The sequence below is a fragment of the Theropithecus gelada genome, chromosome 3 (assembly GCF_003255815.1).
Source record: "Theropithecus gelada isolate Dixy chromosome 3, Tgel_1.0, whole genome shotgun sequence".
Lineage (NCBI taxonomy): Eukaryota > Metazoa > Chordata > Mammalia > Primates > Cercopithecidae > Theropithecus > Theropithecus gelada.
Window position 1 is genome coordinate 44,341,285 of NC_037670.1, and position 144,179 is coordinate 44,485,463.

A 144,179-nucleotide genomic window follows, 5' to 3' on the forward strand; every position below is an offset into this window, starting at 1 on the left:
TATTTTGCTTAGATATGTCTTCCACCAGATATCCTAGTTCACGGTTCTTAAATTCTGCCTTCCATAAAGCCCTAGGGCATGAATACAATCTGGCTAAATTGTTTGCCATTTTATAACAAGGATGGCCTTTCCTCCAAGTTCCCAATAAAATAGTTTTCGTATCCATCTGAGATGTCATCAGAAGGGCCTTAACTGTCCATCTTTCTACTGAAATTCTGTTCATGACCATTCAGATAAATTCTATGACTTAAGCTCTATCTACAGCTCTTCATTTCTTCTGAGCCCTCACCAAAGTTGCTCTTAATTCTCTTTTACAGCAATCTTCACAGCAACTGATGCTTTGTCCAGTCTTTCTACCAAGTTCCATCAGCTTCTACTAAGTTTCCATATATTTATGAAATTATTTCCATATTTTTAGGTATTTTTATAGTGACACCTCATTTCTCTTATACCCATTTCTGTGTTTGTTTTCTCATACTATAAAAAAAATTATCACAGATTGGGTAATTCATAAAGAACAGAAATTTATTTTCTCACAGTTTGGGGGGCTGGAAAGTCCAAAGCATTGTCACCTACTGTCTTGCAAGGACTTTCATGCTTCATCCTTACTGCGCATAAGACAGAAGGGCAAGAGGGACAAGCATTATCGCAGAAGAACAAAAGAGAGAACCCACTTCTGAAACCACCTTTGCTAAAAATCATGTTAGTGGGAAAATTTGACAGTGAAACGGATCTGAGCTAACTCACCCCACCTCTTACCTTTCCCTTATTTATTCCTGGACTATTGGCCAAGCTAACTTTGGAAGACATTTGAGCTGTAGTTTAAATGATAATAGGCCTTTCCCCAAAACTCAAACGGTTTTGTAAAGCTAATGAGAGGCCAGGGGGCTGTGGGGAGGAGTGGCACCTGGGTCCTGCTAAGGCACAGAAATAAACAATTGTCAGCCATTATTCTGGAGGTTATAAGAATGCAACTTCCCCAATTATTCCTGCAAATAACATCACTATTGTAGAACCTAAGGTGGGTCTTTTGGATTATCTTTTCAGGTTTTTTGCATAACTGAAGCCCATGGCTCCACTTGGACTCACCAACCCTGCTTCTGTGGCCACACCCAAGAGCAATTTACCCACAGGAGGACAGCGTAGACCCACTATGATTTCATCTCTGCCCCAGCCAATCAGCAGCAAGCACCTGCTACCTGGCCACTCCTACTACTTCTGCCAAATTGGCTTTGATAAACCCCTAATCTATGAGCTTTGAAAAAGATCATTTGAGTATGAACTCCATTTCTCACATGGTGTGGCTGGCCTTGTGTCTATTTTACTCTTTCTCTACTATAGTGACATAGTCTTTTTTTATGCAGCAGACACGGAATACCCCTTGGGCAGTTACATTTCTGCCAGACCTTACAATGGCATTAGTACATTTATGAGGATGGAGGCCTCATGACCTAAACACTTGCCATTAGGTCCCACCTTCCAACACTGTTGCACTGGAGATTAAGTACTCACATTCAAATCATAGTAGTAGACGTCTAGATTAATTTTCCCTTTTTTTTTTTTTTTTTTTTGCATGTGGATGCCTGATTGTTCCAACACTATCTGTTTCTTCTCTTTTGTTTTGTTACAGGAAAGGCATCTAGACCCAGACCCCAAGAGAGGGTTCTTGTATCTTATGCAAGAAAGAATTCAGGTGAGTCCACAGTGCAAAGCAAAAGCAAATTTATTATAAAGAACATAAAGTGGTGAAAGTACAGCTACTCCAGAGACAGAGTAAGGCATTCCCAAAGTCAGAGGAGGAAAGCATCCACCTTAAATACAATAATAGATTATATATCAAATAAAAAAAAGATCATGGAGAGATGTGCTCGGCTACAAGGGTTTGTGAGATAAAGGGTTCATTTTCTTTGTTTTTTTTTTTTTTTGAGAAGAAGTCTCACTCTCTCGCCCAGTCTGGAGTGCAGTGGCGCAATCTTCGCTCACTGCAACATCTGCCTGCTGAGTTTAAGTGATTCTCCTGGCTCAGCCTCCCAACTAGCTGGGATTACAGGTAAGCACCACCATGCCTAGCTAATTTTTATATTTTTTGTAGAGATGGGATTTCACCATGTTGGCCAGGCTGGTCTCAAACTCCTGACCTCAGGTAATCCACCCACCTTGGCCTCCGAAAGTACTGGGATTACAGACATGAGCCAAGGCAACCAGTCAATTTTCTTTATTACTACATTTTGCAAGAAGTGATACTATCTTTAAAGCAAAATTAGGAGTGCTTCTGTTCTCAAGATATCGGGATATCTGTACACTCTGTTTAGTAAACATTATTGGTCTTCTCCCTTAACCATAAACATCTAGAAGCTAGAAATATCTAAGTTTCTGGGAAGGCAGCCCAGCAAGTCTCAGCCTCATTTTCCTAGCCCTAACTTAATGTGGAATCACTCTGGTTCGAACATTTCTGACAATTTTGCCTCTTCTCTTTTTCTAAGATTAGTTGACTCAATTTATGTGAGTTTATTCTTGGATTCTCCATTTTGTTCCAATAATCTTTTGTTTATTCTTCCACCAATACCACATTTGTCTTCTTTACTGTAGCCTTATTATTTCTTATAATTTTGACAAATATTTTTCAACACTTACTGTGAGATGGACATTATAATAGGAGTTTGTGGTAACACTAGAGGCAAAATCAGACAAGCACTTTGAACTCATGGATATAAAAATTCAGTTTGGAAAATAGATATTAATCAACAAATCTTACAAGTGAAGTAAAAAACCTCACATTGAAGAAGCCCTTCCCAAAGGTTGTGGGAGTGGGGAAGGGAAAAACTACATTATTCAAATATTTGAGTTAGTTATTATTAACCAAAGAGCAAAATGAAGAATATTTTTAACAATGTATAAGAGAATGATGTGTATAAAATTAGAAATAATTTCTAGACAGCACATGTTCAGCCTTTGTGTAGGAGGAAGCATGATGTAATTGAGGAACAAATGGAAAACCTGGGCAAGTCAATGGGCTACAGAGGGCAAGGTAAAATTGAACACAAAATCTAGTTGTAAGTAGACAGTGACCAGAGCATGAGAACTTTGTATTCATGTTAAGGACTTTTATATTTTTATTAAAAGCTTTTTATATTTATACTAAGGATCAATGGTAAGCTACTTTGAAGTTTTAAGCAAGGTGTGGGCACAAGGATGAGGTGAACTTGAACATATTGTTCCCTTTAAAAATATCTCTATGATATAAGCTTTCAAAGGAGTGCTTGAAGGTGAGAGCAAGGAGAGATGTTTGGAAAGAGCTAAGAGGTTACTGTAGTAGTTCAAGTGGGAGATTATGACAATGTATAGAACAGAATGGTGGTGAAAAGAGAAAAGTGAGTAGATCAAAGACATGGTAAGAAGGTCAACCAGGTAGAGATTTGCAAAGGATTGTGGGGTAAAGTGGATTCCAGATGTTTGATTTATATGGCTGCTTAAATGGTGGTGACACCAGGAGGAGGGTAAAGGTTAGAAGGTAATATAATGGTTGTGATTTCTGTCATCTTAAATTTGAGAAAATCTTGAGAAATTTAAGGATGCCAAGCTATCTTTGGAAATAGAGGAATAAAGAAATAAAAACAAAATACTGGGAGACTGAGGCAGGCAGATCACTTGAGGCTAGGAGTTCAAGACCAGCCTGGCCAACATGGTGAAACCTCATCTCTACAAAATATAAAAATTAGCCAGGCATGGTGGCAGGCACCTGTAATCCCAGCTATTCTGGTGGTTGAGGCAGGAGAATCGCTTGAACCTGGGAGGCAGAAGTTCCAGTGAGCTGAGATCGCACCTCTGCACTCCAGCCTGGGCGACAGAGCAAGACTCTGTCTCAAAAAAAAAAAAGAAAAAAAAAATACTCTTAATAAGCTAGGGAAATAGTTCTTTGTAGATAATTGTGATTAGATTCCCATTGGGCCTAGATGGAGATAACAATAAATAATAAATAAATGTGAATACTGATAAGTAAGAATCTATAAATAGTGGACACCATTCTAAGAAGAGAGACAATTATGCTTATGGAATGATTAGTAGGCATGGCTTTGCAGAAATAGGGGACAATTTATCTTGAAAGGACCAGTTAAAGTCAGCATTTGTTAAGAATTCAATACAATGCCTGGTTATTATTCTATAGAGAATAGAGTCATAATGTTTGTTAAACAATGGAGGGAAAAATATCAGGTTAGTATTTAACAGAGATAATTGTACCTATAGTGTAAAATAACAGTTCCTAAACTGTGGACTGTAGACCTGTGAGTATCTGAAAACTTTCAAAGGATCTACAAGGTCAAAACTACTCTAAGATGTTTCTTGCCTTTTTCACTGTGTTAATATTTGCAGTAATGTTGCAGCAACGATGATGAATAAAACTGCTTATGCCTTAACATGAATCAAAGCAGTTGCACTAAATTATATGAGTATTCATTATATTCTTCCTCATTACAAATGCTTAGTAAGAAAAAACAGAAAGAAAATCTGCCGTTTTACTTGCAAAGTTTCTAGAAGCGGCAGAAATATATTATTAATTTTATTTAATCTCAACTTTGGGTACACATCTTTGAATGTTACATATCACAAAATGAGAAGTATGCATAAAGTACATGTTGCAGACCAAAATATCACTTTTGTATTGAGAAAAAGCACCCGTATATAACTTTTTAGTTATGAGATGGATTGGCTGCTTGTGCAGGAAAGAGAGAATACATATAGCAGATCTGACTACCTTTCCTTAGAAAGGCCTGCTCGCAATGCTGGCCCTTGGATGACATCTGGGAGCTTGAATTTAGGGTATGTTCCCACCATCCCCCAAATCTTTGCATAAATAATGTGATTTATGCTGCACTCCTGATTTTACTCTGGGCATCTGGAATTTTGATACATGCTAGGCAGAAGTTGCCCACATAACTAGCTCCCAATAAAAACCTCGGGTGTTGAGACTGAATGAGCTTTTCTGGTAGGAACAACACTTCCCACATGTCACAACTCATTACTGGAGGACTTAAGTACATCCTGGAAGCTTGTGCCTGGTCTCCAGACTTTGCTTCTTGAGCCTTTCTGCTTGGCTGACTTTGCTTTGTTTCCTTTTGCTAGGATGCATCTTAGCAATGAATATGACTATATGCTAATTTCCGTAAATCGTGAACTTAGGGGTAGTCTTGGGGACTCCTGACACTTTACTGTTTTTATAAAATACCCTTTACTAGAAAGAATGACGACAAACTATGATAATTCAAATATGGCTATTCTGAAGAACATTTTCTCAAAAATAAGTGATACTATAACTTTGAAGTAAACAACTTGAAGTATTTGTTGCTAATAATAACATTTGAGCTTTCAAGTTAAAAACAATTGGAAAATTGGTATTCACCACCAAGAACTTGACATTTCTCATACTTAATACTTTTCTGATCATATTGTTATTGAACTTAATACAAATGAACCTGATTTTGATATCGTATAATAAAACATTTCAGTATTTGGGATATCTACACAACTCAGGGAACCAGTATTTTCTAAATACCCATGTATAATGCAGAAAATTCACAAGCAGGTAAGAGTCAAAGCACAGATGTATCAAGAGATCCAACAGATCTTAATGTAAGAGGGTAAACGTTTGTTGGTCTGGTTTCTAATTCCACATTGCAAATAATTATTAGCAATCTACCACTTATTGAATTTTTATGTTATATCAAAGAAGAATATTGACAGTTATCTGAAAAGGATATTAAAAAAGAAAAACAGTTTTCAAACTATGTATTTGTGTGGAGCCATACATGATATCCTGAAGTGGAACGCAGCAGCATATATAAGAATCCATTTGCCTTCTGTTATATAGGTAAGTAAAAATGTTAAAGTAATACCGCACTTCTCCTCATGTTTTATATTAAACATAGTTATTTTATAAAAATATGCTACCATGTTTATATGTAATGGAATTGTAATGTATATTTTAAGAAAAATTAATACAAATATACGTTTCTTAGTTATTCTTTCTAATGCAGCATATATCAGTGGGTGGAATCTACATTTAAAAAGCTCTTTGAAGTCTTTAATAGCTTATAAGAGTATAAATGAGTCCTGAGACCAAAAAGATGAGAATTATTGGTAACAAAGACTAGAAATACTGGTATCTGGGAGGGAAGTTAAGGGACTATTACAATATTCCCAATGGTGACAAAGAGGAATTTAAATTAGGGAACCATAATAAGCTAGGAAAGAAAAACTGATTTAGAAAATTTCATAGTTAAAAATAACCAACCTAGATAACTGAATAAATGTCTGAGTAGAAGAAAAGGGAAAAGTTGAACAAGGCCAAGGTTGTGAGTCTGTGTGATGAAATGGATTTCATCAGCATTGTTATGTAACAAAGAGAGACGTGTAAGGTCAAAACAAGGAACTATTAATGGATAACCGAATGTATGGAGTCACTGTACATTCTTTCTAAATACTTTCATCACAGAACTTGGAAACTTTGTCATTGTTCTCTATTTCAAAGATTGATTTTTTATTACAGCCATAAGTCACCAACTTTTATAATTATATTAGGTAAATTATCATTGCAAGGGTAAGCAGAAAGTTTGAACAAAATGGTTATGTATGACTGACTATATTACTTATTGCTCTGGAGCTTGGACTCCCAATCCAGTCAATCATTAAAGTTAGTTCCCTTCTGGTAAATATTATTGGTGGGTTTTTTGGTTATTTTTAGAAATAACTGGCGATACGTCATCAATGAAACACTGTTGATTATGATTAATTAACACTTGTAGCTCAAGACAATTCTAACCATAGGAATTAAATATTTTTCTACCTATGGAAACAAGACTTTCTCAAAGCCTAGTTCTATTTTTTAAGTCCAAATGGCTGAAAGATATTTGTACATAAAATTGTATCAATAAATATGAACAGACCTGGGTAATTTTTGGAGTGTCAGGATCAGAAATAATCTCCTTTAAGAAACATCAGTGATGGAGGATTTTTTGGGGGTTGCTTCAACAGCCGGAGACCTCTGCTGCCAGCAGTGCCCCTGCCCAGGCCTCCCATTGCTCCAGGAGCAGGAGGGAGGGTTACAGTGTTATAGCCCTTTTCACACCTGTGGGTCCCAAGTTCTTGTCCTGTACCCAAGAAGAATGAGTTTACGTGGACAACCGGAGGGCGAGCAAGGCAAAGAGTTTTATTGAGCAATGGAACAGCTCTCAGTAGAGAGGGGAGCTAAAGTGGCAGCCCCCTAGCTGAAGACAGGTGGCCCTCCCCCTGAAGGCAGGGACCCCTAAGTGTGACTGAGTGCAGGGTTTTTATGGGCTCAGAATCAGGGAGTGCATGGTGATTGGTTTGTAAGCAAAAATGACTAAAAAAAATGTACCACTCAAAGATGGGCATGGCAATGTAGAAACCCAATTAGGGAAGGGTAGGTGTACGTAAAATAGGTGAAGGGAGGGGATAAATCAGAGGAAAGTGTGCCAAATGGGAAGAGAGATTCTCAATTCAGTCCATGGATTTTTTTTTCTAGACTTGTAGCTTGGTTTTTAGGCTTTCCACTGTTTTTGGCTTGCAAGTTGGGTTTCACTGGGCCCCTGTCCCTATCTGCCTAGGAATTTGTGTGCCTCCTGCCACTATCATCACATCATAAGATTTCTTAAAGTTCACATGCCTTGTGATTATATATGAAGCTATACAAGAGTTTTAAAAAGCTGTTTGTTAACAAATGATGTGTTATAACTTCCAGTACTTTAAAAAGTGCCTATAGATATTTTGTCTATATGCCTACCAATCTTGTCATCTTGATTGATGTATAAAATTAAAAGGATTGGGAGGGAGTAGGTTGCTAGAAATATGAAACATTAATAAATTAAAATATACTGCTTTAATATAAACTTTATGGAATGCCATTAGCATTTCTATCATTATCCAATAAAACTGTCATCTTAAATATTGTATCTTTGGAATAATAATTAAAAACTAATATAGTAAGCAGTTCAAAATGTATTTTTCTAATTTCTGTGTAACATGATTTAGTGGATCATGTAACATTATTACAGATTATTATTGCAATTTAAAGTAAAAAAAACCCTTAAAACAATTGCTGATTGTGTGTGCACACTGGTACATACACAGATAGTAGTGCCTCCTTATTCATATATGTTCCAAGACCTCCAGTGGATACCTGAAACTAAGGATAGTACTGAACCATATATATATACTATGCACTCATTTATTATTTTCTTCTTCACAGTTTCAGGGATAAAAGATTTGTTCTTACCATAGGTGCTAGCAACCTCTGCATACAATTTTTTTCTTTCCTTATTAAGAATTTTCACCTTTTCACTTAAAGAAAGCACTTTAGGGCTTCTCTTTGACATATCCAGATGCTGGCGTCACTACTCTTGTGTTTAGGGGGTCATTAGTAAGTAAAATAAGGGTGACTTGAACACGAGAACTGACATATCAGTTGATCTGATCACCAAGATGGCTACCAGGAGACTAATGGGTGGGTAGCGTGAGCAGTGTGGACATGCTGGACATAGGAATGACTCACCTCCCCAGCAAGACAGAACAGGAAAATACAAGACTTCATCACACTACTCGTAACAGCAGCAATTGAAAATTTTATACATTGTTTAGTCCTGGAATTTTCCGTTTAATATTTTTGAACCAGGGTTAACACCAAGTAACTGAAACTTCAGAAAGTGAAATAGCCAATAAGGAGCAACTCCCATTTCTCTGTTCTAAATGCATTTTCTAATGCCTGCATTTCAGGGATATAAATTCAGTCATGAAAATAATATACACACCTTAAAACATTAATATAGTGATGACATATTTCAGTTGTATAGTCATCAGCATTTTAAATAAATACTAGCATAAAACATAAAACACACATCAAATTCCATGTAAAAACTAAGGTCTGTAAAATTAGGAAAGTGGTGAATTTTCTCTTTAGAAGTAAATTTCTAATATTATATATATTACTGATAAGCCAACCTCAGAATCCCAGAATTACTTATTACCTAATAATTGAGAAAACATAAAATTATATTCTTGGCACAAAGACGTTGTGTTTAATCTGAAGTGAACTTCAGCTGCTACAGCAACGCTTCTCAACTTTACTCTGAGAAAATTAAATACCTTACAGAGTCATTAGTGAGTATAAACAGGCATTCAACTTTTTCAAATTACTGAAGGTTGTTAGATGCTAACCGACATAAACCTAACTCAAACTAATTTAGGGAGAAAAATAAAGAACATTTCTTCAGAGAATTCAGTGAAAATATAACAACCAAAATACAGATGGCAGAGATGAAACGAACTTATGAACAACTGGACCAAGGACAAGAATGCTATCAGAACTCTCTTGGTACTAATTTATTTTATTTCAATATGCTGGCCTTACCGTCTTTCACTTTAAAGCTGTTTTCCCTAAATAGCAGGAAATACAACCAGCGAGCGTGCCAATGTTTTTATGACTTAACAACTTTTGTCACCATGAAGAAATTGCTTTTCTTCTAGGTTAGCATTTGAAAATCTCAGGCAAGAACCCTGACTCAGGTAATTTGGCCAGTGCCCACTTTCAAATTCACCAAATGTGATATGATATTCTCTCATTAGCCTCAGTCGGATCATGGAGTAAGAGACACACTTACGTTTCAAGGAGCTTTTCCCAGAGGTAGTAGCATTGAGGGTCCATTAATGTAAATTAGAGGCCGTTGCAGAGAAGAGGGGAAAAAATATTTGTCTTGAAGCCATTAGAATAGATATTTACTGTTCCTATATTTTTCTAATGGTTCAGAGACTTGGGCAAAATTATGTTGACACAGGCTGTCACACACCAGACATTTCTCTGGGTTTATTATGATCTGCTTTTTCAAAGATCTATCATCTTAAAATAATAGCTCTTTGAAATTCCAAGGTATAACTTATGTGCGTTCCATGAACTAGTTTGCTCAGTGTTCAAATAAAACCCACAATATCTTCCTTTACTTTTTAAGTACTCTTTGACGATATCGCCCCTTTCTGACAATTTCCAAAGCAATAGTTATGGCATCATTTCCTGCAAAAAGCCTCCCTATCTGCCAGAAGAATGAATGTAGCTGCTAAAGTTTTTTAACATCATTGCAAAACTTGCCATAGTCTGTGTAGAGGATGCCATATCTGTTCCGTGGTGTCACATCTACCATCTCAGGCAAAGCTGCTTTGCACCAAAGTTGGTAATGCCCATCACTGTCAATATCTAATGCTGGAAAGGTGAGGATTATTCTTAGTAGTAGAGCACTAGAAGAACTTTATGTTTGACCGTAGCAGATAGAGAAAGAGGGCATGGGAAACAAAGCAAGTACCAGGAAAAATTCTTAGGAAAACAAAAATTCGTTTAAGAAATGACAAATATAAAGCAAACTAACTGAGATATTTTGTAACTGCCAATATATAGCATGAGAAAGTAGAAAGTACCTTCAGGACTCTATGACTTCGAAAAGAATTGCGTTTTCATAATTCTAATGAGTTAAGTGATGATTTTTGTTTTATTTCCAAACACTATCTCACAAAGCACAAAGATTTAAAATTAACATAGAAAATAAGGTATTAATTACTTTTAAATGTAAAATGATGGCATACATCATGGAAAATGGATGGCAGCTGGTAGAAAGAACATGAGTGGGAGTCAAAATTTGCTCATCTAACAAAATTAGAAGTTGTAATATTATGTAGAAAATAAAAAATACATATATTTACAGAGTCTGGAGAAAAGAATATGGAGGAGATGTACAGTTTAATTGTATTTAGTTTCTGATATTTCCCAACGGGCAGGTAGAATATATTATTCAAAGAGAATACACAAAAAAACTTAATCTGAAGCAATTATATTAAAGATATTGTGATAACAAAAGGCTGAGTTGCTGAATTTGATAATTACTAGGAGCAGGAGCAGAGAATTGCTTGAGTGTGAGTCTGTCTCTCAGTGTGTGGATTGTTTTTTGCACAGTGTGTTTTTTTAATGCACATTTCTATATTGTAAAATATAATTTAAAATGTTATGGTATAATCTACCATCAGTGGGTTTCAGCATTGAATAAGCATGGCAACAAGATAATGCAACTGCCCCATTAACTTAGTGGATGTGCATGAACTTGCTTGAACTCCAGATCAGCAAAATCCAGGTTTATTCAAGAACCTTTGTTACACACACCTGGGAAAAGAGAGAGAAACTTTCTTTGTAAGCCTTCTAATTTCTTTGCTTGCCTTGAACATTGATACTGCTGATGAAACTGTCACTTTCTTCAATTATTTGGTACCATTTATTAGTCCCTTATTTTATGCCAACATATTCCCAATTATATACTTCATATTTTATTTCATCCCCAGAGCAAAGCTCTGCATACTTCCAGTGCAGAAATCAAGGCCAATATTTACTTATTTCTCTAACAAGTAGTATATTCCCTTGCAAATAAAAGACAATAGCCATCTATGGAATGGGATGGTGAAATCCAGAGAACTAGACAAAAAATGCGATTACAGAATAATTTACATTTTCTGGCATGTTTTTATTGAAAGAATGAAGTATCATTTTCATATAGAAAAAAGCTAGGAAGCTTTTGGCATTCTTGCAATCCATTCTTGATTTGTTGAATATCTTCGCCAGGAAAATAAAAATAAAAATAGACATTAAGAATATAATGAAGAGAAGGGGAGGAAGAGGAGAGAATTTTAAGAGAGGAGGTGAAGTGGAAAGAGAGTAGATAAGGCACAAGAAAGCAGGAGTGAACAGTGTCAAGAGATTTGGAGGAATGGGTTACTTACCATTATATCAATACCCACTCAACACTGATCTCTCCCTCTGGAATCATTGTTACGACATACTTAACCACACAGAAGAGTTATATCATCCCCCAGACTTGATTTTGCTTCATTCCTACATGCCTAATTTAACCACCTGATAACTTTGTTTAATGATAATTTTCAGAATTGTAGGAGAGAAACATCATCCAAAATTCTATGCTGTAGTACCACAACAAGGCCAACATAAACCTTCGATCTAGAGACTGGAGTGGTTTTAAATATCACAAGGAAATCAAGGATCACAGGGAAATCAACAACAGTGAGCTTCAGAGTCAGTGAGGGAGAGGTGCAGTCATGAATAAAAGCAACTTTGGAGCCCTTTTTTCCTTTCATCTCCTCCCCTCCAATTTCTGACTACAGAAACATATATATATATAGCCATTTATGCTGCCTGTGGAGCTCTAATGACTGCTCTGCTTAGGCATCCTAGTGAGCTGAAGGTAAAAAATAATGACTGTCGGTCATCCAGAAGGTCAAAGACTGCAGCTTGCAAGGTTCTGCATAGGAATGAAATGCCATCCAGTCTAGCTGTTGAGGTGCACTTAATTTGGCACCAAAGTAATTTGTCTCTAAGCAGCTTCTGCTGAAGTAAAGAAGTGCACATTACAGTGCTCATGACCAAGATAGGTTCAAAGGGTCGGTGATCAAATTGCAGTTACAAACTTCCCATGAATTCCCAGCTCTTGAAATCAAAACTACAGACTATGAATGGCAAGTTAATTCTATTTGTTTTGTTTTTACAAAGCCATAAACAACGGTAGAATATGTTAATGTATTATCTTCCACGTTTATACATCATGTTATTAAAATGGCAGTGTTTACAACACTTAAAATTCCTCCAACTTTAATCTGAGTGAAGGAATGCATAATGAAGAAATCAGAATGAGTGGGGTTTACACACTGATTGCCTTACGGATTTTGGTATTCTTTTTATATTAACTGTACCTAATTGAAAACTACTATGTCTTAATTTGTTTTCTATTGCTATAACTGAATACTCACGGCTGAGTAACTTATAAAGAAAATAAATATATTTCTCACAGTTCTGGATACTGGGAAGTCCAAGATGGAGGGGCTGTATCTGATGAGAACCTTCTTGCTAATGGTGACTCTGCAGAGTCCCTTGGTGCTGCAGGGCATTACATGGCAAGAACAGCTCACAAGAGATGTCCAAACTTGCTTACCCATTTTCATGATAACTCACCCACTCCCTCAGTACCCAGTAATCCATGAATGGATTAACCCATTTATGAGAGCAGAGCCCTCAAGACTCATTGCCTCCTAAAGTTCCATCTCTCAACACTGCTGCACTGGGGACCAATTTATAACACATGAATTTTGGGGAACAAATTCAAAACATAGCATAATATAAAATAGGTTTCTTTGTTTAGTTGACTTAGATGAGCATTCACAAATCTACTGTTATGAGATATTGATCGTTAGTTTTTGTACATCTAATATGAGCTATCGATTTCTTTTTAAGATATGAGAACATCTCTTAAGGGCAAAAATTAAAAAGCCTCATTCACGTATTAGTTCTCTCCTTTGGTCACATAAACAATGGCTCTCTTATCTACTCCTTAGCCTCTAGCTGCTATTGGCACATGCAAATAATTGCTGTTTCAGTCTGTTACAGTTAAGACCGTCAGTGGACAAGCTTAAAGATGAAGAGTAAAGAGATAAAATAATTGGCTATGCATGTGTCTATTTGAGTAGAAGTAATGCCCTTTAATGGCATCATTTCTAAACGATGTTAGTAAACTTGAAGAGAGAGAAAAATTGTGATTACCTAGTTTTTTTGAAAATTTTTGTGTATGTATCGGCTTTATTGAGTTCAGTGATTGAAAAGCAATACATGTCTTTTGTAAAATCAGAAATAAAATTATTTGGGAATGTCTCTAATAATAGTAGGAATAAAAATAATAAAAGGATACAATATGTGACATTTATTAAGTGCACACAATATCCCACCCATTCCTAAGTGTTTTACTTGTATTCACATTTAATTCTACCAGTGATCCTATAAGATAGATACAATTATTAGACCCATTTATAGATGAAAAAAGTGAGGCTTATAAAACCTAAGATTAAATAACTTGCCAGAGATACCTCTGGTGTGACTACTGAGCCAGGCTATTTAATTCTGCGGTTAACTACTTTCCTTAGCAGTGATCTTAAACCTATCACAATATTGCCACAGAGGTGACACCTGTAGCCCTTTGATAAGCCTGTGTTATGTATCATTTTATCTTTTACAATTTATATATTATCACAAATTAACATATTAATAAAGAAAATAGGCATGTGCTTTGTCAATCTAGACAAAATATGAAAGCAATATTACAGACTGACATATCTATTTCAATATGTGAAGTCAAAGTCTATCATTTCACTGAGCATATAAAAATTCCAATAATGTATGAAGGCCCACTAATTCATTTAAATTAAACCCCATAGATGAGTATTTAGGCTGTTTTTGATATTTTGCCTTTTATACATGATGCTTTATTTATTTAAAAAGACTACATACATATATATTTATGCACTTGTGTATTCGTTTACGAGCCACACAACTTTTCCCGGGTTGCAATTCTAGCATCTATTTTTATTAAATGTTTCAAAATGTGATTGCTGTATGTTCTATAACTAATACGTCTTGTGAATAACTACTATGTGATGATTTCTTCAGCTCTTTTAGTTCAGATTATATCCTTTTATGATTGTTATAGACTAAGTTGTGTCCTTCCCAAAATTCATAGGTTGAAGTCCCAACCCACAGTGTGACTGTTTTTGGAAATAGGGACTTGAAGGAATTAGGTTTAAATGGGGTCACAAGGGGTAGACCCTCATCCAATAGGACTAGTGTCCTTATCAGAAAAAGAAAAAAAGCAGACATCGGGAGTACATACACACAGAAAGACCAAGTGAGGACACGGTGAGAAGGTGGCCACTGCAAGTCAGGGATGAAGTACTCACCCAGAATCCAACCTTGCCATCACCTTGACGTTGGACATCCAACCTCAAGAACTGTGAGGCAATACATTTGTCTAAGCTACTCAGTCTAAGGTATTCTGTTACGGCATCCTTAGAAGATGAATATAAGTGACTTGGGTCCTTTCTGATAAATATTCCATATTTAATATGTCTTATATTTCCCCATTTCTTTTCCAAAAGGTGATCGCACATACTGGGAAATGAGAAATGAAAACTTACACAATTTGTTTCCTACAAGAAAATGATGGGGCCTCATGACCTGCTATCTATCTGGCTTTGATTTTGAGTGGTCTGCTGAATTCACTTCTTACCCCGGTAACTGCTGAGGTTCAGCAGCTGCCTGTCCTCATTTGGGGATGTGGCTAATTGTCCAAAATTTCACTGTCTAGAGTGGACAAGGTATCTTCCCTTTCAGTGTTGTCTGTACCTCCAGGTCTCCTGATCCTTTGTGGGAACTTCCAGATCCTAGATTTGGTTGAGTCAGACCTGCTGCTCCAGGCTGCTGTTTCAAATCACCTGTTCTCTAACTCTGTTGTATTGCTTCTGGGCCATATTTTTCGAGAGGTGTGGTCTATTCTTAGGGAATCTGGTTACCAGTTCTGAATTCCTTATGTTTCTTCTTGCAAATATAGCAGTTTCTAGCATATCTATACCTTTGAGTTTTTACTTATTGTTGGGCTAGAGTAAGACACAGTTGTGTATCTCCCCTTTTATCTTCTTATCTCGTGTCCTTGTCACTTATCCTGAGCAGAAAGGGGAAGATTTTGCGATTCTTTCTATGTGCCTGAAGCAGCCCTATACCATTTTCTACATTCTTTTTATGATACGGCTTATAGTAAAATTTTATGACTCTGTCTTTCAGATCTTTTTTTGATGAGAGCTAAAATAATTTATTAAAACATACTACTTTTCTGCCTTAAAAAAAAAAAACTGACTTTAAGGATTATTTTTGTTGTTGATGATGTCACAAACCAACAGAAAAAAAAAAAAAACCCTTAATGTGTGTATTAAAGATTGACTAAGCACTTACTTCTTTTTGAATTCTTACTGCAATAATCCCAAACTCTCCTGAAGCAAGTAAATTAGTCTTAAGGAATAGAAAAAGAGAAGAGTGAGAAATTGTATACTAATACAGAGCAAATTTAGAAGCACATTTTAAATTGTCTAAAGATACTATCTTTACAACACATGAATTTCTCAACATTGACTTTATAAGTGAATGAAATAATAGTTCAATTCCTAGGGAGATTATTAGAAAACATTGAGAAATTCTTTTAAATCCACTAAAAAATACTTAACAGAAATTTTTCTAATTGCTAAAAAGGAGAAGTGACCATAAGAGTGAGTAAAAGGGTCATCTGGGAAGTCTCCCCTGAAGAAATGAAAATCAAAGAGGCAACAACTCTTAGGGAGAGTGAGGAATTGGTGGGCATAAAGAATAGCAGTGTCCAGAAGGGAGCATGCCCTTTGGAAAGGAGGAAGGGAAGAGGTCAAGGGTAATGCATAAAAGAGAAAATAGCACCCAATTAACTCTTCAGCAAGAGGTGGGACTTTTCTAGGAGAGCTAATATGGCGTCAATAAAAACAATAATGTGAGCACAGGGAGGGTGTGTGGAGACATCTTCTAGATTATTTGGTGAATGCCAGGAAATGGCCATAGCTGGGAACAGAGATGGGGGGCAGTGGAAAACACTATCATAATCCTTGGCTCTGCTTGATGCACTGTACCCCACAGAGATTCATGCCAAGGTGTTAGGTAATGAAGTGCTATTGAAACCGGAAGGGTTCCCTTGTCCCCCTCTCAGGGTGTGTGATGGGGGTGTGTCTCCTTTCTTCACTGCTCAAACCTCTAGGGAAAGCATGTGGACAGGCAGGCTGTGGGGCTCCGATCCCACGGCAGTGTCTAGGTGTGAATGTTTGCAGCTCCTGAAGCCCCAGTAGGCATGTGTTCTTTTCGTTTAGCCTCCATAGGCGGTTTAGGTTAGTGCAATTAGACTGCCTTCCTTATCACAAGGACAGAGGGATCTCTGTATCCCAGGGGTTCTTGCCTTGGTGTACCAGAATAATCGGATAACACATGGGCTTGGAGAATGTGTGCAAGTTTTATGGAGTGGAAGTAGCTCTCAGCAGATGGGGAAGCCAGAAGGGAGATGGTTTTCCCCTGGAGTGGAGCCGCTGGGTGGCCCGGGCTCTCCTCCAACCGCCCTGCCCAAACTCCGCGGTGTTCCCGCGGTGGATGGCCTGCCGCCTGCCGGCTCTATCAGTGTGCTCTTACAGCAGCATGCTCCCCTCAACGTCCAGCCGCTTGTGTCTTCTTCTGCTGATGCGTTCCTCTCGACGTCCAGTCTGCCTGCTAGGGTCTTGGTGTTTTTACTGGCACAGGGTGGGGGCACGGCGGGCCAGGGTGGTTTGAGAAATGCAACATTTGCCCGCAAATGCAAGGTTGCCTGTCCTCACCTGGGTGCATGGGCACAGGCCCGAGGGTAGAGCTCTCATCAGGCACCCGCCCTTCTCCTCCCAGCACTTGTCTGCCCCTCTCCCATGTCAGTATGGTCAGAGTGTATTAGAAAAATATTTCCAACTATAGGTTATTTGAATGTTTGTCACCTCCAAAACCTATGTCAAAATTTAATTGCCATTGTAACATTATCAGGAAATGAGATACTTAAAAAGTGATTAAACCATGAGCGCTGTGTCCTCAAAGGTGGGACTGGTGCCATTATAAAGGACAAATGTGGCCCTCTCTTTGCCCTTCCACCTTCTTCCATAGGATGTCACCGCAAGAAGACCTTTGCTAGATGCCTGAACCTCGATCTTGTACTTCCTAGCCTCCAGAACTGTGAGCAAATACGTTTCTGTTTGTTGTGAATTGCCCAGTCTGCAGTATTCTGTTACAGCATCATGAAATGGATTAAGACAGAAAATTAGTACTGGACAACGGGTGTTGCTATAACAACTGAATACTTGGAAATGGTTTTGGAACTGGGTAGTGGGTTGAGGCTGGAATAATTGGAAGAGCAAGCTACAAAAACCTGAATTTCTGTTAAAGTAGCATTAAGGACAAACCTAGTGAGGGCTCGGAAGAGAACGTTCCATTGTAAGGAATGTCTGGTACTTCTTAGAGATTATCTACGTTGTCATAATCAGAATGTTGTTAAAAATATGGACAGTAAAGGCCACCCTGATGATGTCTCAGATGGAAGAAATGAATTGGGTATTGTAAGCTGTAGAAAAGGCCATCCTTGTTTTAAGGTGAGAAAGAGTCTTGCTGAATAATGTCTATGCCCAAAGACTTTATGAAAGGCAGAATTTAAGAGTGATGAACTAGGATATCTGGCAGAAGAAATGTCTAAGCAGCAAAGCATTCAAGGTGCTGTGTGGCTTCTTTTAACAGCATGCAGTAAAATGTGAAAATGGAGAAATCATTTAAAATCATAATTGATCATTAAAATGTGAACAGAATTTAGGGATTTGGAGAATTCTCAACCTGGCCATTTGGTGGAAAATAAAAGCATTTTTCAGGACAGGAAAATGACTGTGGTGAAGGGACCATTTGATAAGAAAATTAATATGAAAAGAACAAAGCCAGAGGATATTACCAAAACAATGAGAGAATGACCACAAAGGCACTCTTGAGATTACTTATGTCACCCCTCCCATCACAGACCCAGAGTGCCAAGGTCTGCGGGAAGGAAATGTAGCAAAAGAGAGGCCTAGGCTGTCCTCAGGACCGTGGGGGCTATGCAAGGCCGCCTCAATGTTTGTTCTCAGCATTCTGTGTGTTCTGATGCAGCATTCCTCAGCTAGCTGCCCAAGATATGACTCCAGCAGACTCGGGTGTGGCTATAACTGCCGCTCTAGAAAGTTCGATCTGCAAACCGTGGCAGCATTCACAGGGTACTAATCCTCCAGGTGCAAAAACATGCAAAAGTTGTGAGAGCATGGCTTTCTTTACCTAGATTTCAAAGGATGCTGTGGACAGTATGGAGGTTCAGGCAGAGATTTGTGCCAGGGGCAGAGCTGCTAAAGAGTCCCCACTGGGGCTGCACCTATTGCAGCCGTGGGAGCAAGGCCCATGGACCCTGGAACTGTAGAGCTACCAGCGTGCAATGTCAGCCTGGGAGAGATGCAGATATAAGACTCTAACCTGTGGAAGCTGTTGTATGAGCTAATACCTGCAAACCCATAGGGGTAGCACTGCCTGGGTCCTTAGGGGAGCCAGCACCACCCCAATGTGCATGTAAAGCAGGATATAGTCAAAAGAGGGTATTCTCAAGATTTAGGGTTTAGTATTATTTACTTTGTTGGGTTTTGCACTTGCTTGGGACCTGTTTTTCCTTATTTTCTTTCTTATTTCTCCCTTTTGGAATGGAAATGTCTATTTATGCCTGTTCTACCATTGTGTTTTAGAAGCACATAACTTGATTAATTTCACCAACTCACAGCTGAAAAGAAATTTACCTCAGGATGAATCAACCCTTGGGTCTCACCCATATCTAATTTAGATGAGACTCTAGACATTGAAATTTTGAGTTGATACTGGAACACTTGGGGCTATAGAAATGGAATGAATGTCTTTTTGTATGTGAGAAGAACATTAGTTTTTGGGAGCCAGGGCAGAATGATGTGGTTTGAATATTTGTCCCATCAGAAACTCATGTTAAAATGTAATTGCTATTATAACAATATTACAAGGTGAGAACTTTAGGTGATGATGAGGCCATGAGGGTTCCACCCACCCTCAAGGGTAGGATTGGTGTTATTATAAAAAGGCAAGTTTGGCCTTTTCTTTGCCCTTCTGCCTTCCACCATGAGATGATACAACAAGAAAACCTCACAAGATGCCAGCCGCTTGATATAGGAGTTCCCAGGCTGCAGAGCTGTCAGCCAATGCATTGCTGTTATAAATTAGTCAGTCAGTCTCAGGTGTTGTGTTCTAGCAGCACAAAATGAACCAAGAACAGTATGAAGTAAAGTTAATGTAAGAGGAAATTTATACTGAAGTTGAGGAAATTCAGTGAAAAACATTTTAATAATCTTGACAAGACATAAGGGGAATTTAAATTGAGGCAGTAGTGATAGGAAAGATGAGAAAAACAAATAATCTACAAATGCTTGGGATTTTACAGAGGCTGGATGGCATTACTGCTTTGGATCAAATGGTTGAAATAAAAAATAATTTACAATAATATATTTCTGTTTGGAGTGCCTGTGGGGATGACATATTTTATTTTTTTTTATTTTTTGAGACAGTCTTGCTCTGTCACCTAGGTTGGAGTGCAGTGGTGGGATTATGGCTCACTGCAGCCTTGAACTTCTGGGCTCAAGGAATCCTCCCACCTCAGCCTCCAGAATAGCTAGGACTACAGGCATGTGACACCATACTCAGCTAATTTAAAAAAAAAATTTGTAGCGATGGGATCTCACTGAGTTGCGCATGCTGATCTCAAACTTCTGGCCTTAAGTCATCTTCCTTCCTGCGCCCCCCACAGTGCTTGAGATGACAGGCATGAGCCACTAAGTCTGCTGATGTAATTTTTAATTTGAGAGTGGAAATGTAAGAAGAGTCACCAGTTTTAAGAGAGAGATGATGTTGGAGAGTCTACTTTTGGTATTTAATTTTTTTGATAATTAAGTTTTCAATTGAATTATTATTTGCAATCTTTAGATGGTCATTTCACAATTAATACAACCAGGGCAATTTTGTTATCTTAACAAAAGAACCTCATTTCTAAAGTACTGATATTTTGAAAGAGGACACTTTTAGAATTTTCTTTCAAAAATATCAACGAATGAATTTGTATATTACTTCCCTCCTACTGTTATAACAGACTTCAACTTCGATATGCAAAATCTTTAGCATTTCTTATTTCCTCTACAAGAAAACCTAAGTAAGTAAGGCTAATTAACATGTTTTTTTTGATTTTTTCATTTGGGTTCTAAATTTGTATCAGTTTCAACATAATGATGTCCATAATAAGATATGGTTTTCCGGGAGTTATTATAAAATTGCACATGGCTGAAATTTATTACATTTAAGTTTGCATATTATATTTAATTATTTTAATAACTTGTCTTGACTTTTATTTCTAAGAACTATAATCTTACACATTCTGTAGTCAAATACACACACACGGATAATAAAATAAGAAAACTAGAGCTATATATTTTAAATAATACAAGATGTTTCATTTATTTAGCAGTGAGGAAAATGTGATGATGCTTTATTAGTCTGAAAATTATAAATGATATTGAAGCTAGGATGTAAGATTGCTAATGCTAAAAATATCATCTATTTTATTCTGAGTAACAGTTTGCATTTAACCTTCTAAATTTTTAAATCCTTTTCTCTTTTTGCACTCCTATCATATGGGTTGAATATTCCTTATTTGAAATATTTGGGACCGGAAATGTTTTGAATTTGGGAAGATTTACATATACATGATGAGACATCTTGAGAATGAAACCCAAGTCTAAACACAAAATTCATTTATATTTCCTATGGACTGATACATGTAGCTTACAGGTAATTTTATATAATATCTTCAATAACTTTGTGCAAATGAAGCTTTGACTGCTTTTTGACTGTGCCTAGTCACATGAGGTTAGAGGTAGAATTTTCCAATTGTGTTATCATGTTGGTGCTCAGAAAATTTCACAATTGGGAAAATTTCACATTATGAATTTCCAGATTAGTAATGCTCAACTTGTAGCTAATATGGATCCCATTTTCTCTGTTCTTATTCACTGTTTACCCAACTTTATCTTTCTTTGAGTAACTAATGGAAAATCTTAAGCATGAACATGGTAACATGTCAAAATAAATACTACAAATAAATTATTAAACCATCTTTTGAAAGAGATGGATCATGGAAGGTGTAAAGAAAATATCAAGAAGAAATTATATGTAAAAACAGAAAGCATAGCAAACAACAGACCCTAACATAACTCCAACACAGAAAAAAGAATTTAAATGCTGAATAAAATATTTTTAAAATAATTTTTAAACATATGGATGACCTAGTAATACCCGGCCAGCATGAGGCAAAGGACTCCAGAGAGAGAGGAAGTTACTGGTGCCAGAGGGTGCCCTGAGGGTGTGAGCGTTACCCAGTGATTGGATGCTTTGTTTCAGTGGCCATGTGGGGACAGGAAACAGAGCCTCAGGCCTTTGCATCAAGTGGAGGCCCTTGAGTGTTAAAACTTCAAGGTGAATAAGCCCTTCATGCAAAGAGAAATGGCAGAGAAACTCATGGAAAGAGGAGAAAAAAAATGTATCCTTAGAACTCTCCGAAGAAGACACTTTTAGAAAACACCCTGGTCCATACAGAACTCAGTTACATTCCCACTTGCTCTGATGGCCCAAAAGCTAATTAATTTTCAACAGTCAGCAATTTCAAGCATCATTATCTGAGTAAAGGATATTTTCAAAAAGCAGGTATCTGTGAAAGGAAAATAAATCTTGGAACCCCAAAATCACTAAGCTAGAAGGAAAAGTCAAGCTGAGAACCTGCCTCCCATTCTGTTCAAAGTCATCCTTCTGCACACTGAGATAAATGTATATGTGATTGCTTCCTTTGGAAAGGCTAATCAAAAACTCAGAGAAATGCAATTATTTGCCTCTTATTTACCTGTGACCTGGAAGCCCCCTCCCCACTTCAGGTTGTCTGACCTTTCTGGACTGAACCAATGTACATCTTCCATATATTGATCAATGTCTTACGTCTTCCTAAAATGTATAAACCAGGTGTGCCCCAACCACCCTGGACACTTGTTGGCAGAAGCTCCTGAGGTTGTGTCACAGGGACGCACCCTTAACTTTGGCAAAATAAACTTCCCAACTTGACTAAGACCTGTCTCAGATATTTGAGGTTCACATTTCAATTAATTAGTGAATTGTGATGTGTTGGTAGCATGCCATTAAGATAGTAAATACTTTCAGGCAAGATGCCCAACATCATGTTGATTTCATATGGCTAATACTTACTAATATGATGTAATAGGACATGTTACAGGATCCTTGGGGTGTCGCTTTGCCAGCCAGAAACCTCTGTGGCCAGTGGCACCCATGCCCAAGTTTTGCTCAGGCCTGCTGGGCTCACTTGGCCTGGAAGGCTGCACTCAGCTCGCACTACTGGTCTGGATCCCATGCCTTCAAGGGCAAGCACAGCGATGAGGGCAAGCAACATATGTGAGCAAGCAAGCATGGGGTCTGGCCACTATGCACAGCCAAGCATGCTGGCCGCAGTGGCATGGGCACCAGCTCCCTGCGAGGCTTCGGTTGGACTAGGCATAGGGCAAGCAGCTTCCACAGCTGGCACTGGGGAATGCAGTGGCACCTGGAAGCTTGGAGACACCCAGAAACTTGGAGATGCCTTGGAGCCCCAAGAGGGTATCACAGCCCTGGCTCAGGGAGCTCCTAAGTCTAGGCTCCTCAAAGGGTCACAGCTCTTCTCTCCTCCTCGTCATCTGCAACATGGTGACCAAGGGGCATATTTCAGCCCTGTTTGTGTTACAGCTATTTTAGCGCCCCCTTTCGGTGAGTCCTGAGTTCTTGCCCTGTGCCCAGGAAGAATGAGGCACATGGACAAAAGGATGGTGACCAAGGTGAAAAGGAGATTAATTGAGTGCTAGAACAGCTCAGAGGAGACCCACAGTAGGTAGATTTTTCTCTGCAGCCAGGGTGTCCTGCTGAGTGTTCAGCTCTCATCAGAGAGGAGACTCTGGAGTGGGTAGCTCCTCTCTGCAGGCAGATTTTCCTGTCGTCTTCTCAGCTTTGAGCAGAGAGGAGACCCTGGAGTGGATAGCTCCTCTCAGCAGTTGGTCATCCTCTTTCTGCTGATTGATCCATGAATGGCCATGGATGGGCTCAGATAAAGCATTGTAAGTTCCCACTCTGGTCCACAGGGCTGGTAACCGAGTCCCCAGGCTTCAGGCCTTCCCTTGCTTGAAAATGGGGCTTCATTGGGGACCCACCCCTTCCACCCAGGAGCCTGTCTGCTTCCTGCTGCAGTTCATGGCACGCAGGCTGGTCATGCCAAGAGGTGCCTGCAGGCAAGCACTGAGCGACCCTCAGCCCCTCCTTGGCCTCCTTCCTGTGCTTGTCGGCTCCTGAAGGCAGGACTTTTCTATGTTTCTAAAATAATAACTATATTAAAGTTGTCACAACTAAGAAATCATTGTGAAAAAAATAACATAAAATCTCAGGACCCCAAAGTCACCATTCCAAAGGTAAAAGTTAAGCTATGGGACAGAGTCATTGAAAAAAAGCTGAGTTCCTTTGTTCAACAGACAGCTATAATTACACACACACACTTTATCTTATGTAAAACATAGATCTATTGAGTGCTAGATGAATGCATAATTGCCTTATTTCCCCCACTTCTTTCTTTTCACTTGTGAAATTACACATTATTCTTCCCCAAAATAATAATTATAGGAATTAGTCCCCAGACTAAATTTTAGAAAATCATAATTCCTCAGACCAATTTTAAGAAAAACATTGGACAAACTTAAATTGCGAAACATGTAAAATGTGGATTCAGTGAGCATTAATCAAAGCCTCTCAAGAAAGTATTTGCTTACCTCACTGCCTACCCTACTCTCCATTTTTCTTCCCTCTTTCGCTTCCTGCTGCTCTTTCCCATTTAAATATTGAACTTCTTAAAACTCTTTTTGGAAAAAGTGCATCCCACAGATCCTATGGTAACTTTTGTCTCTTTTTCACTGGTCACATCCTCAATCTTGGAAAAATAAACCTCTAAATTGATTGAGACCTGTCTCAGGCACTTTTAGATTGACACCAGCATTAGTGCATTACCATTAACTGAACTCCTATTCTTCTTTGATCTCACAAGTCTTTCCACTAATGTTCTTTTTACTATCCCAGAACTGAGTTCAGGATGCCACATCTCATTTTACCATGATGCTCCCTTACTCTTACCTGGTCCACAACAGTTTCTTAATCTTTTCTGTTTTTATGCCCTTCACAGTTTTGAGGAGTACTTGTCAGGTATTCTGTAAAGTGTTTCTCAATTCGATTTGCTCTGATGTTTTCTTAAAATTCGTCTGTGGACTGGTTATTTTCTTAAAATTAGTCTGAGAACTAATCTCACAATTATACTTTTAGGGAAGAATAATATATAGGTGAAGTGTCCTTCTGATGGCAGCGGTGGCCTATCTGGAGCAACTGCTGCCATAATGCCAGCTAAAGTTGGGGAGGCACAGCCAGGGCTGTGTGCTCCACCGAGCCAGTGGGATCCAGGAATAGGCAGAAGCCCTGCCCCTTCTAAGTTGGCAGAGCAGGAGCCTCGTGCTTCTTGGATGCGGCGGCAGCCATCCAGCCATAGCTGGGGACCCAGGCATCCTTGTGCTCTTGGGGTTCAGGAGAAGAGAGGATCCCCGCCCTCCTAGGCGCAGCTGCAGCCGCCCAAGCTGTGGCTGTCTAACTGGGCATCTCCGTACTCTCAGGGGCCAGGAGGGCACTCCCTGCCCCCACAGGCTCAGAAGTATCTGCCTCTGCTGCCTGACTTTATTAGAAATTTATTAAAATGTTTTAATAAATTCTGCCTTAAACATTTATTAAAAATAAAAGTTTTTGGCTGGGCTCAGTGGCTCATGCCTGTAATCCCAGCACTTTGAGAGGCCAAGGCAGTTGGATCACTTGAGGTCAGGAGTTTGAGACCAGCCTGTCCAACATGGTGAAACTCTGTCTCTACTGAAAATACAAAACATTAACTGAGCGTGGTGGCACGTGACTGTAATCCCAGTTACTCGGGAGGCTGAGACAGGAGAATTGCTTAAACCTAGGAGGTAGAGGTCGCAGCGAGCCGCGATCCTGCCATTGCACTCCAGCCTGGGTGACAGAATGAGATTCCATCTCAAAAAAAATAAAAATAAAAATAAAACCGTTTGATTGCAATCAAATTTAAAATTTCTGTTCATATGAAATCCAGTAAATAAACTAAAATGCTACAAAATGGGAAGGATAGTTCCAACTTTTTTAACCCACAAACCCTTGGTATCCAAAAACATATGATTAATTATTAACAATTAGTAGAAATTGGACAATGTAATACAAAATGAATAAAAGATATCAAGCATTTTACAAAGAAATCTCTTATGTGAGTCAAGAATATTTATGTAAAGATGCTTAACTTCATTAGTTAACAGGAAAATAAAAATTAAAATCAGAATTATACATACTTTGGCCTTAGCATATTGCTGAGAAAATATTATAGCTGCATTATAGCAAGATTTGATGAAGATCTGGAGTCTCAGGAGATCATATTCTGTTCATAGGAGGGTTCAACAGAATATGGAATAATTTGGCCAAAAAATTGATATTTTCTATAACACATGCATACCCCCTCCCACAGCAAACTTTTTTTCTAAGGAAATGCCCTATAAATAAATTAGAAGTTCAACATGAGACATAAGAGGTTTCCTAGCAGAATCATTTGTAAATGCAAACATATATAAACAAGTAAATTTTCAACCAAGAGGAGAATGGATGAATAAATTTGGCTATCCACTAAACTGAATACTGTACAGCCGTGAAAGTGGACTAGCCACATACAGAAACATAGGTGACTTCTACAACATACTATTAGTCAACAAAATATAAGCCATGTTAGGGTTCATACAGTGTGATAACGTTTGTACAATGTACAAAAGCAAGCAAATAAGTCCGTTTGTAAAACTCATCAGAAAGCAAGGTAACATGAAATAGACATTCAAAAGTATGGATAGCTCTGGGTGTTCGAAACGAAATGTGATCATGAAAAGGTTTCATAGGTATCATTAATGTTTGATATTTTAAACTAGGTGATAATATATAGGTATTTGTTTTCACGTTTTTCTAAAAGCCCCCTACTCATTATCCTTGTTGTGTATATATGAATGAGATTTAAATACCACAGTAAGATAAAAGAAAAATCAGCTACACATGTGTTATACTTTTAAAATTACAAACAATTCAAAAAAATAACTATTTTGATGAAAATCTAAAAGAAATGAGAACATATTGCTGTACATAGAAGATCAAAGTTGAGAGGGATAAATAGGAACTGATTTATTGAGAAAAAAACACCCAAGATTCATAGGTTAGTCTTTTCTTCAGATGTGGAAGTGAATCATCACATAGAAGATGCTGGCAGTGTCAGTGATATGTATGTCTCCTAGCTGTAGTTAGGTTATAACCAGTCTTTTATAAGGTTCTGGCTCAAACTGAAAAAGAAAATCCTTCAAACACTTTGCAAAATTAGGACATAATTAATCCATGATCATTAAAGAAGGGGTCTCAATGTAGTCGTGGGATGTGAGTGGTTAAAATAAACTGAAAGTAAGTGGAAGATAATAAGCAAATAGTAATAGAGTATATAAAACTGTTGTTCAAAATGATTGTGTTCTAAAAAAGAGAGATTTTTTACTTACCTTGCATTGTATGTAAGTAAAGGTAGAGGACTCTTATTTAGAGGACAGAATTCTAACAAACCTATTATTCCGTTCCTGAGATATGTGTGAAATTTTGGGTGACAGCAAGGAATACAATTTCTAATAAATATAAAATGGACTTGGATATTTTTATTCCGATCATTTATTTTGTGTCTCATTTTAGCCTTAACAACTGGTATGGAAGAAACAAATATATCTAAGTAGTTCTATTTATAATCACAGTGAAATATGAGAGAGTATTAAAATGTGAGTGTATATAATAGTTATAAAAATGTGCATATGAATATTGTATTTGCTGAGTATTTTGCGATTGTCATACATTTAATAGGACTCTACAGTAATAATTTTAATTATATTTCTATCTCTGTGTATGCCTGTTTGTCCCTTGGTAATACATTTTTTAGTAATACATTCTTTAATAAATCTGTTTTATAACACTTATTTGAATGGATTTTTATGTCCTTGCTTTGCCATGTGGCAGTTCATCAAAGTAAAAGTGGCTTCATTTAAAGTTGCATAGTATTTCAGAGATTTAGAAAGTGTCCTATTAGACATGCTATGTAATTTTCAACAGACAAACATAGAAAAATATTCGAGTAGTGATGACAAAGTTCAGGTTATTTTCCATGTTTTGTGCCCTAAGAACTTGTTTGAACAACAGGGATTTCTCTATGTTTGTAGAGATTAATTCCTCAGCAGAGAGGCTTGAGGGCAGTGTTTTCTTGCACAAATCCACTTTTTTTTACAAAACTGAGAAATTCATCCCCTGGAAGATTTTAGTGTAGCCTGGGTGCATATGCTAATAAATAGCTGCAATGATCAAGAACTACAGAAAGGGACTCTGGGGAAATGTTAAACATATTCACTTGAAAATATAAATAACAATTCCAAACAAAGTACAGTTGACCTATTCTTCACTCAAGAAGTGACTTACATATAGCTTGTTAGGAAACAAATTATTCCTTTCCCTGCTATTTCATCACCCAGCTGGCTTCACATTCTGGGTTTCCTGAGCACAGACAGCTCAATAGGATCTATATGTATTTGGGCCTCTGGCAAATGATATGAGTAATACAAGGTAAAATATTTTTTACACTATTTTAAGAAATATGTTTCTTATTACTTGCTAAAAATGTGTTTATTACAGATTATCTAGAAAATATTGCTCAGCAAAGAAGAAAATTAAAATCATCTGGGGCTTTATGCCCCCAGCCAAAGGTAAACACCCATACAATTAATGATATTTTATTACATTGACATCAAATTATTGAAACTTTTTCCTCCATTAAAACATCTTTCTTATGTGTATATATGTGTAATAAATATCTCTCTATGAGCTATTTGCAAGCTTTTTAAAGATATCATAAAGAATTTACAATGTTGTAATCTGATTTATCACTACGTTGAGCTTTTTAAAGAAAATATTTCAAATAGTCACTATAGAAAATAGATTGAAGTGAATATTAGTTTGTATTTTATTTGAACTTAAAGATACTGATAGGGAACTAGATACTGTTATATTAGTGAATGGCAAACACCAGGGTTATTTTTTTTAAGTTTTATTATGCCCTGTGATTATCAGTTACAGATGTCAATTTGAGTGAATTAAAATTTTCCCTCAAACAATGTGAGGGTTTCGTCAACTTCTCAGTGGGTATTACCTTACTCTTTGATTAAATTATTCTGTACTCATTCTGAATACATAGCAAGAGTGAAATTTCACTCTAAATACTTAACAGTAACAGTAAAATGTCCTGGTTTTAGTTACTAGTAAACCCACAAGAAAGTAGTTTTCTATACTAGAAAATGGTACGACTTGGTCAGATCATTCATAAATACAATTCAAAACAGACTTCACAGAATGGAAAGGATATAGTACATTTTTTTTCTCAAAATTATGACTTAAGTGCTCAAACTTTCATGGTCAGAAAATATCAAATCACTTTGTAGATACAGGTTTTATTTGGAAATGCCATTGTATTGCAATACAAGTTAATTCACATTGAGCTAATTTTATACTTCCTACGGTCTATCCTGCTCACAGGGTTACATTCATTGTGGGGAATTTTCCTCTCTCCACCCCCCTCCCCTGAATATCCACAAAAAACACGTCCATGCACTATTTGTAATATACTAAAAAATTATTGTTTATCTGAAATTCAAATTTTACTATATGTCTTGAGTTTTATCTGGAAATCCTCCACCTAACCCAAAATGAGAGAGTGTAAGAGATGGTTTGAGCTCAAAGATGTTAATATTTAAAGGAAAATAAAAAGGAATGGGGTGGTTGAAGTGAAAAAAAAAGTTTATGTAAGAATGAGTTGCATGTTTCTGTAACCGAAATATGTTTTTTCTGAATGTAATATCTATTGGGAGGCAAGAATGAAGTAGAAAATGGCAAGAGATGAATCAACATTTAGCATATGAAAAGGAATTTGAAGGAAGAATGAGTACAAGGGTAAGCAAGCTTGAAGAGACAGAGAGAAGAGAGAGAAATAGTGGTAGAGACCTAAGGGTAGAGTCACTATTTCTTAATGGTCATATGGAAAGCATACATTTTGCAAGAAGCATGAGTCATCCATTTTGTATTCCTAAGAATTTTGGATTTATATTTTTATCTCCTTAGGGAATAAATAAAGGATAATGGAGACTTAGGTTGATGTATAAACATCTCAAAAAGATGTTTCTGCTACCTCATTATTTATGTCAATGAAATAGGCTCAGCTGACTGAAATGTGCATTCAGGTAAAAAAACCATATTTGTGCATTGTATAGGAACTAGATTAAGAAGATGGGCTAGCCTTTTGACTGCCCATTTCAGTGACACTGAAATGTGAATTTCTGTAAAAAAAAAAAAAAAAAAAAAAAAAAAGGAGAGAGTTGTACTTGTGCAAGGACTAGGTTAAGGTATAAGTATGGTTTGAAATAGGATACAAATATTTTATTGGTTTGTGATTTAGAACAAGAGGACATCATCTTCCTATAATATGGGTGTGTGTGTGTGTGTGTGTGTTTAAGTCATGAACACAGCTGTTTGCAAAGGACAATCCATAATTGTGCAATTTTCCAAAAGGCCTTAAAGAAAGAGTGACTGACCCAGTGGGTGACTTGTGAGTAGAGGATAGGAATATTCTTCTAGTACCTTTCCCTCCTGAAAAGTTGGTGACAATGGCATGCTCAACCCCTCCAAGAGAAGAAAAAAGTTTACTCTTCACATCTTTAACTTTATAGACAAGTAGGAGTGTGTGTGTGTGATGTGTGTGTGTGTGTGTGTGTGTTTGAAGACATGAAGGTGTGGGACCATAATGCTATCATTTTTCATAAAATGATTTTGGCAATCTGAGATTCTTTCATTGAATCTACATTGAATAGAACATGCCATTTTTCAAAGAGCCTTGTGACTTAAAGAGTTGTTTACATACAGAAAGGCATTCCTTGGAGCACCATCAGATTTTCTCCTGTAAATATCCATACATCATTCTTCCCGTAATATGTTTTTAGACAGTTCCTATATAAGCTACATTTTGACTTACATAGAAAAGCAGAAGTATAAGTGGCAATAGGGCATGTGCTTACTCAGTTTATATATTTTTTTACATTACCTTTTTGGTAGTTCTTCCTGACTAGGGAAAGACAAAGTCATTTTATAGCCTAGTCGTTTGCATTTTGTATACTCAAGCATATTAACACTGGAAATGCTCAGACCATAAATGTTGACTTCCTTCTTGTGTCAATACTATTTCTAGTAAGCCAGCTTTGCATGGCAAAAGAAAACACATTTTATACTTGTTAAAACAAATCAGCAGAACTTATTGAGCTTCTGCTTGTGGCAGAACATTCTACATGGTTAAGAAAGTTATATGAAACATGAGAAAAGTAAACTAACTCCACAAAACATCCCAATTTCTAGCAATTTTATGGACTTGGCATTTCTATTCTGTGTAATTATTAATTGAATTAGGCAAAAACCATGAATTTTTAATGGAAATTATAGGAAAAGGTACAATTGATACTGAGTGGGAAGTGTTTGAATTTTTAGGAGTGAATATTGTTCTGACCGTCAAGCCTATTATAAATTCGAAACATGCTGGTAGATAAAATTTGGGAATCAGACAGATGGAGATTAAATACCAGCTTCTTTACCAATAAAATAATACAGAACATGACTTAAACGTGAGGGCTATTGGGCTTCAAAATGAACTTTCCTGCCCCTCTACCTAAATTTTATTCATTCTCTGAGCAACAAGATAATCTGGACCCCTTAAGAACCCCCACATTGCAATAAAAGAAACCAGTGTTTAAGTCATGAGCACAGCTGTTTGCAAAGGACAGTCCACAATTGTGCAATTTTCCAGAAGTCCTCAAGGAAAGAGTGACCCAGTGGGTGACTTGTGAGCAGAGGATAGGAATATTCTTCTAGTACTTTTCCCTCCTGAAAAGTAGGTGACAATGGCATGCTCAACCACTTTAAGAGAATCAAAAAGTTTGCTCTTCACATTTATAGACAAGTAGAAGGCTCTATGATTCTCTAAAATGTGTGAGGGTTTACCAGATTTTTACTATTACCTGAATAATATATTTAATCACTGCTTATATACTACTTTCTGCCTCTCAGCCAGTAACAGTATTTGTTAATCACGGGAGAAAATTTTCACTTTGGCACATTGAAATTGTACCTTTCAAACTATTATACGAATTTGAAGAAGAAACAAAAATAGAATAACTCATTTTATTAAAAAAGAAAAATGTGCTGGTGCTTGCCGGGAGTTTTTAGGTGTCAGATACTGTTCCCTCTCCATTCTTCCTCTCTTTATTCATTGACCATTTGCTCTAATTCAAACCCAGAAGACTGAATGGTATAGGAACCTCTTTAAAAGTATTTTGGAAGATGGTATGGTATCTATTTATGGTTCTTGATTCTGCTCATTTTCTAAGCAGAATAGACTCTGCACAGCAGATATTTTAGCAAGAGTATCATTCCCATTTCTGGAGACCTGTATGAAAATACAAGGAATCTAAAGTTTGGCTGGGTTATGAAATTTCAGGTGGCCCGGTCTATGAAGTAGGAAACAGAATAGTGTGCAATGTTGGATAAGTTTGTTCTTCTTTAAGATGTTTCCTATTTTCCCAATAGCTGCATAGGGTTTGTCCCTCAAAGACATAAAGTTTTTCGTAGATTTAAAGAAAAATACAACTAAAATTTCCATGCACTTTTATACCACACAAAATATATTCCTCTAAGCAGCTTTCCGCCAGAAGGAATGCATTTCGTTCCTTAGTAATAAATTTCTACTCCACTGCCTTCAGCTAACATTAGGAATGCTCTTTCTAAATTGGATACAGGGCTTAGCTATCAGAATCCCCAGATGTACCAAATCCTTAAAAAATGATGAGAACTTGGGAAGAGGTGGCAGACCAAACACTTTCTTTGACTGGCTAATTACTCTGGCTTCTAAATTCCTGAAAATGCCAAACTTCTTATATTCTGCTAATTTAACTTTTCTCCACAATCATCCTCCAGCAATTTGCCATGTTTTTAGATATTTGTGTATGTCTTTGCTTTCTAGGAGTTATTAGTATTGTTTCTAATAATCATATAAAGTTTATTTTATTTTAGCCATTCATATTTTCAGTTTATAAGAGTCAGTGAGCACATCAAGAAGAGGATTAAAACATAGCTAAACAACTTATTACCTTCCATATCTGCTGATTGATGCCAAATATTGATGCCAAAGTATTTCTATAACTTTGATGAAAGTAAGTCTTCATAAGCTGGGCAAAAGTATGTTTGTTCAGAATAATATGTCCACAAAAATTCTCTATCTGCTTATATTTTTCCAAACATGATTAAGTATAAATAGGTTCAAATTCAAATAAATTATATCAATATATAGTGAATTCCCTAGTTTCGCCTTTCTATAATTTGTTCCCTACATGTATTTCAGACAACGACCCCTAAAATCAGAATAGGAGGTCATTAATAATTGTTGAACTAAACAGAAAAGCTTTTTGTTTTTTTGCCTAATTATTTTCCTTTTTAATATTTTATGCCTAGTGTATGTTTATGTGTTGTCTCTACCTGAAACAAAATTTATAATTGCCATACATTTTATGACTGTTCATAATTTTGACTATCTACTCCTTGTCTTGCTGGACTACCTGTTGCATTCGCTTTGCCCCGTGTATTACACAAGTCTTGGAAAATTCTTTCTTGACTTTCTTGACACTACACTGTCTTTGATCTGCCCATACCCCTGCACCAATCAAGAGTGATCTGCCCATACCCCTGCACCAATTGGAAGAGACACATAGCCCCTTCCAATGGGGATCACATGGAACCTTCCTCATTCCCTATTTCCTATCAGTGGCTAGCATGAGCTGGGGCCAGTAGGAACAACCACCAACCAAATGTAACAAGTCAAAAAGGATGCCGCAGAAACAAATTTTCTGACCTCCTTCTCTTCCCTCCGTCTCATCTCTGGTGGCTGAAATCAAAGAGAAACCAGGGAGTCCTGGTTTGGATAACCATATAATGTACAGCTAAAATAAGGACATTTTTATAATAAGAAAATGTATCATTCATGATTAAACTGGGACAGCAGACATAAACGTGTCACCAAACTTTGATCCTGAAGCATGGGGCAGTGTGGAGTTGGGTGGAAAGAGGATCTAAAGGATCAAATAGAAAATATTCAGGTCAAATTCTCCATTTATCTTTTCTTTCCCCATGAGTTTCTTTTAATATATATATTCATAAAACCTTGATATTTCTACAAGGCTATTCCTGACCAACATTTTACCCCACTCATATCTCTCCTAGAATGATTTAGCCATTTCATAAATATTATGATATTTTGCTATGATCTTCAGACTCATAGACATCTGATTAAATATGATGTGTTATGCTAATCTCACTGGTTTACAAATGCTTCATCACTTCCATGTAAATCCTAACCTCCTTTCATAAAGTGTAAATCTGTTTTGATTCACAGGGAGAAAGCACTGATGGTGAGGGGAAAAACAGCTGGTATCACACTCTACCCAAATCCCAAAAACAGGTTCACATAATTCCTGTCTTCATTATCTGATACCCAGTGAGTCACTGAATTCCTTCCTGTAGGCGGTCAATCAGTCAATCATCAGTTGATTTGATTTTGCCACTTAAATATTTCTAAAATGTGTTTTGTCCTTTCTCTTTCTGCTACTGAAGTGGTTTTTCATGTCATTGCTTCCAGAAGGCTTTATGGTCGATTGTGTCATATGCACAGAGGTCAAAGATCATGAATACTGGCAGAGTCTTGGTTTTGGTGTTATGGAGGCGGACCTGTGAAAGACTAGCCTGGTGCCTGGAGTCTTATTAACAAATGACTGGTGAAGACTTTAACAGAATGGACAGGATTCTAAGGTGATAAAAGCAGAGAAAGTTCAGCTTGATGTAGCAGAACATTAGAAGGGAGTTTTCTCTTTGTATATCCTGTTTTCTTTTTTTTGTTTTAGAATATGTGAAACTTATAAATAGTTGGATTTATGATAAGTAGTCATAGTGAGCAAGCATTGATGGTGAGGAGGAAAACAGCATTGATATCAATAGTGAAGCAGGACTGTGGAGTATGGAATTAAGAAGTGGACCTGGGAAAATTAAAGTTTAGTCTACATTTTTTTCTGAGATGAAAATATATGAAAAACAAAATTTGTAAAGTGGAGAAGAAGAAAATGAAATGCATTAATAATAATTTGAACGTTTAGATATTATTCCATGATGCAGACTTTAAATGTAATTTATTTATGGAGTCCTTGACATTGCACGTTTGAGCATATACTGTATTTGTATTCTTTTATTCCTTTTTTGGTTATTATGAAAAATACAGCAATAAATATTATTACATACAAAGTCTCACAGAAAGCAAATTCAGTTCCAAGAAATAGAGTAATAGAACGCAACTGATAGACCAAAAAAGTATACGTGTAGCTTTAATTTTAATATTTGTTTTTAAACACTTTTGAAAAGTTTGAAACCATTCACATTTTCATCAGTAGGGAGACTTGAAGCCAAACAGAATATATGTGTTACAGATGTGACAGTTCTACTCCAGATGCATCGCCACATATGCCCGCACAATTTATAAAATTAACTATCCTTTCCTATGAATTAAAATATTACCTGTTTTATATGTTACATTCTCATATACACTCAGACCTATTTCTGAATTATCTGTGTTGTGCACTGATCTAACCACCTGAGCTTGTTACTACAATACTAATTTGATTATGGCGGCATTAGAATATGTTACTAATGGAATAATTATTGAGACAATTCCTATTGTGTCACTTTACTTTTCCGTTATTTCTTCACTATTCTAAAATAGTTTATATTATTCTCCTTATAAAAAGAGAGTATTAGTTAGAATTTTAAAATCATACATTGATTCTGAAAGAATAAGTACCTTTAAACGTACATCTTCTTGCCCAATATTATGGTACATCTTTCTTTTATTCAGATTTCCACTATAGTATGCTAAAAAGACCCAGAATAGCTAAAGCTATTCTAAGTGAAAAAACGAAACAAAACAAAAGAAATTGCATTACCTACTTCAAATCATACTGCAGTTATAGTAACCCAGACAATATGGTACTGGCATAAAAACAGACAGACCAATGGAACAGAATAGAGAAACCAGAAACAAATCCATAGATACACAGTGAACTCGTTTTCAAGAAAGGTGCCAAGAACACACACTGGGGAAAAGAGCCTCTTCAATAAATGGTGCTGGGGAAACTGAATATCCATATGCAGAAGAGTGAAACTAGACTATCTTTCACCATATAGAAAAATCAAATCAAAATGGATTAAGGGCTTAAATCTAAGACTTCAAACTGTGAAACTACCACAAGCAATCACCGAGGAAACTCTCCAGACACTGGTCTGGACAAAAAATTTATTGAGTACTACTCCACAAGCACAGGGCACCAAAGCAAGCATGGGCAAATGGGGTCACCTCCAGTTAAAAACCTTCTACATAGCAAAGGAAACAATCAACAAAGTAAAGAGACAACCCATAGAATGGTAGAAAATGTTTGTAAACTACCCATCTGGCAATGAATTAGTAACCAGTATATACAACGAGCTCAAGCAACTTTATAAGAAAAAAAAAAAATCTAATAATCTGATTAAAAAGTGGGTAATAAAGGTAAACAGACATTTTTGAAAAGATGTTGTATAAGTGGTAAAAAGGTATATAAAAAGGTCCTCAACATTATTGATCATCAGAGAAATGCAAATCAAAACTACAATGAAGTATCTTCTCACCCTAGTTAACATGGCTTTTATCCAGAAGACAGGCAATAGCAAATACTGGTGAGGATGTAAAAAGGGAAACCTTATACACTTGTGGTGGAAATATAAATTAATATAATCATTCTGAAGAACAGTTTTGAGGTTCCACAAAAAAACTAAAAATAGAGGTATCATATAATCCAGTGGTACCTGGATTATACACTCAAAAGAAAGGAAATCAGTATATGGAAGATATATCTTCACCCCTATGTTTGTTGCGGCACTGTTTATAATAGCCAAGGTTCAGAAACTGTATTAGTCCATTTTTACACTGCTGATAACGACATATCAGAGACTGGGTAATTTATAAAGAAAAACAGATTTAGTGGACTCACAGTTCCATCTGACTGGGGAGGCCTTAAAATTATGGCAGAGGTGAAAGGCACTACTTGGCAAGAGAGAGAAAGAGCCAAGCAAAAGAGGCTTCCTTTTATAAAACCATCAGATCTTATTAGACTTATTCACTACCACAAGAACAGTATTGGGAAAACCACCCCCATGATTCAATTATCTGCCACCAGGCCCCTTGTACAAATACATGGGAATTAAGGGAGCTACAAATAAAGATGAAATTTGGGTGAAGACACAGGCAAACCATATCATTCCATCCCTGGCCCCTCCCAAATCTCATGTGCTCACATTTCAAAACACAATCATGCTTTCCAAACAGTCTCCCAAAGTCTTAACTCATTTCAGCATTAACTCAAAAGTCCACAGTCCAAAGTCTCATCTGAAATAAGGCAAGTCCTTTCTGCCTACAAATCTGTAAAATCAAAAGTAAGTTATTTACTTCCTAGATAAAATGGGGGTGCAGGCATTTGTTAGATAACCTGTTCCAAAAGGAAAAGATTAACCAAAACGACGGGGCTACAGGGCCCACACAACTCCAAAATCCAGTAGGGTAGTCAAATTTTAAAGCTCCAAAATGATTTCCTTTGACTCCATGTCTCACAACGAGGTCACACTGATGCGAGAAGTGGGTTCTTATGATCTTGGGCAGCTCCACCCCTGTGACTTTGTGGGGTACAGCCTCCATCCCAGCTGCTCTCATGGGCTGGGGTTAAGTGTCTGCAGCTTTTCTAAGGGCACCATGCAAGCTGTCGGTGGATCTATGATTCTGGGGTCTAGAGGGTGGTGGCCCTCTTCTCACAGCTCCACTAGGCAGTGCCACAGTAGGGACTCTGTTTTAGGGACTTCCCCTCCATATTTCCCTTCCACACTGCCCTGGCAAAGGTTCTCCATGAGGGCTCTGCCCCTGCAGCAAACTTCTGCCTGGACACCCAGGCATTTCCATACATCTTCTGAAATCTAGGTGGAGGTTCCCAAACCTCAGTTCTTGGCTTCTGTGAGGGCACGTGGAAGCTGCCAAGACTTGGGGCTTGGACCCTCTAAAGCCATGACTGAGCTGTACCTTGGTCCATAGCTAGAGCATCTGGGATGCAGGGCACCAAGTCTCTAGGCCGAACACAGCAGTGGAATCCTATGCCTGGCCCAGGGAACCATTTTTTCCTTTTAGGCCTCCAGGCATCTGATGGGAGGGGCTTCTGCAATGGTCTCTGACATGCCCTGGAGATATTTTTCTCATTGTCTTTGGAATTAACATTTGGCTCCTGGTTACTTGTGCAGATTTCTACAGTTGGCTTGAATTTCTCAGAAAACGGGATTTTCTTTTCTGTCCCATCACCAGGCTGCAAATTTTCCAAACTTTTATGCCGTGTTTCCTTTTTAAAAAATGAATGCTTTTAACAGCATCCAAGTCACCTCTTGAATGCTTTGTTGCTTAGAAATTTCTTCCACCAGATGCCCTAACTCATCTCCCTCAAGTTCAAAGTTCCACAGATCTCTAGTGCGGGGCAAAATGCTGCTTGTCTATTTGCTAAAACATAGCAAGAGTCATCTTTACTCCAGTTCCCAACAAGTTTCTCATCTTCATCTGAGACCACCTGAACTTGAATTTCATTGTCCATATAATTATCAGCATTTTGTTCAAAGCCATTCAACAAGTCTATAGTAAGTTCTAACTTTCCCACATTTTCTTGTCTTCTTCTGAGCCCTCCAAACTTACTGTATCAGTCTGTTTTCATCTTGTTGATAAAGACAAACCCAAGACTGGGTAATTTGTAAAGAAAAAGAGGTTCAATGGACTCACAGTTCCATGTGGTAGGGGAGGCCTCACAATCATGGCAGAAGGTGAAAGGTGTTTCCTACATGGTGGTGGGAGGAAAGAGAGAGAGCCAAGTGCAATTGATTTACCTTTACAAAAACCATCAGATCTTGTGAGACTTATTCACTACCTTGAGAACAGTATGGGGGAACTGCCCCCGTGATTCAATTATCTCCCCTTTGGTCCTTCCCACAACATGTGGGAATTATGAGAGCTACAACTCAAGGTGAAATTTGGGTGGGAACAGAGCCAAACCATATCAGAAACAGATGAATAGATAAAATATCATTATACACAATGGAATACTATTCGGTCATAAAAAGAATGAGATCCTGTCATTTGCAACAACATGAATGGAACTGCAGGTCCTTACGTGATGTTAAATAAGCCAGACACAGAAATACAAACATTGCATGTGCTCACTTATTTGTGGAATCTAAAAGTCAAAACAATTGAACTCATGGAGACAGAGAGTAGGATGGTTATCAGAGGCTTGGAAGGGTGGTGGGGGCAGGTCGAGGGGAGATGGGGATGGTCAATGGGTACACACAAAAAATAGAATAAATAAGAATTAGTTTTGGATTGCACAACAGGGTGACTATAGTAAATAATCTAATTGTACATATTAAAATAACTGAATGAGTGTAACTGGAATGTTTGTAACACAAAGGATAAATGCTTGAGCGATGGATACCTCATTTTTCATGATGTGCTTATTTTAATAAAATAAAATTGCATACCTATATCCAAACATCTCACATACCCCGCATACCCTGTAAATATATACACCTACTATGTACTCTCAAAAATTAAAAGTTAAAAAACAAAACATATACATTGTAAAGCGTATTAATGTATAGATCCAAATTAACACACAGTGTTTGATGCAACATTAAACTTTTGGAGGTATCTTGTAATTATTAGGTTCTTGTTTCAGTTAATTATTTAATATCATGTCTTAATCGTCTCAACTTCAAGACTGTCATAATAAATATAAAACTAAATTTATTTTCTAATTTATTTTTTATATTCAAACATAGCTAATGTGTTTTATATGTATACCAGTTTTCAAAGAAATTGCATAATTTTTTTAACCTTTTAAAAATCAAATCATTTGGCAAATATAACAGGATCTCATTTTCTAAATAATAGAACAAAGTTTAAGGAAGTTAAAATATTTGTTCTTGGTCATTCAATTAATGTTTGAACTTGATTTATAGTACATCTCTAAGCATAAATGCAGTGAACTTCCTATGACATCCTATACTTCCAAGTTTTTATCTTTATGAATACGTTTTATGTCTCCTCCCAACATGTATTGCCTGGAAGTAGAAAATGAATTTTATTCTATCATCCATGTTTAATAAAGTTATGATGTATTTCAGAAGCCAAATAATTTATAGAATTTGAAAATAAAACTTACAACGATTTTTTAACATTGATTTGTCATTAATATGAACCATTTTTGATAGGATTCTGCCTATATATTTTTATTTTAATGATTTTTCTTTTTAAAGTAAGACCATATTTTATAACAGAAAAAAAGTTGCTATGGCTAGAAAAAAATCATAGCATTTACCTTGATCTAAATGATAAAAAAACTGGAAAAAAGTCATTTTCATTTAAAATAGCCCCAGGTGTTTCTTAACTCAATGAAGACATCTTAAAGGACAAACTCATCATAAATGAGCACTAAGAACTGTTTATTTTTCGTTATTCTTCTATTTGAAATCCTAGTTTGTATATTATTTTCCCTGGAGTTTTATTTGAAAGAATATAAAATATGGAGGGTATATAATGGACATACTAATTACAAGCACTGGATTGAGCATCTAAGACTTTCAAAAGAAAGTACAGCATCATGAAAAGTACATGAATTGTGGAGCCGGATAAGTTGAGTTTTTAAACACAGAGTTGACAATTTAGACTTGGCCATCCTAGATATATCACTTAAACTTTCTAAGCTACCATGCCTCTGTTAGGCATCAATTCAGCTGCATATTACAAATATGTCATCAAAATAAGAAAATGAGTTAAACAAAATGGATTGTTTTTCTTAAAATGTATAGAGGGGTGTATTTCAGACACTGTGGCTGGGTTCCAGTGGGGAAGAAGGGCTGGTAAAAGGATAAGTTCAAGACAAGGATAAACATTCTTTCTTTTTTTTAAATTTATTTATTTATTATTATTATTATTTTTTATTTTTATTTTTTTTTTGAGACGGAGTCTCGCTCTGTCACCCAGGCTGGAGTACAGTGGCCAGATCTCAGCTCACTGCAAGCTCTGTCTCCCAGGTTTATGCCATTCTCCTGCCTCAGCCTCCCGAGTAGCTGGGACTACAGGCGCCCGCCACCTCGCCCTGGTAGTTTTTTTGTATTTTTAGTAGAGACGGGGTTTCACTGTGTTAGCCAGGATGGTCTCGATCTCCTGACCTCGTGATCCGCCCTTCTCGGCCTCCCAAAGTGCTGGGATTACAGGCTTGAGCCACCGCGCCCAGCCTATTTTTTATTATTATTAAGTTCTAGGGTACATGTGCATAACGTGCAGGTTTGTTACATATGTATACTTGTGCCATGTTGCTGTGCTGCACCCATCAACTTGTCAGCACCCATCAACTCGTCATTTACATCAGGTATAACTCCCAATGCAATCCCTCCCCCATCCCCCCTCCCCATGATAGGCCCCGGTGTGTGATGTTCCCCTTCCCGAGTCCAAGTGATCTCATTGTTCAGTTCCCACCTATGAGTGAGAACATGCAGTGTTTGGTTTTCTGTTCTTGTGATAGTTTGCTAAGAATGATGGTTTCCAGCTGCATCCATGTCCCTACAAAGGACACAAACTCATCCTTTTTTATGGCTGCATAGTATTCCATGGTGTATATGTGCTACATTTTCTTAATCCAGTCTGTCACTGATGGACATTTGGGTTGATTCCAAGTCTTTGCTATTGTGAATAGTGCCGCAATGAACATACGTGTGCATGTGTCTTTATAGCAGCATGATTTATAATCCTTTGGGTATATACCCAGTAATGGGATGGCTGGGTCATATGGTACATCTAGTTCTAGATCCTTGAGGAATCACCATACTGTTTTCCATAATGGTTGAACTAGTTTACAATCCCACCAACAGTGTAAAAGTGTTCCTATTTCTCCACATCCTCTCCAGCACCTGTTGTTTCCTGGTTCAACATTCGCAAATTAATAAACATAATCCAGCATATAAACAGAACCAAAGACAAGAACTACATGATTATCTCAATAGATGCAGAAAAGGCTTTTGACAGAATTCAACAGCCCTTCATGCTAAAAACGCTCAATAAATTCGGTATTGATGGAACGTACCTCAAAATAATAAGAGCTATTTATGACAAACCCACAGCCAATATCATACTGAATGGGCAAAAACTGGAAAAATTCCCTTTGAAAACTGGCACAAGACAGGGATGCCCTCTCTCACCACTCCTATTCAACATAGTGTTGGAAGTTCTGGCTAGGGCAATCAGGCAAGAGAAAGAAATCAAGGGTATTCAGTTAGGAAAAGAAGAAGTCAAATTGTCCCTGTTTGCAGATGACATGATTGTGTATTTAGAAAACCCCATTGTCTCAGCCCAAAATCTCCTTAAGCTGATAAGCAACTTCAGCGAAGTCTCAGGATACAAAATTGATGTGCAAAAATCACAAGCATTCTTATACACCAGTAACAGACAAACAGCCAAATCATGAATGAACTTCCATTCACAGTCGCTTCAAAGAGAATAAAATATCTAGGAATCCAACTTACAAGGGATGTAAAGGACCTCTTCAAGGAGAACTACAAACCACTGCTCAGTGAAATAAAAGAGGACACAAACAAATGGAAGAACATACCATGCTCGTGGATAGGAAGAATCAATATCGTGAAAATGGCCATACTGCCCAAGGTAATTTATAGATTCAATGCTATCCCCATCAAGCTACCAATGAGTTTCTTCACAGAATTGGAAAAAACTGCTTTAAAGTTCATATGGAACCAAAAAAGAGCCCGCATCTCCAAGACAATCCTAAGTCAAAAGAACAAAGCTGGAGGCATCACGCTACCTGACTTCAAACTATACTACAAGGCTACAGTAACCAAAACAGCATGGTACTGGTACCAAAACAGAGATATAGACCAATGGAACAGAACAGAGTCCTCAGAAATAATACCACACATCTACAGCCATCTGATCTTTGACAAACCTGAGAGAAACAAGAAATGGGGAAAGGATTCCCTATTTAATAAATGGTGCTGGGAAAATTGGCTAGCCATAAGTAGAAAGCTGAAACTGGATCCTTTCCTTACTCCTTATACGAAAATTAATTCAAGATGGATTAGAGACTTAAATGTTAGACCTAATACCATAAAAATCCTAGAGGAAAACCTAGGTAGTACCATTCAGGACATAGGCATGGGCAAAGACTTCATGTCTAAAACACCAAAAGCAACGGCAGCAAAAGCCAAAATTGACAAATGGGATCTCATTAAACTAAAGAGCTTCTGCACAGCAAAAGAAACTACCATCAGAGTGAACAGGCAACCTACAGAATGGGAGAAAATTTTTGCAATCTACTCATCTGACAAAGGGCTAATATCCAGAACCTACAAAGAACTCAAACAAATTTACAAGAAAAAAACAAACAACCCCATCAAAAAGTGGGCAAAGGATATGAACAGACATTTCTCAAAAGAAGACATTCATACAGCCAACAGACACATGAAAAAATGCTCATCATCACTGGCCATCAGAGAAATGCAAATCAAAACCACAATGAGATACCATCTCACACCAGTTAGAATGGCGATCATTAAAAAGTCAGGAAACATTCTTTCTTTGAAAAGATGAAAACCCCAAATTTATCTACCCATATCTGACAGGCAAGAACCTTTTTGTCAGAGGCCACCACACAGTGTAAGAGAGGCTGAGATTCCATGTCTTCTGATTGGCACTTTGCTGCTCCATCCAAATGAGGTTGCTCTAAGGAAGAGGAGAATGACTATTTAGGTGAGCACCATTCAGAGCCTGCCTTATCCATAATCTTCTGCTGTCAATTAGGGATACAAACTTCTGACTCACTAAAAGGATATGAGAATTATTTAAGCAAAAAGTCTTAATTCCCTATGTATATAAAAACATTTTAAACTTGTAAGTATTTACCCATTATAGGAGATATCTCAGATATTTGCAAGAGGCAAAAGCTAGTTGCAATAAAAGCCTAAAAACATATATCATTAAATTGAATTGGTTTGGAATTTTAGGGTTTACTTATTCGTTTGACAGTTATTTGTTGTCTATATATGCTAAGCCCTGAAGACATAGCATTGACCAAAATAGAAAATAATCCTTGCACTTGTTGATCTTACATTCTAGAAAGTTATTCTCCCACTATTTAGCAAATAATAATGTTTTCTCAAAATATTGTGCAATTCAATGTAAGTTACTAAGTGTACCTGCTTAAGTATCCGGATGCTATTAAATCATATGAATCTTAGACAACTTTTCTTAGATCTGCAGATATATTTTATGTTTTAAATAGTGAGAAAAATTAGTATATTCCAAAATTACCTTGTTGTTATAGATAACAATTATAGATAATCAGCCTTCTGTGCTATCAATTTGTATGTTTGTACCAACCTTGCTTCTTCCACTTCCCCACTCTCTACATACTTGTGACTATCATTCTAATCTCTACCTCCGCAAGATAGACTTCTTTAGCTCCCACATATGAGCCAGAATGTGTGATATCTCTCTGAGCCTGGTTTATTTTACTTTATACATAATGGCCTCCAGTTCTATCCATGTTACTGCAAGTGACAGGATTCCATTCTTTTTTATAGCTAAATACTATTCAACTGTATACATGCACAGAGAGAGAGCATTCTATAAATGTTATATATACTATGTTTTATGTTATACTATAAAGTTATGACTTTTTAAATTTCTTTGTTCATTGATGGATACTTAGGTTGTTTCTTATCTTTGTTATTTTGAGTAGTGCTCCATAAAACATTGGGGTGCAGGTATGACTTTGATACATTGATTTATATTCCTTTGGATAAATACATAGTATTGAAATTGCTGGATTATATTGTAATTCTGTTTTCAGTTTTGAGAACCCTCCACACTGTATTTCGTAATGGCTATACTAATTTACATTCCACCAATAGTCTGTAAGAGTTCCCTGTTCTCTGCATCGTTGCCAGCATTTGCTATTTTTTGTGTTTTTGAAAGTAGCCATTCTAACTGGGATGAGGTGATAGCTTATTGTAGTTTTGATCTGCATTTTCTTATCATTAGTAATGTTGAACATGTTTTCATGTACCTGTTGACTGTTTATACTGGTCTTATTTTGAGAAATGTTCTTTTTTCACTTTTTAAGGGGATACTATTATTATTTTGCAGTTCAGTTGTTTGGGTTCCTGATGTACTCCGGATATTAGTCCCTTCTTGGATGATTAGTTTGCAAATATTTTCTACCGTTGTACAGGTTATCTCAACTCTGTTGACTGTTTCCTTTGCTAAACAGAGCTTTTTAATTTAATAGTCGCGTTTATCTATGTTTGCTTTTGTTGCCTGCACTTATGAGGTCTTTGTCATAAATTCTCTTTGCCTAGATCAATGTCCAAGAGAGTATTGCCTAGGTTTTTCCTGGTATTTTTATAGTTTCAGGTGTTATACTGAAGTATTTAATTCATTTTGAGTTAATTTCTTATACAGCAAGAGATGGGAATATAGTTTCATTCTTTTTGCATAATATTCAGGTTTCCTAGAACCATTTATTGAAGATGGTTTCCCGTCACTAGTGTATATTTTTGGGGTCTTTATCAAAAAATCAGTTGGCTGTAAATATTTGGATTTATTTCTGGGTTTTGTATTCTGTAACATTCGTCTTGTTGTTTGTTTTTATGATAATACCTTGATGTTTTGGTTACTACAGTTTGGAGTATATTTTGAAGTCAAGTAATGTAATGCCCCCAGTTCGGTTCTTTTGTTCAGATTGCTTTTGTTATTTAGGTCTTTTATAGTGTCATACAAATTTTAGGATTTTTGTTTCCATTTCTGTAAAGAATGCCATTGTTATTTTGATCGGGATTGCACTGAATCCATAGATCACTTTGGGTAGTATAGACATTTAGCAATATTAATGCTTCCATTCCATGAGCATAAGATTTTTGCTATTTGTCTGTATCCTCTTCAATTTCTTTCATCAGTGTTTTGTAGTTTTCCTTGCAGGGGTCTTTTGACTTCTAGGTTAAATTTATTTCTAGATTTTTTTTCTAGCTTTTATAAAAGGGATTGTCTTTTAAATTTCTTTTTCATCCAGTTTGCTATTGGTGTGTGGAAATATTAGTGATTTTTATATATTGAATTAGTATCCTGCAACTTTACTGAATTCATTTATTAGTTCTAAATTTTTTTTTGGTGGAGTCTTAGTGTTTTGTAAATATGTAAGATCATTTTATCTGCAAAGAGATACATTGTGACTTCTTTTTTCCAGTTTGAATTCCTTTTATTTCTTCCGCTTGCCTGCCTATTCTGGCCAGAACTTCTAGTACCATGTTGAATAACAGCGGTGAAAGTGGGCATTCTTACCTTTTTCTAGTTCTTAGGGGAAAAGATTTCAGCTTTTCCCCATCCAATATGATGTTAGCTATGGGTCAGCAATACATTATCTTTACTATGTTGAGATATGTTCCTTCTATGCCTAATTTCTTGAGAGATTTTATCATGAAGAGATTCAGAATTTTATTAGGTGCTTTTTATGTATTTATTGAGGTGATACTATAATTTTTTGTCCTTTATTCTGTTCATGTGATGTATTACATTTATCGATTTACATATGTGGAACCATGCTTTTGTCCCTTTGATAAATCCCACTAGATTATGGTATATTTTGCCATGTTGTTTGATTTGTTTTACTGGTATTTTGTTGAGGAATTTTGCATCTATGTTAGTCAGGAGTATTGGTCTATGGTTTTCTATTTTTCTTATGCCTTTCCTGGATTTGGTATCAGGGCAATGCTGGCCTCATAGAGGGCTCATCTTAAATGTGTTTTGAATAGTTTGAGAGAAATTCATTTTAGTTCTTCTTTATAAATTTGATAAAATTCAGCAGTTAAGCCATCAGGTTCTGGGCTTTTCTTTGATGGGAGATTTTTTATTACTGCTTCAATTTTGTTACTTCTTATTGATCTGTTCAAATTTTTAACTTCCTTATGCAATCCTGGTGGGTTGTGTGTATCTAGGAATCTATCCTTTTTCTTTAGATTTTCCAATTTGTTAGCATATAGTGCTTCATAACAGTTTTTAATGATTTTTTTATTTTTGTGATATCAGTTTAATGTCTCCTTTTTAATTTCTAACTTTACTTTTTTATGTCTTCTCTCTCTTTTTCTTGGTTAGTCAAGCTATCAGTTTATTGATCCTGTTTATCTTTTTTTAAAAAACACTTTTTGTTTCATGGATACTTTGTAACTTTTTTAGTCTCTATTTTATTCAGTTCTGTTCTGATTTTTATGATTTATTTTCTTCTTCTAATTTGGAGTTTGGGTTGGGTGCAGTAGCTGTCACCTATAATCACAGTGCTTTCAGAGGCCAAAGCGGGAGGATCACTGGAGGGTCAGCCTCAATAACAGAGGGAGACCCAGTCTCTAAAAAATAACTAAATTAAATAAAAAATTAAATTTAAAAAATTAATAATTTTGAGTTTGATTATTTACTTTGTTTTTCTAGCTTCTTGAAGTGGCAAATAATCAGGTTGTTTATTTGAAATATTTCTACTCTTTATGAGGTAGGTATTTATAGCTACAAACTTCCTTCTTATCACTGCCTTTGCTCTACCCCCTAGATTTTGGCATTTGTGTTTCTATTTTCATTTGTTTCAAATTTTTTTTAATTATTTTTAATTTCTTTATTGAACCAATGGTCACTCAGAAGCATGTTGCTTAATTTCCATGTATTTGTACAGTTTCCAAAGTTCTACTTGTTATTGATGTCTAATTTTACTCTATTATGCTCTGGGAAGAAGTTTGATATGATTTTAATTTATTTAACTTTGTGAAGATTGTTTTTTGGCTCCTAGACAGCATGTTTGGGTGCTAATGGAGATGGCAATGGGCAGGGCAGAACTGTTTTCAGGCCCCCAGGGTGGTATTCGTGCGCACTGCTGCAGGAGGTTGAGGGTGGGGCAGACCAGTCTCCTCCGGTCTCCTGATTGTGTGAGCTGGCACTGGCAGCAAACAACAAGACCAATGGTACAGAATACAAAACCCAGAAATAAATCCAAATATTTACAGCCAACTGATTTTTTGATAAAGACCCCAAAAATATACACTGGTGAAGGGACACCCTGTTCAGCAGCACTGGCACTGAGCTGGCACAGGCCAGGGTAGTTGAATTTTCACATCCCCAGACAGCATGCAAGGGTGCCATTGGTGGTAGGTTGAATGTCGTCCTCAGGCCCCCAGATGGCATGCACAGTGCTAGTGTCATTAGGCAGGATTGGAATATTCTCAAACGCCAAGATGGTTTCTGGGCAGGTTGGCCCCTGTGCCCTCTGAAGACACATGCAGATGAGGAGTGGCCCTGCTGCTTAGAGTGGGAGGTTAGTGTCTGTGACAGTGGCCCTGGGTAGGGTCTCTCAGACTCTGGGCATCACGTGCTTTGGCTCCCTTTGTCTTGTCTCACGGGCAGACTCCCTGGTGTGATGCATGCACTTTCCCCAGGCTGTCGGACACTGCAAAGGCTAGAGTGCTGGGGACCTGGCCACAGTGACGGGTTCATTCTGTGTCCTGATACTGCAGACCTCTGGGCGGATCTAGGGACATGTCAGCAGGGGTCTCCAGGGAAGTGGAAAACAGTGACGATTGGGTCCCAGGGAAGGATATAGTCTGGTAGCTGATGAACTCTCAAAATGGTACCCTGCTGCAGCTGCTTGAGTCTTGCGTGGGGTGGCAAGGGGGTTGATAGGATCCAGCATGAACTCCCACTTTGGAACAATGCCATCATACGGACTCCATACAGCTTCCTCTACTGGTCTCAGGGCCTGCAAGGGCCAAGGGGCGTCTCCGCATGCAGATGGCAGACGTTCGTGGTGGAAATGAGGACTGCAGGTGATCTCTCATTTACCTTTTTCCTACACTGGGAAGTTTTTCTCTCCTGAGGCTCCCAGCCAAGCCTGACTAGTGAACATCTTTGCTTCTCTCTTCCGTATGTATCTCGGAGGTTTCCTGTGGCTTCTCTGCTCACTTCCACTGTTCTCTCTCAGACACTCTATTCAACGTGTGATTATTTATTTGCTGTTTTGGTCCTCCTTTGTGGAGAAGGTAATTGTCAGGTCTCTCTAGTCAGCCATCTTCAAGCCCCAAAGTCGTCCCTTTGATATTAATACAAATCTTAAGTCAAATAACATGCATCTAAAACAAAGATTCTGAACCTCAGCACAACTGACATTTTGGCTACGTCTATGTTGTAAAGGCTGCCACTTGAATTTCAGGATGTTCAGCAGCATCTATGATCTTGGCTAACTAGTTGCCCGTAGTAGTATCTTCCTTGGTTTATCACAACCCAGACTCTCTCCAGACATTGCCAAATGCCTCCTAAGAAATCTTCCTGGGAGAAAATCATTGTCTTTGAGAACCACTGATCTAGAAAGTAGAGCTTTGTCATACTAAATGAGGAACTTAGAGTAAAAAAATATGATACCACTCTGTTAAATAAGAGGTTACTTACATAATTTATGCTATTATTTTCAGGTTACTGAAAGTGAAAGCCAGTATGTCTGATTTCCTGGCACTGCTTTAAAAAATATTGTAAAGGCTTAAAGGAATTATTGATTTTAAATCTTGCTGTCCTTAATTTACATCTTTGAGGGTTGTGGCTATGTATGAAGTGATATGCTAAATAAAAAATAATGTTCTGAAAATTTGAGGTATGATTGTTTTTCAGGGTAAAAATTAATGACTAGCAGTGTTAATTATTTCATACTTTAAAATATCTATTGAAAGAAAGAATAAATTATGTACAGTTTCACAAAACATAAATCAAGAGACCTAAACAAAAATGGTACCTATTTTAATAAGCTATTTGATTGTTGTTCAATACATTTGTTTTTCTGTCTGAATGTGTAATTTTTCTCTGCTTCACATTTTCTGCCCAGAACCCTCCAAAGAGCCATATCCTTACCATTTTTCTGTTACTTGTCATTCTTCCCTATGGGATGACGTATGACTTCCCAGATTTCTAGGAAGAAATTCAGTCTGAGCAAATCAGCCCCTTGACTCTTCACTCTTCTGGTGATCTTCCTGCTAGCAAGCATAGACTTTGTTCCCCACACTGCAAGATCTACACAGTACTCCAGTAGAGTTGTGATTATCTGGCTGCGTTAGATTAGCTGGATATGTACCTTGTGCAGAGGTGACATTTTTGTAATTCCACATTTCTATCCAGAAAAAAAGTCAGATTTTTCACTTCCAACTGGCCGTAAGCTGTAGTCGTGTTTTAACAGGAGTTACTGAAAACAGAGTGCTCCTTACTGAGTTTTAAGAGTTTTCATCCCAATAGGAGCTACTTGATGGAAACACTCTATGCATTTTTCTTAATTTAAGGAGAGGAAACAGGATTGCATATGGCAAATAAATTAAAATAACATTTTCTGTCACTATATCTTTGGAGGAGTTGAAATAACATTTTTCAAATAAGAATATGGTAATATATGCTGCCATATTAAAGTGGATTTTTGCTTTAAATCAAGGAGTTTGCACATGAGCAATTATGAACCACACTGGCTTTTTTAACTACACATTTTTCATATAAATTATTGTTCAAAAAAATGGAAAATACATATTTATAATTCCATTGTTTTGGCTAATATATTCAAATACAAGTTTGTATCTCCTAATATTATAAAGTCATTTTATGCAGTTTGCATTTAACTTTATTGTCTTTCAACATTTCCTTTCTGATAATAATAATAAGCTGGATAATTTTCAGGGATAGATTAATAATAATAACATTGATAATAATAAAAGCAACTATAGGATCCTTACAATGTGCCTGTCACAATTCCATTTACTAGGCATCTATTTGTTCATTTAATGTTTGCACCAGCCTTGTTATACCCACAAGAAATATTTGCACCAGTATTATTATTATACCCACAAGAAAACAGAGGCACTAAGCAAAACTAAATAATCTAAACCCAGAATTACAAGGAAATGTGTCTCTAATACCAAATTGAAGTATGCATTGTCAACACAAGATGGCAATGTGTTTAACTGTCCTGCTGCTCACTCGGGCAAAATATGAACATTTCTATATGCACTTAAAGAAAAGCATCACTGCACTGAGAAGGAGACACTGTAGTCCTCCCATTCGGAGGACCTGATGCAGGATATCTTACTGAGTACAGATTCAGAGTGGATTTGTACTCTTAATGAGCTAAAAGTATAACCAACTAATGGGTTCTTTTTGCCCACTGCCTAGACAGAGCCAGTTTATCAAGATGGAGAATTGCAACAGAGAAAGAGTTATATTAATATAAGTAGAGCCAGCTAAACTAGACACTAGAGTTTCATTACTACTCAAATCCACCACCCCAAAAAGTTGGAGGCTAGGGCTTTTCAAGAATAGTTTGGTGGGCAGGAGCCTAGGTAATGGGTGCTGATTGGTTGGGGATGCAACAGTGGGGTTGTGGAAAATAGTTGTAGTGTGCTGAGTCCGCTTCTGGGTGGGGGCCACAAAGGAGTCATTGGTCTGGGTGGGGCCATTGGTCTTCAGAAATGCAAAAGCCTGAGAAGACATCTCAAAAGGCCAATTTTGGGTTCTGCAATAGGAATGTTAGTTACAGGAGTAATTGGGGAAGTTGCAAATCTCGTGACCTCTGGAATAATGGCTGGTAATTACTTAACTATGCCTACATCTTAGCAGAATTTAGGCTCCTCTCACTCTCCCAATCTGGTTTCTTTTCATTGGTTTTACAAAGGTGGTTTAGTTTTTGGATGAGCTACCATCTCTTAAACTATAAACTAAATTTCTCCCAAACTTAACTTGGTCCATGCTCAGGAACATCTAAGGGCAGTTTGAAGGTTAAAGAAAAGATGGAGTTGGTTAGGTCTGATCTCTTTCACTGTCATAATTTTCTTACTGTTGTAATTTTTGCAAAGGCAGTTTAAAAGTTGTCTTACTTACTTATGTATTAAGTAAAACAGTTAAACAAGGACTTTGCCTTGGAAAATACCTGGCTCACATTTAACACATTTCACCCACATGACTGTGCCTTATACTAATTTAAAGAAAACTGCGGACATAAAAATCCCAGTCTAGTGATTATAAAGACTTTAATTTTTGCACACATTCATAAGCAGTAACGAATTGAAAATAGTAAATTTTAAAATCTGTTTATGTTGGTAAATATATAATTTCATTGAAACCCCAAAAAAGTTGCAACTGAAAGGAGCTGGAATTTTACATAGAACATAGATGCTAGCTCTCTTTCTCTATACTATGTGAATATTACCAATATAATTTAACCTTTACTCTTCTTTGTAAATAAAAAGGTATGAAAATGCCCATTTTAATACCTATTAGCATAGCATTAGGTTAAAATTAAATTGAGAATTGGATTACACTATGATCTAGAAATTACATGTTACAGGATTTATTTATGTGCACTGTCAAACTAATTCAAATTTGTTTCTATACCATATTGATGTCAAGATAAAGTCAAACAGTCTTTCAAATTATTTCTAGTAATGATTAGTCTATCCTATTTTTTCTTGTTTATCTCATTTGGCAACATGAAGAAACAGAAAACATCCCAAATACCAGACAGTGTTTGAGTAATTATTTAAGAAAAAAGTTTTCATATTAAATGAAGAATAAGTTTGATTTAATCTTCATAACTACTTTATCACGAACTATCAGAAGAATTGTTAAGAACATTTATCATTAGCTAAATTTTTCCTATAAATATATTTATTAAAATCATATTAAGCAAAGAGAGGCTTTGGTTTGATAATAGAGCCATCTTCATATTCACTAGGTCAGAATTATGTTGTTGTCAGGTAATAAATCATTAGCAGGTGTCATGCAGTGTTCAAAGTATTTTCGTATTGTGTGTTTGTGTGAGACTAATTGAAAGCAGTCATATAAGAGAGGTATTATTCTATTATTCTCTAAAGACCAGGCAAATTAAATAATTCCCTGGGGTGAAATAACTGCTAAGTGACTGATATCTAAAGTCTAATGTGTCGTGCGTTACAGGGTATCTGTCTTTAAAGCAAATCACAGGACTTCATGAATATTTGACAAGTAAATTGTGTAATTATGAAACTGTGAACACAACCCAATTCAGAATGGCCTTCTCAATGCTGATTTTGACATAACACTTCTTAGATGTACTTCACTGATATTGAATCTCCCCCTTATTTTATCCCTTTTCCAGTTTGTCACTGACTCCTTACATTCACTAATACTGATGCACTAACCAGAGTTACAAAATATTTGAGGATGGTCAGGCATGGGCAGTGTCCTGCTGACATTCTGAAAATTCAAGAGTGAATATCTGGAAATGTGGGTATTACACATTTGAGTTGTGTAACACATGCTATGTATTTTGTTTTGTTTAGTGGGGTTGAACATAAGCATTAAATAATTCAAAAAGGTTTCCATCCCTTTTCAAAACCTAGACCTGCCCTGTGTTTTAGTTTACATAGAGATTCAGTAGACCTTTCATGCCACGCTAGAATGGATTGATCTCCACAGAGAAGCAATAGAAAGACTCAGCATTCAGAAGAAAAATGATGGTACCCCAACTGGGTGCCCTACAATTCAGTTTAACTCTGACACTACCTACCCAGAATGAAAGCAGCCTCCATGCAGTTAGGGCTCGATTTCACAGCCCAATTTGTAGCAAATTTAGAGAGAATTGTGGGTTACCTGGAGGTCTATCAAGAGTCAGTGTCAAGACTTCAGTGGCAAATATTGGTCTCCAGGTTACCCACACTTCTCTCTAACTTTACTAGAAATCAGGGATTCCCACAACCTCCCGCCAACCCTTCATGTTTGATAATTTGCTAGAATGACTCACAGAACTCAGGAAATGAGAATGACTCACAGAACTCGGGAAATGATTTTACTTACTATTCATGGTTTATTATAAGGGATACAACTCAGGAACAGCCAAATGGAAGAAATGCCTAGGGCAAGGCAGTGGGAGGTGAAGATGTGCCGAGCTTCCATGCCCTATTTGAGCATGCTGCCTTCCCAGGACCTCAGTGTGTTCACCCACCTGGAAAGTCTCCAATCCCCATCATTTAGGGATTTTTATGAGCTTCCACTATGTAGATATGATTGATTAAGTCATTGGCCACTGGCGCTTGAACCCAGTCCAGCCTTTCCTCCCTTCTCTGAGGTTGGGGGGGGGGGGCGGTGCAGCTGAAAGTTCCAAACTTCTAACAAAGGATTGGTCTTTCTGGAGACTTAGCTTCCAGAGGAGTACTGTACCAGAAACCAGAAGAAAAGACCAAATGCATTTTTTATAGGTGTATAAATGATACCACAATTATAAAAATTAATTTTACCAGGTTATTTTTATTTTTAATGTGACTGCTAGATGACTTAAAATTCCATATGTGGATAACATTTTATGTGTATTTGATGGCACTGCCGTAGATGTTCCAAATATTTTTTTTCAAGCACATGTCCTATTAATTTCTGTGGTTTTATTCCTTGCAAGAGATAGCTATACAGTCTCAGAAAAAAGGAAAAACATTGATTTTCTTTAAAATTGAAAATTCTTTTTGAAAGCTTCTTTAAAAAAAACCTTGAAAAATAATTTCCATTTTGAAAATATAATTTCATGTAATATTACACTAGTCATATTGTATTGCCTAAAATGTAAATAGAGTACATTCAAGGTATAAAATTAAAATACACAGACATTCAACAGCATATGTGAGTTCTGAAACCTCCTGATGAACTAAAAAAATTACATAAATTAGTACTGATAATTACTCTCCAAAGGGCAATGTCAAAATGATAGATGGATAATTCTGAGTATTGAATGTTCTCTGTCAAGCGTAGAAGAACGAATCAGATCAAAACACCCAGAGTGATTTTTGATGTACCTAATATTTTCATCAATATTTTTCTCTGAGCTTTACCTTCTCTCTGGTTTCCTTTTTACGATAATCATTTAAATAAATCATCATATCTGCTGATTGTTAAAAGTAATTTTGGAACTATCTTCATCAAAAGGAAATGAAAAAGTAATAACATCATTAATTAGCATCATATTTAAACTATAATCATTATCTACAATCTTTTGTTTCTTTCCATTCAATTCATCTTTGTTTTTTAAGCAAAGTGCAAATAAAATATTGACCAAATCAAGTATGTCTTAACCCTTGCTTTTTATATACTTATCAGTGAATACTTTCAATCAACATTTTCTGAGTATTGCTCATCTTTTTATGGAAGACAAATGACGATCTTTTACTTCTGAACAAAATTATGATACCAATTAATTTATAATAACTAAAATCTGGATTACAGGTCTCCTTCTGGCTGGGAGAGGTTGGGTTAGCTTAAGTGACTGCAGAGGAGGCAAGAATTGACTCCTCTTGTTAATGGCTGTGGGATAAACCCCAGTCTCTTAACCTAAGAAATATACCCCAGAAGTTAAGCCCAACATACAACGTATTAAAGAGGCAATAATTTAGTCCAAGAGTTACAGTGACAAATATGGGTGATTTATCTAGATGAAAAATCAATTCCAGATAAATAACCCACCAGAAAATCAACAAGAAGAAAGATTGGCAGAATTCCATAATACATCTTTGAGTTGGTAATTGGGTTTCAGAATTCTCTGTATTATGTAGTTTATAGCGGGGAGTTGGTATAATATGACATACTGAATAGGTGGTTAAGGAAACTTAAGTGGCATAGACAGTCTTTTACTAACAGCAGGCCAGAGACACAAGGATGAAGAAAGCAAAAAAAAGGAAGAGGTTCACAGAGTACTAGGAAGGATGGATGCCGGGTATAATAGACTGAATGTTTATGTTCCTACAAAATTCATACGTCAAAGTCTTAACCCTGAAGGTGATGCTAGTAGGAGGTGGGCCCTTTGGTGAGTGATAAGTCATAAGAGCAGAGCCTTTTTGAACAGGATTTTAGTGTCCTTATGAAAGACACCCATAGAGCTACCTTGCCCCAGTCACCATGAGAAGGCGCAACAAGAAGTTGCCATCTGCAACTCAGAAGAGAGCCTTTCTTAGAATTAAACCATAATGGCACTCCGATCTGAGACCTCCAGCTTCCAGAACTATGAGAAATATACTCTTATTGTTTATATGCCACCCAGTCTATGGTAATTTGTTATAGCAACCTGACTGGACTAAGACATGAGAGAAACTATTAGCAAGCACATGGGGGAAGAAAAAATAATTAAAAATAGTTAAAGGAGTATGAGAAAATTGTCTCTATTATTACTGTCTTTTTTTACGTAGTTCTTTAACAAATACCAATTTATTCATTCAAATCATGTTTATTGAGCATGTATTATTGACTCTTCCCACCCTACTATTCTTACTGTTGGGGAGAAAAATAATTGGGAGATAATTCTTCTCTGGAAACATAGAGTCTTACTGACTTACATTCAAAGAAATCCATATGTGTGCTCAGTTGTTGATTGTTCACTTCCCTAGAGTAATTACTTATTTCAGTTTTCTTATGTGGTTGATTTAATGTCATGGAGTATTTACTTGCCTACAGCTGCTTTAAAAAATACACAGAGTTGCACCAAATGAGGCCGTGTCTCATGGCACTAATGTGACAGTCCTTGTACACTTGTGACTTTGGTACTTGATTGTTTTCACCCAACTCATTGATTTTAAGTTGACAACAATGATATTTAAGTTTACTTTCTGCAAATTGTGAAGGTTGGTTTAGCTCGGCAATGAGCCAAATGTCTGGGGTACATGTTGCTTATTTCTCAGGTTAGCTTCTTTCTTCCTTCCTTTCTTAGTTTCTTTCTTCCTTCCTTCTTTTCTTCTGTTCTCGTTTTTATTTTTTAAAGGCTTATTCCATTCAGTCGGTTAGTAAAATCAATGTAGGTCTGTAATGATGAAAGGAATCACAGAAATGGCTTAAGTTAATAACCAGATGTAGTCCATTGATTGGTAGGCATAGTTCCTTTAGAAAATGACAAATATGTTTCCAATTTGGAGTGGATTTTTACATAAAGTGCTAGATTTCAAAGATCAGTATCATTAGAAAGATTTTTTAAATTTTTCTTCTGAAATTAGATTATGTTAAACTTTGTATATACAGTATTCTGCTAAATTTCTCTCTCTCTCTGTCCCTCTGTCTCACACACACATACACGCACATACATGCACACACACACATATGTGTGCACCCATACACACAAACATACAAACCAATACACAGAAGGCCTTCAGGAAATTCTGTTTCTTTAAGTATAGAAAAACTAAATGATTTATGAACTTACTGTTTGAAGACTGTATTTTTCTTTGGGCAGCTATGATGATGGAAAACATTTTCAAGATATTTTTTTAGGATAAAGTCTAAGATTGTTGACAAAATGTGGGAGATTTTAAAGTCATTCTCAGAAGTATTAGGCTCAACTCTTTTTATATAAAAATTCTGTATGAATAAATTCATTTGACTATTTGAAAGAGCATTTTCTCTAAATATTGTATGCTGCTGTAGAGAAATAGAAACATTCTTTTGCCCTATTTGATCTTTTGGAGAATATTCTCTATGGCCCAATTGATTTCTCAAGATCTTTTCTTTTTTAGAAGAATATGTCAGCTCTCAAGTGTCCAGTAGTTCTTTTTATCTGATGTGGCCTGTTTAAAAGCCACAAGCATGTCTGGGTTATCAGATCTCCTTTAAAATGCTGCCATTCATCTGTTCAATTTAACGCTTGCTCAGCAGGGAGTTGCTGTATCGACTAAGGGCTGTGCCACACTGCAGCTTGGAAAATGAGAGAAGAAAGAAAGGCAGGCCCAACCTAAGTATACCGTTAACTCTGCCTAAGACTGTGATACATCAATAAAGCACTAGACCTGATCGTGTTTTATACAGTTAGTCAACCACAGAAAAGAATAATCAGAGATATTTATTCAGAAAGAAACATTGTTTAGTCTTTTAAGCATCTGCTATTCCTTTCTTTCTTGAAAATGTTGTGTAGTGATTAGTTTTCATCTGAACAGGCATTTTCTCCTTCTTAAAAATTAAAACATACCCTATTTGAAGAGCAGAAATCAAGAAGAAAGATACAGCCTTCGTCTGTACAATGCTGAAAGGGTGCTTATTAAACAGAATATAAATAGACTAAGGCCATTCTTACTGGCACACAATATTTTTGCCTTTTATATATATAGAGACTGAGCAGGAGTGAAAATATGGTCCCTTTGCAATGTTCTATTGAACGAACCTACTTTGTACTCATTCATACTCTGTTGGGTCTCAGGGAAGTAAAGCTTGATTTTAATTTATAGTCAGCTTAGTAATCTACTACTTGTGTTCTGTTTGTTTTAGAAAGTTATTCAACTTCCTTAAAAGGAGAGTTACCCAAATTAAGATTTTTTTTAAAAAAAAGAAAGAAAATATAAACAAAGGAAGGAAACTAAAAAGGAAGGAAGACAGAAAAAGAAAAGAAGGAAGAAAGAAGCCTAAAGTGTAATAAAGTAGTAAGTACTAGCGAAAAAATCATAGAAGCATCCTCCCAAGTCTGAGTGATTGATTGCTTTACTGCTTTGAGGAAGACAATCTGTGATAAGCCATTTCTTTCTGGCCACATTCTATTACAGTAGAACCTGAAGGAACAATACTGACGTCAACAGATTGTTATAAAGAAATATGTGTGTGTGTGTGTGTGTGTATGTATATATATACACACATATATGTATACATATATACACACATACATACACACATATATATATTTCTTTTAACAATATATATACACACACACACATATATAAAGTATAAATTGATATGCAGCAATTTTCAACTACTGTTTCCAGAAATACAAGACTACCGTGAGCTGAGGTGAGTGAGTTGTTTTCTCACAAAAATAGCCTAAGCTAAGGATAATATTTTTATAATTCTCAGAAATAATCAATGGATATGTTTTCCATTTTAAGCTTTTAAGTCATCTTTTAACACAATTAATAGTTACTACCTCTACACAAACAAATTTTTAAAAACTAACAGAATACTTTGAAATTGACAGTCTTAGAACATAACTGCAACCCCTCATTTCCTGTTTCAAATGACAGAAATTATAGAAACCATATAGAAAACTGTTGAACACACATTTGATTTTGTATCAATGGTGTAGGATACTCCCACCTGCTTCAGACACAGACACATATCCTTACACACATTTTTTTTTGAGATGCAGTCTCGCTCTGTCGCCATTCTGGAGTGCTCTGGAGTGGAGTGGAGTGCAGTGGTGCAATCATGGCTCACTGCAACCTCCGCCTCCCAGGTTCAAATGATTCTCCTGCCTCAGCCTGCCGACTAGCTGGGACTACAGGTGCACGCCACCATGCACAGCTAATTTTTTTGTATTTTTAGTAGAGACAGGGTTTCACTATGTTGGCCAGGATGGTCTTGATCTCTTGACCTCGTGATCCGCCTGCCTTGGCCTCCCAAAGTGCTGGGATTACAGGCATGAACTACCACACCCAGCCCCTGTGAACACATTTTAACATAAAGTCAAACGTATAACAAAACACCCCGGTTCAGGAAACAAAGAATAAATTCAAAATCATAAAATTCAAGAAGACCTGGGGTCTAAAGAGTCATAAAGGAAACAGAGATGCAGATACAAGTTTATGTTTAAAACCTGGAGTATGCAGATGAAAGTCTGTGAGGAAGAGCCTGGTCTCTAGTACTTGGAAATGAAACTAAGCTCCTCAAATAGCAGGGAGTCACTAAAGGCAAGAAAAATCCTCCTCAGATCATTTTAGGGAAACAGCAAACATATTCGTGATCAGTCCCTCTGTATTAGTCCATTGTCATGCTGCTATGAAGACATACTTGTGACTGGGTAATTTAGAAAGGAAAGAGATTTAATTGACTCACAGTTTAGCATGGCTGGGGAGGCCTCAGGAAACTTACAGCTATGGCAGAAGGCACCTCTTCAGAGGGTGGTGGGAGAGAGAATGAGGGCCTGTAGGGGAAATGTTGGATGCTTATAAAACCATCAGATCTCATGAGAACTCACTATCATGAGAACAGCACTAGGGAAACCACTCCCATGATTCAATTACCTCCCACCAGGTCCCTCCAATGACACATGGCGATTACAATTCAAGATGAGATTTGGGTTGGGACACAACCAAACCACATCATTCTGCCCCTGGCACCTCCAAAATCTCATGTTCTCAAATTTCAAAACCAATCATGCCTTTTCAACGGTCATCGAAAGTCTTAACTCAGTTCAGCATTAACCCAGAAGTACACAGTCCAAAGTCTCATCTGACACAAGCCAAGTCCCTTTTGCCTACAAGCCTGTAAAATCAAAAGCAAGTTAGTTACTTCCTAGATAAATGGGGGTACATGCATTGGATAAATACAGCCATTTCAAATGAGACAAATTTCCCAAATGAAGGTGTTGCAGGCCCCACGCAAGTCTGAAATCCAGTGGGGCAGTCAAATCTTAAAGCTCCAAAATGATCTCTTTTGATTCCATATCTCACATCCAGGTAATGCTGATGCAACAGTTAGGTTCCTGTGGTCTTGGGCATCTCTGCCTCTGTGGTTCTGCAAGGTTGCTGGCTGCTTTCATAGACTGACATTGAGCATCTGAGATTTTTCCAGGCACACGGTGCAAGCTGTTGGTGGATCTACCATTTTGGGGTCTGGAGAATGGTGACACTCTTCTCACAGCTCCACTAGGAAGTACCCCAGAGGGGACTCTGTGTGGGGGCACCAACCCCACATTTCTCTTCTTCACTTTCCTAGCAGCGGTTCTCCATGAAGTCCCCACCCCTGTAGCAAATTTCTGTCTGAACCTCCAGGCATTTCTATGCATCCTCTGAAATGTAGGCGGAGGTTCCCAAACCTGAGTTCTTGACTTCTGTCTACCCATAGCCTCAACACCACATGGAAGCCACCAAGGCTTGGAGCTGGCATCCTCTGAAACAATGGCCCAAGCTGTACATTGACTCCTTTTAGCTACAGCTAGCACTGAAGCAGATGGGATACAGGGCATCATGCCCCAAGGCTGCACAGAGCAGGGGGTCCTGGCCTAGTCTGTGAAACCACAGGCCTCTGGGCCTGTGATGTGAGGGGCTGCAGTGAAGATCTCTGAAGTGTCCTGGAGATGTTCTCCCCATTATCTTGGTGAATAACATTGGGCTTCTCATTACTTATGCAAATTTCTGTAACTGGCTTGAATTTCTCCCCAGAAAATGAGATTTTTCTTTTCTATCACATCGTCAGGCTGCAAATTTTCCAAACTTTTATATGCTCTGCTTCCTCTTGAACATTTTGCCACTTAGAAATTTCTTCCACCAGATACCATAAATCATCTTTCTCAAGTTCACAGTTCCACAGATCTCTAGGACAGTTGCAATATGCCATTAGTCTCTTTGCTGAAACATAGCAAGAATCACTTCTATTCCAGTTCCCAAGTTCCTCATCTCCATCTGAGACCATCTCAGCCTGGAATTCATTGTCCATATTATTGTAAGCAGTTTGTTCAAAGCCCTTCAACAAGTCCCTAGGAAGTTTGAGACTTTCCCCATATCTTCTGTCTTCGGAGCCCTTCAAGTCGCTAGTAAGTTCCAAACTTTTGCACATTTTTCTGTCTTCTTCTGATTCCTCCAAATTGTTCCAACTTCTGCCTGAAACTCAGTTCCCAAGTCAATTTACGGGACTTTTGGTTATCTTTACAGCAGCATGCCCACCTCACTCCTGGTACCAATTTACTGTATTAGTCCATTCTCATGCTGTTATGAAGAAATATTTGAGACTAGGTAATTTATTTTAAAAGAAGTTTAATTGACGCACAGTTTTGCAGGTGTAGGGAGTCCCCAGGAAACTTACAATCATGGCAGAAGGCAACTCTTCACAGGGTGGCAAGAGAGAGAATGAGTGCCAGCAGGGGAAATGCCATATGCTTATAAAACCATCAGATCTCATAAGAACTCATTCACTATCATGAGAACAGCATGAGAGAAACCAACCCCATTATTCAGTAACTCCCACTGAGTCTTTCCTAGAAACTAGGGATTACAATTCAAGATGAGATTTGGGTGGGGACACAGTCAAACCATATCGTCTTCAAAGTATAGAAATTAGGAAAAAAGATGTTTGCAATAATTGGGAAATACATCATTCATTGTCCATGGGTGTGAGGCCTGAATTGATGATATCCCAGTAATCAGCAACTGTAATGCATATAGAGTTTATTTGTGCTTATACTGCAACTTATGGACTCAGCTTTACTTTTTCTACATATTCGGTCAAGTATGCCATCACAATTGATTAAATGGACTCTTTTGTAAGCAGAATAGAAGCACCTATTTTCTTATTTATACTGGAATCTTTTCCTGAGTTTATGGCTCCCTTGTAGTTATTTACTTATCTAATTTTATTACTTAAGCATGTTGTGCTGATCCCAGTAGCTTTGTAGTGCATTCTAATACATGCTAATGACTTCTCAATTTATTTTTCAAAACTCTCTTGACTATTGAATATTTATTTTTTTGTATCTGACTTTAGGTCATTTTATCCTATAAACTCAAATTCTTACTGGAATTTTAGTTAAATTATATATTTATTTGTTTAAAAAAATTGGCATTTTCATTACTCAAACTCTTCCCATCCAAGAATACGGGAATACGCTTCTATGTATTCAGGACACCCTATGGGTCTTTTATCTTTTGAAACATTTCCCAGTGTCTATATTTTTGTGAATGGTATACTTTCCCATTTCCAATTCCAAGTGTTTTAAGTTGGTAGGGAGATAAGTTATTGATTTTGTCTGCCTTTTATGAAAGCATACATTTCATTATTCATTATTAATAATTTCATTATTAATTTACTAGAGTCTCTTCAATGTTGTAGACATTTACTAGAATTTCTTCGATGTTGCAGGTATGTAATTACATGATAACATGAGACAATTTTGTTCCTTTTTGTATTACAAAATTTTGAAAAGTATTTTATTTTTCTCTATATTTCCTTTGACCTCAAAAGTGTACTATAGTTAAGTTGACAGCAGACAAAAAGATTCTTTCTTTAGGAATTTTTAAAAATAAATTTTGACGTTTACCATTTAGAATAAATGCTGCTATTGGTTTTAACAAATTATGGTGTAAAGCTCATTTAAAGCTTTCTTTTATTCATAATTTTTTTGAAAGTGGCTTCTATATTTTATTAAATGTCTTTTAGCATCAATGAATATAATCATTTGTTTTTCTACTTTATTTACATATTATATTCATAAGTATGTTGCTATAAAAATCAGCTTCATATTACTGAAAAAATCTCTACTTGGCCAAGTAAATAATTTTGAGAATGATTGTTAGATTCTTCTTGTCAATATTTTGCTTTAAATTTAAATTTTTCATTTTTTAAGTTGTATTTTATTTCTAATTGACATGTAATAATTATACATATTTATTGATTACTGTGTGATGTTTGGATATGTGTATACATTCTTGAAATGATTAAATCAAAACATTTAGCTTATCCATCATTTCAATCATTTATTATATCATTGTGATAACATTTGAAATCCTCTCTTCTAGATATTTTGAAATATACAATACAATAAGTGTTCATAAATAAGATTGGTCAATATGTGACTTTTATGATAGTCTCTCATAAATAGAATTCTGTTTTTTCTAACTGATAGTAGTCATGCTAAATAGAACTTGAAGCACTTGCTTATAATTTGGATATTTGTGGCAGAGATTTTTGGTCATTGAACTTAAAGGAACAGTAGCATTTATTGAGATTGCAAAAGAAAAACTGGACAAGGAGGGTGTTTGAGGAGGAAAGTAAAAGCCTTGGCATACAAATTGTTTAGTTCGAAATACCCAATCTACATTCAAGTTGGTTGTCTCAGGGTTTCTCATGGGGTCTTCACTGAGATTTGGAATCGACATTTTTGTGTGTGTGAGAATGTGTATTGCAACTGACAGTTGAATTTACAATCTGAATTTCAGGGCAACCATCAGGGGTGGAGATAGAAATGTAAGAGTTACAACTTCATAGATGACATTTAAAGTCAAGGAACTTGAACTTTCAATTAGGCCGTGGATGTAAATACAAAAGAGGTTGAAGAATTGAGCTCTGACGTGCTTTAACATTCTGATTTAGGCAAGAATTTGACCAAAACAAATAGTAGCAGAGCATGCGATGGGAAAACCAAGGCAGTATGGTTACCTTCACTTACTATAGTTACAATGATAGCATGAAATATAAAACTCTGTATGTTTCCGATAGATAGATAGATACACACATACATGTATACACATATTTTTTATTAAGCTGTGTTATATACTTATTTAAATTCTTGGTAATTTAAGAAATAAATGTTACATACAGCCATCTTCAGAGATCATAAAAATACATAAATATAATTCCATAGATTAATTGCTCAAATTTAACAATATATAAACTGACATAAAAACAACATGCATTCATTGACAATGAGCTACATATTTTCATTGTGTTGCATTTCATTTGAATCTGCATAGCCCCTAAAAAAATGCATCAGTAGATATCAGTGAGAACATTTTTTGTATTTGGATTTGCACAATAACCCTTTGTATGGACTGTGTATTCTAAGAGGTTGACCATTTCTAGCCCCCACTCAATAAATGTCAGTAGCATCTTCCAGTTACTCTAACAATCATATAGGTCCCCACCCCTTGTTAAATACCCCATTTGTGACTGTACTGATCTTAAATTGATAATATTTGAAGCTTATACTAATATTTTAGTACCAGTAATATTTTAGTAGTGAATATATTTATTAAATGTCATTAATAAAGCATACAAAATTAATAAGTATAAAATTGTGCTCAACCTGTGCATGTGTGAATATATAACAAAAGTGCAATGACACAATAAAATAATTTAAAATTATTTTAGATATCTTGGAAGAAAATTTATGTGATAATACATTCAAAATTAAATGGCATTGCATTATTGAAAGAATATACAATTTGAATACTTAACAACTTGAAAGGCCAATAATGACAAATATTATTTTAACTAGTATTTATACAGTGTGCTGATATTCAATCGACATACTGATATTATCAATATTAACATCAATTGGTAATATTTTTTGTGTTTAAAGATACATTGGTAAGTTCTTGCATTGGTTTCCCTTCCCACCCAATATGCCCCTGCTGAATCTCTGTAATTTCCGAAATTTGTACACAACCCATCAAATTAAAAATTAATTCCTGGTCGGCCGGGCGCGATGGCTCACGCCTGTAATCCCAGCACTTTGGGAGGTCGAGGCAGGCGGACCACGAGGTCAGGAGATCGAGACCATCCTGGCTAACATGGTGAAACCCCATTTCTACTAAAAATACAAAAAATTAGCCGGGCGCGGTGGCGGGCGCCTGTAGTCCCAACTTCTCCGGAGGCTGAGGCAGAAGAATGGCGTGAACCTGGGAGAGTTTGTATTTGGATTTGCACAATAACCCTTTGTATGGACTATGTATTCTAAGAGGTTGACCATTCCTAGCCACTACTCAATAAATGTCAGTAGCATCTTCCAGTTACTCTAACAATCATATAGGTCCCCACCCCTTGTTAAATACCCCATTTATGACTGTACTTTGGTAGTGAGCCAAGATCACGCCACTGCACTCTAGCTGGGGCGACAGAGCAAGACTCCGTCTCAAAAAAAAAAAAAAAAAAATTAATTCCTGGTCCATCAGGGCATCTTCAGGACTCTGCCCTAACTTTAATTCTGATTAGTTGCATTATACCAGTTGTTAAATAACTTTTCCGTATACCTTATTCATTCTAGTAAGGATGAAAAGAACCTAATAACTTTATTTTTGAAGCATATACAATTGATTTGAATTAAACTAGGGAACCCTTGTGCTCTCATGTCTTTTTTATTGCTGCTACCAGGAATCTTCTTGTTCTGTAAATTAATTATTTCCCATGGTCTCATAATCTTGACAGATGCTAAAACATCATGTGATAAAATATAGCACCAATTTTGTTTAAAAACAAATAGAGAAACTAAAATCTTCCAATGTTGGACACTATATAATATTTTCTGAAAACCAGAGGCAAATTTTTCATAAAAACTAATGTTAAAATGTTTAACATGATTTCATGATTTCAAGTCATTTCAACATGGTAGATGTAAGACTATAGCAAGGCTATAACACATTAAATGAATATATATAAAACAGGAAAAGAGTAGCTATAACTGCATAAAATAATAAAAATAATTGAAGCAATATTTGCACAACTAAACAATGAACAATGAGCAGCACTAATCAATTGACTTGACAAAAATGGTTCTAAAATATTGTTTTATAATAACTTAGAATTACAAGTAGTAATAAGAAAAAATACCGTGGGAATGTGGGTAAAACATATGAGCAGGCATTTTGTAGAAAAATACATTAAAATGTCAAATAGCATAAAATAAATAAATGTGCATGACTTTATGTTCTTATTCTATATGTGTATGATTAGAAGCAAAATATTTGGCTTTATTATTGTTAAAATCGGTTGACCCTTGAACAACGTGGGGATCAGAGGCACCAACCCCTAGGCAGTCTACTAACAGCCTACTGTTGAGCGGAAGCCTTACAGAAAACGTAACAGTTGATTAACACATATTTTGTATGTTATATGTTTTATATACTCTGTTGTTACAATAAAATAAGTTAGAGAAAAAATATTGTTAAGAAAATTATAAGGAAGAGAAAATATGGCCAGGTGCGGTGGCTCACGCCCATAATCCCATCACTTTAGGAGACTGAGGCAGGTGGATTGCCTGAGTTCAGGAGTTTGAGACCAGCCTGGGCAACATGGTGAAACCCAGTCTCTGCTAAAAATAAAAAAATTAGCGGGATGTTCCTGCAATCCCAGCTACTTGGGAGGCTGATGCAGAAGAATCACTTGAACCTGGGAGGCAGAGGTTGCAGTGAGCCATCATTGTGCTACTGCACTCTAGCCTGGGCAACAGAGTGAGACTGTGTCTCAAAAACAAAAAGAAGGAGGAGGAGGAGGAGGAGAAGAAAAAGGAAGAAGAAATGGGAAGAAGGAAGAAGGAAGAAGAAGGAGGAGGAGGAGGAGGAGGAAGAAGGAAGAAGGAGAAAAAAAATTTACTATTTGTTAAGTGGAAGTAGGTCATCATAAAGATCTTCATCCTCACGATCTGCAGGTTGAGTAGGCTGAGGAGAGGCGTAAAGGAGGGGTTGGTCTTGCTGTCTCAGGGGTGACAGAAGCAGAATAAAATCTGCATAAAAGTGAACCTGTGCTATTCAAACGTGTGGTGTTCAATGGCCAGTTGTATCTTATCATACGGGATATATATTTTAAGACTTGCTTTCATCATCCAATACTACATTTTTAAATGTTACTTATGTTGGACATGTAAATACATTTAACTCTCACATAGTATTTTATTTTATGAGCAAACTAATGTATATTCTTTATTTCAATAATGGCACAATCCAGGGTGACTATTTATATTAATCCATTTTCATGCTGCTGATAAAAACATACCTGAGACTGGGCAATTTACAAAATAAAGAGGTTGATTAGACTTACAGTTCCACATGGCTGGGAAGGCCTCACAATTAGGGCAGTAGGTAAAAAGCATGTCTCACATGGTGGCAGACAAGAGGAGGGAATTTGAGCAGGGCAACTCTCCCTTATAAAACCATCAGATCTCCTGAGACTAACTATCATGAAAACAGAACAGGAAATAACTGTTCCCATGATTCAATTACCTCCCACTGGGTCCCCCACATAACACATGGGAATTCCAGATGAGATTTGAATTGGCACACAGCCAAACTATATCACTATTCTTTACTTATTACCATCAGTGCTGTCATAAACATCCGTAGCGACATTTGCACATATTCTGTTAACCTTAAAGTTGAATCGGTATGTCATTGTATATTATTCTCAGCTATACTGGTAAATGTCAAATTGTTCTCCAAATTGACTGACAATTTCCATTCCCAACACCAATATCTAAGAGTTCTAGTTTCCCTGACACACAGTATTCAGTGTTTTCAGACATCCCTTTGACAACTATAAAATAGTTTCATGGTTTTAACTTGCATATTCCCTATTACTGCTTAGATTGATACTTTTATTATTTTTACTAGTTATTCTGTTTTCTTTTCCATACTAATGTATGGTCATTCTTTATATATTCTCCATAGTTTTGTGTGTTCATTGTTTGTTTTAAAAATATATTTTCCCAGTTTTTGGCTTACCTTTTAATTTTATTGCATCTTCCTGTGCCATTTAAAAATGACAGAGTTGTATTTATTAATCTCACATAGTTTGTGCTTTTGCCTTGCTTAAGAAATTCATCTATACCCGGAATACACTTTCATCAACATCTAGATGTGTTAAGGTATTATTTTTTATATTTAGATTTCAAGTTTATGTTGCATCATGTGAAACATGAATCTAGATGAATCCTTCTTCATATGGGCAACATGTGTACAGGTACCAGTTACACCTGAGCTATTTCTGTGTTGTTCATTCCAATTTATTGACCTATTTGTGTAATTTGACACAAATACCAAATTGACCAAATTACTCACATTTTATAACCCTCAATAAACCTGCAATATTATGAGATAAAACTAGTCACACATTTTACTTCAAAATTGTCAGCAGCTTTTGGCCTTTGATCTTTATATGTGTTTATCGACCTCACATATTTCATGAAATATTATTTAATGGTATTTTTATTGGAATTTCACTAAATTCATGAATTAATTTGGGAAGAATTTTCATGTTTACCATAATAACTTCATCCGTAAACATGTTCTAACATCCATCACTTATTCAAGTATATTTTATTTTTTAATAGGTTTTATTATTTTTTTCACAAAGATATTTTAAAATATGATATATTCCTACATATCTTGTGATTTTGTGCTCCTGTGAGAATATATGAGTCAGGATTCTTCAGAGAAACAGAACCAATAGGCAATGGGAGAGAGAAAAAGAAGAAGAGACAGAGAAAAAGAGAGAGAGAGAGAGAGATTTACAGTGAGAAATTTCCTCATGCAATTATGGAAGCTAGGAATTTTTAAATTTACAGTGTGGGCTGACAGCCTGAAAAACCAGGAGAGCTGACAGTGCAGTTGATGTCTGAAAAATTGTTCTCTTACTCAGAAAAGCTGGTTTCTGTTCTATTCAAGTCTTTAACTAATTGGATGAAGCCCACCCACATTATGGGGAGCAATCTGCTTTAATCGAGGTTCACTGATTTAAATACTAAACTCATCCAAAACACTTTCCAAGCTGACACTTAAAATTAACAATTACAGTGAATAGTATAATATTTAATATATCAATACATTTTAAATGTGTTATATTTTACATATTTAAATGTGTTTAATATATTTGAAATTTTAAAATACAATATTTTAATTAAAATCAGAATTAAATTTTTTAAAAATGCTTTGCTTGTTTTATATGGAAATTGCTAATACACTCAGAAATATATAGCCTGTAATATATAATTAGGTTGGTGGAAAAGTAATTGCGGCTTTGCCATGACTTAATGGTAAAAACTGCAATTACTTTTGCACCAACTTTATAGCAAACTTGCTGAATTTTCTAAATATTGGTTTGCAGACTCTCCTATACCTTTTCTATGAAGACAAGCCTATTGCATGAAAAGAAGAACACTGTTTTCTTTTTTTCTTCATGTTTTCTTTATAGGAAATTGGATAGTACTTCCATACAATGTTGAATCAAAGATATAATAATGAGAATTATTCTCTTGTTCCTGACATTTTATACAGTTGGCCCCATCTATCTATGGGTTCTTCATTCATAGATTCAACCAACTGCAGATCAAAAATAGTTGAAAAAATAATGGCCGCATGTGTAGTGAACACGTACAGACTTTTTCTTGACATGATTCCCTAAACAATACAGTATAGTATTTACATGGTATTTATATTGTTTTAGTATTATAAGTAATCTAGAAATAATTTACAGTGTACAAGAGGATGTACATAGGTTATATGCAGATAATATACCACTTTATATAAGGGACTTGAGCATCCATGGATTTTGTATTCATAGGGGATCCTGAAATTCCCCATAGGTGCTCAGAGATGACTATGTATGAATATTTTACTATGAGATTTAATGTTTACAGTATGTTACATTCTGGTATATATCTGTAGGTATACATACACAATATTTATGTGTATATATACAGAAATCACAAATCTAAATTTAAACTGTGGTAAGTATACTACAGAAATAATTGATTTTCTCAGCCATTTAAGATTGTTACTGATTTGATGTCCTATTATCTCTGAACACTAAATTTTTGTCTCTAAATGCTCCTACCTAATCACAACTGGCAAAATCAAGAAATTAATATTGATACCTTACCACCATTGATCTCAGACTATATTCAAGCTTTGACAAGTGTTCAAATAATACAATTTATAGTAAAATGATCAAATTATGAATCATGCCTTGAGCAGTTTGAAACAGTTTCTCCCACAGATTTTATAAAACATACTTTAATTTTGGGGTTGTCTGATGTTTCCACATAATTAGATTCAAGTTATGTATCTTCAGCAGGAATTTAAGTGATGTCCTATTTTTCTGTTTTCTATGAAATTATATACTGTCTCCCAACGCCCCCCACCCCACCATTGCTGATAACATTCAATGTGATCACTTGATTAAGCCTATATCGTCTACACTTCTTTCTGACTAGGCTTCAACACCCACATAAGCTTCAGCCCTCATTCTGAAAACCCATGTGGAGACCTCTAGCCATATACACCGCTCTGCACTCTGGGTTCTAATATCTTATCTGGCTCCCCCAATATATCCCCACGTCATCCTGCTTAGGCTCCCAAATGGAACGCTTGGCCATATGTCTGAGGTTAATATCTTCCTCAACCTGCAGGGTTTCAGCAGTACATGAAGAGCTTCCCCACACTTTTGGAGCCTTTTTTGTCCTGTTTTGGTACTGACATCCCATGGCTAATGCCAGACATCACTTGATGCCCTATTCATCTCACTCAGGCTGTGACACCTGCTGTGGATGCCCTCTTTAACATGCTCTGCTTCTGACATCTCATGCCAAGACGCTTTTTCCATGCTTTGCTTCAACTAACTACTGTAGAACTGAATTGTTCAGGAAAACAAAAGGATTAAAATAAGAAGTGGATTGCACTTCTTTAAAATATGAGAGTCTTTTTTTTGTAGTTGATATTTAATTAGTTTACATGGATTGAAATTACATATATATTTGGAATTCTATCTTTTTTTAAATTACTATGATTTTTAAGGTTAATATGTTTAACCTGTATTTCCTTCTTAATATTGTCCTAATCAACTTTTCCAGATTCTTTCTGTGTGTTTGAAACATTACATATACTATATATAATATATACGTCATATAAAAATAGTATATTTTACATACACTATTTTTATTATAGTAAAGAAAAATCGAGACAAAATAAATAAGTCTTGAGATTGAAGTTTAATTAATTTGATTTTAAGAAACCACCATGTAACCAAAACTCCTATCAAGATACAGAAAAGACTGCAATCACTCCAAAGAGTTTCCTTTTGCCCTCTTTCAGTCAATCCCCATCATCCACAATCATTGATAACATTATTTTGTCTTCCCTTGAACTTTATTTAAATTGTAATCACATAATATAGATTGTTTGAGGGGGGTGAGAAGGAAGACTGAAGCTGACTTCTTTTCCTGGGACAGTTTGCTGATCATGACTGTCATCAGTAATACATTTACAAGTTGGCTGATATAAGTTAGTTTTGGCTCTGGTGACTCAGCGGGGTGACTGTTCTGCAAATGTCCATTATCCTTATTCTGGAGCTACGGGGGTAGAAGCTATGTGCTGCTTACATCAAGGGCATAAAAAGGCAAAAGAGAAATTTATGTTTAAATTTAACTTCTACTGTAATAGTATTAGCAGGTGGGCCTATTTAGAGATGATTAAGCAACAAGGATTCTGTCCTCATGGATGGGTTTAATATCTTTCAAAAAGGGCTTTTGGGAGAAGATTGTCTCTTGCCCTTCCACCTTCACCCATGAGATGATATCACAAGAAGGCCACCAAAAGATGCCTCCTCTTCAGTCTTAAATTCAACAGCCTCCAGAACTGTGAGAAACACATTTCTATTCATTATATATTACCATGTCTCAGGTACTCTCTTATAGCAGCATGAAATGAACTACGACAATTGAGGATTCAGATTTAAAGAGTGGGAAATGTATATCACATCCATACTAGGAAAAACTGCAGTCACATAGCAAAAGATAAGCAGCAGACAAAAAAAAACCCTGGAATTCTTAATGAAATTTACTTCAGTCTTCTCTCACAGTCACAGTTCCCTCCGACATACAAACTATAACCATCCTTATCCCAGCACTTTCAAAGTTTAGTTCAGTCGTTATATCAAGCTCTTGATACAGAAATATATTAAATAAAGACAACTTATCTGCTTCAATTCCTCACATGCAGTAGGGCAACAACAAGAAAATAACTGCAATAAATATCCTGTATGAAAAGAGAAGAAAACGAACACATACAATAGTCACTGTTCCATAGTACTTATAAAATCTTTCTGTAAAACATATTTCTCAGTTCTCTTGCTCCAGGGGTTCTCACCTAGCGGTGATTTTGCTCCCCAGGGGGCTTTTGGCAAAGGATGGTGTATTAGTGCAGTCTCACATTGTTATAAAGAACTACCTGAGGCTGGGTAAATAAAGAAACGAGGTTTAATTAACTCACAGTTCCACAGGCTGTACAGGAAGCACTGCTGAGGAGACCTCAGGAAACTTACAATCATGATGGAAGGTGAAGAGGAAGGAATCACCTCCTACATAGCTAGAGCAGGAGGAAGTGTGGGGGAGGTGACACACACTTTTAAACAACCATATCTCATTAGAACTCACTATCATGAGAACAACAAAGGGAGGGGAAGTGTGCTCCATGAGCCAATCACCTTCAACCAAGACCCTCCTGCAACATTGGAGATTATAGGTCAACATAAGATTTGATTGGGGACACAAATCCAAACCATAATCGTGTCACTCTGGCTCCTCCCAAATTTTATGTTATTTTCACATTGTAAAATACAATCAACCCCTTTCAACAGTCCCCCAATGTCTTAACTCATTTCAGCATTAACTGAAAAGTCTGCAGCCCCAAAATCTTATCTGAGACAAAGCAAGTACTTTCTGCCTATGAGCCTGAAAAATAAAATAAAAAAAAAAAGTTAATTACTTTCAAGATACAATGGGAATACAAGCATTGGCTAAATACTCCCATTCCAAGAGGGAGAACTCAGCCAGACAAGAGTGCTACAAACCCCATGCAAGTCCAAACCCAGCAGGGCAGTCATTAAATCTTAAAGCTGCAAAATAATCTCCTTTGATTACATGTTTCACATCCAGGCAACACAGATGCAATGAGTGGGCTCCCACAGCCGTGGGCAACTCCACCCCTGTGGCTCTGCAGGGTGCAGCCCCCTTGAGTGCTTTCACCATCTGGCATTGAATGTCTGTGTCTTTTCCAGGTGCAGGGTGCAAGCTGTGGTGGATCTACCCCTTTGCGTAATCCATTATAAACTGAAATTATCATAAGTAAAAAAATGTGTTTGATATATATAACCTACTGAACATCATAGTTTAGCCTGGCCTACCTTAAACATGCTCAGAAAACTTACATTAATGTAAGTAAGTTGGGCAAAATCATCTCACCCAAAGCCTATTTTATAACGAAGTGTTGAATATCTCATGCAATTTATTGAATACTGTATTGAAAGTGAAACACAAAATTGTTATATGGGTATTTAAAATACAGTTTCTACTGAAAGATTATTGCTTTTGCACCATGATAAAGTTGAAAAATTGTAAGTCGAATCATCATAATTTGGAGACTATCTTCCTCTGTCTCTGTGTATATACATATATAGAGACGATGCTCTGGTACCTTCATAGGAAAGGATTGGTATATTAAAAAGACCAAAAAGAACCCCTCATATTTTAAAAACTTGAGAATTTCAGATTATGAAATAATTATATCATGCAGACATCTATTTGTGTTAAAAGAGACTCTGGAAAAAGTTCAATGTGGATGTTATTATCTCCTAATAGGAATGGAGTCAATATTAGTCCATGGGCTGACTGTATCTCATCTGATGGAAAAGATAGTAGAGGATATCGATTAGAAGTAGAGCTTGAAGGAGTGACTTTTACAGTATAATGGATTAAGTTTAATGACAAGACTTACTACTAGTCAATACAAGGCTTAACCTTATAGCCACATTAGTTAGGTATTATTGTCCAAAATAATTTGAAGTAGATTGAATGATTTATTGAATAAACATAAATGTCTGGAAGAAGATAAATATTAGTTTTCTGCTGATGCGGGATTGTTTTCAGGATCCTGAACACATTTTTGTGTTTTTAGCTTTCCTACAGCATAAGGTAAAATCAATTAATTAAACCATATGTTAAAGTGTAACTAAATTTCAATTTTAGGGTAATATATATCACAAACTATGAATTCATTTGCTAAGTATTATTTAAAAATTTGTCCCACAAAGAGTTTATGGCAGCTTTTTTTTTTTTGAATAGCCAGACATTTGATTAAAATATTTCAGCAAATTATTTTGAACATTGAGGTGCAAAAAGATGATGCCAAGTGAGGTTATTGTTCCTATATAAACATATTAGGTGCAAACAATTCAAGTAAAGATTTTTTAGGTTTAAAATGTCTCAAGTTTTTTTTTAAAACTTGATAAAGTTTATACTTTTCTCCAAACACTACCAAAGTTATTTAAAAATGGGAGACATGTAGATGAAAGCAGGAAACAGAACAAATGCATTAAAATATTAAATAAAATTATTGTACAAATATGAACTTCAAACTTATTTATACTAATATGTTATACCTTTCTAGCAAACAAAATTTACATTAATTCAGAATTCAGCTTTACATTAGTTCAAGTTGGGCAAAAACATCTAATCCAAAGTCTGTCTATAATAAAATGGTGAATATCTCATGTAATCTTTGAATACTATTTTGAAAGAGAAACACGAAATGGTTATATGAGTATTCAAAATGCAGTTTCTACCGAATATATACAACTTCAGCAGAGTTCAGCTTTCAGAGTTAAGCTTTCAAGATCAACTCTTTGCTTCCATTTACTTAAAAATTTTTAGCTCTCCCCTGAGCTTTAGAGGAAGAGTATTATTAGCCTATTTTTCACTTTTTCAAATTAAGGGAAATTGACTTCAAATTGGAGAACAGAGACCTGCACTCTAGAAAAAATTCCACATTTTACTCTATTTCTCTGAAATCTCATTTTCTCTTCTAAAGAGTTTTGTTATGTTAATTTTTATTAAATAAAATCTGAATGCAGAAAAATGCATAGAACTTAACAGTAAAATATATTAACTGTTGACAAATGTGTATACTATTGTAAGCAATACCCAAATTATGGTATAAATTCCTTCATTGTAGAAATTTCCCACATGGCATTTTCTAGTTTTTTATTACCTACTCCTGGCTTAGGCCACCTCTTTTATGATTTCTATCATAGATTGATTTAGTCGGTCTTTGAATGTCATCAAATGGGATCATACAGAATGTACTCTTTTGTGCCTGGTTAATTTCCTTCAACACAATGTTTTTGGTATTGAGCCATACTGTTGACAGAGCAATAATTTATTTATTTTGTTTTTACCTAGTTGTTTTCAGTTGTACAAATAAACCAACATTTTTCAACAGATCTGTTGATGGACTTTTGAATTTTTTCCACTATAGTCTATAAAAAATAAAGATGTTATTAACATGCTTATACAATCATTTATAAACATAGAATTTAATTGTTTTGGAGTAGAATTGCTGGATCATAAGGTAGGGGTAAGTTTTACTTTTAAAGGAATTGAAACACTTTTTTCAAATGGCTGGACTATTTAACATTTCTACAAGCAATATTTAAGAGACTCATTGCTTAACATCTGTACTAACAGATGATACTGTTAGACTTCTAAATTTTAGACATTCTAAGTGTGTAGTGGTATCTCATTATGGTTTTAATTTGTAGTTTTGTGATAACTAATGATGCTTTTTTAAATTTGTTTTGCTTTTGTTGTTATTCTCTGCCATTTGTCTTCTTTGCAAATATTTATTAGATTATTTTATCCACTTTTTACTGGATTTTTAAATATTTTTCTTATTGAATTAAAATTCTTCATAGATTTTGAATATAAGTCTTCTTTTTAGATGTATATCTTGTGAATATCTTTTAGTCTGTAGCTTACCAAGTCAGGTTTTCAATGAGGAGAAATTTTAAGTCTAGCAAAGTATAGTTTAGGAATTTTCCTTTGATGCCTGTTGCATTCAGTCTGCTCTCTTAAGAAAAATTTAAGGCATCATGATGTTGAAGGGATCCTGCTGAATTTTATTCAAGAAGGGTGAAATATTTTACTTTTTCATTTACTTCTACAATCTAGCTTAATTTCGTCATTTTTATATATATATATATATGTATATGCAGATGTTCCTTGACTTACAATGGGGGTTACATCCTGATAAAGCCATTGCAAGTTGAAAAACTGTAAGTTGAACCATTGTGAGTCAGAAACTATCTGCATACACATATATAAATATTCTATTTAATAGATATACACACAGATACTTACATAGATACATATGCATAATTGTTACATATAGTTTTAATTGTTTTATTAGTATTTGCTCAGAAGATTTTTCTTCTCATTAAATTAAATTTATTGAAGAATGACTTTATCATAAGTTAGGTTCTATTTTTATACCCTATTTTATACTTTTATTTTTCATTTAGGTGTTGCCTATGTATATATTTTAAGTTAGTTTCTCAAATAATATTTTATAAATTTCAGTGTACAGATTTATCACATCTTTTTAAAGTTTTTCTAAGTATGTATTCCATATTTCCAGTTCTTTTTAAAAATTTATTTATTGCCAGTGTATAGTAAATCATTTGATTTTTTGGAAATGTTTGCTTTTTGTTTGGACCTCCCTAAATTCACTTACTAGTTCTACTTTTGTTTATGTGAATTTTATCTAGTAATTATCTTCCCACCATCTGTCAGTTATGAAGATCTATTGCATCACCTTCTAAACATGTTTCAACCAGCCTGGGCAATATGGGGAAACCCCATCTCTACAAAAACAGCACAAAAAAATTAGCTGGGCATGGTGTGAGCCTGTACTCCCAGTTACTTGGGAGGCTGAGGTGGGAGGATCACCTGAGCCCAGGAGTTTAAGGCTGTGGTGAGCCATGATTGCACCACTGCACTCCAGCCTGGGTGATAGAGTGAGACCCTGACTCAAAGAATTAAATCAAATTAAATTAAAAGTAAAGAAAAAATGTTTCAAGTCAATCTGTTTATTTCTAACTTCATGACCTTTGCAGCTTTCAATACCTCTAGTATCTCTCCCCATTCCCAGATTTATTGCAGTATAATTGACAAAAACTGTATCTATTTAAGGTATTAAATGTGATGTTTTAATGTACATATACACTGTGAAGTGATTACCACAATCAAGCTAATTAACATATTTATCATCTCACAAAATCATCAGTTGTGTGTTAGTACATGAAGTGAGAACACTTAATATCTTTTCCCTTATCCAAGCTGAGTCATGCAATACTATATTATCAACTGTAGTAGTGATGTTCTGCATTAGCTTTCCAGAACTTACTCATCCTAAGTAGCTGAAGCTTTGTTCCCTTTGATCAACAGCTCCCTGTTTTCACTACCCCACAGCCTCTGGCAACCACCATTCTACTCTCGGTTTCTGTGAGTTCAACTGTTTTAGATTCCCCATATTAGTGAGATCATGCAGTATTTGTATTTCTGCATCTGATTTCACTTAGCCTAACATGCTACAGGTTCTTACATAGAGATGCAAATGGCAGGATTTCCTTTTTTAAGTCTGAAAAATATTATTCTCTCTCTCCCTGCGGGTGTGTTTGTGTGTGTGTGTGACATTTTCTTTATTCATTCGTCGTCAATGCGTTTTCATATCTTCATTATTGTGAATAATGCAGTAGTGAACATGGGATTGCAAGTATCTCATCAAGATAATGATTTCATTTTCTTTGATTGTATATCTAGAAGTTGGATTATATAATAGTTATATTTTTAATATCTTTAAGAACCTGCCTACTGTTTTCCATAATGGCTGTACCAATTTCTATTCCCACCAACAGTTTAGCAGTTAAGGGCTGAAAGGTGGGGTGAGTGAGCAAGTCTTTCTGTGACTTTGGAAATATTCAGCATCCTGACCTTGAGATACAAAATCTTGAGTTATAATATCTTGTGTACCACACATACATAAATACAAATATATAAATATTAAACATGATTTCTTTATTTGGCTTTAAATATAGTACCTTCAATAAAATTATTTAAAATACAATGCATTAAAATGACTACTAAAAATATTGTGATGTCAAGAATTTAGAGTAACAGAATACTCCCTATTATTGCTGGTATAATAAAAATTGGTCCAGGTACTCAGAAGAACAAAAGCCCACAAAATCTGGTAATGTAAAAAACATTCTAGCCCTAAGTCTTAGCAATTCCAGATTAATCATAGAAAAATTCTTGTTTAATCCTCTGAGATACATATATAATACTCTATAAACCAGCATTGTTTGTGACAGCTCAGTGCTCGATATAATGTAGAATTTTATGAACTGAGAATCCACATAAATTATGGCATTTTCACATAACATAATATCAAACTGCTGTGAAAACTAACATAGTCTCCAAGTATGAAAATTAAAATTATGGTTTTCAGAAAAATAAAGTTGCCAAAGAATTTGCATAGAATTACGTTTGCAAAACTTAAATAAAACCACATTATATCATTTAAAAATATATAAGTTTGCATGAAATTAAAAATTATGAAATGCTTCAACTGGAAATAAGTAATCAGGAAGTTTCAACTATATTGTTTGTGTTTTATTTATTTTAAAGTTGAGTGGGTATATAACAAAACTCTTATTGTTGTATACTTGTATCTTCATATATATATATAAATATTTTAGAGACCACGATTTTGACAATACATGTTAAAGTTAATTTTAACTAAAAATAAATTATACCAGCAGAAAACATACATTTTATAGAAAGGTTATGATATGGTTTGGCTGTGTATCCCCACCCAAATCTCATGTTGTAGCTTCCATAATTCCCACGTGCAGTGGGAGGGAACCAGTGAGAGATAACTGAATCATGGGGGTGGGTCTTTCCCCTACTGTTTTCATAATTGTGAATAAGTCTTATGAGATCTGATGATTTGAAAAAGGGAGTTTCCCTGCATAAGCGCTCTCTCTTTGCCTGACACCATCCATGTAAGATGTGACTTGCTCCTCCTTGCCTTCCACCATGATTGTGACTCCTCCCCAGCATGTGGAACTGTAAGTCTATTAAACCTATTTTTCCTCCCAGCCTCAGATATGTCTTTATCAGCAGCACAAAATCGGACTAATACAGTAAATTGGTACCAGTAGAGTGAGGCGTTGCTGAAAAGATACCCGAACATGTGGAAGTGACTTTGAAACTGGGTAATAGGCAGAGGTTGGAAGAGTTTGGAGGGTTCAGAAGAAGACAGGAAAATGTGAGAAAGTTTGAAACTTCCCAGAGACTTGTTGAATGGCTTTGACCAAAATGCTGATAATGATATAGACAAAGAAATCCAGGCTGAGGTGGTCTCAGATGGAGATGAGGAACTTGTTGGGAACTGGAGCAAAGGTGACTCTTGTTATGTTTCAGCAAAGAGACTGGCAGCATTTTGCCCTTCCCTAGAGATTTCTGGAACTTTGAACTTGAGGGAGATAATTTAGGGTATCTGGTAGAAGAAATTTCTAAGCAGCAAAGCATCCAAGATGTGACTTGGGTGGTGTTAAAGGCATTCAGTTTTAAAAGGGAAACGGATCAGAAAAATTAGAAAATTCACAGCCTGACACTGCGATTGAAGAGAAAAATCCCTTTTTCTGAGTAAAAATTCAAGCTGGCTGCAGAACTTTGCATAAATAATGCAGAGCCAAATGTTAATCTCCAAGACAATGGGGAAAATGTCTCCAGGGCATGTCAGAGGTCTTCACAGCAGCCCCTCCCATCACAGGCCTAGAGGCGTAGGAAGAAAAAATAGTTTTGTGGGGTAGGCCCAGGGTCTCCATGCTGTGTGCAGTCTAGGGTCTTGGTGCTCTATGCCTCAGCTGCTCCAGCTGTTACTAAAAGGGTCCAAGGTACAGATTGAGCTGTGGCTTCAGAGGATGCAAGCCTCAAGCCTTGGTAGCTTCTACATGGTGTTGAGCCTGTGGATATAGAGATACAGAAGTCAAGAATTGAGGTTTGGGAACCTCCTGCTATATTTCAGAGGATGTATAGAAATGCCTGGAAGTCCAGGCAGAAGTTCACTGCAGGGACAGGGCTGTCATGGAGAACCTTTGCTAAGGCAGTTCAGAAGGAAAATGTAGGGTTGGAGCCCCCACACAGAGTCTCTACTGGTGCACCATATAGTGGAGCTGTGAAAAGAGGGCCACTGTCCTCCAAACCCCAGATTGGTAGATCCACTGACAGCTTGCACTGTGTGTGTGCCTGGAAAAGCCACAGACAATGTCAGCTGGTAAAAGCAGCTGGGGCGGAGGTTTAATCCTGCAAAGCCACAGGGGTGGAGCTACTCAGGACCATAGGAACTCACCTCTTGCATCAGCATGACTTGGATGTGAGACATGGAGTCAAAGAAGAACATTTTGGAGCTTTAAGATTTGACCGTCTCACTGGATTTTGAGCTTGCGTGGAACCTGTAGCCCCTTTGTTTTGGCCAATTTCTCTCATTTGAAATGGCTGTATTTCCCCTTTGGTTGTAACTCTGTTGCACCTAGGAAGTAACTAACTTGCTTTTGATTTTATAGGCTCATAGGTAGAAGGGACTTGCCTTGTCTTAGATAGGACTTTGGGCTGTGGACTTTTCAGTTAATACTGAAATGAGTTAAGACTTTGGGAGACTGTTGGAAAGGCATAATTGGTTTCGAAATGTGAAAATATGAGATTTGGGAGGGGCCAGGGGCAGAATGATGTGGTTTGGCTTTGTGTCCCCACCCAAATCTTATCTTGTAACTCCCATAATTCCCACGTGGTGGGAGGGACCCAGTAGGACATAATTGAATCATGGTGGTAGGTCTTTCTTGTGCTGTTTGTGTGATAGTGAGTAAGTCTCATGAGATCAGATCATTTTAAAAATGGAAGTTTCCTGGCAAAAGCTCTCTCTCTTTGCCTGCCACCATCCATGTAAGATGTGACTTGCTCCTCCTTCCCTTCTGCCATGATTGTGAGGCCTCTCCAGCCATGTGGAACTGCAAGTCCATTAAATCTCATTTTCCTCTCAGTCCCAGATATGCCTTGTTAGCTTTTTTTTTTTTTTTTTTGGCAGAATCTCACTCTGTTGCCCAGGCTGGAGGGCAGTGGTGCGATCTCAGCTCATTGCAACCTCCACCTCCCAGGTTCAAGCAATTCTCCTGCCTCAGCCTCCTGAGTAGCTGGGATTATAGCCTCCTCAGTAACTGTATTACACCATGACCAGTTAATTTTTGTATTTTCAGTTGAGACGGGGTTTCCCCATGTTGGCCAGGCTGGTCTTGAATGCTTGACCTCGTGATCCACCCACCTTGACCTTCCAAAGTGCTGGGATTACAAGCATAAGCCACCGCACCCGGCCTTGGGTATGTCTTCATCAGCAGTGTGAATACGAACTAATACAGGCTACAATCAATAATCATTATAAGAAAATGTTAAAAATGCTAATAAATGATCATATGTATCTGGGAAAATATTGTGTCAGGAAAAAACTGTCATAATCATTAGCATTTAGTTGACAGTGAATATGTTTCATAGTTCTGTAACTAGCATATAAATAAAATAATTGTATTTATATACTGCAATATGGTTTTATACTGACACATTTTCTCTTCCCAAATGCAGTCACAATGGCTGTAGAAAGTAAGAGTGATGTTGATCTAATTATCCCATCAAATGCATATCGTGTGTGAAGGGAAGCAGAATACTCATTTTCTAGTTGTTAATCCTGATCAACTGAGAAAAGTGAAAACTAAAAATGTCTTCCATTTTCTTTGCTACTTGAAATTGATAGGCTATATATGTGGAGAAGCATAAGCTTTTATAAAATATCTATGCAGTGACTGTGTCCAGTATCTTTATAAGACCAATAAATAAGGTCAGTTACGTGATTGTATATTTAGAAAACCCCATCGTCTCAGCCCAAAACCTCCTTCAGCTGATAAGCAAATTCTTCAATGTGCAAAAATCACAAGCATTCATATACACCAATAACAGACAAACAGAAAACCAAATCATTAGTGAACTCACATTCACAATTGCTACAAAAAGAATAAAATACCTAGGAATCCAACTTACAATGGCTGTGAAGGACCTCTTCAAGGAGAACTGCAAACCACTGCTCAATGAAATAAAAGAGAACACAAACAAATGAAAGAACTTTCCACACTCATGGATAGGAAGAATCAATATCTTGAAAATGACCATATTGCCAAACGTAATTTATGGATTCAATGCCATCCCCATCAAGCTATCAATGACTTTCTTCACAGAATTGGAAAAAAACTACTTTAAAGTTCATGTGGAACCAAAAAAGAGCCCACATTGTCCAAACAATCCTAAGCCAAAGAACAAAGTTGGAGGCATCACACTACCTGACTTCAAACCATGCTACATGGCTACAGTAACCAAAACAGCATGGTACTGCTACCAAAACAGATATATAGATCAAAGGAACAGAACAGAGGCGTCAGAAATAACACCACACATCTACAACCATCTGATCTTTGACAAACCTGAGAAAAACAAGAAATGGGGAAAGGATTCTCCATTTAATAAACGGTGCTGGGAAAACTGGCTAGCCATATGTAGAAAGCTGAAACTGGATCCCTTCCTTACACCTTATACAAAAATTAATTCAAGATGGATTAAAGACTTAAATGTTAGACCTAAAACCATAAAAACCCTAGAAGAAAACCTAGGCAATACCATTCAGGACATAGGCATGGACAGGGACTTCATGACTGAAACACCAAAAGCAATGGCAACAAAAGACAAAATAGACAAATGGGATCTAATTAAACTAAAGAGCTTCTGCACAGCAAAAGAAACTACCATCAGAGTGAACAGGCAACCTACAGAATGGGAGAAAATTTTTGCAATCTACCCATCTGACAAAGGGTATCCAGAATTTACAAAGAGCTTAAACAAATTTACAAGAAAAAAAAAATTCCATCAAAAAGTGAGCAAAGGTTATGAACAGACACTTCTCAAAAGAAGACATTTATGCAGCCAACAGACACATGAAAAAATTCTCATCATCACTGGTCATTGGAGAAATGCAAATCAAAACCACAGTGAGATACCATCTCACGCCAGTTAAAATAGGGATCATTCAAAAGTCAGGAAACAACAGATGCTGGAGAGGATGTGGAGAAATAGGAATGCTTTTACATTGTTGATGGGAGTGTAAATTAGTTGAACCATTGTTGAAGACAGTGTGGCAATTCCTCAAGCTTCTAGAACTAGAAATACCATTTGACCCAGTGATCCCATTACTGGGTATACATCCAAATGATTATCAATCATGCTACTATAAAGACATATGCACACGTATGTTTATTGCGGCTCTATTCACAATAGCGAAGACTTGGAATGAACCCAAATGTCCATCAGTGATAGAACAGATAAAGAAAATTTGGCACATATACACTGTGGAATACTATGCAGCCATAAAAAAGGATGAGTTTGGCCAGGTGCAGTGGCTCACACCTGTAATACCAGCACTTTGGGAGGCCGAGGCGGGCAGATCACGAGGTCAGGAGATGGAGACCATCCTGGCTAACACGGTGAAACCGCGTTTTTACTAAAAACTACAAAAAAATTAGCCAGGCGTGGTGGCAGGTGCCTGCAGTCCAAGCTGCTCTGGAGGCTGTGGCAGGAGAAAGGCGTGAACCTGGGAGGCAGAGCTTGCGGTGAGCCAAGATCACGCCACTACACTCCAGCCTGGGCGACAGAGTGAGACTCTGTCTCAAAAAAAAAGGATGAGTTCATGTTCTTTGCAGGGACATGGATGAAGGTGGAAACCATTGTTCTCAGCAAACTATCACAAGGACAAAAAACCAAACACCGTATATTCTCACTCGTAGGTGGGAATTGAACAATGAGAACACTTGAACACAGGAGGGCAGGGAACATCACACACCAGGGCTTGTCGTGGGGGTGGGGGACTGACGGAGGGATAGCATTAGGATAAATACCTAATGTAAATGACGAGTTGATGGGTGCAGCAAACCAACATGGCACATGTATACCTATGTAACAAACCTCCACGTTGTGCACATGTACCCTGGAATTGAAAGTATAACAATAATAAAAAAAAAAAAACACTTAATATATGGCAAAGTAAACTCAACTTAAAAATCAACACACATACAGAAAATTTGTTTTTTCAAAATCTCTATTCCAAATTTATTTTTAAAAATAATTTATAAGCTGCTTTACTGGAGATTGAATAAATGTTATTTTTGCATTTTTAGTGGAAAAAAGGAATAAAGTCAATTAAAGGCAAACAGTTGTTACAGGATGGAAAAATTAAGAAAATTCTTTTGAGAAACTGAGATGCTGAATAAAAACATTGCATATATATCATATTCTACATAATAAAATGTCTTTATAAGCGTTGCATCCAATATCTTAGTTTATCAATGGAAAACATTCTAGTTTCCTCAACATAGAGGTGTTTTTATCTGTTTCTTCGTGTCTAAAAATCTAGGTTGCTGTCTTATTAAGTTGGTTTTTCAGTTCCAGGCTGTCTCCGTCTTTCTTTTTTTCTTTCTTTATCCCAAGGTTTCAGTGTGCCATAGTTTTCATTGTACTTATTTCCATGTGGTTGGTGTTGAAGCTTCTTAACAAAAATTGATCATGGAGCATAAAACATATTCATCCCCATATTTTTCTTCCTTGTGAACCTTGAAATAAACATCCATGCTTTTTGTTATTTAATAAGAAAAGCTTATCATAATATGAACGTTGCCAATGAAAAGGAAGTATAGAAATTTTAGAAATATTAAAACATCTTTAGAGTTGTTTATCACTGGCTTATTCGCCTAACTCTCTTCTTATGAGGGCCTGGAAGCCTCTCCCAGCAGATTCTAAAAACTAGGCTAAAGATTAAAATTTGCTTCACTGGCCTCAATTTCTATTTGCTCTTTCTGTAGTATATATAAATGTATTAACGTACTATACGTCAGACATAGTGCTAAGTGTCAACTGAGGGTCAGGAGGAGGAAACATAGAATAATATTATTTTAAAACACATTCTATAATTAGTACTCCACTAGACATTTAAAAAATTTTTGTTTCATCTTAGTCTACTCTTACAAGTACTTTCATGTGATATAGAATCCTTGAGAATTCCCTGTTTCTAGTTTAAGAGAAACTTCTAGTTTATTTTAACAGCTAAATTATTGACATTCAGAGACGAGTGGATGTGCATTTTTTTTTTAGTCTCTGTTAAAAAATAAAGATTTGTGATGAGATGAGAAACGTGTGTTCTGTTTCAGCATGGGATTGAAAGTTATGGCTCTGTTTTGTAAAATTTAGCCAATGGAAAAAAAAATAAGGGTATTATATGTAATAAGTAAACACTCTTCATGAATAACTAAGGATTTCTACCAAAATAGAAAAATTTATAACTGCATAACAAAACTTTAATTTTGTAGCTAGTGTAATGCTTATTTTCAATATAGCTAAATTGGTTTTACCATTTTTCTCAGTGCAATAAAAATCAGGAAATGTTCTTATTAAAAGATTCTGAATATTTTATCAAACATTTTATCTAAAAGGTTAAGATATAGAGTATATCTTAATTATAGATGATATATATCTTATATATAATTATCTTATACATAAATATCTGGATATAGATATAAGATATTATCTTATATATAAATACCTATATATAATTATAAGATAATTTTATATTATCTTTATATATTTAAATATAATTATATATAATATAAAGTAATTATATATAATTATATATAATATATTTTTATTATATATAATATATAAATATATATTTATATATTAATTATAATTATAAATATAATTATATATATCATATATAATATATAATTATATATAATATATAATTATATATAAGATATACGTATATATAAAATATAGAATGTGGTTGTGGGTAGAATGTTGGTAGAATGTGCTTGTGGTAGTGACTATTTCACATTATAAAATGATAACTGTATAAGTTACTGTACAAACTACAAGGGGTTTTGGAATGAAATGGGTCAATATCATGGTATAATAATTATACCAGCATCTTAGGCATAAAATCTGACTGTCTTGCACCAACTGTGATAAATGAAGTTTTGTCCTGAGACCAGCATGATATGCATTATTTTACACTGTCCCTAGAAAAGTTGATAACCACATGGGGAAATGAGACAGGACATGAGAGGAGTCCAAAAATGAGTATGATAATAGAAAAGTCCTGCAGAGAATAACTGCAGAGATATATCTTATATATAATTATATTTAAGTATTATATGTACTTAAGTATTTATTAAATATTGAATATTTTATTAAATTAAATTTATTAAGTTTTAAAGTATATATTTAAGTATTATATATAAATATAATTATATCTCTAATCATATAAAAGATATATATTATATAAGATATAGAAGATATCTTGATTATTGAAAAACAGTAGATCATATAATGATTAAAATACATAAAACCTTTAACAGTATCTATAAGGTAAATTATGAAGTTAAAAAAATACATTCTTAAACACAGAATGGAAATAGCTATCTAAAATTGTGTTTACTGATATTCTGTTTCTTGAAAAGGTAGACAATTTGGAGTCATAAAAGAGATACCATGGCAGAAAAGAGTCACTAGTTTATAATTTACCAGAAGATGAGCAGAAACAGAGATGAACATGGGTTTGGGTTCATCTTTCTTTCTCCAGGTAGCACAGACCTGTTACAGAACTTTGCTGGTTCTGGGGCCTACTCAAGACTCATTGCTTTCTGAGCCACTTGGTACATGGACCAGAATAGCACACTCACACCAACATGTTGCCTCCCAAACCTAAAGAAGCCCGCTAGGAATTGTGCCTCTCTCTTGGTTGGCGAAGTGACTAAATGTTACAACTTACCCTGCACCTTAGAAAGGGAATCTCAATATGCTCCACCCCACTGAATCCCCTGAAATTTCACTGAAATGGAAGGTCACTGAATTTTTGTCAGATTTATTTTCCACTCTTGGGCTCACACATTTCTTACCAGTAGGTCTAGAGAAGTTGTTTTTTGTTCACTAGGTTCAATCAGTCAACATACTGATCATGCATGTAATAGACCAGTGTGACATCTTGTGAAAGAGAAAAACAATCAAGTTCACTGTGGACTAAACTATAGCGTAGGGCTGAAGGGTTCAAATGCTCCTAAGGTGTGAAAATAAAGGTGTATTGTGATGTGGACTAAACTATAGCATAAGGCTGAAGAGTTCGTATTCTCCTGAGGTATGAAAAGAAAGCTGTACTGTGGTGCGGACTAAACTATAGCATAAGGCTGAAGAGTTCATATTCTCCTGAGGTATGAAAATAAAGCTGTACTGTGGTGTGTACTAAATTATAACATAGGGCTGCAGAGTTCATATTCTCCTGAGGTATGAAAAGAAAGCTGTACTGTGGTATGGACTAAACTATAGCGTAGGTCTGAAGAGTTCATATTCTCCTGAGGTATGAAAATAACGGTGTATTGTGGTTTCACAGGCTGAATGTAAACAGCTTTTAGTGGACTCTACTAACAGGTGAAGAGGAAAAAGCATGTATTATATCAATAGCTGCATACCAGATACCAGGGCATGCGTTAAATCGCTCAAGCAGTGAAACTACATCTGCTACAACAGCTGTAATCAGCTTCACCACGTGGTTAAAGCTTATGATAATTCATTGTCATTCTCCAAGACCCATCTGTTTCCTGCACAAGTCAAATAGGCAAGTCAAATGGGGATGTGGTGGGTATCAGCACCCCTGCATTCTGAGTTGGGAAAATAACCATAGGATGGGGTCAGGGATCCACTGGACCAACTGTAAAATTCACCTTGACTGTAACTCCATTATTCAACTGACCTATAAGCCCCTACTCTGATATATTGCAGCAATGGTGTAGGTCTCCTGGAGTCAGTTTGGATCCAATGTTCAGTACAGATTACTTGTTTTTCTCCTAATGCAAAGTCACCCTGACAAAAGGCTATACATCCCTTTTGGAAAGGATGGGGAAAGATTAATGATATAAATTTTTTTGGCAGTATAGTGAAGTCCTTCCTCAAGGGAACCTGGCCTCCCTTTCATTCAAGGAGTTCTGGGTCAGTAATTGGCTCCATCCTGGGAATTGATAGAGGTGCACTTTCTGGTTTAATGGTTCAATTTAGACTTCTATTTCTTGACCTAGATCAATTAGACAAATAGTCTGACTCACAGATACCTATGGCATTGGCTAATCGATCTTGGTGTTCCTAGGGTTAGAATAGATAGACAGTGTGCTAAATTCTTACCTGATCTGTATAAGCTAAAGAAAGAATTCTAGCTCAGGAATAAATAATTGGAAATTTTCAATTTCATTTGTAGTGTAGACCAGCTTTTGGTTAAACCAATCAACTAAACTGTTAGATCCTTTTCTAACCCCTCATGCTGCAATATTAAATGAAGGATCACTGCTTAGCAGGCCTGTGTCAATAACTTTAGCCAGATCCAACGTTATGTTCCTATTATCCCACACCCTGAATACTTATTTCTCACATATTCTCAGGGTTTCTGTGTGTATAAATTGAAACAATTATGCAGTTCTTTTGGAGTGTAGCATATCTACTCATGGGGTACAATTTGACCTCAGCTTTCTGCTGGAACTTGAGTCTAGGTACAAGTCTAGAATAAAAGTGATGGGAGGGGGGCGCTGAGGAGAATTAACAGCATCTTGCGAGGAAATTACCTGGGGAGGGGGCATTACAGTTTCCTCAGTCAATGCAGGTTTAATCTCTAAATGACGGTGAAAGGGACACCTTTAAAATTCAGTAAAATTTAAGAGTACAATTCCCTTTTCTTCGTTATAGTATTTTCAGAGGGCCCATTCAAATTTTGAGGATACCATTTCTTCCTTAATCCTTACTCTTAAGATCCTTACTCTTAAGATCTTCAACAAGTTGGGTGAGACTCAACCACATTATGGAGGATATCTGTTTCATTTAAGGTCTACTGATCACCAATGTTAACCTCATCAGACAACAACATCCAGACTGGTATGTCTAGATTAGTTTAGTGTTTAACAGAATTGGATACCATAGCCTAGGCAAGTTGACACACAAAAGCTAACCATCACAGTGTATGAAATATCCAGTATGGGTGTCTGTTTCTATTTTTTCTTTTGGTGTATTTTTAATATTTAGGGAAGTTTGTAATTTTGTTCTAGACATTGCCTGAATGATTTTGTGTTTGTAAAATATCCTTTTTCTTTGATTCTTTTAAAAAACCATGAACATGAAATTGTATAGTTTTCCTTTCCCCTTTCCAGGATACCATCACCCACATTTAATACATATTGATAACTTTCAAGTGTTTTTCATTGTTTCCTTAAATAGACTTGATCTTTTACTATTTGATTCGTTAGCTTTAAATAATACCCTTTGACATCTAGCAATTACAATGAGGTAATCAGAAAACTAATTTTATTTTTTATCTTCTTATCAAAGCCATCTGTTCCATTTTGTGTTAGATGAATTATTTTCACATTATCAGAGCATATACAATATATAATCTATTCTGTCTACTTTACCCTTTCTTTTATTTATTTGTTAAATAGCAATTACTCCTTTCCACCTGGAGTTCATCTTCTCACAATGTTGTCAAGGAGGCTTCTGCAAACAATATTCACGAAGTGTCTTGCATGTTCAAAATGTGTTTTGTTTTTAAACGTCAAGAGCACCTTCCTTGTCTGAATCTTTCTTTTTTAAATTATCATAGATTTCTCTACACTCTCTCTCGGGTAGAATGTGGTTGTGGTTGTGACTATTTCACATTACAAAATGATGACTGCATAAGTTATCATACAAATTAGAAGAGATTTTGGAGTGAAATAGGTCAATATCATGGTATAATAATTATACCAGCGTCGTAGGCATAAAATCTGACTGTTTTGCACCAACTGTGAGAAATGGGGAGTTTTGTCCTGAGACCAGCATAATATGCATTATTTTACATTGTCCCTAGAAAAGTTGATAACCACATGGGGAAATGAGACAGGACATGAGAGAAGTCCAAAAATGAGTATGATAATAGAAAAGTCCTGCAGAGAATAGCTTTTACTCAATCCTTCAAAAATAATCTATAATAGAAAGTATGGTCAAAACCTCAGAATTTTCCTGATTAGAGAAAAGTTGCTTAGAGTATTTAAGCCTCCACACACACCTCTCGATTTCAGAGCTTTTAACAAGAGAACAAAAGTTCTGAGACAATAGTTCTCCAATTGTGTGGACAAATCTGATTCTGGCTACTTGTGCATAGTACATAGTACATGGTGCTAGATAAGCAGGTGCTTACTATGGGGAATAGAATCACATGGGGACTTTATGCAAATAAATGTTAAAGGAATCTGATAGGATATGAGTGACACACTAACAGTACACCATAATGCAGGAGAGACTTACTAGTATGGTTTCACTGTGTCCCTACCCAAATCTCATCTTGAATTGTAGCTCCCATAATTCTCACGTGTTGTGGGAGGGACTCATGGCAGATAATTGAATCATGGGGACGGTTTCCCCTATACTGTTCTCCTGTTAGTGAATAAGTTTCACGAGATCTGATGATTTATTTCCTCTTTCACTTCTCTGCCAAGACACAGTAGACTTGTCTGTCTACATTCTCTCTTGTCTGCCACCATGTAAGACATGGCTTTAGCCTTCTCCATGTTCGTGAGTCCTCCCTGGCCACCTGGAACTGTGAGTCCATTAAACCTCTTGTTTTTTATGAAGTACCCAATCTTGGGTATGTCTTTATCAGCAGCATGAAAACCGACTAATACACATAACTGTCAATCTCTTAAGTTTCAATTTGTGGCTAGTTACAATTTCTAGGCGGAAAAATTATAAGAAAAGTGTTAGTGGCAGGTAAAAAAGACTCCACCACTGGTTAGTCCAATGGCCTTAACTGGTATTTTTATCTTACTCCTCTTCCATCTATTCTGGTGTACCTCTTGTATATGAGCATGTGCAGACATGTTATAAGTTAAGGGTTCTTTTTTGTCTTTAAATATACTTACATTTCCTCCAGGATAAAATTGCTTAAAAGACTATAATTTTTCTAATTGAATAACCATGGAAATACTGTCAAAAACTTAAGCACATAAAAAATGACCTGTTTCTGGATTTTCTGTTCTGTTCCATTATCTATATATCTAGTTGTAAACCTCAGCCATACTACCTTTATGACTGGCGCCTAAAAGGACAATATAGTAAGTCTCGAAAGAAAAAGGTACTGCTCATCTAATTTTGTTCTTCCTAATAATCATTTTGTATATAATATGTCCTTTGGATTTCTATATAAAATTTAGAATTAACTTAATTTCTACAAAGAACTCTGCTATAATTGTTTTTTGAATATTCATTGAATATGTGGATCAATTTGGGGAGAGTTAATACCATAACAACATTAAGTCTATCAATCTATAATCACATTATACATTGCAATATATTAAGTTAGTGTAAAAGTAATTGCAGTTTTTGCATTACTTCCAATGGTAAAAAAAACAATTACTTTCACACCAATCTTAATATTTAGAACTTGTTTTATTTTTCTCAGCAAAGTTTTGAAGATTTCAGTAAACAGGTATGGCATACATTATGCTCAGTTTATTCCTGTGTTCATGTTTTTAATGTTATTACTCATGGCATGTGTTGTAATGTATAAATTTTTATCCTTCTCGTATAGAATTGGCAAGAATGTTGATGTAATATTGAATTTCAGTGGTTAGACTTTGTTCTAGAACTTAGAAGGAAAACACTCTTTTTTTTTTTTTTCATCTAGGGCCAGCTTTTTAATACTGTACCTTGTACAGCCACACCAGATTCATGCTCAGAAGTGCCCTGTTCTTGATTTAATGTTCTCTTATTACTGCCTTCAATTTGTAACTAATTTTACCTCTGTGTTTTAAAAGTGCAGTATGATGGGACACTTGAGTACACGTGTGAGCAGAGACGTCTTTGATAGACATGTTCGGTTTTTTACTGTTCTGTTCACATACAGCGTTTGTGATACCTCGTGAACACAGAATTCTTGTGGACCCGCAGTGCATGAGCGTTCAGCATGACTCTGAGTACAAGATAAGCATTTTATGTCTGTAAATGAGTGAGCAGAGTTGACAACTCCAAGAGGCCACACTTTCCATTCAAAACTAGAACTTAATTCAATTGCAAACAGGCAATGACTTTCCAATAAACACAAACAACCAAGGAACCCTATTACATAATTTATTTTCTCTTACTTTACTATATTCATTAACTACCTGTGCTGAAAATGACACAGAAGGAAAGGAAAGGAAAGAAGGGCCAATAGTTCTTTTTTTTTTTTATCCTTCCGTATTACTTATTCCATCTATTTTTGTTGTTGTTTCTTACTTTCTCTTTGTCAGTCTTTTGATTTATTATTTCTGTATTTCATTTTATTTATACTGTTAATCAACTATAACTATTTTTATGGTTGTTTTAGTGTTCACAATATGTATCCCTATGTTATTCATTTATTTTAACATAATACTGTACCATATAAACACACAATATAAGCAGCGTGTTATGTCCTAAAAATGGTTTCAGAAAATGAAAGGAAACTTCTATATTGGTAATCATTATTTGATTATGTATACCTTAGTTTCCATCTGATAACAGCTTCCTTGCTTAAAAACTGTAATAGTTCATCCAGTTCAATTTAGTTAGTGGTAAATTCCTCTAACTTTTGTTGTTTGGAAAAGTATCAGTTTTACCTTGATTTGTTTTAGCTATTTTACTCTATATAAAATTCTAGATTGACGGTTATTTTTCCTTCCTACTTTAAAGATATTATATTGTCTACTGCCTGGCATAGTTTCCTTTTTATTTTTCTTTCTCTTTTTTTTTTGAGACAGGCTCTCCTTCTCAGTCAGATTGAAGGGCAGTGTCATGAACACAGCTCACTGCTTGACCTCCCAGTCTCAAACCATCCTCCCACCTCAGCCTCCAGAGCAACCAGGACTACAGGCACAAACCACAATGCCTGACTGCTGTGTGTGTGTGTGTGTGTGTGTGTGTATTTTTTTTTTTTTTTTCAGAGACAAGGACTCACTGTGTTGGCCGGGCTGGTCCCAAACACCTGGGGTCAAGCAATCTTCCTGTCTTGGTCTCCCAAAGTTCTGAGATTACAGGCATGAGCCACCATGCCTGGTCCTGGCATACTTTCTAATGAGAAATCTGTGAACATAGTTATCTTTGATTTTCTGTACATTATGACTGGCTGTTCATCCATGGCATGTGTGGTTTGCATTGTACAACAGATTGAAGTAGATAAGAGCCATTGTCTGTGCATCTTACTTCTTTCTAATACATGCTCTGCAATTTTCCAGCCAAACTCACCTCTCTGAACTTTTATGTCTGTCTCCTCATATCAAGGAGATTGTCATGCTGTGCTTTGGATACCTCTCTCTGCATCAAGTTCAAGAAAATACCTTCAGATAGAAAGTCTGAGTAACAACAAAACTTACACCAATTCTCTCTCTTCTCGTAGAGGTCATAGTTCTGTGTTCCTTATGGTAAAATACCTGACAATATATTAGTTCTACGTTGTATCCTGTTTTCTGTTTTCTAGTTTTGTAAGGCAAACAGACAAGTTCACATCTAGTTATTCTACCATAGTTATAGACTTTAAATTTTTATTTTAATACACTTACTATGATGGCATTTTAAGGTTCTGTGTTTTTTGTTTGTTTGTTTGCTTGTTTAATTTTTGGCTTCTTCTCCTCTCTCTTCCACACCCTACACTTCTGTTTGTCTACTCTTTAACTGATGCATTGTTCCAGCTCAGCTTCGAACACATCGGTTCCTATTCTATATGATGCCATCTTTTTTCCGGGAGCATATTTTATTAGGTGATTTCTAAGTTCTCTTCCCTCCTTGCCTCTTCGTGTCACAGCAATGCAACACTTTGCCTGTTATGGATTGAATTGTGTGCCATCAGCAAAATTCATATGTTGGAGTCATAATCCTCAGTGCCTCAGAAACTGACCTTATTTGGAGACAAGGTCTTACAGAGGTAATCCAGTTAAAATGAGGTCATAAGTTGTGCCCTGATTTAATATGACTGGTGTCTTTATAAAAAAGGGGAAACGTGGAGACACACACACACACACACACACACACAAAACCCCATGTGAAGGAGTATAGGGTGAAGATGGCTATCTAAAAGCCAAGGAATAAGGCCTGAGACAGATTCTTCCCTCAGAGCCCTCAGAGGAAATCAACACTGCTGAGACCTGATCTTAGACATCTAACACCCTCAACAGTGAGACAGTGAATTTCTGTTGCTTGCACTATTCAGGTTGTGATACTGTGTTATGATAGTCTTAGGACACTAATACATCCCCCTATACGTTTTAGAAGGGAAGCAGGAAAATTCAAAACTAAGGTACCATCATTTTTCTTCTAGAATATATTATTACAAAATATAGGAAAATTTTCACAACATAAAGCTTCACAGTGGATGTAGGCCAATCCAGACACATGCCTGCCTGTGCACATGTGCATGCACACAGAAAACTTTGGGCATTACCTTAGAAATCTGGTAAGTTTCTCACCTTAATATTCAACTCTTTGACTACTTTTTTCATGTGCATGTACAACTAAGTTACTGGAGAAAAACATCACATGCTGATTGCTCTCAATTTAAATGTGTGATTGCTAATCTCAGAACAGTTGGTCGTCATTATTACTTAGAAATTAAACTACACGTTTCAATGAATTTTTCATTCCACTCTCCTAGAAAGCTATTTTAAACTTCCTTCTTTTTCCACAAATATTCAGAACTACCACAGTTATCTTTACATCACCTAATGATCTCACTTCCTATGTTGCTAAGAAAATCAGATCAATCACAAGAGAACTTTAGAGTCCACTACCACAGTTACCTGGCTGCCTGAGACCGTGCCCAGGCTCTTTTTTTGCTTGTTCATATGGATAAGCTATGAGACTCCTAGCTACCAATTCACTTTCATTTTTGTGCACTACATCCCTTTGCTTTACCTATGCAAAACTTGGCTTTGATATTTTGTTCCTTTTTCTAATTCTCAAATTTTCCCTCTCTCCTGGATCTTACCATCAGTACATAAATGTGTCATTTTATCTGCATCCTATAAAAAAAGCTCTCTTAATTCCAATTCTGTCTTCATCTACTGCCCCGTTTTTGTTTGCTTGTGTGATTGATTGGTTTTTGTTAACTTCCCTTTACAATAACATGCCTTGGAATACTAAAAGTAGTTTATACTAATTTTTTTTACTCTTTTTTTTTTGTCTCTTCAGCCCACTTCATCAATCTTTCATTGTAACACTTTGGTATTCCTTTTATCAATTTACCAATTACTTTCCCACTGTTAAATCTAGTGATTAATACTTAATCGTCAAGCTGATCTACCAATAGCATATAACATATTTAAATATCTCCTGCTTTTTGGAAGAATGGCTTCATTTAGATTCCAGTCATCTATTTTTGCCTGGTTTCCCCTGACCCCTCTGACATCTCTCCAGTGTCATATGCTTGTTTATCCTAATTTCCTGAACTTTTGGTGTTGGATATTATAGAACTCCATCTTTGACATTCTTCTTTTCTTTAGCTATACAACCTCTTTTTGATCTCACATCACTATATGGCTTTAATTACTATCTACATGCCAATCCTTGGCAGACTGATGCACAGTGTATGTAGTACAGACCTCTCTGCTGAGTTTCAGCATGTGTACTCAAATGACTACTTGTTATTTTAAAAACTGTATTTTAAAAACTGTGTATCATAAGGCACAGGCAGTATAAATAGAGACTTAATGGTTAGCTTTTTCTAAACATCACACTGTACTAGTTTATATTATTTGTATATGGACTTACACAAAATCATAACTCATTTAACTACATCTTATATATAACCCAATATGAATTTTATAGATGTCATTGAGTTTGTGAGTGGGGGCTGTGCTATCCAAATTTTAGGATTTTAGGACTCCTTTATGTATTTCTTATTTATCTTTTTTATTATCTAGTAGATTTCATAAGAATAAGAAGATATAAAGTTCTAGTTTATAATATTATTTATATATGGATTTAAATAAAGTTATAACTCATTTAACTATATTTTATATGTAACCCAGCATGAATTTATAGATATTATTGAATTTGCGAATAGGAGTTGGGCTATCCAAACTTTAGGACTCCTATTTTTATTCAGTATTTCTCTTTTTTTACTATCTAGTATATTTCACAAGAATAAGAAGATATACATGTTCTTGAGATAGAGATGCATTTTTTCCCTCTTCTCTAAGAGTAAATTGTTGTCCAAGACTAACTAGAAGAAATCAGGAGTGAGAACCCTCTTTAAATATGGCTATATCTAGAATGAATCTTAGAGAGCAACAGAGTCATCTTTCTTGAAGCCATTCTGACTGAGTGGGGAACTGAGCTTGGCCATATTAGTGCATGAACATGGAAAAAGACCAACAGTGGAGTCTCAGGAAAAGACTCAGGAAAACACGTTTCCTGTTCTACTATTAATGGTGTTAGTAAATCAAACACATATTTATGTAATGAGAATTCTGTATAAATTATTTTGTTTATATGTAGTAGACTCACACGTATTATTTTATGGATGCTACATATACCTATATGATAAATGAGTAAAGCTAATAGAGAGAGAGAATGATTGCATTATTTTTTCTTGTCAAAAAAGGAAAGACAGGCCGCGCGGTGGCTCAAGCCTGTAATCCCAGCACTTTGGGAGGCCGAGACGGGTGGATCACGAGGTCAGGAGATCGAGACCATCCTGGCTAACACGGTGAAACCCCGTCTCTACTAAAAAAAAAAAATACAAAAAACTAGCCGGGCGAGGTGGCGGGCGCCTGTAGTCCCAGCTACTCGGGAGGCTGAGGCAGGAGAATGGCGTGAACCCGGGAGGCGGAGCTTGCAGTGAGCTGAGATCTGGCCACTGCGCTCCAGCCTGGGCGACAGAGCAAGACCCTGTCTCAAAAAAAAAAAAAAAAAAAAAAGGAAAGACAGGTTAGGATATGAAAAATCACAAATGACCACAATGCGGAGACAGAATGTATATGAAAAACAACAAATTATGAAATTAACTCTCCATAATACTATAATGATAATTTAAATATAATACATATTAAGACACATTGGTATGAAAACTTCTGTCTCACCTTCAAAGAATTATCTAATCTGTTTAATTATATCAACCAGAGTTGGAAATTCAGACTTAAAATGCCTATATCTCACAGAAACAATAAAGCAATTTTAGTTTTATAAATTAAAGTGAATCACCCATGAAATAGGCTGTAAAATCCTCCTATAATGCTCAAAAGTGCTACAAGGGCCAAAAATAGTAATTTCTGTTTCATGAGAAAAGTTTAGTGGCTGTACTGTAACATAAAGCTGTTTCTGTCATGTTAAAGAATTTTAAGCATTTTAGGCGTGAAAAGATGTTGCCAACCTATACCTGTTTTATAAATAGTGAGAAATAGTGGCCTTTTGATAATATTTGCAGCATTATGCTGAGAGATTGAAAACAGGTTCATCACCTACAACTTGCAATAAGAAAGAACCTGTCTACATTGAATTTCATTCATTTAAGTTTCCTAGCAACATACCCAAAATATAACAGTAAATTAATGCATAAAACACATTTTTACTCTGCCCAGAACAAAATTAATTTTCTAGAGTATTCAAGGTATTCTGAAAAGATTTGACTTACTAGTGTTACATTTTTGGAAGATGATAGGTTATGTCACAGAACCGAGCACAAAATTAGAAAAAAATTGTTTATATTTTAAGAGAGAAGATTACAACAACATCGTGATTTTCTTTTTGTTGTAAATCCACTGGGTATCGCATAAATAGCTCACTAATTAGTTTTAAACTGTGTGTTCAAATGAATAGCTGTTACTCCTATATGTTAACAGTTGTCTCTTGAAATAATTACTATTTAGGTCTGTAAAGTATTCATTAAGTGTCTGCCAAATTACTTAAAAATCATAATAGACATTTAATGGGTGCTTTAAAACCGAAATAGAAATTACATTTGATTATAAGTAACTGTAGGTTTATAAAGCTATCATTATATGTCTATTAAGACCATTTAACTTAAGTGTTACGTAATTAGAGAAGAGCCAGGATTTTAATTGCACATTTGCAAACTGCTAACTTGATTTGCTAAATATTCATTTAATCCACTGCAGAAAAGTCTGGGTGAGGTATGAAGATTTCATCTGTTTTTTTCTTAAGCAATTGCCACACTGTATTCTGTGGGATTAAATGATCTAACAAATGTATGTCATGTGTAATAATGATGCCACATGTAAAAAATAAGAGATTTGTGTTTGATCGTGTATCTTCAAACATAGGAGACGTTTAACTTATTCTTCTCCCCCCTCAAATAAGTCCTCTTGGTGGGCCAAGAGATATTCTCTTCCCCATCTTTCAGATTACTGACTCATATTGGTGCTATGACCAAATAGCTGAGATAGAAAATAATTAGCACCACATTATGATTCAGTGCTTCCTGTCTTGCTCTTTGGAAGTACATCCCAAGTTGCCAATAAAAAAGCATAATTTCCCATTAATTACCTTGCTAAGCAGTTGCTTGTTATCACAGAAGTTAAGTGGGGATTAAAAGGAAGGCTAAATTGCACTTTTATTTCTAGAAGTGTCAACTAATCTTGAAGTCAAGATCAGTGTACAAAATTGAAAGAGAAGAAAGATTGTAATTTGGTTGCACGTTCAGTTCCATAGCTAAATAAAGTATCTCAGACAGCAGGCTTTTAGAGGCACTAAAACTCCTTTCCTAAAGGTATCCACTTTTAGTTCTTCCGTATATCTCCATTAGACACCTGAGGTTGCCTCTTGTAAACCTGAGCAAGAAAACATTCTGCTGAGAGGAACTTTATTTATATATCATTTCTTCTCTAAATGCTGCTCCTTCCTGGGAACATTTGCATTTAAACAAGCTTTTGATTTCTTTGGAATCCATCTGCCTACACTTACCCTATTTTTTACCCCTGAATAAACATCACCTGTGAAGTATGTTGTAAACACTGTTGCTGCTTTTCTTTCTTAATTTTGTATATATCCATTTAAAAAGATGGTACAGATACAGCTTGGCCCATTAAACGTGAGGCATGGCACTAGGCTCTTTGGGTGGTCTCTCCATGGATTCCCAGTCATTCAAGCAATCTTCTGACAAAGACAGTGGCATTTATAGCCCACTTAGTATGTTTGAATCCATTTCTGGGAAAACTAACAAAGATGAAGAAGGCTTAGGCCAAACATATTACAGATCTAATTTTTTTTTTTTTTTTTTGTCAATCCACTGAATTTTTTCCATTTCATCAGAATTTCCTAAATCTAAGATATGCCAAGTCTCAACAAGTCCCCTATTTTGGTGGGGAAGGAAGTATCTTCTAATTTAAATCATTACAAACAAGGTGAAACCTTCAGGGCCAGCTCACTAGTTATCTTTAGCCTCAACCTATGACTGGGGTTAGTTTTAGGGCCATGTTTCACAACTTCTATTTACATTTGTGTGTATAAGTCTTGGTGAAAATCCCGTGTTCTATATTCAAAGGGAGATCCTTTTCATGGGGCAATAGTTTAAATTCAATGCTAATTTTTTAATGGGAAATTTTATAATAAAATACAGATTTCTTTTTATTTGTTCAATAAAGGAAGATTAAGCAACAGTCAACTATGTGTAAGAAGTAGAGTGGATTTGAAATTTGGCTGTTTTCCATCATGCAAGGCAGAGTGGCATAGTTACATCATCCCCTATTATCTCTTCTATGGGAATGAGGCTGCAAGTTACCATTTGTAATAGCCCTTGCACTATAATTCCTTTAAATACAGCCCATTTCATTTATTTACATTGCTTGCTGCTCTCCCCTAGAGGGGACATCTGCTTTATGTGGTTATCTGCTGGTTCTATCCATAGAATCAGAGATACCATTAAGGACTAGACTTACCATGAAGAAAAAGAAACATAATTTTCCTTTCACTTATGCTGATTCCAAAGAAGGGGCCCTAACATGTATTCACATCATCCTATGTTTCAGTACAATTTGCAACCATAAGATGTTTTTGCACTCTCCCTTTCTTTTTCTTGAAGACGTCCCGGAAAACTATGTAAGCTTCAGTCTTCACAGAACCTGGACCCACCACTGACTCTGTGATAATTACATTCCAGACACAATCATCAGCAGAATGGAGTACAATTTCTCAGACAGCTTGTTTTTTCCTTGTTTTTCAATTCCCACGGAGGCAGTCTCTGCTAAATCTTACAAATTAAAGACAAGATGTTTTCATGGAATAATTTGAAGAAAAGTGAAATAGATGTATCATTTGCCTACAGGACAAATTGCTTTTTGCTGCAGGCATAAAAATGTTAGTGCTAAAATCTTTGTCAATAACAAGTCAGAAATACGATCTTACAGAAATCAAGCATTAGATTTGTAAATAAAACCACAATTTTGATGAACAACCCTGAATGGATGCCCTCTGCTTCCACTTTCATTTCACTCATTAACATTAATTTTTGTGGATATAGTTTGATGGGCAAGTGTATTTAAAGTATAGGTTAGCATTTTTTAAGGTACTGGAGGGAATGAACAAGATGAGATATCTATGTAAAACCAGATAGAATCTTTCTGACCAGTAAGTTTTAGAAATGATTTCTTAGCAGTTACTAATATTCACTCTTATAAGGATTCAAATATATTCATTCATTTTTAAATAGTACATTGATGTTCTGGGGTGTGAAAAAACAAGCCAAGAAAGAAAGAACTGAAGATGAGATTAATTTAGAAGCTTGTTTTTTATTAAGTACTTTTTAACTCTTTAAATTACAGTCTATAGAGAGAAGTGCAGACAAGTGAATAGCCTGTTAACTTGCCATGAGGTTAACACATCCATGTAACTACCACACAGTCTGCAGACTGGAGCATTACCATCTGTTAGATGCCCCTTCCTTCTCCTTTTCGATTTACCCCTACTCTCTTGCCCACAGCAGCTACTCTCCTGACTTGTGTTGATTTGTCAGCTCTATCCTGATAGAGTTGACTTGCCTGTTTATCAAAATTGAATACAAAATTATGTATTTGTTTGGGTATGAGTGTACTTTCTTAAAATTTTGGTGCACATGTGAACATTATTGTAAACAATATGTATACTATATATTAAGTTGTGTGCACACCTAGAACTTGATTTAATAATGTATAGCATGTGAATGTGTTCAAATTTGGTAGATAATTACAGGCAAGTTTTCCAAAACAATTGTGCCAGTTTATACTCCAAATAATAGTGTTACAAGAGTTCTAGTTGTTCTATGTTCTAGCCTCCACTTGGCGTTGCCTATTTTTTTTTTTGTATTTCCATTATTATTATTTATTTTTATTTTAGCTATTCCACTGAAAATATAGTACTAAATTCCATTTGCATAATTACTAATAAAACTAAATACATGAGCATGTTTATTCGTCATTTGAATATCATATCTAGTGATGTGTTTTCAAATTATTTTGAAATAATTTTAACTTTACAAAAAAATTCGAAGACACAATAGAACAGGGTCTTTCCAAGTACCTTTCTCTCAGCTTTCACTAATATTAACATCTTATACAATCATGGTACATTTATTAAAATTTAAAAAATTACTATTGATACAATGATGTTAACAAAACCACAAGTTTTACTCAAATGCCACCAGTTTTTCCACTGATAAGTACTGAATGGTCTATCCAGTGATCCATGAATTATGCACTCAATGTGGTTGATGGAAACATATGATTCCCTATTCTGCGTGAGTTCTGAGTAACCTGTCAGATATTTTCTCTCCCTCCCTGCTCCTAGCTTTGAGTTGAGTAGTTTTCTCATAATCAGTACTTTCCTGAATAATATAGGGTGACTCTCTTCAGATCTCCAGTATTTATTCTCCTTCTCCTTTTCTCTGTCTCTCTTCTCTACAGTATTCAGCACTATGAACTGCAGGGGTTGCAGTTTGTCAGGTATTTTAGTTCTGTGTTCCAAACTCAAGACATCCTCTAAGTTCCATCTTAGATTTTCATTCTTCTCAATAGCCTGGAAACTATCAAGGCAGGAACACAGAATAATCGTAAAGTTCCACTGATTTGTTTCCTGTCCAAGATCACTACACTAAGTTTGCTGGTGCCCAATGTCTTGAAAACTCTTATGATATATTTTTATATTGATTTAGGGCAGGAGCATAAATCCATTTCCTGTTACTCTATCTTGGATAGAAGCAGAATGCCATTATTTCTTTACAGAGATGAGCTTTATTACTGTAATATTTAATTTTGTGACTATTTTCAAATATCATAGTTTATTTTCCCCTGAAAAATGATAATTTAATATCTTGGAGATTTTTTTCCTGAATAAATTAAAGTTTAATGAAGAAAAATCACTTTTATGCAATTTTGCATAAAAGTAAAGCAGTTTTATTATTCACTTGCTGAATATATTTGTATTTCTTTAAAGGAAACTGACAGAATATTTATTTTGAAAATAAGCCTAAATCCCACTCCTAAATAGTAATAATTGCTGATAAAGCTTTAATGTGTGTGTTGTGGGGGTACTGAGGTTTTGGTATTCTTTACCATACCTCTGCCACATTTTACGGGAAATATTATGACTAATTGAAACATAATGATAAAAGAGAATACTTCTGATTATCACTAGTTAGCTGTGTTATATGTTAAGAACAGGTAACTATTAGAATACAAAGGAGCATTTTTGGTCACACTGATCATTCTGGAAAGACTACCTGAAAATTATGATGCTTTAGCTAAATTTTGAAGGGTAGTTAGAAAGAAACTAGACAAAGAAAAGAGAGCAATAAATTAAGTTGCTTAAATAGCATGTAGGATTCATACACCACATTCAGTCAGAGGCCATTGCAAGTGATTTAACAGACCTGCAATGGCAAATATCCAAAAAGTACCAACAGAAAACAATAGATATGTAAATGATAGTACCAACAGAAAACAACAGATATGTAAATGATCTTAAGAAAGTCAGTAGAGGAGATAAATTTAATGTTGCCCAGAGAGGATATGTACATTAAATCCCATTCATTCCCCTGCCTCTCCATGTAGAATTTATCTGATGAAAGTATGTCTGACAAGTACCTCTGAACTATTGTCACTTAAATAACTTTCTATACAGCTAATACATATACATGTATTCCCAGAAAAGTGTCATTTAGATGTAGAAAAAGTTACATTATGTATCCTTAATAAAGAATATATAACAACCTGCGTTTTTGGTGAATATTGGAGGAAAAGATTAGCATAAATAGACACTTTCCATTTTAATTGCTCTGGGTTTGTGCTTCATTTCAATCTTTGAGAATTACCTGCCTTGAGTCTTTAAAAACAAAATGGGCAGGAGATTGTGATATACTAGTGGTTTTACTAAACTCTGAAATTTAAATAAACAAAATCTTAGAATTTTCCCTAAGAAGATTTCTGCTGTTTTCCAGTAATGAAATTGCTTTATTTTAAATTGCTTGAAGTACATTTTTGAATCCTATGGGCCACAATTTTGTGTGTCTAAATAAATGGACATTGATTGCACTACTTAGAAATCATTTTTCAGTAGTGTGGTGTAGTGTTATTTATCATAATCTCAGTTTTTATAACTTCCTTAGAGATAGTCTAGATTAAGAACATGACTTCTGATAGTTATATCTGAATTGACACAGAAAGACTAGAAATTGACTACTGTAGTGAATTGTGCAATACTTTCTTTTCACATGTCAACTCCATTTTTTAATACTGCAACTTATCCATCAAAACCAGTTCATCAGAAGAAAAATAAATTTTGCATAAAAGTAAAGCAGTTTTATTATTCACTTGCTGAATATATTTGTATTTCTTTAAAGGACACTGATAGAATATTTATTTTGAAAATTAGCCTAAATCCCACTCCTAAATAGTAATAATTGCTGATAAAGCTTTAATGTGTGCGTTGTAGGGGTACTGAGGTTTTGGTATTCTTTACCATACCTCTGCCACATTTAAAAATCTATGTTATGGCTGTGGGAAATATTATGGCTAACTGAAACATAATGATAAAAGAAAGAACAAGAAACTATGTAGAAAAGATTAGAGTTTTCTGAACCACAGAATCAGTAGTTATCAAGAAGTTATTAAATTGTCACATTGCATGACTATGTCAAAACATCTGTACCCAACAAATATATTCACCTATGATGTGCTCACAAAGTTTAACAAATTAAAATATAAAAATACCCAGAAAAATGCTATTAAATAATTCAGGAATAATTTTATGAAAGGAATGACAATCATGCCACCCTTCCGCATAAATTTTTGTTACATACTCTTTGTGATTCTATAGATTCTGTCATTATCCTTCTCAGGTTCTACTTTTTCAGACAAAATGGCATCTTTTGAGCTTTTAAACTACAAATGCAACCCTGTGTATAAATTGCTTAAAAAGAGGACCCTCTTCAAACATATCCTGCCTTACTGGTCACCTTCATTGGGGTAACAAACAAAATCCTAAATCTCAGTCTCTAATAATAAATATTTCTTTATTTATTATGTTACATATGAATTTCTGGCTAGTTTTTTCTATCCTTCAGGCTAAGTGTCAACTGTGGGTCTGTTTCATTTAACTTCTTATTCTGGGACAAAAGCTATAGAAGCAGTTCCTAGAAGCTAAAACAAAAGGAATAATTGTCAAATCAGACTCATGAAAAAACTGAGTGATCTTAGTAAGCATCAAGTTTGACCAACAGTCTTAAGGTTATGACAATCAGGTTACTTAAATGAAGAGGAGAGAATCTGGAAATAGGACATAGACAGTGGCTTTAATACCAATTAGGGTTTTTTAAAAAACAATTATGGGTACATAGTAGGTGTATATATTTATGGGGTACATGAGATATTCTGATACATGCAAACAATGTGTAATAATCACATTAGGATAAATGGGATATCCATCACCTCAAGCATTTATCATTTGTGTTAAAAACATTCAAATTATATTAATTATTAAAAATGTATAATTATTGTTGACTATAGTCACCCTGTTCTGCTATGAAATACTAGATCTTCCTCATTTTATCTAACTCTATTTTTGTATGTAACCATCCCCACTGTCCCCTCTGCAACAATGATTCCCAGCCTCTGATAACCATCACTCTACTCTCTATCTCCATGGATTCAATTGCTTTAATTTTACCTCTCACAAGTGAGTGGAACATGTGAAGTTTGTCTTTCTGTGCCTGGTTTATTTCACTTAATATAATGACCTCCAGTTCTATCCATGTTGTTGCAAATGACAGGATCTCATTCATTTTTATGGCAGAATAATATACCATTCTGAACATATACCACCTTTTGTTTATCCATTCATCTGCAGCTGGGCACTTAGGCTGCTTTCAAATCTTGCCTCTTGTGAATAGTCTTGCAATAAACATGGGAATGCAGGCATCTTGTCAATATACAGATTTTCTTTATTTGGGGTATATACCTAGCAGTGGGATTGCTGGATCACATGCTAGTTCTATTTTTAGTTTTATAAGGAACCTCCATACTGTTCTCCATAGTCACTGTACTAATTCATTTACGTTCCCACCAGCAGTGTTAAGAGTTTCCTTTTCTCCATATCCTCGCCAGCATTTGTTATTGCCTGTCTTCTCAATAAAGGTCATTTTAACTGGAGTGAGATGATATCTCATTATAGTTTTCACTTGAATTTCTCTCAGGATCAATGATGTCAAGCACCTTTTCATATGCCTGTTTGCCATTTGCACATTTTCTTTTCAGAAATATCTATTCAGATCTTCTGCTCATTTTGAAATCAGATTTATTAGCTTTTTCCTATTGAGTTGTTTGAGCTTCTTATAGATTCTGGCTATTAATACCTTGTCAAGTTGGTAGTTTACAGATGTTTTCTCCCATTCCCTTGCCTCTTCACTTTGTTGATTGTTTCTTTTTGCTGAACAGAAGGTTTTTCACTTGAAGTGATTTCATTTGTCAAGGTTTGCTTTGGTTGCCTGTGCTTGTGGGGTATTACTTAGCAAATCTTTGTCCAATGTTCTGGAGCGTTTCTCCAATGTTTTCTTGTAGATGTTTTATAGTTTGAAGTCTTAGATTTAAGTCTTTAATCCATTTGTATATGCTGAGAGATAGGCATCTAGTTTCATCTTTTTCATATGAATGTACAGTTTTCCCAGCACTATTTTTTGGAAGAGGCTGTCCTTTCTGCCATGAATGTTCTTGGCACCTGTGTTGAAAAGGAGTTCACTAGAGATGTATAAATTTATTTCTGGGTTCTCAGTTCTGTCCCATTGGTCTCTCTGTCTGTTTCTCTGCCAGTACCATGCTGTTTTTGTTACTATAGCTCTGTAGTAGAATTTGAAGTCAGGTATGTGATTCCTCCAGTTTTGTTTTTTGTTTTTGTTTCACTTAGGATGGCTTCGGTTATTCTGGGTCTTTTGTGTTTCCATATTACTTTTAGATTTTTTTTTTAATTTTTGTGAAGAATGTCATGGACATTTTGATGGGGATTACATTGAATCTGCAGATTGTTTTGAGTAGTGTGGACATTTTAACAATATTGATTCTTCCAATTCATAACATGGAATATCTTTTAATTTTTGGTGTCCTTTTCAATCTCTGGAATTAATGTTATATAGTTTTCATTGTAGAAATTTTTCACTTCTTTAGTTAAGTTCTAGGTATTTAATTTTATTTGTGGCTAGTGTACGTGGGATTACTTTCTTGATTTGTTTTTCAGACTGTTCATTGTTTACATAAAGAAATGTTACTGGCCGGGCGTGATTGCTCACGCCTGTAATCTCAGCACTTTGGGACGCCGAGGCAGGCAGATCACCTGAGGTCAGGAGTTCAAGACCAGCCTGGCCAACATGGGGAAAACCCATCTCTACTAAAAATAAAAAATAATCCAGGTATGGTGATGCATGCCTGTAATTCCTACTACTCAGGAGGCTGAGGCAAGAGAATGGCTTAAACCTGGTAGGTGGAGGTTGAAGTGAACCCAGATCGTGCCACTACACTCCAGCCTGGGCAACAGAGCAAGATTCTGTCTCAAAAAAAAAAAAAAAAAGGAAATGCTATTGATTTTTATATTTTAAATTTGTATCCTTCAAATTTACCTAATGTGTTTGTCAGTCCTAATAGTTTTTCGGTGGAATGTTTTTCTAACGTAAGATTATATCATATGCAAATGAGGAGGATAATTTCACTTCTTCCTTTTCAGTTTGGATGCCGTTTATTTCTCACTTTTGTGTGATTGTTCTACCTGGGACTTTCAGTAATATGTTGAATAGTAGTGGTGAACGTGGGCATTCTTGTCATGTTCTAGAACTTAGAGAAAAGGCTTTCAGTTGTTTCCCGTTTGGTCTGATACTAGCTGTGGGTCTGCCATATATGGCTTTTATTATGTTGAAGTATCTCCCTTCTATACGTAGTTTTTTGAGGGTTTTTATCATGAGGGGATGTTGAATTTTTTAAAATGCCTTTTCATCATCACTTGAAATAATCATGTGGTTTTGGCCTTCATTCTGTTAAAATTATGTATTACATTGATTAATTTGCATATGATGAACCATCCTTATATCCCTGGGATAAATCTCACTTGGGCATAATGAACGATTTTTAACTTGTTTTTGAATTCTGCTTAGTAGTATTTTTGTTGAGAATTTTTGCATCAATATTCATTTTTTTTAAATGTGTCTTTGTCTGGTTTTAGTATCAGGGTAATACTGGCCTTGTGGAATTTGTTTAGAAGTATTCCCTCCTCCATTTTTTGGAGTAGTTTGAGTGGGATTGATATTAGTTCTTTAAATGTTTGATAAAACTCAACAGTGATGAAGTCTGGTTGTGGAATTCTCTCTGCTGGGAAACTTTTTATGATCGCTTTGATGTTGTTACTGTTCAGGTTTTTTACTTCTTCATGGTTCAATCTTGGTAGGTTTTATGTGTCTAGGAATTTATCCATTTCTTCTAGGTTTTCCCATTTTTTTTGACATATAGTTACTCATGGTATTCTGTAAAGATCCTTCAATTTCTACATGAAACTGATCAGGTTTGTTCTTCCTGTACACAGTAAACCAATTGCTGTGATGACAGGTTTTGCAAAAGAGAAAAGGTTTATTCACAGTGTACCTCAACGAGCAAATGGGAGAACAGCCTCAAATCTACTTTTTTGAAGATAAGCCTTAGGGATATTTATGGGTTGTAGAAGAGGGTTTGCCTAATGCACGGGGAAAGGTGATTGGCATTGGGAAAAAAATGAAGTAATTGGTGATCTACACAAATGCAATAAGGGTTCACGACTCATCATAAGACACATATTCAGAAAATGGCAGCATTAGTATAAGCTGAGGTGGAGTTTTTGGCCCTCTGAGATCAGAAGACCATCTCTTGGGCATTTGTGCAGGCCCAGTTGAATGACTGGTGGTCTCAAATGCTTTTTTGCTGCCCCCAGCTCCTGAAAAAGCAACTTAAGCCACTCTTACCACAGTGACGCATATGTCAGAAGTATTATCTATAAGGAAGCCAGTGTAGTTTAAATTATAACATTTAGTGGCGTGGCTTTTAGCTATATGGGAAATAATAATAATAATAACAAAAAGCAAGTGACCAAAAGCAAGCAGGGCAGATTAAGTTTGGTGGACCTAATCAGATTAACCTCTGGTTTCAGCTTTCCCAACCCTTTCTTTCCTAGACCTGAGTGTTATTTAGAGTCTCTGAGTAACGTTTATATCTCTCACATAAAGGAGTCAATTGTGTTTAAGTAATGAACCAGCTTTATTTTGTACCATAAGAGTTGTATAGCTTACAAATCAGTCTGTAAAAAGGCATATCTCATAGGTCCACAGATTCAGAGTTTACTTACTATTAATACTCTACTGGCCAGAAGTAGCCTGCTAAAGACTGTGTAGATACAGTCTCTTTGTAAATATCATTAAACTAGTTACCCAGATATCCCATTAACAGAGATTATACTAAGTCACCTGCCATTTTCCCCCTTCCTTGTGGTTTCAACTACTTCCTCCCCTCTACAAAAAAGAGAGGAAGTGGGTTAATGGCCAGATTTTCTTAGCTCCTCTCTATCAGGCTATTTAGACATTTCATTCTTATGATGTAAAAGAGAAGAAGAGAGACTATAACTGTATACTATTTCATTAATTTGCCTATATTTTGCCAGTACTACTCCATCTTGATTACTCTTATTGCATTTCAAGCCTTTTTTTTCTACTGTAGTTTCTTTACATCACTGTATAGTTTTGAAACTAAGTTCGTCCGTTTTTACCTTTCCACTACACCTTTGCCCACCCCCCCAAAAAAAATTCCTGCAGTGTTTTGATTTGGGATTTCATTGATTCTAAAGATCAATTAGAAAATATTGACATTTTCATAATATCTACTCCTCTAAGACCATGACATATATCTCTATTTTTGTTGTCCAGTTTTTCTCAACAGTGTTTTAGCTTCTAACGTAGAAGGTCGTCCTTAGTCCCTAGATTCCACTTTGTGATTCCAAGTGACTGTTCTAATGCTAGTCATTACAGTAGCATTCCAGCTTTCAGGAATGAAGAAATGAGGGGGAAAAAAAACAAGCTTACTTCTTCATAGAAATTGTTTGCACAACATTTGTTTGTGACCCATTGGCTAGAAATTACAGGCCCACAGCTGTATATAAAGGAAACGAAGAAATGCAGTCTATTCAGATAAGCACTTTTGTGGGCATTACGGATGTTTATTAAAGTAGAATGGATATTGTGAAATGACTGGTTGCCTCAGTAAAAATATTAAATGAATACATAGATTAAAATTTCTGTAACCTACCCAAATAAGAACTTTATGTTGTGCATAATTTTCTTAATGTTGTAAAATATGAAGACATTTATAATTTAAAATGTTATATAATAGCCCTTTCTTTTGCATAAAATAATAAAAATTTGTCACTTACTGATAGTGTCTTAATCATCACTCTTCTTCAAATTTAAAATCTTGCTTAAGATGTTTATTCACTTAAACTAGAAATCAGTAAGATCATTAAAAAGAAGCATTGCCTCCCATTATTCTAGAAGTTAACACAGTCCCAATGCAGAGAAACAGTTATTACAGACAAGTGTTTGACAGTTGAATGTTTCCAAATTGCATTATGTTAAACACATTTATTAGGGGATATTATTTGCAGAGCATGGTATATATATTCTATATTTTCTATCCTATTATTTCTTGGATAACTTCACAGTACATACCATAGAAATAACAAACCATTAGACTTTAATTGCATGTATTTTAAGATTGCTGCCAACATAAAGGTAAAAAAGATTAATCACTTTTGCACTTAGTGAGCATACTAGGACCTTTTAAATATTTCAATCTTGTTCATGTTTCTAAAAGGTTCATTTGAATGCACAGAAGTACATTTTGATTAACTGCCTTCCCCACTATTTCAATGGTCAAACTAAAAGCCAGGACATTTATCAATAAGATGAAAAACTCGCTTGGAATACAATACACCTGGGAGTAACATCACGGAATAAGACTAGTTGCAGTGGAAAGACCTTTGCATTACTTTAAATAAAATGAGAAAGAAATATCCTATATTAAGTAGGCAAATATCAATTTTTCCACAAAGATACAGCTAAATATATATATTTAGAAACCAAAACTCAGAGAGCATTAGAGGATGCATTCTGTCCTTAAGATGCCCTTGTGCCAAAGTGCAAAAGGTTTGCTCTATCAAAAGTTGAATTGAGTAGTAAGCAGATCTGTTGGTAGATCTTTAAAATTTTTTCTGTGCTCAATTCTCTGCCTGTGTCTGTGACCCCTGGTTATCTTCTGTAGTTGCAATTTAGCTTTGTTCTGGGACATTATTTTCTGTGCTGCTCAAAGTATTTTCAGTTTCTCTGGAGGGAAGTAGCATTACCAAACACAATGTCTGTTCCTGATGCCCTTTCCAGAATCTTAGTTAAAGCTTGACACCTGATCTTAGACACTCTTTTCATTTAATATAGACTCCAGGATTTCATTTCTGCTTTGTTCAGTTATGTCAAGCCATACTTATTTCCAGGCTGCTAAGTGGAAGAGCCTGAATTAGTTTACAGCACTGAGTGATTTATGGATGAGAAATGTAATTCTGTGACTAGAGAAAGCAATCCAGTATGAAGGGTGCCACATTTGACAGATAGACCAAAGTCCTAGCTTTCTGGATTATACTGCCACAGAGCCCTGCTCTTTGAATACTTGTCCATTTTACTTGAAAATCTCAATGTTTCTAGCACTGTTCTTCCAGATTGCTGTAAGATTGTTGTCTTGCCTGAGAGAAAAGAACAACAAAAAACCTCAAGTAGCACCACAGATTATCTAGTTTCTATCCCCAGTAAAGGTATGGTTTAACCCATGGATCAAATATCAAAATCCCTTACTAGAAAAATAGACAATGGAACAATTCCCTTGAAGGGTGCTAAATCTTAAGTGATGTGAAAATGAAGAGATATTAATCATTAATAATATGATTTGATAGATATTAATTTATCAAATTAATACCCATTAAGAGATATTAATCAATAATATGATTTGATTGTTTTTTGACATATCAGTAAATTATCATTTGATAATGACTAAGCAAATGATTCTGTAGCCACTAAGGGGCTACCCCAAATTGTGAACATAATCTCTTTATTTCCAGCTTTATTTTCTCATGTTCATGCTCTTACAAATTTTGATGAACCTTGGAAATCTTCTCTGAGACTATATACCCTGGTAGCAACTTCATGAACAAGCAAACTCGCTCCATACTCTGAAGTGACCCTCTTTTCTACAATTACAAACTGTTACATCCTGATGGACAGCATTATTTTGCAATCCTCGTGGCCATTTGTTCAATTTGTGTTGCTGGAAGCTAGAACACAGTTTCTGTCTCAACGAACTTTCAGTGAAAAAGTAATTAATGAGGGCCCCCACGGCTGCCCATATGATGGCAGAACTTCTATATGAGAAAAACATTTGCAACAGAATCCTAATGCTAGAAAAGATTCTGGTTAGCATTTTTAATAATTGGAGGAACCACCCATCCAACTGTGAAATTATTTCCAGAGGCCACTCTGTAACTAGTGTCGCACTTGAGTATTCTTTTTTAATTCCCATTTCACTTACCTTCTGGAATGTCTATTCCCTGAGTCACTGACCCGAGTTTCATAGACTCTCTAAAAGTCATGGACCCAATGACCATACATCTACCATTGCAGAATTTTTTTTAAATGTATGGGTTATTTTGAAAAAAATATATGTATCACCAGGCTCAATCTCATCATTTTTCTATTGAAGCACAAACGATGCAATTTTGCAACAGCGTGTCACCACCTGCCACAACTATTTAGGGTTTAATATGGTGAGGACTGTTTAAATGATTTCTTACCTTTCTGTCTAGCCCAAATATGTGTTCTCTGAATGCAACTTTCACTGCATCCTTGAGAAAAAAAAAATGGCTATTCAAAATATATACAGTTGTTTTGCATTGCATAGTAACCATACATAGGTCACCAGCCAACCCAGAGTTATGCCTCCTTTACAAGTGGACTGTTATAAGGTCATCCTTATACCAGCAACAAACACTAGAATCGAATGAGAACATAAAGACAAGCGCTCCCACTGAGTGATTACTTTGAGTGCATGTTGCTCTGGAAAGCATGTTAAGATCGCTTGCTCTAAGAGGTACGCTAAGTGGAAGGTGATTTGGAATTTATTGTGATCCAGGAATTCTATTGTGTACAATATGAATTTTAAAAATCACACATTTATACAGATAGGTACCCTGTCATTTTGGAAATGCTGCCTCTTGGGGAAAAAAAAAATCATTTGTGTATTATCAGAATAATTTTTAAAAACCAGCAATATCAGCCAGACGTGATGGCTTACATCTGTAATCCCAGCACTTTGAGAGGCCGAGGCGGGTGGATCATGAGGTCAGGAGATCAAGACCATGCTGGATAACACGGTGAAACCCTGTCTCTACTAAAAATACAAGAAACTAGCCGGGCGTGATGGCGGGCGCCTATAGTCCCAGCTACTTGGGAGGCTGAGGCAGGAGAATGGCATCAACCCAGGAGGCAGAGGTTGCAATGAGCCGAGATGGCACCACTCTACTCCAGCCTGGGCGACAGAGGGAGATTCCATCTCAAAAAAAGAAAAACAAAACAAAAAAACCCAGCAATATCCAAAATGATTTTGTTCTACTGTTTGTAGGAACCAGAGAGAGAAAATAGCCAGACTAACAGGCAAAATGGCTTTTAAGTTGCTTTTATGAACAAGTATCACTGTATTTTTCTGTCCTTATTTTAAACATGACAACTTCAATTTTATGTTAGTTTATAAACAAATATACTCAATTGTAAATTTGTATACTTGTCAGAATTTTCCTAAATGAATAGTGACAACTATTTTTCAACTTCTATTGCTATTATGGATTTTCCTTTTCTAGTGTTATATAATCTCTGACCTTTAATGAAAACTGCATGTTGCTCTCTCACAAATATCTGCCAAATGTTATTCATTTCTATTTTTCTATTTCAACTCCAAACATAGCAATGAATAGGCTTATATCCTATCACCTTGTTCATACTCAGAAAGTATCATTGAACAATATGTGAGGCTTTTAGATAGCAATAATAAAATATTTAGCAAAGTAAAGTTTGCATCTTTAGCTTTTCAAGTTCTAACAGTCTGAGTTGTCACTGTTTAAGTCAATTGGCTATGTTTTGGGCAGAAAGTCAGAGAGATATGATAAGGAAGAAAGCAGGAGTGATTCAAAGCATGAGAGGGGCCTGATATGCCATTGCTGACTTTGAAGATAGGAAAAGGTGGCTGCTATGGTTTGAACATGTTACCCCAAAAGATATGTATTCAAAACTTAATACCCAGTGCAACAGTGTTGAAGTGGGGGATCTTTAAAAGAAGTCTGGGTTGAGGGGGCCCAGCTTTACAGAAAGATTAATGCTTTTATTGCAGCAGTGTTCCTTATCACGGCAGTGGGTTTCTTATAGAAGGGGGAGTGTGGCCCCGCTTGCCCTCCCTTTGTTGCTCTCTACTTGCCCTCCTGCCATCAAACGACACAACAAGCAGGCCCTCACCAGATGCTGGCCCCTTGATCTTGGACATCACAGCCTCCAGAACTGTGAGCCAATGAATTTCTGTTAAAATGAATTTCTGTTACATTACCCAATCTGTAGTATTCTATTAGAGCAACCCAAAATGGACTGAGACAGAAAACTGGGGCTGGAGAGTGAGTGTTGCTGTAACAAATCTCTGAAAATGTGGAAGCACCTTTGGATCTGGGTAATGGGTTAAGACTGAAAGAATTTGGAAGCGCACACTAGAAAAAGCCCAGACTGTCATAGAAGAAGCAATAAGGGCAATTCTGGTGAGGACTCAGAAGAGAAGAACTGTAGGGACCTTGTTAGACATGATTTAAGTGGTCATGACCAAAATATTGGTAGAAATATAGACAGTAAAGGCCATTTTGAGGAGGGCTCAGATGTAAATGAGGAAGAAGATATTACAAACTGGAGAAAATGCCATCCTTGTTATATGTTGGCAAAGAGCTGGGCTGAATTGTATCAGTGTCCTAGGGCTTTATGAAAGGCAGCATTTAAGTGTGATAAAGTAAGATATTTGGCAGAAGAAATAGCTAAGCAGCAAAGCATTCAGGATGCTGTGTGGCTTTTAATTGCATATAGTAGTGTGTGAAAAAAAAAAATGATTTAAAGACAGGATTTTAACTAGAAGGAAAACAGAATTTAGGGTTGTGAAATATTCTCAGTTTGGCTATGTGATAGCGACTGAAGAAGAGTTTTCAAGAGGGAAAATCAAGGGTGTGACCAAGTGACCATTTGATAAGGAGATTAGGATGAACTCAATGAAGCCAGAGGCTATTCATCAGGATAATAAAAGGATGATCCAAAGGCACTTGGAAGAGTCTCCATACTGCCCCTCCAATCATAGGCCCAGAGTGCCAAGGTCTGGGGGAAGAAAATATGTCAAAAGAGAGGCCTAGGCCTAGGGTGACCCAGGGAACCTCAGCATTTGCTGTGTTGCACTGTATCAAGTGTCTGCTTCATGCATTTCTATGCAGTGCTCCTCGGCTGCCTCACCAGGAGCCCAAGCAGGAACAGGTGCAGCTCAACCTGCTGCTGTGGGTGGTGCAAGCTGGAAACCTTGATGGAGTCTATGCAGTGCTACTTTTGCAGGTGCATAGAATGCAAAAGTTCTGAGGGCATGACTTCCTCCACCTGGACTTCAAAGTATGTTCGGAACCACCTGGGACTGAGGCAGGAACTTGTCTCAGGGGCAGAACCATCAAAGAGTGCCACCCTAGGGCAATGCTAAGCAGAACCATGAGACGGGAGCCACGTTATAAAGTTCCCACGAGGGCAATGCCTAGTGGAGCCATGGGAGCAAGGCCACCACAGAAACCCTAGCACTGTAGAGCTACCTGCATGCAGCATCAGCCTGAGAGAGCTACAGGCAGGAGGCTCCAACTCATGAAAACTACTGCATGGTCTAAGCCCAACAATGCCATGGGTGCAGGGCTGCCCACAGCCTTAGGTGCCCAAGCTCCGCCTCAGTGTGTTCAGGAGGCAGCACATGGAATGAAAGATTATTTTGGACTCCTAAGATTTAATGTTATCTGTTCTGTGGGGTTCTGGACTTACTCCTTTCTTCTTACCTATTCCTCCCTTTGGAATGAATATGTCTATCCTATGCATGTCCCACTATTGTATTTTGGAAATCGATAACTTGCTTTGATTTCACAGGCTCACAGCTGGAGGTGGGGGTGGCGGTTGCCTCATGATGAATCATGCCTTGGGTCTTATTTGTATCTGATTTAGACGAGAATCTGAAGTTTGGACTTTTGAATAAATGTATTTAGCATGTGAGATAAACATGAATCTGGAGGTCCAGGAGCAGAGTGCTGTGGTTTGAACATGTCCCCCAAACAGCATATGTTTAAAATTTAATCCCAATGCAAAAATGTTGGAAGGTGGACCTTTGAGAAGTGACTTAAGCCATAAGGGCTATACCCTCATGAATAGATTAATACTGTTATCGTGGAATTGTGTTTATTATCTTGGAAGTGGGTTCCTTGTAAAATAATGAGATTTGATTTCTCTTCTCTCTCTTGTGCTTTCTTTGTACCTTTTTGCCATGAGGTGATGCAACATGAAGGCTCTCACCAGATGCCGGCCCCTTAATCTTGAACTTCCCAGCCTCCAGAACTGTTGATTATAAATTATCCAGTCTGTGAGTCTGTTATAGCAGCACAAAGTGAACAAGACTGTAGCCAAGAGGCCTGTAATGTGGATGATCTCTATAAGCTGAGATGAACAAGCAACAAGGAAACTGAGACCTGGAGCAGAGCCCTGTGGTCACCTTGACTTTAGCTTTGTGAGGCTCTATGCAGAGACCCAGTGGAGTCACTGTTGTTCCTAGCCTTTTGCCCATGGAGATTATACATTAAAAATAGTTTTGTTTTAATTCGCTAAATTTGTGGTAATTTTTAATAGTGGCACTACAATGTACAACACATGAACTTTTACCCTTTAAAGTAAATGATGAGCTAGGACTTAATTGTGCAGATATCTGGCTTTAGTTATTCTCTAATGTTTATTAAGTTCCTGTATTTAAAAATGCATCATTGGCTGGGCGCAGTGGCTCATGCCTATAATCCTAGCATTTTGGGAGGCCGAGGTGGGTGGATCACGAGGTCAGGAGTTCAAGACTAGCCTGTCAAAGATGGTGAAACCCCATCTCTACTAAAAATTCAAAAAAAAAAAAAATTACCCAGGCATGGTGGCTGGCACCTATAATCCCAGCTACTTGGGAGGCTGAGGCAGAGAATTGCTTGAACCTGGGAGGCAGAGGTTGCAGTGAACTGATATTGCACCACTGCACTCCAGCCTGGATGACAACAAGACTTCGTCTCAAAAAAAAAAGTTACTAATTTTAGTTGAGGAAGTCTGAATTTATATGTAATGAGAGTTTAATATAGTTTATTATATAATTAGGTTAAATTACATTTCTGGATAAGCTTTATTAATATACTATTGCTGCCATTACATATTACCACAAATTTAGTGGCTTAAAACAATGCAAATTTATCATTGTACATTTGTATGGATCAGAAATCTGACATAGTCTCAGTGACTTAAAATTAAGGTGTTAGCAGACTCATGTTCTAGGGGTTCTAGAGGATAACCCACCTCCTTGACTTTTTCACCTTCTAGAGGTTACCAAATTTGCTTTGTTTATCACTTCTACCATCTTCAAAGCCAGTAACATAATATTCCTCTGACCATTATTACATAGTCACATTTCCGTCTGATCAGAGTTGGGACTCAGGTAATTACATAGCCATCACCCAGATAATCCAGAATAATCTTCCGATTTCAAGGTTTACATCTTTAATCAGATCTACAAAAGTCTCCTATGTTAACATATTCATAGGTTTAAAGATTAGGACATGGAAATCTTGAAGGGGGATTATTATTCCACTATATACAATAAACATATAAAATTATTGTGCATTCAAGACAAGCTAATACATTTTCCTATTTTTTACTCCAAAGAAAAAGTGAGTCCTTTGCAATAGATGCCAAAAAATCTGTTCTGATTCATATTTTTATATCACCATAGCCATGATGTAACCCCCACATTGACTGCATCATTTCAGTCTGTGCCAACAAACTGTTTTCATGTATTTAGTCTTCTTGTTTCACCATCAGTTTATCAATTAAACAAAGCTCCTTTTATATATTGATGAAAATAGTCCCACTCTGTAAAATATTTGAAGAGATTTTTTCAGAGCCAAATATGAATGACCATGGTCCATGACACAGCCCTCAGGAGGTCCTGAGAACACGTGCTCAAGGGGGTCAGGGTGCAGCTTGGTTTTATACATTTTAGAGAGACATGAGACTTCAATCAAACACATTTAAGAAATACATTGGTTTGATCCAGAAAGGTGGGACAGCTCAAAGCGGGGACTTTCAGCCTACAGGTAGACTTAAAAATGTTCCAGTTGAAAATAGGTTGAGTTTCTCTAAAGACCTGGGATCAATAGGAAGGAATGTCTGGGTTAAGACAAGAGGTTGTGGGGAACAAAGTTCTTATTTGCAGAGGAAGCCTTCAGATAGCCGGCTTCAGAGAGAATAGGTTATAAAATGTTTCTTATCAGACTTAAAGTCTGTGTTGACGTTAATCCTGGAGACATGTAACGAGGCAGGTCCAATACCCACTTCCCGTCATGGCCTGAAACGGTCTCTACATTTGAAGAGTGCCCCTTGCTGACCATGAAAAAATAAAAATAAATAAATAAAGTATGCTGAAAAAAAAAATCACTTTCCATGAACATTAAAATCTTTTCTTATGTGGAGAAATAGGAACACTTTTACACTGTTGGTGGCATTGTAAACTAGTTCAACCATTATGGAAAACAGTATGGCGATTCCTCAAGGATCTAGAACTAGAAGTACCATATGACCTAGCTATCCCATTACTGGGTATATATCCAAATGATTATAAATCATGCTGCTATAAAGACACATGCACATGTATGTTTATTGCGGCACTATTCATAATAGCAAAGACATGGAATCAACCCAAATGTCCATCAGTGACAGACTGGATTAAGAAAATGTGGCACATATACACCATGGAATACTATGCAGCCATAAAAAAAGGATGAGTTTGTGTCCTTTGTAGGGACATGGATGAAGCTGGAAACCATCATTCTCAGCAAACTATCCCAAGAACAGAAAACCAAACACCGCATGTTCTCACTCATAGGTGGGAACTGAACAATGAGATCACTTGGACTAGGGAAGGGGAATATCACACACCGGGTCCTATTGTGGGGGCGGGTGGGGAGGGATAGCATTAGGAGATATACCTAATGTAAATGATGAGTTGATGGGTGCAGCACACCAACATGGCACATGTGTACATACGTAACAAACCACATTGTGCACAAGTACCCTAGAACTTAAAGTATTTATATATACACACACACACACACACACACACAAAACATAAAACAAACAAAAGAGTGCCCTGGCTGAGGAGGAAGTCCATTCAGATGGTCGGGTGGTGAGGGGGTGCTTAGAATTTTATTTTTGGTTTACATATGTACAATCTTTTTTTTTTTTTTTTTTTTTTGAGACGGAGTCTCGCTCTGTTGCCCAGGTTGGAGTGCAGTGGCGCGATCTCCGCTCACTGCAAGAAGCTCCGCCTCCTGGGTTCCCGCCATTCTCCTGCCTCAGCCTCCCGAGTAGCTGGGACTACAGGCGCCCCCACCACGCCCGGCTAGTTTCTTGTATTTTTTTAGTAGAGTCGGGGTTTCACCGTGTTAGCCAGGATGGTCTCGACCTCCTGACCTCGTGATCCGCCCGTCTCGGCCTCCCAACATATATACAATTGATGATGTTCATTAGGAGGCTTTGAAGACTAGAAAACTATTGAAAAATGTTGCCGAAATAATATGCTTTCTCTTATATGTAATACCTTTACCAATATTTTCTGAAATGATTTCTCTTTCTACGTAGAAAGGCCCACAGACGGGTTTTTTTCAGAAACCAAAATTTCTACTGTTTATGGCCCTGTGCGTTCTGCTCAGTTTTCTCTGTTGCACTGAGGAATCTAAGTGAAAACAGATTCCCCATCAGGACATAAATTTTTATTCCATAATATTAAACAGCCTTTTAGGCTGCAAGAAACTGAAACTGATCGATATTTTTTCCTCATTGTTTTTGGGTGTCTGCACTATTGTGTAGGTGTGTCTGCATGCACACACACACAAATAGGACTATCTTTCCATTGACTTTTGTATATCTCTTTTTACTTTATGCATTCAGGAAGGCAGGTGAGTACCCGTACTCTCCTGTATTGTCCTGTTGTTCCGGCCTCCATTCTATTCTGTGCATTTATTGGCACTGTTGAGGGCGCACAGTAAAGAATTCAGGAAAACGACTTTTGTTTTTCTCTGTCTCCACAGAAAACAGAAAACATTTCGTGATGTGTGTGCATGAAATAAAGATTCCACTGTGAGATAATCTTGATCTCAGTAATGTTTAATATTTTCTTTGTTTCTGGAATATTTTCTGGAAATTACTGCTTATCACAATTAACACTGAGGTCAAGTATATTTTTTCTTCATTGACATACTATGTGTAACATAATTTTTAGAAGAACAAAAAATGCTTAAGTGAAAAAGATGCCATGTTTTGGTGGAGTTCCTAACAATATCATTCTCCATTTATAAATTACTTTACACTAAGTACTTCTAAAAAATTCATTAAAAAGAAAAGCAGAAACTATACCACTCCTTGTGGCTGAAAACCACCAATTTATATTTGAAAATAATTGTGGATCAGAATGGTGTTCCATTTTCTTCTTTGGACAATGATTGGATATAATTAATTGGATGGAACTGCTGCTTCCAATAGAATAGGCATTGCTTTCGTGTATTCTGACTCCATATTAAAATGATAACACAAAATAGTTTCTGTATTTCAAATTTAACGGGATGCTTAAAATTGAATGAAGATCATTTAACTCCAAAAGAATTGTTATTAATAATTGTATTTATGAAAGAAGTTAAAAATTTAAAAAAGTGTTAAATGATGACTCAGTGAATGCAAGCTCTGTGCTCCTAAAGCCTGTTATTAGAGTGGACCCTGCAGTTATTTAAAAAGAAGCCTGGAGTCATTGTGACTACCCAAAGCAGTGTATATCATAGTATTACTATATTATTATATACAGTCTAATCCTTTTTATGATAAAATATATCTTCAATAATGCAGACATACCTTATTGAACATAGCTAGTACGTATGTTCAATACAATAATATGCCTTACAATTTTTTAAATGCCACTAATTATAATATACGTTAATTATAATTAAGTTTATAAATACTATTAGAACATCTATTTAATGTATTCTTTCAATATAATTTAATCATTCATGTAGGGTTTGTGGATACTCTGTCACAGAAAATGTTCTGATTAAGAGATACAACAATGAACAGAACAGTGTCTGCTTTCTTGGAACTTAAGGATTAATTTTCATTGCCTCCAAGCACAAAGTCTGATTACATTATAATTGTAATGACTCAAAGAAGCATATCATTGAGATGGTAGAGAAGAAAATACAGTCAAGGTTGAGTAAACTACACTTATGTCATAAAATCCCTAGATTCAGGAAAGTACAATGCTTACATCTCCCTGGTAAAACAAACGTCAATCGCTCATGGAGCTATGATAACACATTAGGCTTATGTTCTTAGTCTTTTGTGATTTTTTTAAATTCAATGTTTTTATAATCAAATGTTCAAGCATATTATCATCTCATGTTATCTGTTAGATGTTTTTTTTTCATTCATTATTTATTTATTTGCCTTTAAAATTTTCTACTATTGGGGACGTCTATTTCAGGCCAAGATGGAGGGAACTGGACAAGATTTATTTTCCTGACTGAAACAACCACACATATGGAAAAAATGTATAAGATAATACTTTTAAAGGGAAATTCCAATTTGTACCGCGATGAGATGCAAAAGCACACAAATTAGAATGGTTAAAATTTTAAAAGCTGACCCTACCAAGTGTTGAGGATGTAGAGAAACTAACTTTTTTACACTGCTGATGGAATGCAAAATGGCAAAACCATGTTGGAAAATATTTTGGCATATTTTTTAAAAGTTAAATATATATGTACCGTATGATCCAACTACTCCACTCTTCAGTATTTACCCAAAATATATGAAAACACTGCCATACAAAGACATGTACATGGATATTTACAGCAATATCATTTGTAATAACCCAAAGTGGAAACAGTGATTTGCCTATAAACAGGTGAAGAAATAAATATACTATGATATATTTATGCAATGAAATTCTACATATTAATAAAAAATAATGAACTATTATGACACATTACTATATTACTATATATGGATCTCAAATAATTATGAGTGAAGGAATATAGACAAAGAGTACATGCCCTTTTATTTCAATTATGTAAAATTCTAGAAAATTTAAGCTAATCTATAGTGATAGAAAACTGATCAATAATTGCTTGGGATTCAGGGCGGAGTGGAATGGGGATAGGAAAATGGGATTGCTTAGTGGAACAAAGAATCTTTGCAGGTGACGTATATGATATATTTATTATCATAGGATGGATATGATGATAAATCCCACTCCTTGTGGCTGAAAACCACCAATTTATATTTGAAAATAACTGTGGATCAGAATAGTGTTCCATTTTCTTCTTTGGACAATGATTGGATATAATTAATGTGATGTAACTACTACTTCCAAAGGAATAGGCATTGCCTTGCATGTATTCTGACTCCATATTAAAATGATAACACAAAATAGTTTCTGTATTTCAAATTTATCGGGATGCTTAAAATTGAATGAAGATCATTTAACTCCAAATATCTGCCAAATATCTTCTTGCTAACACTTTAAGTATGTGCAGTTAATTGTATGTCAGTTGCACCCCAATTAAGCCAATAAAAAATATAGTACTGAAAGATAGCTCGATGTCTCACTTAGTAAGCAAGATGCTTCCATATAATTTTGAATGAAGTGCTAGCTGTGAAAGTAGTTGTTGTCTATAGTAAAAGCACATTTTTTTTTTTTGCTGTAGGCAAATAAGCTTTGTGTATATGATGTTTTGATTATCCATTGACTGTTTTATGACATTACACAAAATTTTTAAATTGTTGGTGGACTATGAGTAAGAAACACTTAAAACAGGGCCTCATTTCCATGGCTGTAATTTTCTAGTGAATGGTGATGGCAGCCAAGTATATTAAAGTGCTTTATTCTAAAGACAGTTATATTTTAGTGGTGAGTAAGGGGCACCTTTACAGAGTCTATTGGGCCCTATAGAATTATTTTAGTTTAGAATTTCCATCTAATAAATTAAATTTATTATGCCAAGGAGACATTGGGAATTGGCCATTTCCATACAACTGGACATAACTTGAAAATCGATGGGTTTTTTTGAGTTCACAGAGAGAATTAACTAACTATATCATTTTAAAAAGTATTTCTGACATTCTAATAAAACATTTGTATAGATTCTTTTAATTCCCAATTTTAAAAATCACACAAGCGCCTAGTTTGTTTCATATAATGAAATGTAAGTACCTGTGTATAATGTAAAATAACTTAGAGCTCAGAAACATTATTTTAAGATCAAAGGGATTTCTCTAAAGTATTGCAATTCCAAGGCTTGATTTTTACAAAGTCGTGTTGACAATTATTATCACTAAAAATGTCAGCTTCTCAGTTACAAATTACCAGAAACATTAGGGTAGAAGCACAGACTACATATATTCAGATGTTCACTGCTCTTAGGAGGATAGGAAAAAAAGTAAACACAAAGTAGCATATTTGAGTCCCCTTAAGGCTTCTAGCATCTATACATAAGTATGATGTTCTTTCAATTTATAACATGAAATATTTTAATATATATATATAAAGTTTACTCTAATTCTTAATAAATTCTATTATAGTCAAAACTATTTTTGAAGGAAAAAATAAATACGTTTATTTTACAGCTATTTTCTGAAGTGGACCTAAGCTCCAGTTATAAAAAATTGTTTCTCTAATTGAGTATTTTATTTACATGAAATACATATCCACTATTTTGAGAACTTTTTTTTGCCTAATGTATGACTTCTTCTAAGTCTAAAATTTTCTTTCATGTCTCTTATGATGATGTTAATATTATATGGGGACTCTCCATAATGCTGTATTACTCCACCCATTGAGTTATGAGTGAGCTCTTCACTGTGTTCATAAAAATTGTTCTCTCTCTTTTTCATCAATTTATTTTTTGTAATTATAACCCTAACCTTCCACTCTCTTCACTCCATACTCATGAAAACGCTAAATAAATATTAGCAGGGCCTGGCGGGGTGGCTCACGCCTGTAATCCTAGCACTTCAGGAGGCCAAGGCGGGCGGATCACGAGGTCAGGAGATCGAGACCATCCTGGCTAACACGGTGAAACTCCGTCTCTACTAAAAATACAAAAATTAGCCGGGGGTGGTGGTGGCGCCTGTAGTCCCAGCTACTCGGGAGGCTGAGGCAGGAGAATGGTGTGAACCCGGGAGGCGGAGCTTACAGTGAGCCGAGATGGCGCCACTGCACTCCAGCCTGGGCGACAGAGCCAGACTCCGTCTCCAAATAAATAAATAAATATTAACAATTACATTTACATAACATTACTACTTAAGAAGTTTTTTTTAAAAAAAACTTTTGTTTTACAGACAGGGGGGTCATGTGCAGGTTTGTTGCATGAGTATATTGCACGCAGGTAGTGAGCATAGGGCCGGATAGGTAGTTTTTCAACCTAATCCCCCTCTTTCCCTCCCCATTCTAGTAGTGCATAGTATCGGTTGTTTCCATGTTTGTGTCCATGTGTGCTTAATGTTTAGTACCTACTTGTGAGAACCTGTAGTATTTGGATTTTTGTTCCTGTGTCAATTCAGTTAGGATTCCAGTCTCCAGTTCCATCCATGTTGCTGCCAAAGACATGATTTCGTCCTTTTTTATGGCTGCATAGTATTCCACAGTGTATTGTACTCCATTTTCTTTATCCAACCCCTTGATGGGCACCTAGGTTGATTCTATGTCTTTGCTATTGTGTGTAGTGCAGGACTGTGGAAAGCAGTTTGGAGATTTCTTGGAAAGAACTTAAAACAGTTACCATTCAACCCAGCAATTCCATTACAGGGTGTATACCTAAAGGAAAATATATCATCATGCTAAAAAGATACGTACAGTCCTATGTTCATCACTACAATTTTTTATAATCAGCAAATCGCCTTCACTGAAAAGTAAGAGACTTTCTGATTTCTCCTTCCCAAAGTTTGTTCCTTAACTAAAGTCTACTGTAATTTACAAAAAAAAAAGAAGATAATCAATAGTAAAGCAATATAAAAGTTTAACAATAGTACTTTCTGTGTACTATGAATTCTTAATCTATTTCCAAGTTTTGATGTCTGTTCTTTTTAGGCTACATTGAACCCTCAAGTTTTAGAGCTGAGATAGGTAATTGATTTCATTTTTTTCAAGTAACTACAATAGATGAATAGAGATTACCAGTAAAGCATCTTGAAACGGATACTGTAGCCACAGTGACTTTTGTGTCTGTGGAGAGGAAGTGAGTTTATGTGCTACTGAATTCTCTATATAAGAGCTACTGACAAATCCTACACTTGATTTATACTGTGTTTGTAAGGGATGATCATGCACCTGGTTAATGGTCTTTCAGTTTCTTTATTGTTATAACCTAAAAATTGCGTACCATGGTTCTACCATCCAGAAATGTATCCCAGTCTCTGGAATATTATGAGTTTAGTATTCAGTGTGAAACAGTGGTAGGCCCTGTGTGAGTACAGAGGACTAGAAAGTCAGAGACCTCATGGGGATTCAGTCACTAAACAAAGAATAATTAATTCTCAAGGGTAACCACAACCTTCTACAGGATAGTAGACAACATTTATCAACCTATATGCACATTTTAAATAATGGAGTAAAATTCTCAGTACACAGAAGAGGCAGTGATACCTACTTGGAAGTTGCAATTTAGTAAATTTGAATGAGGCAAATGTTTTAGTGTTTTTAAACTTTACTACTAGATATAAATTAAATATTTTATTTGGTTAATGTGAAAGTATTCTCTAGTTCCCATATAGTAGCATTTTAAAGCACAAAATCCTCTCCTGTTATACACAATGTACTTTTCATTTGAAATTCTATTATGCTGAGTCAGGAGAGAAGAATTTGAAGTTCAGAATTCCACACAGTCTTGCTAATAGTAATTGCCCCATCCAGTGTTCAAAAGAATTTTAATCAGGTTCAATTTTAATTAAATTAGTTCTGATTAAAATTTTTATGTGGGGATAATTTTTAAAAGTAAACTTTTTTCTGGCAATTTGCATATGATATGACCATATTATTTCATTTTATGGCTTTCTTATTTTTATTTTATTTTTATTTATTAAATTATCTTCTGACATTGAAAATTATCTTGTCATTTGCTTTTCATTTTAAAACATTGTTCCTCCTGAAAATAATTTATGAATATGAAAATATTGCCAAAAAGTACTTTTTATCTTTAAACTCAGCACAAAATTGATAGTGCTATAAAAGGATGTCCATTTCACGTTATACTATGAAGGATTCTTCTGATAGATTCGGTATAATTTTAGATCATTTTATGATGTTTACTTTCCATCATTCTAAATGTTTAAAGTCTGATGTAAACCACAATCTGGCAACAGATTTATGGGGACACTTTTAGATACATTTTCTATTTCTCTGAATAACAATTCACTTGGCTTTGCAATAGATCAAGTTTTGACATTAAAATGTGGAAGTGCTCTCGCAAGTCATGGCAATGCATTGCACTTATCAAAGCCTCTACATTGGAAGACACACTTCACTTTTCTTTAAGCAGTAAACTCCCTTGATTCCTGTTTTGAAGTGCCTAATTACAAATGAAGTATACATATAATGCTTAATAAATGTGAAAGTTTACCAAGTCAATAGCAATATGATCTCAACATCACAGAAGAATAGGACTGGGTGGATCTTAAATTTGTAGTCCAAACATTCTTCTAATAACTAAACTCTATACCATCCCCATTGAACCTCCATCTGAGATAAGCCTGGTCACTTCCTGCTATGGTGAAGTCCATGAGTCTTCAGACTATCACTTCATCTCAGGACACCCTTGCTTCAACCACTAAGCCCAGTTCTAATTTATAGGGACATAAAAATCAAATCAAAATGCACTTTCTCTTCCCATAAATATTCTTAAAATACATGGAAAGCAACTCTTTCTTCTCCCTAGTGAAATGTTCCAGTATCTTTTGTTTTTATTATAAATTTGGTATATTTGAAACTCTCTTCCATTAAGCTTCCTTTTCCTTTGAACTCAACCCAATTAGACTATATGTCTTTTTGGTTGTTTGTTTTGCTTTTTGAGACAGAGTCTCGCTCTGTAACCCAGGCTGGAGTATAGTGGCAAGAAGTCAGCTCACTGCAACCTCTACTTCCTGTGTCCTGGTTCAAGCAATTCTGCCTCAGCCTCCCAAGTAGCTGGGATTACAGGCACGTACCAGCATGCCCAGCTAATTTTTGTATTTTTAGTAGAGACGGGGTTTCACCATGTTGGCCAGGCTGGTCTTGAACTCCTGACCTCGTGATCCACCCGCTTCGGCCTCCCAAAGTGCTGGGATTACAGGCGTGAGCCACCACTCCCAGCCAGTCTAGATGTCTTTAAACCTATTACATCCATTACTGAGAGTAGTTCTTTATGTGGAGTCTAATCCACAGCAACTAGAGGTAGATGATCACCTCTCATAATATGAATGTCATGCTTCTTCTGTTATCACAGAATAAGATCACATTCAGCCTATGTAATGTGCTGAATTGCAATTACAATTGCACATTGTAATTTGTCAATTCAGCATAGTTGAATCGGACCAACTATTCTGTCAAATAAAACCCTTATGTGTCTTTCACATATGATGACCAAAGCCCATATTCTTGCATCATGAAACTGTGATTGGCATTAAAAATTCAATGAAACCAGCAAATAGTTTTGTTATTTATGGGGATTAGTCAATAACAAAACTGGAGAAGTTATGCACTTCAAATTGATTTGTGAATTAATCCTTGAATTCAGCAAATTAGTTTGATATTAAGACTATAGACTCTGGAGGCAACCTGATGAATCTCTTGATTCAGCTTTATCATCTATTAAAAGAGAATGTTATTATCTAACTTGAAAAATGGTACAAGTATTAAAAGAGATAATTTTATGAATGTTTTTCACATAATGACTGGCATAGGAAGCACTAAGATAGATGTTATCCCTAATGAAGACAATGGCAATGATGAAGCTTGGTGGATCCAAGGATCTCACACTCATCATCTAACATTCTCTTTACCACATTAAAAGCTGAATTGCAGCACTACAATCTATATTGTCATAAGAGAGGGAAGAATACACCTTTCAAACAAATTTCAAGAGCTTACATCTGGTGAAACATAGACAAACAAAATAAGCAGATTAGAAATTAACATGAAAGCTCTGTACAATGAGTATTTTTAATAAGTATGAAACATCGATGCAGTCGTATTTGGGTTTATCTGGAGACATCAGAGTGATCTTGACAGAGAATACAGGATTTGAAGTCCAGCCAGAAGATGAATAAGTCTTTCAGGCAACCCAGAAAATCAAAGATCCTAGGATCTTTATTGTCTCAAGAAGAAAACGATTAACTGTACAGAACTAGGAGAAAGTGTGGCATTGCCAGAGATGAGGAAAAGTGAAGCATAAACTGTGAGGAAGGAGGGGAGGAGAGGGGACTCAACACAGAGAGAGTCCATGAAGGGCTTCAAGCCATCTACAGGTTTAAAATTTTTTTCCTACATACAAAAGGTAATTATCAGTATAAGCAGGGGAATTCGAAAACCATGTTAATGGCATGATCATATTCTTAGGTTTGAGAGGCTAGCATGACAGGAAGAGAACAGTGGTGACTGGGCAAGCATGTCCCTGCGGGGAGGGAAAACTGTAAAAAAGAAGAGGGACAATTCAGTGGGAAAATGAGAATATCATGCAGAAAAGTAGAAATTAGCATGTAAAGAACAGGGAGTTATGGGGGATACTAAGCAACAAAATATTTTTGGAATGTTGACATGGAATCTTAGGACTAGGGATTTTGGGCAAAATTGAAGTTTCTTGTTTTTTGAAACACAATAGATGTTCAATTTTCTGAAATAGGGAATGAAAAAGGTTGTCTTAGCCTGTTTTGTGCTGTTATAGCGGAATACCACAGATTGGGTAATGTATAAAGAAATAAAGTACACCTTTATTTCTCACAATTCTGGAGGCTGGGAAGTTCAAGATCAGGGCATTAGCATCTGATGAGGGCCTTCTTGCTGCATCTTCATATGGTAGAAGGCAGCTAGAGAAGAACTCATGCTTGCTAGCCTTTTTCTTTCTTTTCTTTTCCTTTTTTTTTTTTTGGAGAGGGAGTCTTGTTCTGTTGCCCCGGCTGGAGTGCAGTGACACGATCTCGGCTCACGGCAACCTCTGCCTTCTGGGTTCCCACAATTCTCCTGCCTCAGCCTCCTGAGTAGCTGGGATACAGGCGCCCGCCACCACACCCGGCTAATTTTTGTATTTTTAGTAGAGATGGGGTTTCACCATGTTGGCCAGGCTGGTCTCAAACTCCTGATCTCAGGCAATCTGCCTGCCTTGGCCTCCCAAAATACTGGGATTACAGGCATGAGCTACTGCACCTGGCCACTAGCCTTTTTTTTTTTTTTTTAATTAGACTTTATGTTCTAGGGTACACATGGACAACGTGCAGATTTGTTACATATGTATACATGTGCCATGTTGGGGTGCTGCACCCATTAACTCGTCATTTACATTAGGTATATCTCCTAATGCTATCCCTTCCCCTCCCCACCCCACAACAGAAAATGTGCCACTAGACTTTTTAATGGCAGCATTGATTCATTCATGAGAGCAGAGCCCTCAAGACTTAAGTACCTCCCCTTAGGCCCCACCTCCCAACACTATTGCATTGGTGATTAATCCAACACGTGAATGGAGGAATGCTGGAGGCATGCTAAGGTGTTGGTACAGACAAATGTATCGATGGAGGAAAAGGAATTAAACTAAATTTTTGCCTTATAGATTTGATTTTCTTGTAAAAATAAAAGCAGCATAATTTGGTAAATGTGAAGAAAAAGATACAGGAATGTTGGGGAACATATTCAGACCACAGTAGAAGGTACATAAAAACTGGAAGAAGTTGGCAATTGTTAGATTCAGATTAATAGATTTTAAATTGTTTTAAATTTAAACAGATTAAAAAGATTACTATATTTTAAATTAATAGATTTTAAATTGTTTGAAGCCCAAGTGAGGAAATGTGCGAATGAGAGAGATTTTGAGAAAACTACCTGTAAATGGGAGTCTCAGACACAAGTATTGATGAAATTGCCCAGTTAGGATATGCAGAATAAGGAAAGACCTAAGTCAGAGCCTTGTGAGATGTCAATAATCACAGGATGTTTTGATACATGTGTTTGCATGTGGAGGGGAAGATGCCAATAGGTAGATTGAAGGACATGAAATTGAGCCAAATTCCCAGAGAGAGTGCAAAGGCAAAATCTCAAGTCAAGTAAGTGGGTTGCATTTGGAAAGCAGGGATTTTTTCTTTTTCTTTTTTTGACATTTGCAGGAAGGAGGCATGCTAAGCTGTTGGTGTACATATATGTATCAATGGAGGAAAAGAAAGTCAACTAAATTTTTGCCTTATAGATTTGATTTTCCTGTATATAGAAAAGCGGAATAATTTGGTAAATGTGAAGGAAAAATTGAAATTATAAGCTTAGGAACACAGAAGTTTTGAAATAGTTGGTGAGGCTAAAGGGATAGGAAACTTTCCAGAAACATGTAACAGGATGACCCAGAAATGTTGAAGGCTTAGAGAAGCTCAAAATCCTCATATATCATATATCCATGATGACAGAGCTGTCTCAAATAGCATTTAGCTATTTGGCTGTGAGATTACAGAAAACAGACCGTGTGTGTTGGTGGGTGGATGGCTAGTGTGCATTTAAGAAAATGTTTCTTGAACCACAAAAATAAAACCAAATTGGTAAGGTCTTAAAGCACATGGGTAAGTAGTTTTAAAGTTTAAAAGAATTTTATTTTTGAGACAGAGGGACTGGAACTACATGGGCAACACAACTGAATTTGGTCATGTAAATCATTGTCTTCTCTTCACCAGAGTCTGAGTCTACATTTATGTCGTCTCATATACTACTTATCACCACTTTGCCTTTTTCTTTTTCTTTTTCTTTTTTTTTTTTTTTTTAGAGACAAGGTCTTGCTCTATTGCCTGTGCTGGATTGCAGTGGTGTAATCATAGTTCACTGTAACCTCAAACTTCTGTCCTTAAACGATACCCCAGTCTCAGCCTCCCAAAAAGCTGGGACTACAGGCGTGAGCAACTGCACCCAGTCTCTTTGCCTTTCCTTGAGTTTCCTGCTATACAATGAAATCACACCTACCCCTTCCTACATCTAACCAAAAGATCCCAGCGTTAAAAGCACAACCATTTCCTCTGCATGAAATTTTCCTCATATATTTCAACATTGATCTGATCCTTTATTTTAAATGCTATTGCATATAAAATCAATACTCATATTTTAGTTGTTAGCTGTTCTCATTTTTTAATGATTGCTAGTTTTGAGGCATAATTCAAGGCCCAGATTTTTGTCCTATATTTTATATCCCTCAGGTTTCTTTGACAATAATTGTTATCTATGTGCAAAATAAAAATATGTTAATTTTATATGCCCAACTCAATATTAGCAATGCTTTCCTGGTGAGCATTGTAGGCAAGGGATCAGTGAACTTTTTCTTACATGACAAAATAGTAAATACTTTCAACTTTGCAGGCCAGATATCTCCATTGCAACTGCTGGACTTGATGTTATAGTGTAGAGGGAACCACAGACAATATAGATAATATAGACATGAAGAGGCATGACTGTGTTTCAATAAAACATTATTTATGGACATAGAAACTTGCATTTCAGATAATTTTTATCTGTCAAGAAATATTATTCTTCAGAGCTCTTCTTTTTGTCCCAAGATGTGCTCCTTTAGATCTATTTAAAATCAGAAAGGAAAATAACAACATTAAGTTTTATGTACAGAGTTTTCATCATGGAAAACTGTGAGGAACTAATACCTGAATATCAGAATTTCATTAAAGAGATGGTGGTCTCAGAGGATCTTCCTCTGAAATATACCTTGATATTTACAAAAAGAAATATTTTTTACGTCTTCTATGATCTACTTTTTCAACTTTGCATCTGCTGTAGTTGCCAACTCTGCATGTACTAGTCCTCTAGAAATACGTTAAACTGGAGCATTAAACTCTCCACAGGGCTTAATTTCCAAAGAAAAGTATTACTGGAGGAGCAAAATTATAAGCTTACCTAGGCATATTGTAAAGCTCTTGAAAACTAACTCAGAGAGAGGCTTGTAAATGGAAATATAGTGCCTGAATCACATTCGGCTTTAAAAGGTTTGACAAACACAGATGAGTTTTTTTAAAAAAAAGAAAGAAAAGAAATACTATTCATGTTTTGATTTTTTCCAACCATAGAAAAATGCATAAAACATTCTTGGTATATACAAAAACAGTGGCAGGTAATACAAAAAAGTGGCATGTGATATTTCACCTGTGGGCCATAGTTCAACGATTCCTGCTGTAGATCAAAATTGTTAACATACAAAGGTTTAAAGTCAGCTAAGCAACACATTCTTACATGTGTTTGAGCTCTTCTTTTTATCTTAAATTTTAAAGCTAGAAAGTGGCTTAAGATTTTTTCAGTCTTTAGTTTATGAGGCAGTGTAGCATGTTTGTTCAAGTGCATGAGTCTTGAAGGATTCATCGTAAGTTTTGCTCTTCGTGATGACCTAGGGCTTGCCATGTAATACCTCAAGTCTTGATTTCCTTCAATTGTGTCATAACAACAAGCTATCTCCTAGGATTCTGTGAGCACTCAATATATCAATAATACATCATTTTGCTTAGAGGAGTGCCTGGCACGTAAATTTAAAAAAATAGATATTAGATTTTTAAACATTTGCTATTACTCAAATTTTTTTCCAGAAGATTACAACAAATTTATTTAGAATTAAATGTCTTTCATCACTCATTTAGGTGATAGGAGTAATGTTAAAAAAACAAAAAAAAAAAAGGACATATCAACACTTCCTTTCATTCCTCACTGAGAATGAATTTTTGAGTTTCATTCTTAATGAAATATTTAGTTTTGATAAAATACAAACTATTTTTGGCTTAAATGTACTCCAGAAAAATAGTTTGTTTTGGTTTATCTTGAGATATGATTCTCATTGTACAGAAAAGTCCTATATTTGGTAAATTCATTTCAGACAGGAAAAAGTAGAAATATATTTGCTCTGATTGGAAAAAAAAGGGGAGAAACTTGAATGTTTACTATTCAATTAAATGAGACCAATTAAATAATACTTCCAAAGGGTGTATTATTAAATATGTATTTCCCATTAGCACTTAATGTAGAGACCAAAGTAATTAAATTTTATAAAACCTCTTTTAAGTCATTCTGATTAATTAAAGCTAAGAAAGGAGCTGCCTCAAGTTCTTGTTACTACAAGGTGATAGATCATAGATAGACAGATAGATAGATAGATAGTTTTTTGAAAGATACTATAGTTATGATGTTAGATATAAGTAGTTGGCAAAGTTAACTTCGTGACTGACAATGTTAATAGGTATTCTGTAGTTCTTGAAAGCTTACGTCTGGAAAACCATAACTCTTTATGAAAATATTTAAATCGGTTATAAGTAAAAGGAAAACAAAGCAGTCACAGGAATTATCATGTCGTGTTTAATGTAATACTGAGCTGTGTCACTGACTATATCTACCATTGAATTATGAAATGTTAGGAAGCCTGTCAAGAACTGTGGCATATAAAAATTTTGATATAAACTACTCAAGAAATAAGCGTAAATGATGTTTATTCAGTGATGCCAAAATATACAAACCAGAAGTATGTGATACAGTAATCTTAAATTCAAGAAGTGGGAAAAAAATATGCTCAAGTCTGTAGTTGATTCTGTATAAATAAATCATATTTCTATGAATAATTGTATAGGCAGATCAATTCATGTAGCATAAAATATAAAGGGACAGTTTGATGGGTGTGTATCTATTTCATAAAACACTCTTCTGGCCAGACATGTACAGTTATTCACTTTTTAAATCATCTGTAATAATAGATATATATCTATTTCTGAAGAAAGGTATATGACCTAGGACTTTTCTTACTTCGGCATAGATGAACAAAGATAAAAAGAGCCTGATGTCTATTAAACAGTCAAAACCATTATTTTACCAATAAAGAAAAAGAGATACTGAAGAAGAAAGCAATATATCTTTCCTTTGGTATTTGGTGAATGTCAGAGTTGGGACTAAAGCCCAGATCTCATGACTCCAAACACGTAAACTTATTTTTAAGAATATTTTGCTTAGAGCTGATAAATGTGTTATGTGGTCTAAGTGGCTCACATCTGTAATCCCAGCACTTTGGGAGGCTGAGGCGGGTAGATCACAAGGGCAGGAGTTCAAGATCAGCCTGGCAAGATGGTGAAACCCCGTCTCTACTAAAAATACAAAAATTAGCCAGGCGTGGTGGCACGCACCTGTAATTCCAGCTATTTGGGAGGCTGAGACAGGAGAATCGCTTGAACCTGGGAGGCAGAGGTTTCAGTGAGCCAAGATTGTGCCACTGCACTCCAGCCTGTCGACAGTGCAACAGTCTGTCTCAAAAAAAAAAAAAAAAAAAAGGAAATCACCAAAATGTCTGCATCACATTGTGAAATATTTTAGAGAGGCCAGAGCATGGGAGAATTGGAAGAAATTATTTCCACAGTTGGGCCCCTGATTACTGTAAACCAATAGTAAGAAAGAACAGGGATTGTAATTGTAAAAAATTTAAAAATGCATGAAAATTTACCATACACTAATTAACAATGAACTTGTTTTAAAGATTTTGTTCACACTTTTAAAAAATTACCATATTGAAAGATGAATACGTAGATGATCTAGAAATGGTTCACAGGAGGCATCTTATTTGCATAGGTTCCAAAAATACTATCATCAGAATCATTAAGAAAATCACGTCCAGTTCCACCACAATCATGGCAAATGTTAATACAGAAAGAGATCGAACGATCTCTGTATTTAATATGGATGACAGGATTTGGTAAGGTCAATAGCTGCTGAAAAGTGACTTCTCTCCACCTTTAATAGTCTGTGCTTACTTGATTCAGTATTAGGATTAGCCCTAAACAATTTGCAGAGGGTCATATTTTTTACCAAATCAATGTTAAAGAACAAGTTAGAAACGCTTTCATCTAAAGCAGATCCAAACAAAACTTCCAGAGGGAATTAGCTAAAACAGAAGCTTCCGTTTGGAGTGAGTTCACATGAGTTACCCACGAAGAGGCAACAGGATGTGTGGTCGTTATGTGCCAAGGGACCTAGAAATGTTACATAATATGGCTAAAAATCTTTTTTCTGTCAGCTGCTGAGTGATAATGAGCTTCTGTAGCTTCATGTTAAACATTAGTTTCAACTCTTATTCTGTAACCTTTGAAAAAATACTTTGAAGAAAAGAACTTAACAGAAGCTTTTGTTTCTTACAGGTTTGGGAAGTGGAGAATATTTTTATAACTGTATTCTGAAAATTACTTAATGCTCCCAGTAGTAGAGAGGGCAGATACGGATGTAAAACCTCCTCTATTGAAGAGCATAGACAAGCATCAGAAAGGTTCTGATATTCAAATGACAGACAATAATACAGTCAGGCTGAGGTCAATGCTGTTATGAGATCAGATTAGGCAATGCAGCTGCTGTTTTAGAGTAACAAAGGTGGTCAAATGGAACAAAGTCACATGTGGCAATTTAGTAAATGCATGTGTTCATTTGAACACCAGATCTCAAAGCAAAAATTATAGAGGGTTGCGTGAGTCCATCCATTAGAGTAAATGATAAAATAAAGCCCTTAAAGATATGTTCATGTCCTAATCCCCGGAACCTGTGAATGTGACCTAATTTGGGGAAAAAAGAGGGTTTTGTAAATGCAATTAAATTAAGCATCTCTGGATGATCAGCCAGATCATACACTAAATCCAAGTATCCCTATAAAATACACAAAAAGAAAGACACAGAGACACACTAAGAGAAAATAACAAGACCATGTGAAGACAGTGGTAGAGAGTAGAGTTTTGCAGCTAGAAGCCAAAGAACATCCTGTGAAAGGAAAATAAATCTTGGGACCTCCAAATCACTAAGCCAAAGGAAAAAGTCAAGCTGGGAACTGTGTCAGGAAAACTGCCTCCCATTTTATTCCTAAATAAGATAGGTACAAAGATGAAAAATGTGAAAAAAGATAGCTACAAAGATGAAAAGTTCTCACAAGTTGTTCACAAGAAAATTCCCTATGGGCCTCAAGATCTTTACCCTAAAGCAGTTGTGTTGAGTTTCACCCAGCAATGTAAATTGATAGCTATTTTCATAGGTGCAGGACAAGGGACAGAACTCAAAGTCATCCCTCTGGTCACCTGAGAAAAATACATTTTTGATTGATTCCTCTGCCCTATTGTTTATGTAAAAATGCAGATTCACTGAGCCACACTAAAGCATAAATGATTATTCCTCTACCTCCCTCTCACATGTAAATTGTGTATTCAGTGAAAGATTGATCAAAGACCCAAAAGGCACCTTTTGTGCCTTATCTACCTGTGACATGAAAGTCTCCCTGCTTTGAGTTGTCCCAAATTTCCAGACCGAACCAATGTAAATCTTAACACCTACTGATCGGTTTCTCATGTCTCCCTAGAATGTGTAAAGCCATGCTGTACCCCTACCACCTTGGACATATGTCATCAGGACCTCCTGAGGCTGTGTCACAGGTGTGTCCTTAACCCTGGCAAAATGAATTTTCTAAATTGATTGAGACCTGTCTCAGATACTTTTGGGGTCAAAGTCTGGAGCCATTTGAAGCACAAAGCTCTGGGAAAGGAATTCTCCCTAGAGCCTCCAGTGGGAGTGCATGCTTATCAACACCTTGATTTGGACTCTGGCTTCCAGAACTGTTAGATAATAAATTTCTGTTGTTTTAAGACACCAAGTTTGTGGTAATTCATATGGCAGATTTAAGAAACTAATACAATTGCTTAAAAAAGAATTAATGGTTAAGTGATAACAGAGGGACATTGCAAATATATATTAATTGAGCAGAGTGTGCCTGCCTTATGTCAAAACCGTTAGGATTTACATGACTTGCAAAGATAAAAACTACCAGGAATTAGAAATGCTTTTGAACCAGGTAACTATTGAAGAATTGCTTTTTCAGTTTGTCATTTTTTTTTCAATTTTTACAAGGTATTTCATTTTTATCATACATATCCATTAAAGCAAAAATGTCTAGTATCTATCTAAGGGTAGTACAGGAGAGAAAAGCTTTTTGTCTACCTTTTTGATTTTATGACTGGGAGGCTTAAAATTAAACTAACAAATACAGATTAACAGGAGAAAAGGTATACAATTTTATTAATATTAACATGCTTGGGTTTTTACAGAAAAGAAGTGAAACTCGAAGAAGTGGTTAGATTTGGGTTTCTGTGCCATTTTAACAAAGGAAGTGTTTGGGCTTTAAGAGACAATAGACTGTCAGGAAGGGATGAGGACCTATGTGGGGGAAAAGCTAACGCAAGAGAAGGACCACTTTTGTAAGGTTTGTTTATGCAGCCTAATCTTAGTGTCAACTCTGCATCTCTGTTGACAAGAGTTGCTCTCCTATTTCCAGTATGGGAAAGAGGGATGCCTTAACAGGGAAAATTTTCGACGCCCTCACAAAAGGAAATTTTGCCCTCCATTTAGGCAGAATATGGGAGGCCAGATAAGTCTTTCTTCCTCTGCTGATTTTGAACTGCCTTTGGCTCAAAGTAATCCTTATGCCAAAGTGGAATATTGTGAAGTGGCCTATTCTGGACTCCTTCAGTCCTAAATGATCATCTTGCCCAGATTATGTGGACCATGAAGAAAATAAGCAAGTATGTAAATATGCACACACTTGCTACCACAATTTATAAGACTGTTATTATTAGTCACTAGTTATGATGGAAAAACTAAGGTTACAATAGTTTCTTAATTATCCAAGTTCACAATGGTATTTAAAGGTATAGCCGATACTCAAACTAGCTCTTGTCTGAACAAAGCTTGCCTTCTGAATCACTCCACTGTTGCCATGTAACCTAGTCCCACTGTTGCCATGTAACCTCGTCTCACATTTACATAGCTCATTATGATACCAGAAGTAATGAATCTGGGGGAAAAAAGTCATTTACATTTTCATTGTGCTCTTATCATATTTAGTTTTCATTTATTGCCTTATGCACTCAACTATAATTTTTGTTGTTACAAGATTTAAATGCCAGCAACCAGATAAGTGATAAACAAGTTGGCACAAGATTACCATTTGCTCTAGAAAGATATTCCTTAAAAATATTCCCTAGATGTTTAGGCAGCAGATGGTATCTAATAAGTTAAACTCCAATCGCAGCCATTAGTGAGCAATGATTAAATTTTAAATCAAATCATGTTCTCAGAAGTATCTTGATATCTTGTTTTATTTGTTAATTGTACTCTGAATGGTTCCAGTCTTAGAAGTAATCAGTGCAATTCCGTGTGTCTTTACATTTAGCAAGAAATGTTCATTTACAAGCTTTTACGGATAATCAATAAGACAGGATGATAAAATTACATTTACTATTTCATTGAACAACACAAAATATATTGATTGCTTAATATGTGTCAAGCTCTGAGGCAGGTTAAAGGATGAATAATACGTGATTCTTCCTGCAAGAAACCCTTAATTGAATAAGGTTGCCTAAACTATGTTACTTTGACATAGGGACTTCAGAACTTGAAGGACAAAGTCATCGTACAAAGTAGGGAGCAAAACACATTTTGGGGCAGATCAGAGATTGATCTTGAGAGGTAAGTAGGAATTAGTAGACAGACAAAGCAAGGGCAGATATTTAAGGCACAGAGAATTCCAAAACCAGATAAGAAAGAGAAGATACATTGGAACATCAGCCACTTTTCTTCTAAGCAAGCATAATCTAACATCAATTGCACATTTACTGTAAGGTGAGGATGTGGACATACTAGAACTCTTATACACTGTTGATTGGGATTGTAAAATGCTACAACCGTTTTGTCAAACAGTCCACAATTTCTTAAAAAGTTAAACCTACACCTACAACATGATCTATCCATTCATCTCCTTAGTATTTATCTAAGAGAAATAAGAGCATGGGAGAAGACAAAAACTTCTACACAAAGATTTGCAGTGGATCTATTTGTAATGGCCTAAAACTGGAAACAGCTCAGATGTCTATCAACAGGTGAATGGATACATGACTTGTGTAATGTTCACGCCGTGAAATACTACTCAGCAATAAAAAGGAATTATCTATCAATTCACATGTCAACATGGATATGTCTTAAAACAAACATACTAAGTCAATGAAGTCAGAAAAAAACTTACATAGTGTATGTTTTCATTTATATGAAAATACAGACCATCCCCAACTTACAATATGATTTTGACCTCCAAGTTTTTGACTTTACAATGGTGAGAAAGTGACATGCATTCAGTAGAGACTATACTTCAAATTTTGAATTTTGATTTTCTCCTTGGCTAGCAATATGCTATATGACACTTCTCTGATGCTTGGCAGCAGCAGCGAGCAGCAGCTCCCAGTTAGCTTCACGATGATGAGGGTAAACAACTGATACTCTACAGTATACTGTGTTGCCAGATAATTTTTCCCAGCTCTTGGCTAATGTAAGTGTTCGGAACGTGTTTACTGAAGATTAGACTAAGCTGTGATGGCTTAGTAGGTTAGATATATTAAATGTGTTTTTGACTTATATTTTCAACTTTCCATGGGTTGATTGAGATGTCACCTCATTATAAGTGTGGGGTCATCTATTTAGGGAATTGAAATTGATTTATTTTGACAGAAAATATATCACCATGTGCCTGAGAATGATATAGAAGTTGAAAAAAATGGGGTGAAAAAATGGATTACAAAGAAGCACTAGGAATCTTTAGAGGTGATAGATATGTACTTTATCTGGATCGTGGTGATGAATTCATGGGCATGTACCTTTGTCAAAAGTAACTCGAATTTACACTTTAAATATGGACGGTTAATTATGTGTGAATGGTACCTCAACAAAGGTATCAAAATAGAACACCGAAAGTTAATAGAATTAAAATAAGAAATGGACAAATCTATGATCTTATAGACTGAAAAAATTACCTCTGTAGCTGAAAGAAAAGTCAGACAATTGGTAATGTTACAGAACACTTGAAACAGTATGACTGACAAAATGCTACTAATTGACATGCGTATAACAGTGCAGACAACTGTGGCAAAATGCACACCTATTTAATTGCAAAGGAAATATTACATCAAAAAATGAATGAGAGGTAATAAGGTAAGTAAAAACATATTTTATATGACTCAAATAATACAATGTGTGGTGTCTGACTATAGTAGAATTAAGATAAAATAAATAACCAAATGATAACTAGAAAATAAAAATTATTTTGAAGTTAAATAGCATACTTCTAAATTTCTCTAAGGTCAAAGCAAATATCTTAATGGAAACTTTAAAATGTTTGTATTTAAATAATGAGAAAATAATACAAAGAACAACTTGTACCATGCAGTTTAATTAAAATTTGCAACCCTAAATTCATGTATTAGGAAAGAAGAAAAGCTGACTATCAGTGACCTAAGCATTTGCCTTAAAAAATGAAATAAAAACAGCTAACCTGATAGGAAAAAAATTTAGGAAGCTACTAACATAGTTATAAAAAATTATGCAAAAATTTAAAAATACAGAAGATTAAATGTATGAAGTATGAAAGTTGATTATTTGAAAGAAACTAATATCCTAATCTGTGTTCCTCTGAAAATTGACTTGAAAGATGGTGTATTGGGGAAGTTATCTCGGGGAGCAGGGATGAGGGATCAAAAATGATGAGAGGCAAGTAGGAATATTAATGTTCAGGGTGTATTATCAGGTTGGTCACCAATATATTTAAGTGAGTCTCAATTTTATTTGTGCTTATCAATGCTTCTGAGAATTGTTGACTAGAAGATTGAAAATAAGTATTTAATTATAGGCTTGCATTTATCTATACTGAAGAGTCCCCTAGGGGCAGTATATACCAGTATGTTATCTGTCAACAATCTTCTGTTTTAACCCCGTACTTCAGCAGTGTAGAGACTTCTGGGAGAATAAGGAAAAGTATCGTGTGTGGGCTTGAGTTGGGCACCATCAGCCCAAAGAGAGTAGAAAACTGAATATCATAGTTGCATCCAGAAATAGAGATAAGGCCAATAGGATGTGAGATCAGCCACAAGAGGCATCCAAAACAACTCAAAACATCGATGGACTCATAAGCTTCACCAAGTAGAAAGAGAGGAGCACAAATTACCAAGACCAAAAATCAAAAAGGACATAATTTGAGAGTATATAGATGTTAAATCACAGAATATTATAAACACCTTTGCACCAATACATTGAAAATACTAAATTGACATGAAAAGCAATAGAAAATATGAATATTTCCTTAACTATTCAATAAATGAAGTGAAATATTAAAAGCTAAAGGACTGATATTACCAAAATCAATAATTATCAGAAATATATAGTATTTGATACAAAGATTATATGCACAATGATAGATACACTAAGAAATAAACATATACCTGATACATGTGACCCGTAAGTGTGAGGAAAGGATATTCTTTTTAATTAGTAGTCATAGGTCAATGATGTGTACATATAAAAAAATTAAATATTGAACTCTGATTCACAATATATTTTAAATATATTTTAAAACATACGTATTTTCAGATGGATAAGAGATCTAAATAAAAAAGACAAACAGTAAAGACTTTAGATGTAAAATATAGGGGTTTATCTTCAGGCTAGAGATAGGAAACAGGAAGAAAACCATTGACTAAGTGGGAAACTTTTATAAACTTGAATACATTCAACAAATAATTGCTTTTCATCAACATAAAATGATGAGAGAGAAAAGGAAAGTAAAGAAGGGAGAAGGTATTTGTACTTCATATATTCAACAGACTCATATTCTGATTATATAATGTAACACAACAAATCAGTAAGAAACTTTAAAACCGTTGAATATAAAACATGACAAATTTAGTAGACACTTCACAAGAGAAGATAGCCATATGAACAAAATGTACGAGAAGGCTAGATCAATTGAAACTGTATGGTATTTCCACAATGATGAAAACTAGAATAATGGCTCAGAAAAGGCTTCTCAAAAGCCCACTTGCACATAGGGCACTTGATATAGCAAACATGAAGACACAAAAAAGAGAAAAGAAGTGTTCTAAATACATTATGTTTGATAAACCAGTTATTCAAATGGGAAAAGGTATATATTGACCCCTTTCTCACACTATAAGAAAACATTAATTCATACATTTTGTAAAAAGTAAGGTGAAAGGTAAACCAGTAAAATTTCTGGACCATAATATAAAAACATACTTTCATAGTCTTATGGTAGGGAAAGAAACTCTACAAAAGTAAATGGTGATAAATTTGCTGTTACAATGAAGACCAATGTTAAACATAAAATAAGTGAAAAGAAAAAAAAAAAACAGAGAATGAGAATATGTTTGTGGCACATAAAATGAGAAAAAAAAAATCTATACCCAGAATATATAACACGTTATTTAAGATAGTTAAAAAAATACCACACAATGAAAAAGTAGGTAATAGCCTTGAATGGCACTTCACATAATATAGTATCCAAATGAACAATAGACAAACATCAAAAATGTTCTAAATATCTTTAATAATCAAGAAAATACAAGTTAAAAGAAGCGAGATATCATTATACAGTCACCAAATGACTCAAATAAAATTATTGGCAAGGCTAAATGTTCTCAAGGATGCAGTGCAACTAGAAAATGTATCTACTGTTTTGAGCACACATAATTTTAGAACTAATTTGGAAACATTTCAGTGTTTATTATATATTAAAACTGAGCTTATGCATATCCCATAACCCAACAAATTTATTTTCTCTCCCCTTCTCCTTCTCTCCCTCTTCTTCCTTCCTCCCTCCTTCCCTCTCTTCCTGTCTAACCATCTCTATACACAATGAAAGGCATGCATCTATCAAGCATAAAGTAGATTATGTGTACGTAGTTGTGTGTGTGTGTGTGTGTGTGTATGATGTGTGTGCTTGTATCTGATATATTAAACAGTGGAACAAAACAATTAAAATGAACACCAAAAATATGGATGAATCTTATATCATAAAATATTTATCAAAAGAAGCCAGATACAAAAGAATACATGTTGTATCAGCCCAATTACACTACTTTTAAAAGGAAATAAAACTATCCTTTGGTGTTAATGGTTATGTATATCATGGAATTAATATGATTGTCAGGAAAGAAGAGGAACAAAAATCAGGGATGCTAATGTTGCATTTCTGGAACTTTCTTAAGGGTAACTTTGATATTGTCTTTTTTTAAAAAACAGTTTATTTTTGGTTCAGGGGTACATGTGAAGGTTTGTTTGGTAGGTAAACTCATGTCATGGGGATTTGTTGTACACATTATTTCATCACCCAGATATTAAACTCAATACCCAATAATTACCTTTTCTGCTCCTAAACCTCCTCCCACCTTCAGTCCTCAAGTAGACCCCAGTGTCTATTTTTTCCTGTGTTGTGTTCATGAGTTCTCATCATTTAGCTCC